The 131261-nt window shown below is 30.6% G+C and overlaps 2 protein-coding genes and 1 long non-coding RNA gene across 3 annotated transcripts; 2 read left to right on the plus strand and 1 right to left on the minus strand.

Annotated features, from left to right (window-relative positions):
- Positions 1-3346: 3346 nt before the first annotated feature.
- Sec63 (translocation protein Sec63) lies at positions 3347-63369 on the plus strand. Its single transcript, XM_067275949.1, has 19 exons — positions 3347-3525; positions 18559-18664; positions 25145-25259; positions 29420-29535; positions 29649-29710; positions 31922-31980; positions 36131-36181; positions 42640-42748; positions 43471-43565; positions 43651-43786; positions 46657-46749; positions 47593-47738; positions 49357-49504; positions 53984-54132; positions 54203-54406; positions 54552-54824; positions 58959-59057; positions 61487-61591; positions 61895-63369. Exons 1-19 carry the CDS (start codon positions 3402-3404, stop codon positions 62036-62038), a joined length of 2334 nt encoding a protein of 777 aa, XP_067132050.1. The 5' UTR covers positions 3347-3401; the 3' UTR covers positions 62039-63369.
- Positions 63370-72778: 9409 nt separating this feature from the next.
- Positions 72779-104751, minus strand: LOC136979916 (uncharacterized). Its single transcript, XM_067275959.1, has 2 exons — positions 104013-104751; positions 72779-74215 (listed from the first exon to the last, which is right to left on the minus strand). Exons 1-2 carry the CDS (start codon positions 104646-104648, stop codon positions 73196-73198), a joined length of 1656 nt encoding a protein of 551 aa, XP_067132060.1. The 5' UTR covers positions 104649-104751; the 3' UTR covers positions 72779-73195.
- A 14136-nt stretch (positions 104752-118887) lies between these two features.
- Positions 118888-128539, plus strand: LOC136979934 (uncharacterized). Its single transcript, XR_010881459.1, has 2 exons — positions 118888-118992; positions 128031-128539. It is a non-coding gene; the product is annotated as an uncharacterized lncRNA (long non-coding RNA).
- Positions 128540-131261: the final 2722 nt, after the last annotated feature.

Consider the following 131261-nt stretch of genomic DNA (forward strand, 5'->3'; position numbering starts at 1 on the left):
TGATATAAAATATTTACGAAACTGTGTTTCTAGCGCTTTTAAGTGACCTATAACAATTTTTGCGTAAAAGTTTTACAATGATTTTTCTCGGATATAAAATTGTCGATACTTGAAAACATTTCGAAGGAATTCTTTTCTACCCTACTTTGCCAAATTTTGATATTTTTAATAAAACTTTCAATTTTATCATTCGAAGTAAATATATTGCAATTTTTTTTTTTTTTTTTTTGAAGAGACAAATTATCTTACTTCTGCATGTAATAATAAATTTGTGTAGTGGAAATCCATATCCTTGCAGAGATTTGAAAATAAGCGGCTGTTAAGGGCATGGCTCTTAATAAAATTTATAATCCTAACAGCATCTTGAAGCACATCGTTCAATTCTGGTGCTACGCATCATTACCTTTCTTACTTAAGTTCAGCCATTTATCCATGGCCAAAAATGGTTTTAATCCTAAAAAGACCAATAAATACATAAAAGTAACATATTCCATATAATAACTAATTACCGAATAAATAAAAAATTATATTATTCTAGCGATGTTCTGTAGTGATAAGCACGTGGTGAGTGTGACATAACAAAGATATAGGCAAAATTACAAATAAAATGCTACCTTTATTTTCACCCACTTTACAGGATTCTAACAGATTCCGACACCCCTCACTAACACTCAAGTACAATCAAAGCAACAGATACAAAAGGCAGAACTGTTAGTTTCGCGACAAAGGATTAACCGGATAAATTTATCCGCGACACAAAGAAAAACTATAGCTACAAACTAAAATTAGACTACTTATACTAAAAGGGAAATAAGGAAAGAATAGACAAATAGGACAGATAGATATCTAGTAATAGTCAAAAATGGGTACCCAAGATAATTGATGATGACAAAACGACCTGGACAACTCCACCACACGTCTTCACTCTCCAACGTCCCAGCCAAAAGTAGTCTCACGTGTCTTATCTTTTGCCCTTCAGACTACCCGTTTTCTAACACAGTTACTCACCACCCACACTTGGAAGAAGTTTCTAGGAAGATAAAAACAAAGAGAACAAGAACAAAGAAGAAAAGGAAAATATACATATATATTGAAGATATATACAAATTTGCAAAAATAATAATGGTGTACTACCACAGTTCACTCTTGAGTTACAATGGAACAGAGACAACTGAATACACTGAAAAGCGACAACACTACACTAGTCCACACTACAATCAGTGTTGCTGAATCGTTGTCTTGCTACACCAGAAGTGACACAAAGCGCAACTCACGAAACCTATGGCACAAAGCGTGCCATTTTCAAACTCTCACAAATTATTTTCAATATTTTGCATTAAAATCTCGCGACTCCAAAATTTCGCTACGCGACCCCAAATGGAGTTGCGACCCATAGTTTAAGAAGCCCTGGTATAGCTGATAACTGCAGACCTATAGAACACAGCCAATTGCATCATGATTATAACTCCTTTAAAATTCCATCCATGCGCTTTTATATAACTTAATAATTTATTTATTTATTTGATCAATTTTAATTGCTATGTATTTTTTCTTTCTATTATTTTCAATTTGTGTTTTTATTTTTATCTCTTTTTTAATGTGATTTTTAATTAAACCAAATATATATACCATTAAACATGATTTTTTTCAAATATGCGCAACTCGGCAAATGAGGATGTCGCGACGAAACCAGAATTTGAAATTCGATCTATGGGCTGAGATATTTGAGATCAAAATTCGCCATGTTAAGTCTATGGGTCTATTGCGGTTGTAAGTTTAAAGCAACTGCACTAAGACTAAACATGATTTTTTGCAAATAAAGTCTGTTCCGAAATGATTGAGCCACTATTCTATATTTTAATAGAAAATAAACATTACTTTTATTATCTTCTCCATTCTAATTACTTAATTTTGACATTTTATTGCTGTATTCTGTTAGTGAAGTTAGAACACTATAGTTTGCCGCCCGGATTGCCGAACGATTAAGATATTGATCTTCCATTTTTGGGGACGCCGAACCGAATCCGGGCGGGCCGGTTCAGGGAAATTCCTGGGAATAAACCCCAGGAATTTTTCGGGAATCTGCCCCGGATATATCGGACCCCGTCTCATCTCTGGCCGCTCCATTGTGGACTTGGCCAAACCCACGATGGTCTTGATTAAAAGGCTCACTTAGTGCCGACAGGGGACGGAAAATAAAAAAAAGCACTTTGTAGTTTAGTTATAGTTTTCGAAGTAATATATTGTATAACGAAAAGAACTAAAGAACTAGAATTGTGAGCGATCGGATTCAACGAAATGTTCGAAAGAAAAATTCATTTTCTTTCTTGTTTTTTAATTTACTTAAATCTCAAAAAAAAACCTTTTTCCATTTTATTACCGGAGGATGAGTGCATTTCTCTCCCCCGGAGTCATTTCCTTTCCCAGGGAACTCAGAATGCGTCACGAGGAACTAAAACAAAAAATTCTCTATTGGTGAAAAAGGACAACGTAACTTGGAAATATAAAAGAAAGAACTCAAGGAACAGAGTTCGTCGAGAGTCGGGGAGAGTATCCCTTAGTACCACTCGAGAAGGTTTATCGTCGTCGCCCGTCGCCACCCGTTCCTCCCCGAATATTCTGTGTTTCTCCAGGAACACCTCCGAAGAATCCACGTACTGTACTTTAACTTCGGATAGACTTTAACCCGCTGATCAAGGCCACAGAGACATTTCCAGAAACGTTCTCAACCAATAACTCCACAACCATTTGGAAATCCCGTACCCAGTGCACCAGGTATTCATAACCACCCGCGATGTCATTTAAACTCTCTCTCTCGGTCAGCCATGTATTGTTTTCCGTCACATTAAATTAGTTATTTGAGCTGTTAACCTTGTAGTCGAGTTAGTCACTTTCGGTTCGCTGACTCTCTCATCTGCATCCCGAATCCGATAACCTGTGTACCGGTCCGCGACCGTTCCTATACGTCGTCCCGGCTTCCGTGTCACTCGGGACACGGTGGTGTCAGTCCTGACAGGTATCAAGGAGGTACCGACCTTCTGGTCACAGAATTGTAAAACTCTAGGAAAAGAAGAATTACTTTTCATTTCCACATATATATAATCAATAAAAATGAAATTAAATAAAAATAAAAGAATTAATAGAAAAATCTTATTATTGAATATATTCAACAATTATTACAATCGTCAAACTTTAAATTTAAGAAAATCAATCTCAATTTAAATGATGGTAATAATTTAATTTAGAAATATAAATAAATATTTTAAAATTTCAATATTAAAATTTTTTATTTATTAATTATTTAAATTTAAATAAAAGTTTTTTTTCCTTTACCGGAAGAAGAAAGCACCACCTAGCGGGAAGTAAAAGTGCCATGTTGTCCAGCGGACAAGTAATACAACATGGCAGGAGCTAAGTTTCAATACGATGAAAGTGGAGGCACTTTTTTTTATTTTTTGTTATCGTTCGAAGCACTTGTTGTTATTCCTTGTACTTATTATTTCTGGCCTAAAAATGACAAAAGAGGTAAGTAATAAGTATGTAAAAATAACACTGATTTCATCGTGATTAATCACACTTCTTATTATAAGTTATGAATTCCTTTGCTTCAATCGCAATTTATTATTTAGTGTCTACTTTAATGAGATTATGCAAGGATTGAGAGTTATTAATACAATGACTATTTTGAAAATATTAATTTTGTATCATTAAATTATACAAATTGAAGATGTAAGTTATGAAGTAACTTCCTTGTAAGCTTCTCCATTTGTCAACAATATTTTCTGCTTATTAATCTCGAGCAGGATATATATTGCAATTTCAGATATATTTAATTTTACATTTGCTAACATAAGCTGTATATTCAATCTTATTTTTGCAAATAATAAAACATATCAATTAACTATCTTAAACTTTTAAAAAATTATTTGCATTCTGGAATATTTTTTTATTTTCAAATATTATTTTTATTAGAAAATGAAATGTTAAATACGAAATAAATCAAAAAGCATAATTGAAAATAAGTTATAAATGTTTTTATAGTAATGGAGATAGATTTTAATTCATAAGTTAGCTACTTGTATTTTGTAACACAGACTGATTACAAATGAATAACATTTCCAATATTACTCATTTAATAGAAGAGTTTTTTTTAATATTATATAACATATTTATGTAAAAGTTTATGCATCGGTTATACTAAGTTTTTGTGTAAAACTTTAAAACTGATTTTTCTTCCGATATTTTAAGTTCATCTTAATTTAAAATATGTTTAAGAATACAAAATTTTGTAGGAACTCTTATGTTATTTAAAGTAACTATTACATGTGTATTGCAATAGTATATATTTAGTAATAATGAACAAAAGTATTTTTCTTACAATCTGTCATTTCTGTTTAATTAAGATTATTATTTTAGAAAAAAATCTAAAGCCCAAATTTCCATTTTAATAATACTGTAGGTTTGTTTTAATAGAGCAAGATAAGTACATAAAATAGCATTCTTATAAAATGAAGATTTCTTATATACTATGCTAACAACATTTACTTGAAATTTGTTGCTGCCTTTTCATATTTTACACTTAAGATTTAACTTTTTTCAGTAACATTTGGTTTGTTGTTGGTCAAGCTTTTCTAAAATCTATTCTACAAAAATATTAGATTCATTAACAAACTTAACACTTGTTTTCAAAGTTTAAAAATGATAATTACTCTCTTCAGTTTTTTAATTATGGTGGTGTACCACTTCAAATCAATTATTTTTTTTTGTGATTATTGTTTCCTGAAAACTCTTCTTATCATTTATGGAAATATAAGTTTCAGAATAGATTTCTATTCAAAAATGGATATTTATTGGTTAAACCCACTGCATTTCTCATTGTGTCATGTCTTGTGTTCCAGTGTTATGCAATATACACATCATATGGTGTCATATGGTATCAGGTTCAAAAAAAGCATCCTATTCAAAATGAAAATTTATTTGAGAATAATCAAAACACGTTTTCTAAAATATCACAATTAAGTACTTTTTACAATATTCAAAAAATCAAAATTTATTTAAAAGCAACCAAAATAATTATTTTAAAATATTACAATTATGTACTTTATTAGTAGTAATAAGTAAATATTAAAAAAGTTACTTACTACTACTTGAATGACAATTTAAAGGAATGCTGCTTCCTTTCCTTCACTCACAAGGAGATCAGGCATTCAGGTCAATTTGAACAAAACTTGGTGAGCATGTAGTCCTAAACACAAACAGCTCCTTGTCCAAAGAATAAGACCTGCTTCTCAAATGTTTCTAAAAAACAGGTCTCAGAAAATTGAGTGTTCAGCTTACAAGTCTCTGGAAGTTTCATGTCTTCTTGGAACAGCAATACCTGAGTAGATAAGACACTAGGCACTGGAACTACATGATATAAGTTTGAACCTTTGTAGTTTGGTTTTTATTTAAATGTGTAACATAATTATTTTATCCATACTATTAGCATTATTATTATTACTATTATTATCCCTCACATTTAAAGCTTAACTTGTTTATGTCATTAATAAAATTTTTATTTCTTTGTTACAGCTGCATTTTGACTTTTAACACTCTTAACATTATATTTTATTATAATTTTTGAAAATCATTCAGAATATAATATACAGGGTGGGCCAACGAAAATGAAACGGCAGAGTGTTCGTGTTCGTCCAAGCAAATCGCTCGGACAGGTCGATTTTATTCTCGAGGGGACATCTTTTGCAATAAATTTTTTGCGATTCTGAATACAACAGACAACAAAAAATTTTAAAAACTCATTTATTTTGTATTAACTAAACAAACATTTATTTCGAAAAAATGTTTGTTTAGTTAATATTCAGATTCGCAAAAACTTTATTGCATAAGATGTCCCCTCGAGAATAAAATCGACCTGTTCGAGCGATTTGCTTGGACGAACACGAACACTATGCTGTTTCTTTTTCGTTGGCCCACCCTGTACAATATTTCTTCAGAGCACAAACGAAATTTTGTTCGTTCATTCTTTTCAACAGTATATCTAACCTGAAATACTGAACTAATGGACTAACTTGCATACCATCTGGTAACAGTACAATTTGCTATATACCGTATTTTACGGACTATAAGACACTTTTTTCTTCAAAAAATTGCCTCCAAAATTCAGGTGCATCTTATAGACTGTAGCGTCTTATAGGTTTTTTTTTTTTTAAATTGCTTAAAAATTAAGGTGCGTCTTATAGTCTGTAAAATACGGTAAATTTTTTCAAAATAATTAATTCTGATACTAAATTTTAAAAAATCTTTAAATTTTAAAAATATACAATTCTTACTTAGATTTTTTCATGCTAAATTCCTCACTTGAAATCATAATACAAGTAGGTTATGTCATTTTATAAGCAACCTAAAAGAGCATAGCACGACATTAAAATGTGAAATGTGGGATTTAACTGATAAGTACCTAAAAAAGTTTTGGTGTATGTTACTTTTCTCAATAATCATTCATTATATACTATATAACTTATATTTCTACTAAAATATTATATAACAATTACAGTATGACCTTGTTTAACATAGGGATTGTGTTAGCAGATAGTATGTAAAATGAAATTCTAAATTTATGCAGAATTTCATTTTACACATTATTTGCCTTTAACTCAGCTGTCTCAGATGATATCCTAGCCATTTATGTAACCATTTACACCTATCAGAAAAATGTTGAAATGCTTTATTTGTTTTCATTATAATTACATTTTAGACCAATGTTTCTGAATTTACTAAGCTAAATTTTATTATATCAAGCATTCTACTTGAAAAAAATACATTCAAACCAGGATATTTATTGCTGTGAGTAGCATTCAGTAGGTCTCTGTGATTGGAAAGTCAAAAGCTGGAGAAATGCAGTTTAGACTTAAAAATTAGATTCAGTGGCTCTAGAAGTAAGTTAACAATTTGCCCCCAATTATATCATTTGCATGTAAAATAAGGCTCTTCTGTAATATATATTAATAAATTGAACACATGAACATCAGTTTAATTATTTTAATTGAATGATGGCATCCAATTGAGTTGAATGTATTCTTTAATGTTTCTAATAAAACTATTATTTTCAAGTCTTTTCAGATCTATTTCTATGATTTGAAAATGTTAAAAAAATGAATAAAATAGAAATGCGTATTTATTTATTTTGTAAGTGAAAAGATTATTTATTTGTCTTGTCTTTTTTCTTACAAATAAAAATGATCTGTCCAATAGCAAAAAACATCTACTTGACTTTTTACACAAGGCCCCACAATAGTTTTGCACTGGACCCTACTTTTCTTTAGGCCAATATGATTCTTATACGAAAAGACAGTTATAATAGTTCTCCTTGGAAGATTACAGCAGATGGAAAACACTTAGAAAAACTATCTTCATAGTATTCTTTTTTCTTAGTTTGTGATTTTCTCATTATTCTTATTTAGCAATAGATTTTATATGTAATGAATTATAAGGCTACATCTTGCTCAATGTTTTCCTCATGAAAGTTAGTTTGGCCTTCATGAAAAATTAATAAACAAGGTCAATGATAGTTATGAAGGTCACTTTCTAGTATTCTAAACTTCGTAGTTGTAATAAATTTTAAATATAGTGAAAAATTTTTGTTTCAATATTAAATCTTAAATTTTCTTATTCAGTTTTTCAAAGGTGTATATAACTAAAATTTCAATTTAAAATTTATTTCTAAATACATTTTTATTTTATTCATATTACATTACACATAACTTTTAATAATGTCAAACTACTTGAAAGTACTTCAGGTTTTGATTGTATTGAGATGGATAAAATAGCAGTTATTGTTTGTTCAAAGTATAATCATAATAGTTTGAGATTTAAATCTTATTTGGAAGTTAATTTAAAATAATTGCTTTATTCAGTTGTATCATAATCAAGAACAAATTGTTAATATAACTTTGTGGTAATTTACAATGTTTAGGTAAACATGGATCATTTTTTGTATTTTAATTTTTTCCTCATGTAAATCAGGTTAATTTTGATCTCAACTTATAACAACTTTGCTTTGAGTAGTTTTTCTGGAATGTGTCACTATTATAAATGAGGAAAGATTATATTACCATAATTTTCTCAACTCTGTAGATGTAATTTTTATTTTGCATTCTGTTTTGAAAATTTCATTTTTTGTAAAATTTTATAGTATTATTCATTAACATGTATCTGCATCTGTAATGATTTAATTGGATTCTTGGTGGCTGAATGACTGTATAAACTGAATTTTACACACATTTAACAGTAACTTTATATGCATTTTACGATGATATATTATATTTTTGTTATATATAATATTTTTGTTTCTTTTATACAATTGTCATTTTGTAAAAATAAAAATATGACTGATTGTCTTATCATTGCTCCATTTGATTAAATAAAGTTTAATGTATATATTGTTATATATATTAATTTTAATTTGTATAATGATTGGAAATTTCTATAGATTATTTGAAAAATCAGGATAAATCTAAAGTTTCTTTATGGTGTGGTGTGTGTGTGTGTATATAGTATATGTATATGTATATATATATTACATATATATAGATATATACATAATATATATATATTAATTAGTTTTTAAACTAATTTTAAGTGAACTTTGAAATTAGACTGCTTTTAAAGTATATATGATCACAAAACATAAGTAGTGAATCAATTGGTTCCTTAATTAACTAATTGATTTAGTACTCATTTTCAACCTACTGTTTTGGATTTAGGTTTGGATTAGATCTTTTCAGATTTTCATGTAATTTAGATATGTTTGATCTCATTCATCATATGGATACCATAGAGTGCACCTGGCTGAATCCATAATAAACATGAAAAAATTTTATTAAAGAGCAGAAAGTTATTTAAAAACTGAAGCTTTTTTTATCTCATGTTTTGTTCAGACAAGGGAAATTTATACTTATGTATTTTATTAAATTAATTCAAACTTTAATTTTCATCTTATTATGTTCAAAAAGTTTAGCCTGTTTTTGAACAGTCCTCATAAAGATATAAAGCCAAAACTTGTAGATATTTTCATTACAGTAGAGCATCGATTATCCGACTTAATTGGGGACTGGGGTTGGTCGGATAACTGAAAAGTCGGATAACCGAAATGTATGAAAAAATACATTATTAGTATAGTGTATTAGGCATAGTTTAAATACTAGTCTTTCTTTCATGATCGAGCCAGTGCTGCCAGCTAAAACATGCAAAAATTTAACAAAAATAATATTAAAGTAGCCAAGACATAACTAAATATTGTAGCGCCACATCACTAGCGGACATTTGAATTTGCCGACTAGAACGCGGTCGGTTAACCGATAAGTCGGTTAATCGGGGGTCGGATAATCGATGCTCTACTGTATTTACAAATTGCTGATTTGCAACAAAATTTCTTCATGTGAGTACTGTCACTATAGAACAGAAATGAAATTCTGTTTTTGTTGTCTCTGCATTTGAGTGTCCTATTTTGCTTAATTCTTTTAAAAAACTTTGAAAGTTTATGATTTGTTATTTTGATAAGAAAAGTAAAATTTTAACTTGATGTAGCGGATTAAAATATTACAAGTTTTTGACAAATCATTGGTAATGAATAATATTAATATTTTATGTTTTAAAATCTTCAAAGAATATACTGTATCTTGAGAAATTATATATTGAATAATAGTGCATTTCAAATAACTTAGTTCTGATGATATTCTCAGTTCTTATTCTCTGAAAAAGTAATATTTATATAAATATGAATATTCTTTTCAGAGAAAATAAGATGATTACTAAACTTATGAATTTAAGAGCAAAATTTATAATGTTTTAATTAATAGAAAAGTCATAACAAAGGCATAGCTTATAAACTCTGGAAGAGTCAATTTAAACATTAATGTAAATTTTTTAAAGCTGTTTATAAACTTTCAGTGTATGTTTGGTAGTTTATGGCATTTGGAAATAAAATTGGAATGCTTCAAAATACAGTGGGTAATCGGTTAACAAACATAATCTGTTCCAAGACTTTGTTCGTTATCCAAATCGTTCATTAACTGATTATCGATTTACAATAGGTTTTTATGGGAATTTGATTAATTTGTTCTGGAGACCCCAAAAAAGAAAAATGTATATACTTTCTTACTATGTTTATTTATATGTAATAATAAAAATACATATATATATATATATATATAGTCTTGCATTTTTATTAGTCATGTTTTTTCCATTTGTCGGGTTAAAGAATCTGTCTAATGTTGATTGCTTTTCTCTCTTCTTCAGGATTTTTCAGAAGTAATTAATAGTATTGTAATTGTAAAGCCTATTAACCTGAACCTGGTTTGGATGCCATTCTAAGACCATTGTTCTGACATCCTCCCACTTCAAAAGATCTTTAATAGCAGATATTGGCATTAATCCTTTTTTTCAGAAGAAAACATACCTTGCAAGTGTCTTGGTGTTTGTCATTCAAGAGTTCTTGGCATTCTTCTGTCATCAGATCAGTTTTAGGTTTCATTATGAGCTCTTCAATGTTCTTTATTTCTCAGATGTGATTTTTGTTACTCCTTAAGCTGCTTGAGTCTTCTTGATTACACAGTATCTTTCTTAAATAAGATTGAATTGTGGCCTACTGTAGACCTGTTTGAGTCATACTGTGCAGCAACATCAGACACTCTCTACCTTTGCTATTATACTCTCACCTTTCGAAAATAAAAACCGACACAAAACTTAATGAGTGCCTGTCTGACAGTCTTGCAAATACTGTAAAAGAATTGTTTCTGTCAGAAAAATAAAAGGCTGGAATTACAAAGGAGAGTTTCAAAGTTCAGAGGAATACTATCTGATCAGTATATACTGGATTGAGCATTGATGTCAATGTCTCCCGCGCTCCAAAAAGTTTTGAATTGTTGCGTGAAGACAAGGAAAGATCAATCGGTATTCATTATTTTATGTCGCTGCTTCTTGTGTTTGTTCTGTGAGGTGTTCGTTGTCCGAGCATAAAAATTTTTCTTAAAAGTGTTCGTTATTTGATTTGTTTGTTAACTGATCACCCATTGTATTTGTATAAATTAGACTTCTAGAGTTAATAATCCATAAATTTTTTTTTTTTTTTGCCTTTCATTAATAAAGATATACTGTATATCAAAGTTGCTTGTTTTAAATCACTTGGAGAAATAAAATGGCATAATTTCAGTTGTGCATAAATATGAATTGATATTAACAAGATACATCAAAATATATAATGAATATCTGTTTCTTTGTATAGAATTTATCTAGTAACTATTAAAATAATAATGATAATGATGATGATAAGCAATGTAAAAATATTTTGTTTATTTACACAAATACATTATTAGTCAAAAATTAAAGGACAGTGTTTTTAGTTTTTGCAAGAATTAGAAAACAAAATAATTATTTGGTTTTTATAAAAAAAATTATAGACAAAATTGTTCAGCATGTAAATAAGAAATATATAAAATTGATTGTATTTATTTTAAAAAACTTGATAAAATACTATTTACTTTGTATACATGTTTTTATAAAAGTTTAGATGGATTCGTTTGGCCTGGCCATGGTCTCCAAAGCAGAATGTGTACAAGATTATTTATGAGGGTATGCAAAGTTATTCACCTGTGATTACAGTAGAGAGTCGTTTATCCGAATCGATTGGGGTACTGGGGTTGTTTGGATAACCGATTATGTACGAAAAAATATATTAACCTGTCCGATGTTGAAATTTTTCTCCATTGCGTGTCGCTTCGTGTTGAATTTTTCTCTATTGCGTGTCGCTTTGTGTCGAATTTTTGTCGATTTTAATCCTAACGAAAATTTTTATAATAATAATCAAGGCTATTGTATTGTTAAAAATTATTTCTTTATTTTGTACAAACAAAATAAATATATTGAAAAATATAAAAACATAAAAATTATAGTTTAGAAGTAAATCTAGTATCAAAAAAGTTCGATTCAGCACGACACAGTTCGACTGGAAAGCGTTCAGATAAACGACTCTCTACTGTATATTTAACTTGAAACCAGATTTGCAAATTGCTATTACCCAAAATATTAAACTAAGTTATTCACAAAATGAAAGTTTACACTGTTCATATTAATGTTACATTTGTGTTCTTCTCTTTATTTGATATTAATTATAATTTTATTTTTGAACAGAATATTAATAAATTGTTTTATGTATTAATATGCTTTTATTTCAATATATTTATTTTCCATAATTTATTTGCAATTTATATGTACATAATTACAATCAATGTTTATTCACTAAATATTTTTATATAATTTTTTCTGTGAAGTACATAATATTTATTGTTACTGCTAGAGTGTATAATTTTGCAGACTGCTGCATTAGACTATTCAATGTAACTTAAGGATTATAACAGTAGTTATCTGGTCCTAATTAATAAATCATAAGTAGATGTTAGTATAATTTTCATAAGAATTTGTAGCATCTTCAATACATAAATTGTTTCAAAGAATATGTTCCATTTTGTGTTCTTTCAGAGAAAAATCCATTTAAACTGGAGTCAATGTTACAAGTAGACTCAAGATCAGTGGATAAAACATTTTTCCTCCATCTCATTATTGTTATTTTGATCTCAGTTCATTTTTCATACATCTTTAGCATGTTTGCATGTGGAGAGATATTCTCTAAACAATCTTCCAATAGAGAAAAAGGTTCTTATTGAAGTAAGGGAAAGGTGGTATTGTAATGATTTGAGAAAGGATTGTATTCAAAACTGAATCTTAATTATGATGATAGTACATTTGTGAAGTACTGGAATTATATTCATGTCTTTTTAAGAACTTTTAGTTAGTTCTGGTAGCTTAATTTTATTTTAAAGATTGAGAATACATAGAATGTGAAAATTTAAACAAATGGAATTGTCAAGTAGTTTTTGCTGCTCTATATCCTAATCACTTAACACTCTTGCTACAGAATATAGAATGTACCCAAGTTAATTCACTCATGTCAGAAACACATTACCAGGGGAGAAACGGATTGATGTGTGTTATATGCATGGCAGCCATATTGAATGCAACTCCAAAACTGTAAATGGAAAAGGGTTCATATGACACATCATTTAGAGTCAAAATTTCACAAGGAATTGTTTGCTGAAAGATTTTATTGGCCTACCTCAAATAGTTACATTGTTATGCACATTACATGATGTGCTAATTTACATTTGTTGGGTACATTCTATATTCTATAGCAGGAGTGTTAAGTGACTTTCTTTCCCACCCTGTAAAATTTGTGAAATATGCATTTTAACTATAGTAGTGAACCGAAAATCGGAATCAATTGGAGACTGGGGTTGTTCAGATTAGGGATTTGTTCCGATTATGGTTTATGTACAAAAAAATATATTAACCTGTTCGATGTTCAAATTTTTCTCCGTTGCGTGTCGCTTCCTGTTAAATTTTTCTCCGTTGCCTGTCGCTTCGTGTTGAATTTTCGTCGATTTTAAGCCTAACGAAAATTTTTATAATAATCGAGGCTATCGTATTGTTAAAAATTATTTCTGCATTTTGTACAAACAAAATAAATATATTGAAGAATATAAAAACGTGAAAATTATACTTTTGAAGTAAATTTAGTATCAAAAACGTTTGATTCAGCACGACACAGTCCGACTGAAAATCGTGCCGATTACCGGCGATTCTGATTACCGGGGTGCCGATTTACGAGTCTCTACTGTATTTTTAATCAGTATTTAACAGTAAAAGGTATTGAAATGTTTAAAATAAAAATAAATCAGAAATTTTAACAAAGAATCAAATAATCAAGCCAGATTTATTAGCAAGCTGCAATTTGAAAAAATTGTAGGCTTATAAATTCCCACTATTGCCGTCCATCCATCTGTCTTTCCTTAATCTCGAGAACAGAGTTAGTTAGATGAAAGATGAAACCAGACATGGAATGATTAGGGGCAGGAGTTCCTGATTAACTATGTATGAACTTCTGATGCAAACTGGAAGTCACGTTATTTCAATTCAAAACTTTTCCCAGTACCAGTTAATAGATGACCAGCATCACTCTGTTGCAAATGGAAAAGTATGATGTACAGGGCCAAAATACTACAGTACTAATTTGAGGTAGAGAGCATATACTGTAAATGAAATAAATTATAAGTATGATTAAAAATTGCAGCCCAGCATTGTGATGTTATCATAATAAATAAATGCTTGTGTACTTTGGACTAAAGGTAGACAGTTAAGTTACCATCTTTTAAATTTAATCATTAGAATCCTTTTTTTCCACAATATTCTTAATTATTTATCTGATTTGTAATGAATCCTTTAGTACAAATTACATAACCTTTATACTGAATATTTAATTAACCAAAATGTTGCCTAATAATAAATCTGGCTTTATTATTTGCTTACTAAAGGATTACCATTTTCAGAACATGTTAACATGAACATGTTAACATTTCCACATTCAGATCAAAGCAAAAATAAAAAGACCAAATTTTAATTAAAAAAAATGCTTTTCCAACAGCATGTTCAATTATAAACAAAATTAAATTAGCAAATTATGCTACTTTAATTAATCATTAAATGTTCTGTTCATGTTCTTTTGAATTTAATTTGTTTTTTTTTATTTGATTTTTGTTGTTAATTTTATTTTGATTTTGATCAGAGTATGGAAATGATATGTTAATGAAAAATGTTAATTCTTTATTAAAATTTCCAATTTTTTTACTTTATAAGCATTTCAGTTCCTCTTACTGTTAAATATCCTAAGGAGTTGAATATGCTATAATGTATATTTTAACAATGTAATGTGATAAATGTTTAAAAGGAAAATAAACTTTTGCTGTAAATAATGTATAATGTTCATTATTGTAAAAATCCTAATTTTGAATTTATTTTTGTTGCTATACTACATTTTGTAACAAATTTTGTGACAATAGATAAATACAGTAGGGTCAGTTTAATGGAATAATTGGGAGAAAGGGATGTATGCTATTGCTGAAAGTCGATTAAATTGAATGTGTGTAAAAAAATTACAAACATAACAAATTTACAACATAAAGGATCTATTATAATATATAAGTATGAATAAAATATTATAATAATATACATTGATAATTTATACTCATTGACAATTTTTTAGGATGCTTTATCCACAAATTTAAAAAAAAAAGTTCTAAACATTATCTTTAAGATAAAGCTTTTTGATCCATTAAATTGAGGATCTAAGCCTACTCTGTTTGGTAACTAGAGTAGTTTAAGTATGTAATTTTTCTAGTCAAAAAATTAAGAGAATTATTCTTAAATATGAAAAACAGCCAGGACTAGTTTAATTATTTTTCTGTATATCTGGATATTTAGCTTTTGAATAAATTTATTATAAATTTAAAATACATTTTTTGTTAAAATTTAAATAACAATTATTTTGTTAATTGATGTCATAGTACTGTATTTGACTTAATAGAAGATTAACAAAACAGTTTATTTAAGATATCTAACATAACATCTAAAAAGATGTTTTTATACATGATTGAAGTTGACTATGACGTCGAATAAAGTTGAGACAACATTAATAATCAGTAAATTATATATGTAGCTATAAATAGTTTGTATTTATATCAAATCAATAATATTGGTGAATATTTTAAATAATATTTTAGAAATGTAGGTGTATGTCAATTTGCAGATTAAAGAATACAAATACATTATTGAAATATTTTTTTTCAAAAGCAGCTTTTTAAAAAAATAATAAAAATGATCATTTTAATTTAGTTAATTTGATAATCTTGTTAAGGGGAGCTGAAAAAAAGCATTGGCTATTCTCCTTGATTTATAAATCAGTAATTTGTAAATTATTTAATGAATTTAAGAATTGGTCACCTAGATTAATATACACTAATAGTGATTGTGTTTCTAAAAAATATGAGCACATTTTTATTGTGAAAAATATTGAAGATATTAGCAAATAAACTTTTTTAATACTTTACATTTTTTAAATTGAAAAAATTGAGTTTGAGAGAGAATGTTGTTGTTCTGTGAAATTTATTTTATAAATATATTAATAAAAGTAAAATTATATTGTTTTTAATTGTAATTAATCCTAGGTTTTCTAAACCTGATATTATATTCACCTAGTTTGGTGTAAAACTGAATGAGAGGGTGCTAGTTGTCAAGAAACCTTTCAAACTTCCTATTTTGAGTGGGTGTATAGTTGAATGTGATGGAAGTAGTACTTGTTTGAAAGCAGAAAACATAATTCACAACATATCTTAAAAAATGTCACTTTGTAAAAGGACTGGCAATTATTGCGTTGTTGTATGTGCAGTGGTATTAGAAAAATGTGTAGTAATAATAGCAGCAAACAATAAGTTTGTAGCAATATGGCTCTCACAAAGTGAAACTATGCACAAATGAGAATCTCTCACTTGCAGGACAGAAAATCTCACCTTCGCAGATATCTGGTACTGACTTCTAATGTGGTTTGACATCCTCACTTTAAACTTCATTTATGCATTAGCTCTTTAGCTCATTTTGGTGCAAGTACGATGTATGTATTGTATATGTTACGTAGCTTATATACTGTGTATTTATAAATATAATAAACTTTATTGTCACTTCATTTTCTTTCTAATTTTTTGAATGAAAGAAAACGTTTCATGTCACTGAATGACAATGCTAATGACGGCGAAAAAGTGAGAAATATCATAATGTGAAGTTATCACATTTTCCCTTTTGCTAACAAATCTCATCAGAGATTTCGCTCGCATCTATGTGATGACGAAACATTTTTAAACTCTGTCCAGACTATACTTTTCCTTTTAGCCTATTATGCCACATGTTTTATTGCATACCCCATATTTTGTGTACTTTTTTCACTTACTAAATAATTATAACAGTCAAACAATTTGTAATTTTTAAATGATTGCTTTGTATAATAGCAGGTTCTGTCCATAAAGTAATCGTGAAAATCAAGCTTTTTGTGGTATCACTGCTAAAGAGATTGTGTAGTTGAACCTCTGAGATCAGGCCACTCCAGGTCAAATTGCTTAAGCTTTCTTTTATATCCAGCTTTAGCTTCATTATCCAAAGTAAAATAATAACAACACATAATTATTTCTTTTTATTTTATAACTGTTTTGGTTTTTAAAAGTATTAGATTTCAACGTGTTAAACAAGCAAGGTACAAACATAACAGAACTAGCTGGAAGTGACAGAGGTTTCACTGCTCTCATGATGATTTGTGCTTTGTTGTTTTACATAGGTGAATAGACTTATTAAACATGAGAAGAGAACAATCACCAGCAAGATTCCATTTTATTATTTTTTTTATTTTCCAATATGCATTTTAGGTCTTTTAAGCCCCTCTTAAGTTGGATTATAATTTATTTGTATAGAAATTTAAGATCTTACTAAAAAATAAATACATTATATTAAAATTTCACAATTTTTTTGCAGACTTTTTAATATCAAATATTCCACTCACTTTGTTATTAAAAAATTGGATTATACTCTTGATGATATAATTCTCTTTAAATTTTCTTAATTAAAATTTCTACATATATATACATTAAAATTCTCTAATTTTTACTATTCATTATATTAATATATAAAATTTAAAAGTTAGTTTTTATTTATCATACATTTCAAAGATGAAATATACTATAATACAACTTTCTTTGAAATTGTCTACAACAGAATTAAACATTATTAAAAAAAAAATTACTTCTAATAAATTTGCCATTCAAACTTAAGAGATTATAAAAAGGTTAATAGTCGCTGAAGACGATTGAAAACATTTGTTCATATTTGCTCGTGTGTATGAGTTGTTTTTTCATGTGTAAAACAGTATTTTTAATTACTATCTATCTTTAACTACTATATTGGAGTACTTAACATCAAAAAAATCTCTCAAGTTCTTTCAAGCTATCATGTCCATTTTCAGGAGAATGCTATCTCTATTCCAATAAATAATTATAAGTTCTAGTTCTTATTTAAATTTGTTCCAGTGAAAGCTCCAAAAATGCAATGACTTCTCTGTTTTAAAAAGTGAAGCAGATGACTTTTTTGAAATTCATTTTGCATCCTCTAATTTTTTCATTCTGACGACCACTTCCACAATGTGGATAATGATTCTGGTTCTCTACTATTAATCAATCCTCTCCTTAAACCTCCTCTATAAATACATATCTTTTCTGCTTGATCTAAACCATCTTTTCTGAGTTCTAAAATTTTCACTCTCTTCCATTCTATTTCCACATTTCTCTCATAGACAACTTGACTTAAAATTGTGTGACCAGAGCTTGGTCAAGAAATTTCTCATTTGCAGATGTTTTATATACAAATATTTCAAAATTGTGATGCTAATATTAGACAGTGGTGATAAATATTACTAAGACATTGGAATTATAATATTTTACTGTAATTGTCTTTAATACTCATTTGGTCTTTTTATTCAAAATTATTTATGTAATCTAAGATATTTATTTTAGTTTAGTTTCAGAATATTATAAACATAGCATAATCTTAATATTTTAATGTTTTTATTTGCAGATGAAGAAAAGAAGGATAAAAAGCAATGTCATTGTGAACACTGTTCTATAAAAAATAGTTGTTTAAGAGCAAAAGAGCCACTAAGAAAAATAAAAAAACGTCTTGTGTAAGTTATTCCAAATTTTTTATTTATGATAAGATATTTTTAATGTTTTAATAATTGTCATTTTAATAAAACAGAAATATATTTTATACAAATAATTCTTAAAACTCTGTGATTATAAGTAAAAGTACCTGTTTAGTGTAGTATTAATCCTAACTCTTTCAAATGAAATAAAATGCAAAATGTGTAAATGACAATGTAGGAAAGAAATTGAAGAAAAAGATTTTATGTTTTTCTTGTTAGAGATGCAATTTAGTTCAGTCTATGATCCTTTATGCAACTGGAGACCTGTGCACAGCTACTGTAATGAGTTTTAATGACAGGATAATCAATTAAACAATTTAAAGTTAACTAAAGAACAGTAATTTATTTATATATAATCAAGACAGCAATGCTTTTTATGACTCCATTAATGAAAATGTGAAGAAAACTTTCTTTCCGACCTTTACCAGATTGTCATTTATTTTATATAAGTGTTAAATTTCATTTTATACAGAACATCAGTTCTCAGTTTTATATAAAAGACAGATTTATTAAATGTTTTTACTTATCAATAAATACAGCAAAGTTTGATAAGAAATAATGGATCAGTTTGAAATACAGTGAAACCTTCATTAACAGACACTCTTCAATAGCAGACACCACTGCTTAACAGACATTTTTACAATCCTCAAATCCTTTAAATAGGACATCTGTAATATTTACCTCTAAATAACAAACACTGTCGTCCATAACTGATCTTATGAAAACACAGTCCTGCTTTCAATATTCTAAAGAATTAATTACGAAATGTTTTAAAACTAAAACAAAGAATCATTTCAAATACTCTAGGACAAATTTTGACGGTAGGTATTGAATAAAGACTGGCTTAAAATAGACAAATCACTATATTCATTTTTATTAGTCACTTAGATCATAAACAACGTTCTAAATGCAAGAATAAGAAATACATTTCTTACCCTTTGAAGTGGCTAGCAAATCACCTTCATAACTGGGCATTTGAACTCTGATTGCCTAAACTGAGTTTTGTCCACCCTTCTGTTCATAATAACAATTTCATTTTTCTTTTTTGTTACTTCTGCTCAGGTCATTTTTGATGAATTAATAATTAATCAACATTTATATTATGCCATAATTTTTATTTCCATTTAATTAAAGTGTCTTATACAATCTGTTTTCTATTTCAAATTCAATTAAAATAATTAAAATGTATTTTACAACTGAAAAGATAACTAATATACTTATATATATATATACTTTATATATATATATATATATATAATCGAGATGGGTTGACGATTATAATAATAATAATAATAATGGTGATGATAAGCACAGAGTCCAAATGGTTAGACATTGAAAGTTGAAATTTAGTACACAGTTAGGGTACATCATGAGAATATACACTAAAAAGGGATTTTCGAAATTCCCCCCACAGGGGAGAGGTTGTTAACAATGGAAATGTTAAGAATGGAAGACAAGAGAAAGCGACGTGCAAGATTTATGGGCACTGGACAAAAAAAGAAAATAAGAGAAGCATCATAAAAGGTTAAAGAAAAGAATCCTGAGGCAAACAAAAGAGCTATAAACAGTGGGGGATGAAAGAAGTGTATTCCTTAACAATGGAAGCGAAAGCGACGAGCAAGATTTATAGGCGCAGATGCAGTTTTTTGTGTTTTTGCAGGTAATTGAATGTATTTTTAGACCTATCTAAAAATTTTCTAATTAGTCTAACAGGGGGACCTACCATATATACTCATATATAAGATGAGGTTTTTATTTATTTTTGATTGCTTCAAAAACCTAGGTCATCCTATATGTGGAAGCGAAGGATTCTTTGCATTTTTGCAATAATTTTTGTGAATCATGCATTTGCATTTTTTACTGGATGCTCACTTTCTGGTGTTTAAATACAAAAGTATTTTATCTGGGTTATTTCAATTGTTTTGTGTATTGTCAGGAGCAATAGGAAAAAGCAAAGCTTTTGAATTGAATTCCAATTTGAAATTCCAAAATCGCACGGCAGCCCGATAAGTTTTAATCCATTCCCACGTGAAAACAGATGATTATTCAGAAATCAGAATTCAGAGAAACTCATAAGTGTAATCAACGGAGAGTGGATTCGACTGTTAAGAATTGGCAAAAAAGGTTTCCGATTGTCCAGCTTTACATGAACAAATTAAGTTGTCAATCTTACAAGATTTTTCCTTAAAGTTTAAAATGCCAGTAATTTTTGTGTGACAATGTGTGCATTTACATGCATTTGACATTTTATTTGTGATTAAATGAAATAAATTAAATTGTATTAATAAATCTAATTTTCTTTACTTTGATATTTAAAGTCATGCCTTGTCCTATATGCAAGATCGTCTTATAAGTGAGTAAATACGGTAATTCTTGTATTCTGTGAAAATGGGTAAAATTGGCTATAATGTAATAATCTTAATCTTCGCTATCATTACTTTTTGCCTGAGCAATGCCAGGTTTATCTGCTAGTATATATATAATTATGTATGCTACATATACTTTTTTGTATTTTTACATTCCTAATGCAAATTTGATGTTTTCATAATCCGTCGTATTCTTCACTTTATAATGACCAGGTTAAAATGCAATATGATCGCCGGCATGTACCTCTGAATAGCAGGCAAACTTCTCAGTCCCAATGGTGTCCACTATTCAGAGTTTACACTGTATAATAAATAATTCAAAAATTGTGGTTTTTCTTGAATACTTTAGCTAATAAAAGATAATGTTTATCAAAAAACAAACTTTTTTGAATGAAATATTTTGGATTATATAATTTCTAAAATTTTATTATTAATATTGTGATTACCAAATTTTCAGTATTTAAAATAAAATCAACGGAATTCTTGAATTAATAAAAAAAAGAGAGCGAAATAATGTGGAAGGAAATATTTTAAAATTTTCTTCTGCGTCATCTCTTTTTTGTTTTCTTTCTGACATTCCTTCTTATTATTATTCAGAAAAAACAGACTATGCCAGTTGTATTGCAACTGGTTCAAACTGTTTCTTCAAGGAATTCAGTATTGTTTGGAAACCTATGTAAAGTACTATTTTTAGTATCTTAGGAAACCGACACTAACTGCAGCCGGTAAAACTTCCATTAACCTAACGGGTACTTTACTTGGATTCGAGATCAGTTTGCCAGGCCTGGGCTTTTACGCGTGCACCGAAAAAATTAGTAAGAATAACGACAAATATCAAGTCAAAGCAAAAGTTTCAAATATATTTAATTAGTAAATCGAATTTAACTATGTACAATTGTCTATAATCCAAAACAAAATTTATTAACAAAAATCAACAAGTCAACCCGACAATAAAACTCAGCTACTTAGCTTAACTTAATCTTAATTCCTTTTTGAAAATTCGACAAATCAAATACTTAAGAATGATGAACAAAATCTCTCATGAACTAAACGTCTATCCGTCACCTCACTATACTAGGAACCTGTTTCCTCAATCCTTTCACTATCATCAAATTGAATTCCTCTTTAAACATCTTGGATCACCTAATTCTCAATTTGGACTTTGCCTCGAATTTTTCACTCAGTAGTACACCTCGATCAGGAATCACCTCGATTGTCTTCGGTTAGCGTGCTGGTTTTATGCTGTGAGGTGACGTCACAATTCAGCTAGGTTACTCCCCTTATTTACATACTTAATTTTTCTAACATCAAATTTCTTACTGGCAGCTTCAATTCTCCGACAAAATCTTATAAACCATTTACAAAGCATTTAGCACAATTTTCTGGGATGTTTTATGACGGTTTAGTAAGTATTTCTTTTCTAGTGAGTGTGGGGATTCCCCCCTCCATTTTTTCTGCGGACTGTTCATTTTCGCTGGGCAGCGCAAGTGCGCGTGATTTTTCCTACAGCGCTCGTTCTTTTGTGAGTTGGTTTATTATCTTCTTTCTTTGGTTACTAAGAGAGTGGTGGGGAACCTTCGTCCTAACTAAACATAAGCCCCAAACAAAATATAATAAAACGAAAAATAATAATAAAATAAAAATAACATTTGGACTCGGTTCCTTACACCTATAAATCTTCAAATATGATGGAACCTCATGTAATTATTCAGGTAGAAAAATGAATATGTTGAAATAAAGCATATGAAACTTGCAATGGCATAATGTTGTAAATGCCAAAAAAAAACAAAAAAAACAAATTTTTTAGGAGAGGTAAAAAGAAAACTTTTTCTAGTGAATGAATTCATTTCAATTTTACAATAAAATGGTAAAAAACTCACTAGAATACAAATTCTCTGGAATATCAAAATGATGTCAATATAAGCTGGAACATTTTAGATGCCAAAAGTCATGTGACTTGTACTTTGATGCTTTAAACATTATGGCTTCACATAAATTTAACTTTAAAATACAGCCACTTACAGTGCCAGTATTGCCACAATATTTTTTTGCAGCAGAAAACATTGTGTTTAGAACTCAATTCTTCAATAAAACATTTAGAGAAAACTGGCATTGCATGCTTCATATTTACCAATCCCAATTTTTAATACAGTCAATCACAGCTATAATATATTAATCATATTTTACTATATATATAGTAAAAAATATCATTAGTTGATACTATAAACACTTTCAGTCAAATAACTTCATGTATTGTTCTAATTCTTCATAGTTAAGTATTTTAAAAATTAGACTTTTTTGTCTAAGGTTTAATAAGTATTACAGTAAAAGCTTGATATAATGGACCATCACAGGACCAAAGAAATTAGTTTAATATAATGAAAATTCATTTTATTGTGATTACTCATTACTATGGATTCATCCATTACCATACATTGGGATCACATTAGAACAGATCTTGATAATAGATCTGCAGAAAATATCTACAGTTCACAAATGTTTTCTCCGGGTCCAGATGACAAATTAATGTATTTTTACCTTGTTTCAGCTGATCTGTTGCTACTAATATAAGGGGGTTTTACTGTATATGGTAACTTGTCCATTACTGTTTATCAATATTGTGGATCAAAGTCAATTACATAGTGGACAAAATTTCAGTTGTAAAGTATATAAACTACATTTTTATTAAACTTGTAAAAACAATATATCTATTTATCTGAATGTAATGTAATGTTTTTTCTTCTTTTTTGATCCATGATTTTGCTTTACACAACAAATCCAAGACATGTCACTTATATAGAGAATGAAACCATAACTGAACAAAACTAGTAGATCAGAAAACAAAACAAAAAAAAAACTAAATGTAATGTGAAAATCTACACTGAAAAAATTATAAATACAAAAATAATATAAAATGAACTAAGATGAAATAAATGAAAGCAATGACTGCAATAAAACAGCACTAGAAAGTCCATAATAATGGAAGGATAGTGGTCTGAGACTTGAAAAATGGTCTGTAGTAGTGGGAGTTTATTACAGCAAACGAGTTAAATTTTCTTATAATAATCTTATAATTTTCCTATACTTTTGGCTTGCCTGACATCAGTTGACCATAATAATGCGAGGTCAGTTATATCAGTGTCCATAATATGAAGCTTTTACAGTAGTTTAATGATACCAAACTTTTTTAAATTGATGATGGACTTCTTTTGTTGTTGGATTCTAAGATGGCAATCTCCCAAGACTTTATTAATCAAGAGTATTAGAAATTGGAATCATTAAAGTATTATTTGAATATTTTACCTATATTATATTTTCTGTTATATTTTTACGCACTAATAAACCTGTAAGTGTTATACATTTTCAGTATATTTTATTATGGTTGCAATTAAACAGTTGAAATATGAACAATTAGCAAAAGAATCTTTAAATTTTTGTGGATCTTTTCTTACGGAAATGTAGATCCTCAAGGAATTTCTGTATTTGTTGATTTTATTTAAAATTACAAAAGAAAAGTTTATTTTTATGTTGTTATTAATCTATAAATTTATTTTAAATGAAAGTTAGGAAATATTCTCTAATAGGCTCAGCCACATTAATGTCCTTTGCTAAAAATTATATTTCAAAAACTGCACAGTTTTTCAATATAATTTAAAACAAATCTTTATTTTAGCTCGATAACTTTGATTTATTGCATTGCAGAAAGTAACTCAACTGTATTTTCAACAATCATTACCTTTTCATTTGTTGTTATATTTAAGAATAAGCTTTGCATTTCTTTTTAATGATTTTAACTAAATATTATCTTTGTCATAATCTTCTAAACTTTTTAATATAATTCTTATCTATATCACTAATCTTATCTTGCATTCCAATTTTATATATAATAATTTTTTAATTCTGTATATTTTTCATTATAGTTAATAAACTACATATTTTCTTATATTAACTAATTTCACTGTCAGATTTAAAAGCAATCAATATTTCTGACAGACAATTTTGTCAAAAATATTATCGATTTGCAACAGTTATTTGTATTAATATTAAAAATAATGTAATAAAATTCATAAAAAATTATTTTTTTAATTTATAGGAAAATTTTATTACTACTTGGTTGGGTATGCTTATTTGCTACTGCATATAAAGTTGCCCATTTACAACATGATTATGTGGCTTGGGATCCATTTGAAATTCTCCAAATTGATCCAGTAAGTTTTTTATTTTTATAGTAGTAATTTATAATAATTGAACTAGATAATAAAAGTTAATATTATTTTTTGAAAGATGATGGAATAATTTAAGATACTACTATAACTCATTGACATTTATAATAAGAAATAATTTATAATATTAGCTTGACTCGAGTTCATGTATTTAAATAAAAGACAAACAAAAAACAAGTAAAACGGCAAAGCCGTATTTGGGACAAGACTTTGTCTCGGAGACTCGCTACTAAGCAGAATCACTTTGACGCTCACAGCGGGTCTCGTTTTCTTTCTCCAATCTTCTTTGGTATTGCTGGTTTTGAGTGCGATCATTCAAACTTTGCTGGCTACATCCACGAGGTCGACCACAATGCATTTTCGGTGAAATTAACCTATCCATGTTGAAATTTCTTTCCATTGCATGTCTGCTCAGGTTGAATTTTTGTTAATGCCTGATGAAAATTTCCTGTTTTTGAAAAAAAAAATAATCGTGGCTATTGTATCGCCTGAAATTATTATTTTTATTTTGCACAAACAATATACAGTTTAACCCAATTATAATGTCATCGGATGTAAGACAACCCTAATATAATGTCTTTCTCGGAGTGGCTAAAATTTGTACATGGCATGTCCTACCTTGTTCGTGATGTTCATGTCTTTTGTTCTGCCTGAGAAATGATCCAGGCAAATAATTTACTTTATTTGATTGGCTATGTGTTGTTTACAATAGTGTCGAGATATAATACAAATTCAAAATCAGTACGCCTGTCAACTCGAAAGGTTAACTAACGTGAAGTGAAAAACTCTCTCCTTGTTGGAGTTTGGGAGCAAAGTGAGGTTGAGGTCAGAGGGCAAAGGTCACATGGTGACGTCCTCTGCCCTATATGTCAAATTTTTATTGGTCCCACGACTTTACTATACTAGATAATGTTAAAAAACCCACTTGTAACAACATAAAACCCTGTTTTAACTTCATATTTGAAGCATTTCCAAATTTACAAAATTAGATTACCAATTTTATTTAACAAAGAAAATACTACATTTTCAGTCCTAAGGTCAGAGTTCCTAGAATGACTGTGGGTGGTACTCTCCCCACTCGACTTCGGTGAGGTGAGGTGCCTGTTTTGCCTGTTTGTAGAAAGGGTTGCCATTTTTTATTTTATTTTGACTCAGTTCTCGGTCCCCTGACTATTTACAAGTCTGGATTTTTTTATGTGCAGATGATTTGGGCACCTAATACTCTGTGCCAAATTGCAACTCCTGACATGTACTCCTTCATACTGCCGGCTTGTGTTACCAGCTTAGAGGTATGATTTTATAAACAAAGTCAATGTCTTGTCAATAAAACTTTTTATTTAGAAAGTACAACTATATAGAACAAGATGATTGGCTAAAAGTACTTATTTTTTTTATTAAAAATTTCATAAAATTCAGAGCTGTGGAGTCTGTAGATTTTTACATGACTCTGGCTCCGACTTTGCCTTACCATCAGACTCCAACTTCAACTAGGTCGGACTTGTTAACGAAATAGGCTTGGAAATTCTGACATCACGTGATCTCAGAATATAAGCTTCAATAAATATAGTTCTGATAAAGATAGAATGTAGAAACTTTTTTTATTCCAAAGCTAAAAGACTCCTGTAAGTAACAGCGTAGTCAATATATAAATACACATTTGATAATTTTTACTTTTCTGGCTGTTAAAAGTGTAGCAATCGATCAAAAAATTATCCCACTCAAATTTTTGCATTTTTGGACTCAGGACACCTCGAAATGTTGCGAATGCAAAAGATTCAGGTTTTTTTTTCCCCCATATGTGCAAATGACTGTGGGGGAGCACTATTTTGAATTGGAGTCAGATGGTTCAACAACACAGGAGTTAATAAGCTCCAAAGTGGTTGAATAAAATCTTTTGGTACACCTAACATCCATACATACAGAAAAAACCATAAATGTTTTTGCACTTCTCTACATTTCAAGGATTCCAAAGTCCAAAAAAGTAAAAATCTGGGAAAGTCATTTTTTGACTGATCATCATTCTTTTCCTTTCTTATCAGCCTATATTGTATAACAGCCAGGAAAGTCACGATGACAACAATTTTGATTACAGTAAGGCTTTGCTTAACGCTGATTTGATGTAACGCAATCTGCTTGACGCCTTAAAAAAAACTCAAAATTTATGCTGATTCAAATTATTGCGGTATTTCATTGATTTGTATATAATACAATTATTTACAAACACAAACCACTCTGCAAAAGATGGAAATTCATCATAGTGCTGTACTTCCCTTAAATCTAGGTTTGTTTGGTGCAATTTTTGGGAAAAAAAATACAACATCATGGATGCCATGGGCAATATTGACTTTGCTTAACAAGAATTAACTGATAAATGCGAAGTGTGGAAGAAGTTATGGCTCTAAATATCCAAGAATTCTCAACGAGAAGAACCCATTGTTGTATCTTTATGTTGACCAAATTGCCAATTTAATTGATACAGCAAGACTAGGAGATGTAGACGAGCAGGATATTGAGGAGTTACTGCAAGTTTCTGGTGAGAGCCCTGGAATGCATCCCCTGCCTTAAGCGGGGTCTTACTGTACTTTTTAAAAATACAAAATAAAACGATTTTAAAAAATTAATTAATCTTTTAAATTTGACAGATGTACTGAACATATAAATTCACATTTATTAACTTGTTTGATGATGGCAATGGTATTTGGTAAGCATGTATGAATAAAAATAGTAAATATATTTGTACACAAACAAATTAGTTTAATAAAAATGTATGCAATATACGAATATATTGAGTAATACCATATTTACTCTCATATAAGATGGCCTCGCAAATAGGATGAGGTGTGACTTTAAAGATCAAAATAAAGAAAATTACATTTATTAATACAATTCTGCTTAAAAAATTTTTAAATCAGATTTTTTATGATGTATATAGTATTAAATAAATGTAATGCGATTGTCAATGATTTTTCAGTTATGTCTTTTACTAAGTAAATTATTACAAATAATTCTCTAATAGAAGAAAAAGCAGTACATAAGTTAAATTTGATAGCTAGAAACTTTAATGGAGTTAGCATTAAATTTAGATTATTTTTGTCATCATATTTCTAATCTACAGGATGATCCAAAAGTCAGTTAATGTTTTAAAAATCATTTTAAGAATAGTTAAAACCAGTTTTAAACATAATTAATGAATGATTATTCTTAATAATTAGTTTTTAAAATAATCTTAAAAATATATTATGGTTAACTAACTTTTGATTGGTTGACTTTTTATGAACTAACTTTTGGACATCATATATATCTTGAATGATAAATATCTTTTAAAAAATTCATAATTTCAGAATCACACAAAAGAATGTCTAATTAAATTACTTAGAAGCTCCTCTACTTATGAACTGGATAGGTTTTCAAGGTTTTATTATAAGTTGAAAACTAACCCAGAAAGTTTATTTGTACACAGAATAACAATTTATTGTTAGTGTTTGATCCTTTGGTGTACTTAATAGAATTTGTTATGCTTATTTACCCATTCTCTACTGCTTAGTAGCGGGTGTTTCAAATGTAGTTTATTTTGCCTAACACACTTAGTTTTATGATGTCCAGTTTAGTTTCCACAGTAATAGAGTGATGTTTCTTGCATTTATTTCCATTGCTAGATTTACTATTGTGTTTTGGAGACATTTTGAAGCACTAAACATGGATGTTTATAAAAATTGCAAATAATAGTGAAAAATGCTGTTACTTCGATGACTTTAACACCACCTCGCAAGCTACACTAAAATGTCAAAATTTGTGTGAAAACAAAAAATTGATGATACCCAATAGAAATAAACCCACAATAATTAATATATAATATAAATATATAATACATTTATTAAAAATGTATTATATATAACTGACAAAAGACTAACTTCTCTTGCCACTCGTGGAAGGGCATTGAACTTTAGAATCGTGCAAAATTTAAATTTTATACTTATGGTTATATTGTTTGTAAGTTGAATGTTCATAAGTAGGTTGTTACCTGTATGTTTATAGGTGGCATTCTATTTCAAACAATATTTTAAGATGATGAATCGATTTATATGTATGGATTGATAAGTGTAAAAATTTCATAAATTGTAAGATTTAATTTTTCATATTTTTAGGCATCCTCGATGAGTGAAATTAAAAAGGCTTATCGTAGATTAAGTTTGATATATCATCCAGATAAAGAAACAGGAGATGAGAAAAAGTTTATGATGATTGCTAAAGCTTATGCAGCGTATGTACATTGGATATAATTTAATTTATCAATAAAAATATTTCAATAATATTTAAATCAGTAATTTTTTACTTAATAATAACTAAAAATCTGCTTTATTGCAAATATTTTAGTTTGACAGATGATGAAGCTCGAAAGAATTGGGAAATGTATGGCAATCCAGATGGACCCGGAGGTTGGCTTATTTTATTGCATAATTATCATTTTTACTGTTATAATTCTAGTTGCAGTTTATATATGTGTGTTATTATTTTAGGTAACATAACAAATGATAATTCCTCCAAATAAAATAACATTGATGGTAAATTCTTTAGTGACTGAATAATTAAAATTTATTTAAATGTTTAATTAACATTTTAAACAGATTCTGCATGTACAAATCATGAATAAGATAAGAGAAATGATGGGTTAACCAGATGTTCTTTTAACAATCTATTTTTAAAAAAATTAATTAAATCAGAAATTTTTAAAATTACATTGTTATAGTTTAATATGAAAAATTTTAAAAAGTGTGATAAAGATCTGAATGAGAAACTTCAAATTACAAATACTGATAGATTTAAAAACAAATACTATTATATTTGGTTTAATGCAAAAATAACATGAAAAAGTACAAATATTTAAGTTTTTAAGCAAGTAGGTTAAAAACTGAAACAATTAAATATTGGATTGTTCGGAAAGTAATTTCGTTTTTTCCATAGAAAAATAAACGCAATATTCTTATAATACATAACTATTTTATTGAATTATATATTGACCATTTTGGTCAAATACCTGTTGTCATTGTTTCTGGTAGTAGCATGATTTCACATTCATAAAAGTTTTGATCGTTGTTTACAAAAAACTGATCCAAGTGATTTTTGACATTGTCATTTCAAGTAAATGTCTTTCTTACAGTTAAAAAAAATTGTATAGACCGGAACAAGTAATAATCTGAGTGTGCCCAATCTGGCAAATATCGTTGGTGTGATAACACATCCCATCTAAGCTATAACAGTTTCTGACGAGTTACCAAAGTTGTGCAAAATTTGGCATTATCATGGTAAAACACTACACTTTGTTTGTTGATCAATTCTGGCCTTTTCTGTTTAATGATATTACTCAGTTTGTTTACTCGATGGCAGTACACTTTCGAACCAATTGTTAAATTGTCTGGTAAAAGCTCAAAAAAAAATTTCTTTAAAATCCCACCATAGAGAGCATCTCCCTTTAATAACATGTGGAACCCATATATCGAGCTTTGAAACAAAACTAATTCGTTTTAAGTAATAATAAACAGTTCAACTTAACAGATTTAATCTTAGTGCTTTCACATGTTGTTATATGGCAGATTGCTTCAATCAGTACCTTTATTTTGTATTCATTGGCTTCAAATGGCCATCCAGAATGTGGTGTATCTTCGATATTAAAATTGCCAGAACGCAATTTTGTAAACCAGTTTTGGCACTGTCTTTCTCTCAACACATCTTCTTCAAACATATACCACAAGTTTTTTCTTGTTTGAACAGCATTTTGATTTTTTAGTTATAAAAAAGCAAAATATGCCAAAAATGATGCTTTTGATTTTCCAAATTTGATGGGTCACCGAAAAAAAACAATTGTACAGAATCAAACAAAATTTTTTACAAATAAGCCTTAAAATGTCAGCTGTCAAAGTATATAATGAAAATGTGGTTTAAAATAAAATTAGCTGGTAAAAATACATCTAATTCCTCTAGTAATAAAAAAACAAAATTACTTTCCGAACAACCACATACTTATTGCATCTCTACTATGTTTAACATGTTCTCAATGAAGATCTATATTGTGTTAATCATTGAAAACTTTTATTTGTTTATATATATAGTATGAAATATTGGCATTTTCATTCTAAATTTAAATCATATTTTGCTATGACACTTTTCAAAATTTTTTTTCTGTAAAGCTGATACAAATGCTAAGACATTTGTATTAACTTTATAGAAAACTTTAGTAATAATGATCACAGTCAATTTCTCAAGAATAGTTAGAAATACAACATTCACTAGTATTTATTCTATTGAATTTTAGTCTTTATATCACTTATAATAAATTTTCCATCTCATTTCAATTATTACTAAGATGTTTAATTTTTTTGTGTGTTTACAAAATTACAAAAATTTTAATATTTTTCAATAAGTCTATCTAATTATTAAAAATATTTTGGAAAGTTATAAAAGAAAATTTGTAAAACTTTTTTTTTTTCTTTAAAATAAATAATACTTTTAGCAAATAAATTACTTGTAACAAATATATAGATTCAGATTCTAATAATAGTTTATTTAGTCAGTTGACAGTTGAAATTAGATATATTCTTATGCATTAGTTGGAAAAAGTCAATGAAATGAATAAATTATTAATCTTTCAGCAACTTCATTTGGTATTGCTCTGCCTTCTTGGATTGTTGAGAAAGAGAATTCTGTTTGGGTAATTTATTTTTGAATTCTTCATAGATTTAAATAAGAAATTAATATTAAGGAAAAAATCTTACTTTTACAATATTGAATAATTAAAATTATTATTATTATTATTATGTTGGGTTAAGTGAGATATACTCGGTTAACACCGGTAGCTGTGTACTATGCCGGACCAAAGTCAAGGCATAGTACACAATAGTAACCAAAACAGAAATTAAAGAAGTGTATCAGTGTGTGTGTCTGTATTCAGGAATTTTCTCACAATATGACATGTATTCAATATAGTGGCCTTCTGTAGTGTGATGTATGTCTTTCTATTCAATTCTAATGTGCCCAGGCTTTTGTGTAGTGTGTGTGGTATGACACCTGTAGAGGAGAGAACAACAGGTACAATAAGCACCCTATCCATCCTCCACAGATGCCTTATTTCCTGGGCAAGTTCTGTGTACTTGCTAATTTTTTCAGTGCATGCATTTTGTATATTGTGAGTGTTTGGAATGGATATGTCTATAATGTATGTGATTTTATTGTGTTTGTCAATGAGTGTGATGTCTGGTCTGTTGTGGTAAATTGTTTTATCTGTGATTATGGCTCTGTCGTAGTACATTTTGTGCGTGTTGTTTTCCAATACTGTCTGTGGAATGTATTTGTAGTATGGTTCGTGGATGTCTACTAATTTGTGTTTCTTTGCAAGCTCTTGGTGTATTATATTTGCTACTTGATTATGTCTGTGTAAATAATCCGTCTGTGCCAAGAGCTTGCAACCAGAGGTGATGTGTTGTATAGTTTCTGGCATGATGTGACATTTTCTGCATGTGTCATTTGTGAGTGTTGCATCTTTGAGTATGTGTTTTCTGTAGTTTTTAGTATTTATGACCTGATCCTGTATGGCAATCATGAATCCTTCCGTCTCCCCAAAGAGGCATCCCCGAGCTAACCAGCTGTTTGACGCAGTTTTGTCAACAAAATCCTGGGCCAGGTCATAAGGATGCCTGCCATGGAGTGCCTTTCGAGCCCACGATTGCTTAATGGTGTCTATGCTTTTTATATGTTGTGTTGTGTCCATATGATGTGAGTGTAAGTTTAATGGTGTGTTATTCGAATCTGCTAGAGTTACTGCTTTATGTAATTGTGATGTTTCTTGTTTCTTGTAGAAAAACTCTCGCAGTGACTGTATTTGTTTGTAGTGAAGGTTAACTATGTCAATCAGGCCATGTCCGCCATCTTTACATGGAAGGGTTAATCTTTCTGTGGCGGATTTAGGATGATGTTGTTTATGCTTAGTAAGTGTAGTTCTTGTTTTCCTTTGGAGTTGCTCAAGATCTGTGTGAGTCCAATGTATAACTCCAAAAGAATATGTGAGTACTGGAATGACATATGTGTTTATTGCTTTGACTGTGTGTTTTGCATTTAACTGTGTTTTGAGAATAGCATTTAACCTACTTTGGTATTCTTTAATTAATCTTTGCTTTATTTGTGTATGTTCTGTCAGTTTGGCCCTGTTGGAATCCTAAATACTTGTAGAACTCGCCCTCTTCCATGGATTCAATAATGTCTCCATTTCCAAGTGCAAAATCTTCTTTCTTCAGGATTCCTTTTTCTATGTGAACTGTTTTGCATTTATCTAGGCCAAATTCCATTTGTATGTCCTTGGTGTATGAATGTGTGATTTGTAGGAGTTGATGAAGTTGTTTTTGTGTGGATGCATAAAGTTTTATGTCATCCATGTACATGAGATGTGACAGTGTAAACTGTGTTGTTTTTTCGTGTCTGATATTGTAACCATATTGCGTGTTGTTTAACATGTTGGATAATGGGTTCAGGGCTAAGCAGAACCAGAGAGGACTCAAGGAATCTCCTTGAAAAATTCCTCGCCTAATAAAAATTTGGTTTGTTTGTATGGAAGTGTTACTAACCCTGAGATGTAGTGTTGTTCTCCAGTGCTGCATAGTGTTTTGAAAGAATGCAATGAGTGATGGATGTATTTTGTACATGTGTAGAATATGTAGCAGCCAACTGTGTGGAACACTGTCGAATGCTTTTCTGTAGTCTATATATGCCATGTGTATGTTTCTGTGTTGTTTGTGTGCTTGCCGTAGAATGACTGAATCTATGAGTAACTGTTCTTTGCATCCCCTGTGGTTTCTACGACAACCTTTTTGTTGTTCTGTTAGAATGTCGTGTTCTTCAACATGTTTGTATATTTTGTTTGCAATACAGGATGTCAATAATTTGTAGAGTGTTGGAAGACATGTAATTGGTCTGTATTGTGTGGGGTCTGTGGTATTGTTGTTTTTAGGTTTCATGTAGGTGATGCCCTGGGTAAGAAAATTTGGCATGTCTTGTGGATTGATGATGATGTGTGTTAGATGTTTAGCTAGTTCCTGGTGCAGTGATGTAAACTTTTTGTACCAGAAATTGTGAATGTTGTCTACACCAGGTGTCTTCCAGTTGTGTGTTCTGTTAACAGTGTATTGGAAATCATGTATGTTTATTTCAGCACAGGGCATAGTTGGTATGTTGTGCAAGTTTCTGTTCTCTCTCCTCGATCCAGCCTGCATCAGCATTGTGCATGACAGCACTGGACCAAAGAGAAGACCAATATGTTGTGAGTTCATCTTCTGTTGGTGTGCCACTGTGCTGTGTATCAGTGTTTGCTTTGTTATTAATTTGTTTGTAAAAGAGTTTTTCGTTGTTTGTAAATAATTTATTTTGTTGTTTTCGTAGTGTACATGTTTTGTATCGTTTGAGTCTACGTGCTTTGGCAGCAAGTTTTTGTTTTAGTGTATCAATGTATTCTGTAATGCGTGTGTTGTGATGTTCATGTTTTGTGTGTGTTTTTATTTTCTTGAAAATGTTTTTGAGCTGTTTCCTTAATTTGGGTGTTATGTTGTATTTAGTGTATTGTGTCAGCCTGCCTAATTGCTGTCTAATGTCATTTATTTGTGTTTCTATTCTTCTCTGCCAGGCAGGCTTGTGATAGAATTGTGTTTTCTGTGTATTTGTCTGTGACTGTACTTTCAGTCCATGGTGTGTCACTACTGTGACTGCCCCAGCATAAACTAATGTATGAATGTCTGCGAGTGTAGAAATTGAATGAATGTAGTGTGGTAGTAAGTAAGTGTTTACATAATTTAGTGTTTTTCCTACTTCCTTTGACGTGTTGATTTTTGGTATTCGTGGTCGTTGTGTGGGATCTGTATCTGTATATTTAGTGAGTGTTTCCTGAAATATAAGTGAGAGCGTATTAACTAAATCCAAGTCTATGTTATCAGTGATGGATGAGGAAGTGTCTGTAGTATCATTAGTGGTAATTGTTGTATGTGTGTTATTATCAATGCTTGTTGCTGGATTATCCTGACAGGTTACATGATCTTCATTAATGTTAGATGTTTCTGTCTGTTGATGTATTTGATCAGCAACCTGTTGTTTGATAAGTTCAAGTGTTGTTTGTGAGATAAGGTTGTTGTGTATAATTGTTCTTTTTTGATCAACAACCCTTTGTTCGGTAACAGTGAGGTGAGGATATTGTTGTGTGAATTTATGGTGTAGTTGTTGTCTGTATGCTGTCATGTTTGTTTCGAGTTTTGTGATGGTGTAATAATTATGGATGATAAACTCGTTCATTTCTACTGTCCATTTCATCCGTTGGCGTGGTTTTCCAGCCTTTGTGGTCTGTGGATGCATTGCCACAGAAACACCAAGGCTGGGTTGATTCCTCACATCTGTTGAGGGCATTGCAGTAGCCATGCTTGGGCCGGTGCTGCTTTCGCCACCGGTAACCAAGGGAGACTGTGGCCTATTTTTCGAACGTGAGCCTCTGCCTAACCCACGAACGCGGACCTTGTTAACCCGGGCGACGTCCGAGCCGGTATCACATTTAGATCTGGTTACTACCATGATGCATATCTCCACAGAATGTGGGTGTGTGGTCACTCTTAGCTTCATTTCTCCCCATAGACCTTACTGGCATGCGTGTCCCTACCAGGAGCTTGTGCTCCAGCCTGCATTGCCTTATGGATCAGTAAAATTACTGGGCTCTCCCACCACGACCAGGTGGTGACCCTGGGAGAGTTATTATTATTATTATTATTATTCTATGCTTGCTTTTGTCTTTTTGTGTCAATATAATAATAAATTGTTTTAAAAAATTTTAATAGGTTTTAGGATTGTATGCGTTAGTCTTCATGGTTGCTCTACCTGTAGCAGTGGTATGTATTTATTAATATAGTTCTTTTTATAAATTGCCTTTTTAATTATTTTGCGTTTTTGGAGTCCAGTCTTAAATACATTATTTGAATTAGGATGCTCCAAAGATGTTGATTATTCTCTGAATAGTAGAGAAATGCTTTCAACATACATAAAAGGCAGCATACATTAAAAATAAGATGACAAACAAGCTGAGAAAATGGAATGGTTCATGCTGGGATACTAAATGACTTCCAGTGAGGAAGTTTTATAGATTGCCACCTTTCAGGCAGGAAACCTGTTGCAACTATCTAGATCAACTTTACAAAATGTTCTAATGAATGGAAATGTTATGATGTTTCAACAGTACCATCATGGTTTGGCAGACTACATACATTCAAGTATCTGGACGTTGAGTATTGATGTGTATAGTTCATAAAAACTTTGCAATACAAAAATTGATTGTAAAATTAAAAAATCTTTAGATATGTTATTAGTTCAAGGATTTTCCATAGAGAATTGAAAAGTCATTGTTTTTCAGTCAAATGCTATTTACAAACAATTGATCTCCAATATTAATACATGACTCTTTAGTGATGTAAGGCACATAACCAGTGATTGTAGATTACTGGAAATGTTCTGCGAAGTGATAATCATACAGTATTCAGTACTCAAATGAAGAGTATGAGTGTAAAGAAGGTTATGTGAAAATTTCCAGTGAGCAACTATCAAGTTTAGTAGTAGTGGAATTATGACATGGGACATGTTTCAGGATTTGGCTTAATCTGCTTGTTCCTTTGACTGGAGCACACAATATGGAGGGATATTGTGATATTGTAACATTCTGGTTTTTATACTTTTTATTTAATAATAATTATTTTGAAATAGATCATTTCTTTACCAATACAATCATGTTACTGTTTATAAAGTACAGTCTGTAAAAAGATGGTTTGAAAGACAATGACATTTAAGAACTGAACAACTCTAATTATTAAGGGAAAAAATATTTTCATAATTGAAAATCTAAACAACACAAACAATGTTCAAGTCTTTTAAATCTTTAAATTCTTTTCACTCCATTCAGGAACTATAAACAGTAAGCAACTTGAAGCAAAAAAAACATTGAAGTGAACTCACTCAGCAAAATTAAATTAGAAAACAACCAAACACCTTAAGTTGCTGAGAAAAATTTAATAAATAACAAACGTTTTCAGCCAAATCTGTTGGCCATCATCAGGTTAAACAAATTCGAATGCAAACACAAAATGGAACAAAAAATTTAAATACAAATAAATAAAATAACGGATAAAATATACATATAAGAAAGTAAAAATTAAATATAAATAACAAAAATATATAAAAAATATGTATAGGTTAAATAATAAACTACACGAAACTCTAATAAATGCAAGAAGTGCATTTATCAATAAATTATACGAAATTCTGACAAATACAAGATATGCAGTGATAACAAAATCAAGGCATTAAATTAAGAGCTATCAAACCTCTTAATTAAATATTTCCATGCCGAAGGCAACCCTTCGGCATCCCTGGCATTAATGCAGGCATTATGTAATCTGCTCTTAAATATTTCAATTTTTTCGGCGCAAAACGCTAAAGTCGGTGAGTGTACAGGTTTAATGATGTCTGCTTCACCCCACTTGACTACCGAGCCTTCAACCTGTGCCATCTGAGATAGAATTGTGGCGTTAGATCTTTTGCTGATGTTGTATTTGTGCTCCCTCAATCTGATCCCTAAGCTTCTATTAGTAACTCCAATGTAGTTTTTATTAATGCCTAGTTCTTGGTTTTCATAAGGAATTTTGTACACTCCAGCCATTCTTTCTTTATCAATACGGTCTTTGTCGTTCCTTAATAATTTGTACAAGTTGGGAGCCCTCTTGAAAATTAACTTGGTATTTTTGCGAGCTGAGATTTCCTTCATGATAGCTTCTTTCTTTCTGTCATACGTGAACTTTGTGAATTTGCGGAAATCCCTTCCTTGAGCTTTTGTTTTGTTATTCTTGTAGTTTTTGATTAGTGTGGTTATCATATCCGCCCTGTACCCTAGAGTTCTAGCGATATGCGATATCCTGTAGATTTCTTTTTGTCTATCAACCACACTACTGCAGTAGAGAAAAGCCCTGCGAACAAGGGCACGGAAAGCAGCCATTTTGTATAGGTAAGGATCATTCGAACCGATGGATGACCAAGCGCTTTTTTCTTGACAAGAATTACATAGGTTTCTCACCTCTCAGCTCGAAAATAACGTATATGTGGCAAAGGATCCAGGGATGTGGTTAATGAGATACGATCTAATTTTAATGGATAATGAGGTTGGAACCGTAATGGACTACGAGAGCTTATACCCCTCTATAAAAATTGAGTCATGCAAGGTAGCGCTTTTGGATTTCATGCACAGCAAAAGCCCAGGTTTGGCAAATTACAGTAATGATTTGATAGAGCTAGCTAACCTTGTCTGCTATGAATCTTTTTTCGCTTTTAATGGCCGTCAATACAAACAAAAAAGGGGAGTCCCAATGGGAAGTCCTATGTCAGGATTGTTGTGTGAACTTGTATTGAGAAGGTTAGAAAAGAGTGTTATTTGTGGCTTCATGAATGACATTATGTATTTTAAAAGATACGTAGACGATGTCCTTGTAATATGGAAAAATGACCGGAAAATCGAGGAATTTATTAATAGAATCAACAACAACGATGACGGCCTCATGCTAAAGATTGAACAGACGTGTTCCTCACGGATACATTTTTTAGACATTGACATCGAATTCAAGGAAGGACATTTGATTACTAAAGTGTACGTAAAACCAACGCATAGCCCTTTGTACATTCCATCGCGTTCGAATGATCCTTACCAATACAAAATGGCTGCTTTCCGTGCCCTTGTTCGCAGGGCTTTTCTCTACTGCAGTAGTGTGGTTGATAGACAAAAAGAAATCTACAGGATATCGCATATCGCTAGAACTCTAGGGTACAGGGCGGATATGATAACCACACTAATCAAAAACTACAAGAATAACAAAACAAAAGCTCAAGGAAGGGATTTCCGCAAATTCACAAAGTTCACGTATGACAGAAAGAAAGAAGCTATCATGAAGGAAATCTCAGCTCGCAAAAATACCAAGTTAATTTTCAAGAGGGCTCCCAACTTGTACAAATTATTAAGGAACGACAAAGACCGTATTGATAAAGAAAGAATGGCTGGAGTGTACAAAATTCCTTATGAAAACCAAGAACTAGGCATTAATAAAAACTACATTGGAGTTACTAATAGAAGCTTAGGGATCAGATTGAGGGAGCACAAATACAACATCAGCAAAAGATCTAACGCCACAATTCTATCTCAGATGGCACAGGTTGAAGGCTCGGTAGTCAAGTGGGGTGAAGCAGACATCATTAAACCTGTACACTCACCGACTTTAGCGTTTTGCGCCGAAAAAATTGAAATATTTAAGAGCAGATTACATAATGCCTGCATTAATGCCAGGGATGCCGAAGGGTTGCCTTCGGCATGGAAATATTTAATTAAGAGGTTTGATAGCTCTTAATTTAATGCCTTGATTTTGTTATCACTGCATATCTTGTATTTGTCAGAATTTCGTATAATTTATTGATAAATGCACTTCTTGCATTTATTAGAGTTTCGTGTAGTTTATTATTTAACCTATACATATTTTTTATATATTTTTGTTATTTATATTTAATTTTTACTTTCTTATATGTATATTTTATCCGTTAATTTATTTATTTGTATCTAAACAACACAAACAATGTTCAAGTCTTTTAAATCTTTAAATTCTTTTCACTCCATTCAGGAACTATAAACAGTAAGCAACTTGAAGCAAAAAAAACTTCTTAAAATTGACACAAACACTTAAAATATTACACATTAAAAATGATCTAAATGTCGACCTTCTGTTGTAGGCTTTGACATCTACAAACATTTCAAAAATATTTTTCACAACAGCATCCATGTCATATAATTGCACTTAAACTGAAAGTTCTCTGGTGGATTTTTTGGGGAAAATCGCAAGTCATTTAAGAAGTTTTTTTTTCTTGCTTTTGCTTTACGTCAGCTACTGTTTATAGTTTCCGAATGGAGTGAAAAGGATTTAATGGACTCAAACATTGTTCGTATTGTCTAGATTTTCAATTATAAAACTATTTTTTCTCGAATTAAAATAATCCTGGGCTTATGTATATTCTAATTATTAAATTAGCCTTATTTTAGCCAGACAATACAGCAGAACATTTGGTATGATATTTCATTTTGCACCAGAGTTTACACAAATTAAGTACATATCAAAATAGCCAGCTAAATGATTTTTTATGAAGTTTCCACACATTATTGCAATAAAATAGAAAATATTTGAAAAACAGCACAGAGAACAGAAATGATGAAATTATTAAAGCAGTACAGTAATTGATCCTTGTCATAAGCTGTCAACAGGCTATGGTTAGGATGCCCAATGCTTTAAAAAATTTCCAAACAGTACAAAATCCAAGCAACTATTCATATGGATTTTTCTCGATGTTCAGAAGCCACTAGTAAATAATCATATGTCAGACAAAACACAGCAGATTTTTAAAGTTTCATTTAGACCTACAACTCACTAGTAAAGGATTTAAAAAAAAAAAATTATTAGTATGTGGATCCATTAGACATCTTGATTTCAGTATAATTATTAATTTTAAATGAATATTGTTATATTCAATTATCAGAAATTAATAAAAATAGTAAAATGTTTTAATAATACTCTATTATTTTAAGTTTGTAATTTACTAACTTTAATGTTGATAAATGTTGATTGTATTCTTCACAATGATGGTAAAGATACATACGAAGGCTATTTTTTAAATAAGGTCCGTTTTTTAATAAGAAAAATACTGTAAATATCATTAAAATATATTTTTTCCATATTCTACATACTTTTATCTACTTTTCTACATAATTTCCATTTTTGTTTAAACATTTGTCATACTGCTCAACAATTTTTTGAATTCCGACTTCAAAGAAATCTGCCGCCTGTGAAGAAGCCAAATGCATGACTGCAGTTTTCACTTCTTCATCGTCGTTGAACTGTTGACCACCTAGGAACTCCTTTAAGTATCGAAACAAGTGAAAATCACTGGGTGCAAGGTCTGGATTGTAAGGTGGATGATCTAGTTGTTCCCAACTGATTAGACCTTGTGTTTGTGCAGAAACATGTGGCCTTGCATTGTCATGGAGCAACATTACACTGGAAGACAGTAGACCACGCTGCTCGTTTTGTATGGCACGCCGGAGTTTTCTCAAAGTAACACAATATGTATCAGAATTGATTGTTGTGCCTCTTGGCATAAAAATCTACTAACAAAATCCCTTTCCTGTCCCAAAAGACGGTTGCCATGATCTTTCATGCTGAAATTGTCTGTTTGGCTTTCACTTTGGTTGGCGAAGATGTGTGTCGCCATTCCATTGACTGTTGCTTGGACTCAGGAGTCATGTGAGACACCAAAGTCTCATCTCCTGTAACGATGTGGTCCAGCAATTCATCTCCTTCCTGATCGTATTGAGTCAAAAACGATAAAGCACTGCCCAATCTTTTTGTTTTGTGATTGTCAGAAAGCAGTCTTGGAACTCACCGAGAACACGATAATTTCGATAATTCAGTTTCACTGAAACAATGGTATACAAAACTGATCTTGAAATCTGTGGAAATTCAGTTGATAACGTTGAAATCGTGAATCGTCGGTCCTCTCAAATTTTGTTATCTACATCACGAATCAAATCTTCAGAAATCAGAGAAGGTCGGCCAGGGTGTGGCTCATCATGCACATTAACTTGCCCATCCTTGAACATTCTTATCCATTTTCGAGCTTTACTGTCACTCATAGCATTATCACCGTAAACTTCACAAATCTGACGGTGAATTTCCGCTGCTGCCAAGTTTCTTGCACTCAAGAATCGAATAACAGATCGTATCTCACAGTTGGCGGGAGACTGAATTTTCTTAAACATTTTAAACTTCTACAGCTCAGCATACAGACAGACGATATGGCTGCAAATGGCGTCAAAACGCATGCCAAGCTTGCTCGGAGCAGAAGCGCATGCGTACTGCCGTGATTGTGCATTATTCTCACTCTCATTTACAAACGGACCTTATTTAAAAAATAGCTCTCGTATGTTATAACAGATTAAAAATTTATTTTTAAATTTAATTGTTTGCAGATATTAAATTTATTTAATGTCATACAATATTGTTGAATATTTAATTATTCAATTTTTTAAATTCAGATTCTAAATATACAAGTATCTTGAGAATTTGAAGTAAATCTTTAAATTGTCAGGATTATAAAAAAAAATTATCTACATATAAAATGAATAAATTAATTTTAATTAATGTTAAATTGCAAATATTAAATTTTTAATTCATTTCAAAGATTTAACATATATTAAAAAGTTTTTGAAATTGTTTAGGGAATATGGTGGTATCGATCTGTAAAATTTGGTGGGGATCAAGTTTTATTGGATACTACACAACTTTATTATTATTTCATACATAAAACTCCTTACATGGTCCTTAAAAGTAAGTAACTATTTTCTTTTGAAAGTGAATTGTTTTTTAGATTTTTATGTAGATTTTATTAAACTTTTATGATTTTCTTTTTGGTAAATATACATGTTATAGTTTATTGTTATAGTTCATTATATAAAAAAACTGTGTTAATATAAACAGGTTGCATTCTTTTACTTTATCTGGAATAAAAATAAATTTATCCAATGAAAATTTTATTATCAAACAGTCTTTTTAGATAGTGATATGTTAGAATATAATTAACATGTGCATGGAGTTATATATGCAGTGTTTATATATACTGTGTATAAACATGAATTTTTAATTACTTTTAAATTGTATTTGATAAATATTGTGGAATTATATCACTGGAACATTAAAAATTTAATATGAGAGATTTAAAACAGTTTATATGAACTGATACAATTTTATAAGTTAGCTTAATAGTAGTTATATTTTACATAATTTCAAAATAAAGCCAACAAAATTATATAATATTTTTTTGGAATATAATCAATTTGTTATATCACAATTGTTTTTAAAAAATTATCTGAAATCATATTTCATAAGAAAGCAAATGCATGTGTAAAATAATATAATTATACATTGTGTATGATTTTTATTTCAATCAACAGAAAATTTGATCTAAAACTTTTAAAATTAGCATTACAAAATAAAAATTTATTGGATTTAATCTTGAATATAAGATATTTAATAAAAATTCATTTTTGTAGGAGTGATAATGGTACTTGCTGCATCAATGGAATTTGAAAGGAGTCATAACAGTGAAATTATTGAAAGACCAAGTGATAATTTTGAAGTTCCGCAGGTAATTATAAAATCATTTTATGTTCTTCACACAATTTTATGAATATATTTAAAATACTAAATTTTTGAATATTTTTTATTTATAGCTTATCAAAGAGCTACCATTTTTAGGTGAAAAAAATAGAGAACGTCCTTTATGTTTTGGTTATAGTATCAAGGCCAGAGCATTGCTTCATGCTCATTTAAGTAGGATTAAATTACCACCTAATACATTGGATTTAGGTAAGTAAAATGAAACTATATTAACAAATTATTGCTAGATTTGAACAATTTAAAATTTTTGCTATTTAAATATGCAAACATTCTTTGAAGATGTCAGTCTTGAATGCTCTATTTTCTAGATATTCATAAATATATGGATTTATTAATCTTGCATAAAGTACTGGCAGAGAAGATGGATAATTTCTAGCTTTTTATGTAGTAGCATAAAAGAATAATGCTTTTTTTTAAAAAATCATTATTACAAGTAAATTTTCAGTAAATAAATTAATGACTAATTTATGAAAATTGATATTTTCTAAAATACTCTTGCTTACAAAATGAAAAGAATAAACTTTTAAACTTTGCAATGACAATGTTTATTTAGAGACATCTGGATTACCTCAATGAACTTCTTAACAAATTTTACTGAATTATGAATTATTTATTACTAGCAGATGATCCCGGCATTGCTTGGGCAGAAAGTAACTGCAGGGAAGATTAAGATTATTAGATTATAGTCAATCTTACCCATTTTCACCAGTGCAATAACTATGATAATTTACTTGAATAAAATGATTGATTTTAAATTCTAAAATCTAAGAAAACTTGTTTGGAACATTATATTTTTAATTTTTCGAATTTGGAATGAATTCAAATATTCGTTAAAATTTGTTTATTTTGAATTTATTGTTTTTGGGTTACCCAAACAGTGGAAATGATTAAAATATTTATTAATTTCCAAAATATATACTATATGTGCCACTATTTACTTTCCTTCTTTAGTTTTTACACTTTATACTGACTAAAACTAACTCTCTCCTCCTGTTTCCTGGGAGAGTTGAATTTTCAAAAATCCCTTCTTAATGTGCATTCTCATGACATACCCTACTAAAACGCAGGCAAAAACGCAAAAACCCGCATCTAAAATAGTATAGTAGAAGCTGAGTTCTTCAAGGTAATCCTTAACCCTCTACCTCTTCCCTGCTGGAGATTTTCAAAAATTCTTTATTAGGGTGCATTCTCATGGTGTACCCTACTAAAGTGCAGTTAAAAATAAAAAATTACATCTAAAATAGTACAGTAGAAGCTGTTTCTTAGAATAAACCTTAATCCTCTTCCCTGTGGGGGGGAATTTTGCAAAATCCCTTCTTAATGTACATTCTCATGACTATCCTGTGTACCAAATTTCAACTTTCAACTCCTAACTGTTTGGCTCTGTGCTTATTATCATCATCATCAACCCATCTCGATTATATTATAAGATGCTCCAAATATAGGGCATATGAGAACATTTAAAAAATGAGATAATCTTCAGTCAAAATTATGTTGTGATGAATTATATATTAATATATTTAAGAAAGCCACTCTAATGTGTTAATCATCATTTATTTTTGTGTTTGGACAAACAAAACTATTTATTATTGTAAATAATTATCCTTGAAATGTATTTTTATTCAAAATAGTCTAATTGTGATTTATTGATTTTTTTTTAACAATATCATACATAAATTTTAGAAGAGAGAATTGTTTTTTGTATTGATTTAAAGAATTGATAAATTCTGCTTTTGCAGTCTGTAGTAATACCCATTCTAACTTATGAATAACAATTATTATATACAACTTTAGTTGGAATTAGGAGATATATTTATAGTTTTAATTTTTATCCAATGAAATTAAAACATTCATTAATCATTACTGTGAGAGGTAACATTAAGATCCAAAATGTAAAATTCTTGTAAAACAAATCAATTGATCTTATATTATCTCTACATAAAAAAAAATTAGTTATTTTATATTTAATTTACAAAAAAATCAAACTAAAACATTATTCAAATGTTAAGAAATATGTAACATGGTTATCACATAGTGATTATTTGGGGAAAATAATTTTGTTTCTTGTTAAATATTGATGAGTATAATAAAATAATATGTGGAAGAGTTTGATTATTTTACCATTTTTGAATAATTAAATAATTTAAAATTTTATATAAAACTGAATATTAACGAGATAAAAAAAACTGATATTAACTTTATCTCATTAGTATTAATTACTTCTGATGTTAATAATTTTAAAAAGATTGATGTTGAATATATAATAAAAACAATGATTTCAGATCAATTTATATAATGCAAATTGATGAATTGTTACTTTAAATGACATGCCAAATTTACTGATAAAAAAATGTATAATGTTGTTCACAATAAACTGGTTTTCAATAAAACTTGTTTTTGTTAAGTAATAAAGTTTATTAAATTCAAAAAGCAATATTAATTTTCTTTGGAAGCATGAAATGTTTCTTCATGGTGAAACATTTATATCATGTCACAGAAAATTAATATTGCATACAAAATGTTTGTTTCATTTAAAAAGTATCTACTTTACACTTATTATTACAGTTGTTGTGCCTATTGTATTATATTGCTATTAATTAAAACATTGTGTTTTCAAACTTCACTGACATGTTCGAAGCATATGTTGTATTGATGATTCAAAATGAATTGCACTTGGCTCTTTTAAATGGTTAAGTGATGGATATCTTTGATATAATTTTTAGAAAGTTATTTTATAAAATCAATATTTTTCTAATTGTTATTTGTGAAATTTTATAAAAATCTTGCTGTATTTATAAATTCTATATATTAATTTCAAAACACCTTTTTCTGTTTCTAGCAAATTTTTGAATTAAATCAATCAGACTAACATTTTTGGCTATCTTAAATGGTCTTCTTCAGGTTAAGTATAAGGTATAGTTTAAGATAACTGAAAACGTTAGTCTGTTTAATTTAAAAATTTGTTAGAAAAAGAGAGAAAAATGTTTTGAAATATTGTATTTATAAATTTTGTAATTTAAGAATTTACTTTTAAATAAATGTGTGTGTATATATTTCAGATAGGCAGTATGTTATCAAAAAATGTCCATATCTTTTACAAGAATTTGTCCAGTGTGCTTCCCAACTTACAATGTTAGCTCTAGCTGGAAGAAGTAAGTTTACTTTTTTCATATTATTTTACATAAACACATAAAAATAAATGCATAAATTTTGAAACCATTTTACTTAAAACATTCTATATGGTAAATATTTTTTATTTACATATGAAAATGTACAAAATGTAATACAGTAGAGCATCGATTATCCGACTTAATTGGGGACGAGTTGGTCGGATAACCGAAAAGTATGAAAAAATACATTATTAGTATAGTGTATTAGGCCTGGTTTAAATACTAGCCTTCCTTTCATGGTCGAGCCAGTGCTGCCAGCTAAAACATGCAAAAATTTAACAAAAATAATATTAAAGTAGCCAAGACATAACCAAATATTGTAGTGCCACATCACTAGCGGACATTTGAATTTGCCGACTAGAACGCGGTCGGTTAATTGGGGGTCGGATAATCGATGCTCTGCCGTATTTACTTACATTTCATTGAATGAAAGAATGTTTTATTTAAGGGAAAAAATTAAGTTTAAAATATTTCATATTATTTTAAATTTAATTTTTTGGACTATAATTGGACACTACTTTCATTACAATAACTAGTTCTTATTCATAATTAAGTTTGATTTTACCTTGCAAAATAAACTTAATTATGAGTAAGAACTAGTCATCATTTCTATGACTAGTCCAAATAATTTGTTTAAAAATAATTAATTTTTAGTTGAAATGATCACAAATTATTCAATTAAATATTAAAATTTCACATTATTGCACTTGCATATATACAGATATTCATTCCTTATATAAAATTGGCTTATAGAACAAACTATTTTTATTTTAAAAGTATTTCATAATTTTTATTACATTACTAAAATATGTTTTTCTGTAACAGTTGCTAGAATGCCAAATTTAGATACTTTAGAAAATGCAATGAAGGTATGTTCTATGATTGTTCAAGCTCTTTGGGATAATAAAAGCCCATTATTGCAGCTACCTCATATCACTGAAGATATGCTTCGGCATTTTACTACTCGAAGAGTAAGTATCTATCAGAATATGAAATTTCATTTGTATTCTAAAACTATATTTTAAAATTTTAGTATTTAAATTCACATTATAAAAACTTATTCTGAAATTTTTTTCTACATTAAATGTTTAGTTTTAGTTCAGAAATGTTGTATTCTTACAGAAAAAAAGTTTTTAGAGATGTCAGAAGATGTATAGAACCTAACAATTAATGGATGTTTATCAGAATACTAATATAATATAATATAATATATTTCTGAATATCTTCAATGGAAATATCTTGTATAAAATGTAGTCAATCTATATAGTTTATATAGATTGACACAGTCTATAAACTCTCTACATCAGTCTTGATCAGCTTAGTGGGATGTGACTGACTATGAGTCAAAATTATCAATAATCTACTAACAATGTTTTTATTATTTTATATAAAGTTTATTAGCCTAATCTTATAAAATTATGTTGAAACATAGTTATGTTTATTTCTTGCATAATAATTGATGTTTTAGGTTTTCTTTGGTAAATACTCTAAAGTATAAATTAAACAGCAGCAGCATTTATCATTCATCATTCGCTAGCCGAAAAAATTTTATTTCCATTTATCATACAAATCGTAAATTTCATTTCTCTTCGGCGCACACACACACACTTTTCATGTAACTGAAATTATTTTGGTACAACGAAGTAATTTCTAAAATAACAATGAAACTTAGATATAATTGAAAAGCATGTTCCATTTTATTGTTTCTAGTTTAGTATCTGCATGTGTTCTTTTCACTGTCACGATGAGAAAGACAACCACACTGTTTATATTCTGTATAGTATCTTATACAGAATAGCAACATCAAAGTGAAAAATATGAAATTTACAAAATTTTCACTTTTAACAAGCCATACTATCTGTGATTGACTGATTGACCGAAAATGATGCAACAGTTGACTTATTGACCTCACCTACTCTGAAATTGACACCTTCATGAAATTGACTATAGTAAATTGCTTGTATCAGTTACATCATTAAATATTTTGGCAGTTTTTTTTTCTGCCATTTGAAAAAATTGTAGATGTATAAATTCCCATTGTTGCTTATCTCATTTCTGAATCTCAAGAACAGAGTTAGATAAATGAAAGATGAGACCAGATATGGAAACTTTAGGGGCAGGAGATCCCAATTAACTATATAAGAACTTCTGATGCAAATCAGAAGTCATGTTATTTCAATTCAAAACTTTTCTCCTGAAAGCAGTTAATAGATGACTGGCTTGACTATTGTTAAATGAAAAGTATGTTGTACAGGGGCAAGCCACTACTAATAATTTGAGGTGGAGAGCATATATTTTAAATTGAAGAAATTAAAAATGTGATTAAAAATTGCAGCCCAGCATTGTGACAATGTCACAATAAATATAGTATAAAATTTGCTCATTATAATATACAAATGTTTGTTGACTGAATTGATAATGCTGTACTGAAATTTTATTATTATTTATCATATAAAAATTTCATGTATGATTTAATATGTAAATGCAGTTTTTTATAAACCATAACTTTAGATACTTATAATAATTAATATAAATGAGTAAAAAGTGTTTGGAGTTTATTGATTATATTAATTTGTTTGCAAAATTTAGAGAAATATTCGAAGTATTCGTCAATTGGCATGTATGGAAAATATTGAAAGGAGAGCATTATTGAGGAGTTTAACAGATGATCAATATGAGGATGTTATGAATGTTTTAGCAGGTATTCCAGTAATTGATTTAGATGTCAGATCTGAAGGTAAGATATTCCACAATAAAATTATTCATTTATTTAAAATATATAATTTCTAAATCAGGGATTATTAGAATATAAATCATAAATTATTAGAGAATTTTAATAATTAAATTATTTCTATTAAATATTCAACAATAAGCAATTTACAAATGTGAATGAATAAAGGTTTCATTGGCAATTTTACTAATAAGAATTAATTCATAATGTCAACAACCAATAATAATTTTAGATATATTAATTTCATGAATAATTTTTTTTTACCCCTGGGCACCAAGAAAGGCCTTTTTTGTCAAGCCTGAAGTAGATTCAACTAGGCTGGTTAATGGACAACTGAATGGTTGAGGGACAAGAATAGATCTTTCCTTGGAAAATTTCTGGGATCTTTTGACTTGTCCAGATTCATTTCTAGGTTTCCAGGGTGGTAGGCTGTTAACTTTTGGCTAAACAGTCATCAATGACTAAAATGACCTCATGAAATACTGGATTTTTCAATTTATTTATAGTGATTGGACTATTAATTGGAATTGGTATCAAGAATTGAAAGAATTGAACATTTTTCAGTAATTGGATTTGAGAGAAATTTACCATGATTTCTGATTTTTAAAAAGATTCTTTGACATTTAATAACCAAATTAACTTTTTGTTTTGGGTAATAATTAAAATTGTTTAAATTATGATTATTAACAGTCATGTATATTAATACATGACTGTTAATAATCAAAGTAAAGTTTCATTTACTTTGTTAAACACAAAGAATAAAAAATTTTGCTTAATGCATTAATTGCATTGCCAATTGATACATTATGCAAAATTTAAACAGTTGCACTCCATGTGACATGAAAACCTGAAACTACTGTAAGAAATAACAGTAATACAGATTATCAGAACTAACGAGTAACTAGTGTTATCAGGTTTGGCATAAATTAACTTAATCTCTCTGTTAATGTACTGTCAGCAATAATAACAATTAGATGTATACTACAGTTCTGCCCAAACTGCTTCAAAACTTTAAATATGCTAAGCATAGTAAAAACACATCAATAGTAATGTCTCCATATATGTTTTGATATTGCAGCTACATTGAAATCTTAGTCCTCCAAATAAGAAATTGATGACAATCACTGTTGAGTTTTAAATAAAGCATGACACTCAATGGAGAAAAATCTCATCATGGGATAGGTTAAAATTATCAAAAATTGCAAGAATTGTGATGATAATTTAATTGTAATTCAGTTTGAAGCTTTATTTAGTATTTTGGTTTGGAAAGTTCATTGTGTATCCTTGCAAAAGAGATCTTTCAAGAGATTGATCTCAGAAGTGACTCAACTGAAGCTTTTTAAGTTGACATAAATGTTTATAAAAGTAAGCCTTTTCCATGTTAAATTTTTCTACAAGAAAATGAATATGATTCTTGTTGAAGTTGAGAGATTCTCTTTTTCTAATTGTTTAGATCAGTGGAGACCAAACTATGGCCAATGGGCTCAATCCACCCCACAGCAGACATTAATCTGGCCTGTAAGCATACTTGACAAATCACTTAGGATCCATTTAAGCATTATATCGATAGTTTATTGGAAGATTTCTTTGTATCTGATAATTGTTGACAGTGGGGGAGTGTGAGTCTTTGATGAGTTAAGATTGTATGTTGTCTATTTTTCTTCCCAATCATTGCAAAATTTTCTGAAAATAATTTCTGTGTATTTGTGAATTGTTTAAGTGTCTGGGCTGGTGACATAATTAAGGGGAGAGGGATATCTTGATTTCTGGTGACTGGTGGTGATGAGGAAAAGGGATCAAAACTGGCAAATTTTTGCTGATGTTATACTTTGAATGTTCTCTTTTAAGTGATAGAAATAGGCCTTCATTTTGTATATACAGAATATAAAAAATATTTGTGGTCTGCCTATATAACTTATGTACAATTTGGCCTTCCAATTGGTTTGGGCATCATTGATTTAGATTATAGGAATAAATTCATTTCTTGACAGTTCAATAAAACATTGTTAAAACTGATGATAATTCTAATATAATTCTATTCTAAAAACTAGTTGAGGACCTACAAGAGTTAAAAATATCCTATTTAATTAATAGATTAACATGAGAATTACTCTGCATGCCTTTATGACTCAATGCCTACAAAAGGAAATTGATGTGAGTAGACAATTCAGAAAGATATGCAAAGCATATCCAGAAACTATTAGAATTAAACTGGAAAGAGTTAACTATTTTCAGTGAATTTGACTGACAAAAATAATTTATATAATTACATTAGAAAGGGCCCCAAAAACTGATATGAGTGTATTGGGTTGTTTGGAAAGTAATTTCGTTTTTTTTCGTGAAAAAGAAAACAACTTTCTTATAATATATAAATATTTTATTCAATTATATATTGACCATTTTGGTCCAATACCTTTTGCCATCTTTCTGGTAGTAGCATGATTCCATGCTCATAAAATTTCTGATCTTTGCTTGCAAAAAACTGATTCAAGTGATTTTTGACATACTCATTTGAAGTAAATGTTTTACCATTTAAAAAATTTTGTAAAGATCGAAATAAGTAATAATCCGAGGGTGCCAGATCTGGTGAATATGGTGGATGTGGTAGCACATCCCATCCAAGCTGTAACAGCTTCTGACGAGTTAGCAAACTTGTGTGAGGTCTGGCATTATCATGGTGAAACACTACATCTTTTCTGTTGATCAATTCAGGCCTTTTCTGTTTGATAATATCACTCAATTTGTCCAGTTGACGGCAGTAGACATTCGAATCAATTGTGGAATTGTCTGGTAGAAGCTCAAAAAAAACAATTCCCTTAAAATCCCACCAAACAGAGAGCATCACTTTTTTTTGATGAATATAGGCTTTTGAAGTGCTTTGAGCTGGCTGATCTTTTATACTCCATGATCGCTTACGTTCGACATTGTTGTATACAATCCATTTCTCGTCGCCAGTTATGATTCGCTTCAAAAATGGATCATTTTCTTGATGTTTGAGAAGCAAATCGCAGATGTTAATGTGATTGAGCAAATCTCTTTCTGTAAGATCATGTGGAACCCATATATCAAGCTTTGAAAACCAAGATGTTTCAAGTGGTAATAAACGGTTGAATTGGACAAATTTAATCTGTTAGTGATTTCTCGTGTTGTTATTTGGCAGTTTGCTTCAATCAATGCCTTTATTTTGTCTTCATCAGCTTCAACTGGCCTTCCAGATCGTGGTGCATCTTCAATATCAAAATTGCCAGAACAAAATTTCGTAAACCAGTTTTGGCATTGTCGTTCTGTGAATACATCTTCTCCATACACATCACACAATTTTTTCTTGATCGAACAGCATTCTTACCTTTTCGGTAATAAAAGAGCAAAATATGCCGAAAATGCTGCTTTCGATCTTCCATATTTGATGGGACACACCAAAAAAGCAATTTTATAAAATCAAATAAATTTGTTTAAAAATAAGCCTTAAAATGCCAGCTATCAAAATATATAATGATAATACGGTTTAGAATGAAAATGGCGGGAAAAATTCAACTAATCCCTCTAGTGGTAAAAAAACGAAATTACTTTCCGAACAACCCAATATTAAGAAAATTGAAATTTTTTTTTTAAAACTGGAAAAAAAGTGGCTTACTATAAATTTTTTCTGTTCTTTATAGATTCTTTTCATAGTTGATAAATGTTCATTCTATTATTATAAATTTGCTTTTGACCTATTTTTCTTTGTATTCTAAATTCTAATCCAAGGAAGAGTTATAACTGAAGATAACAAGAATTACAATTTCAGTATTTTAAGAAATTTTTTAATTTGCATATTGTTGCATATTTATAGCTTAAAACATTTTCTTTTATATCAACAATAAATATTTTTCATATTATTATAAATTTATACACAGTCAAACCCCGCTAATACAAAGTTGAAGGAACTTAAAAAATTAGCATTTTGTATTAATTGGACTCATTAACATTGAAATGTGTGTTCTCTCTCATACATGGGTTCATAAATCTTTTCTGCATTAACTCAGACTTTGTATAAACCAATAATGTAATAACAGGTGTGACTGTTTGAGTGTGTGTAAATAATTTGCTTATTATTAATTATATTTATTCTAATTTATTATCCAGTTCTGTGAAATTCATTTTAATAATTACAAATAAACAATTCATTTATAAATATAGCAATAATTTTTTTCAATTATAATTTAAATTATCTGGTTTGTAAATGAAATCATTATTTAGCAGTTGATACTCTCTTAATCTCTTGATTATTGTGTGACCCAAATTTAAGAGTACTTGATATACTAGAATTCAATACAGTGAGATGTTTTATTACTTTCTAATTTATAAGATGAAATACTTTGAAATGAAATTTCATATTTACAAGAGGGTTTTGGGAACAATATACACTCATAAATTGAGGTTACACTACATTTGAAATTGACTATAGTATAATATGATAACATATATATATATAATTTATCTTAGTTTTGGATGATGAAGATTCCTGTACCATCACTGCTGGTGCTATGGTTACAGTGACAGTTACATTGACTCGTCGAAATATGTCTACTATTTTTGATCAAGAACAAAATAATCAAGAACCAGAAATAGATGAACCAGTAGAAGAAAATGAAGTAGATGTCATTTTTATTAAATTTTTTATTTATACTTCAAATAACTTAAATTATTCAAATTTTTTAATAGAATCAACAACAAAATGTAATAGAACATTCTCCTCACACACGGAAACCAAAAATTTGGGAAAAACAAAAGAAAAAGAGAGGTGCTCCTGGAAGAGGTGGTAAAAACAAAAAGAAGCCTTCTGCAAAGCCTTCCTCAAATTCTGCATCAAAAAAGATGGCATCTCAACAACAGCAAACTAATTCTGATAATAAATCTTCAACAAAAGTAACTAGCTATTTACCATAGTAGTGAAATAGTTAAAAATAACATTTAATATGAATATTCTTTTCACTAGAAATTACACTGTTTTATCATTGATGAAATGAATTTAACAGAGTAATTTTTTACATTAAAAAAATATTTATTCTAGCATAATGAAGAAAAAACAAGAATTAGGGATTCAGAAGAAAGTGGGGAATCCGATTCTGAATCTGATGCAGGTAGTAGTCATTCTGGATCAACAGGTGATCATGACGATGCTAGTGAAGAAATAGGATCTAATAACAGAGATCGTCAAGATAAAGGAAACGAAGAAGAAGATGAAGAATGGGAAAAATTTCAACAGAAAATGGCAAAGAAAGAGAAAGTATTAGAAACTAAATCAAAGAAATCTCATAGTGTTCACTGTCCATTTTTTCCAGAGGTTAGTCTGTTTTTATTAAATTTAAATTACAATGCAATAAGTCATTAAGTCCATATCATTAGCATATTATGAAAGCTATCTCACTTATTTTATAAATGCAATTCAATTAATATAATTTACTTCTGCTTACAGTTATCATAAATAGTTAATATTATATAATGAAACATACAAAGCAAAAATATATGTAGTCTACTGTACTTTCAGTTCTGTCAGTCTCTTTCTGATTTTTTTTGTATATTCATTTTTTAATATACAGAGGCTCCCCTACTTATGAATTGGTTAGGTTCTTGCAGTTTTGTTGTAAGTTGAAAACTAACCTAGAAAGTACATTTGTACACAGAATAACCACTTATTGTTAGTATTTGATCCTTCAATCTACTTAATAGAATATGTTATGCTCATTTACCTGCTTAGTAACAGATGTTTCAAACATGGTTTCTTTCACTTAACATACTTAGTTTTATAATGACAAATTTAGTTTCCATGGTAATAGAGCAACACTTCTTGCATTTATTTTCACTGCTAGATTTACTATTACATTTCAGACACATTTTTCAAGCACTAGTTGTGAAAGTTTATAAAAATTGCAAACAATAGCAAAAAATGCTCTTACTCCAACATTAATAACTTCAACACTACTTTGTGAACAGCATTGAAATCTTGGAATTTTCAGAAAAACAAAAAATGATGATATGTGATAGAAACAAATCCACATTAAACATAAATGTACTCAGCAAAAATATATACTTCAGTAACCACCACCTTATAAGTTGCTGAGGGAATTTTTAATTAAGAAAACTAACGTTTTCGATCTATTCCATAGATCATCTTCAGGTTTAAACTGACGAACAAAAATAATTCCATAGAATGGAACACAACATATTTAAATTCAAAAAAACCGACAACAGAGCAACTAATTAAAATGAGAATTAAAGCGTAAAAAATACACAAATGTAAACTAACAAACACATAACAATTCCAAAGTTATTAGTACACACTAACATCATTTAACAGATAATAAAATATTAAGGTTCTCCAAATACGAAACACATCGCAAATCATCAGCCATTTGTAAGTCTCTTAATTGCAAACTTCCAAGCTGACGGTAATCCCTCTGCGTTCCTGGCGTTAATGCATCTATTGTCGAGTCTACTCTTGTATATTTCTATTTTTCCCGCCGTCTTTGCCAAAGTTGGGGAATATATTTGTCTGACGATTTCCACCTCTTCCCATCCAAAGGTGGATCCTTCGGCCTGGGCCATCTGGGCCAGTACCGTTGCGTTCGAACTTTTCCTTACATCATATTTGTGTTCTTTGACCCTTACACCTAGGTTTCTCGTTGTGACCCCTATATACTCCTGTTTTAATCCTAATTGCTGGTTTTCATCCTCCAGCCTCTAGACTACCTCTACTGAACTTCTACTGTACCTCTACTGAACTTTTCTGCTCTTGAGCAGAAAAGTTCAATAGAAGTATACTTCTTAGACATCAATATCACCTTTAAGAGAGGGTATCTATCCACTAAAGTGTATACAAAACCAACACATAGCTCACTCTACATCCCTCCACAGTCAAATGATCCATTTTGTTATAAATTGGCAGCGTTTCGTGCCTTAGTCAGAAGGGCTTTTACTTATTGCAATAACGTTACAGACAGGGTTAACGAAATCGACAGGATCCTGCGAATAGCAGAGAACTCTGGATACAGAAGAAACGTAATTAATGGTATTGTGAGGAAGTTTGAAAAGTATGACACAAGAACCTCTAAACAAAGACCTAGTGGATATACTAAGTTTACATTCAACAAAAATGTAAGGGGCATTATGAAGGAGATAACGGACATTAAAAAATCAACATTGATCTTAACATAAGCCCCGAACCTTTACAAAATTCTAAGAACTGATAAAGGGAAGATTAAGAAAGAGGATAAAGCTGGGGTCTATAGGATCCCTTATGAAAACCAGCAATTAGGATTAAAACAGGAGTATATAGGGGTCACAATGAGAAACCTAGGTGTAAGGGTCAAAGAACACAAATATGATGTAAGGAAAAGTTCGAACGCAACGGTACTGGCCCAGATGGCCCAGGCCGAAGGATCCGTCTTTGGATGGGAAGAGGCGGAAATCGTCAGACAAATATATTCCCCAACTTTGGCAAAGACGGCGGGAAAAATAGAAATATACAAGAGTAGACTCGACAATAGATGCATTAACGCCAGGGACGCTGAGGGATTACTGTCAGCTTGGAAGTTTGCAATTAAGAGACTTGCAAATGGCTGATGATTTGCGATGTGTTTTGTATTTGGAGAACCTTAATATTTTATTATCTGTTAAATGGAGTTAGTATGTACTAATAACTTTGGAATTGTTATGTGTTTGTTAGTTTACATTTGTGTATTTTTTACACTTTAATTCTCATTTTAATTAGTTGCTCTGTTGTCGGTTTTTTTGAATTTAAATATGTTGTGTTCCATTCTATGGAATTATTTTTGTTCGTCAGTTTAAACCTGAAGATAATCTATGGAATAGATCGAAAACGTTAGTTTTCTTAATTAAAAATTCCCTCAGCAACTTATAAGGTGGTGGTTACTGGAGTAAATCCATATTATTTATTAAAAAAAGTTATTATTTATTTCTGGCCAAAATGCGACTTCAATGTCACCCCACAAGCAGCAAGAGAACTTCACAATCTGTGCAAAATTTAAATTTTAGACCTACGATCAAATTGTTCATAAGTCTGAAAGTTTGTAAGTTGAATGCTGTAAGTAGGGAAGCTCTTATATTATCTTTTTGAATATTTTTAATTGCACGGTGACGTTGATCACTATTATGCTATAATGCAATGCATTTTGAATTAAAATCAAACATGAAAGTACTTTTTTATTTTGTAAATACATAACAAAAATAACAATAATGAGTAGCATTTTCTATTAAAAAAAAAATTATTTTTTAACCAGTAACAGCTAAAATTTAAGTTTTTTAAAATGTTTATTGAATACATTCAGTTTAATATAATATAAATTTAATTATCTCATGTTTATGAAGCACATTATATTGATTAAGAAGCTACATTTAATCTGTATGATTGTAGTAATTCTAAATTTTATATATGTCTGGAAAGAAAAAAAAATTAGAGTTATGGATAGCATAACTGGCAATGGATCTGCCTAGTCTGCAGATGAGCACTGTTTCAGGTTATTCTTTTCCATAATCATCTGAAGTATTCATTCAAAATCAACTTGAAACAATATTAATAACTTCAATTTAAAATGGTAGCATAACTACCTACCTTTAGGCCAAATTTTCCAGATTGATTACTCTGTATTAGAGCCCAGAAAATAACTCTTAATATGACCCAAATGAATAGGACTCAAAAGCATTAAGTTTAAGAAAATCATTAAATTATTTATTTATACATACATTTATAAACAACCAAACTGATAAAGTTTCCAAACAAAACTGTTAAATTATTATTGGGTTATTTACTAATCTTACAATAGCGCAATAATAATTTGGTAGATCCCCAGTTAATATATCAAAAATCTGCAGTATTTTTATAAAATCTGTGTCATCACAATGAATTTTAAATTAAATTTTAAAATATATAACATTTAATTATCATTTTGAAGTTTAAAAAAAATTTCTTCAATATTATTAAGTTGAAACAATGTTTAATTAGTTATAAAAGTAAATTATTTATGAAGTTATTCTCTGCTAGAGGGGACTTTTCAAAAGATAAAAGTATCTCATAGCATCATCATCATACAATGGAGAGAACTTGTTTAAATAATGAACTCTTTTTAAAATTAAAATTTAACAGAAAGTTGAGTGTATTTTTAAAATATAAGGAAATCAGAAAAAATGTATGTGATAAAAATTATTAATAAATGTGTGATGGTTTGTTTATCCATTAATTTTCACGATTACAGTCTCATTGAATAATGTGTTTTGATAATAAGAACTAAGTAAATTGATTTGCACTCACTCTTATAATAATTTTATATTATGAGACATTTAAAGAATTGTATTTGTGTATGTATTTGTTAGTTTCAGCAATTGAACTTTTCATTTTTAAATGAAAATAAAATGTATTTAAGTAGACATTAATGATGATTTTAATATTTGAATTTAATAGGATAAACAAGAGTATTGGTGGGTTTATATAGCAGATAAGAAGAGACATTCATTGATTACCGTCCCTTATTTAATGACCAACTTGGTAGAAAAGGAAGAAGTAAGATTTATTATTTTTTCTCTTTTTTTTAAACTTTTAGTTAATAAAAATTGATTTATAAATTCCAGACAACTGGGCGGCTGACATAGTTAAAGTACTGGCCTAGTGCTCTGAAGAAGCACTAGGCCAATACCTTAACCTTAACCAAAAAATTTTGGGCTGTGCAGCCCAGGAATTTTTTGTGGATGATCTAGCTCAGATGTGTTGTGTCATTTCTCACTATCAGGCTGGACCCATAATGAGTATTGAAAAAATCCCTTTTAGTGCCCACAGAGGTGCTAAATTCTGATTTTAAATAATCATCTTAGTTAATGTTAGAATTTAATAATTTACAGTATATTAAAAGGTTAATTTAAGCAGTATAAATGCTTGTCTACATAGATGTAATGTAAAACTTGTTACTTTTTCTGTTGTATGGCCAGTTGTAATCAATTTTTAACTTTTTCAGTTTATATTAAAATTTTTAAATGACAGAAAAATTTAAGTTTCCTGTAAATTAAAATAATAATACATTTTTTTTACAATTTTAAGTTTTATTTTGTTTATAATCAAATTTTGACCAGCACTAAAATGTATAAGATTATCATAATTAAAATAGCCATATTCAAAATCGTCTGCATTTTCTTCTAAGAAAATACTCTTTGGTTAATAATAGCACTTTTGCAATATGATTATTTCAGAGGGAATTTACTACCATGAATAGAATGAAATGGAGTGAGAAATTGTAACAATTGTATTTGGATAGGTTTAACAATGACATCAACTTGTGTGCTACAGTTTAGTGGATGAAGGTAATAGGTGAATGTTGTGTATTTCTAGTATGCACATTTTCTCAAAGAAAAATGCTCAAAAGTTATGAAAAGTAATTTTTATATTTTTACCATATGAAGTGAGGCAATTTGCTTATGATTTTGTACATTCATATTAATATTTTATTCTTGGGTAATACAGCTGTTTGTCTTGGATTTTCCAAACTACAAATCAAAATCTGTTATAGATAGTTTCAGATAATTTGGATTATTCGATGTTGTTTTGAAGGCAATTCTCTTTTTGGTTTGAAAAAATAGTTAAAGAACTTGAAATTACTATTGGATGTAATAATTGAATTTGATAAGTCTTCAGCATTAGCTAGTGATAGTAAAAATTTAGTTTTTATCCCTTGAAATTTGACAAGAGCTCTTGTGTGTTTGTTTGCCTTTTCTTCAATTCATTAAGCTCTCTCACGTTTTTTAGTTAATAAAAAGTCATTGAACAGGTTAACAACCAAAAAGTTTAATATATGTATGTATATTTTTATTATTATAAAATATAATACTCTTATAGTGTCACTTTAAAGTAAATGCCAGTAGTATTAGTATACCTAATAATTATCTGATATTTCATAACTGTAATTATATGGTAACAATTTTTTAAGTTAAATCTAAAAATTGTAATCAGTACAATTAAATTATTTTCAGAAGAAATTATAACAACTAGCTGAAGTTGTGTTTCAGCTATGTTTTAAACCAAACAAACATTCATTCTACGTGAGAATGTTGCATAATCCAAGTTGTTTGCAATAATTCCATAACAGATTTTGATTTACTAATTCAGGAAATCTAAAACAGCTGCATTATCTGATGATAAAATATTAATAGGAATATACAAAATCATAAGTAAATGGTCTTTATATAGTAAAAATAAAAGTTTATTTTTTTTAACATTTACATTTACCCATTACCTTTGCTTTCAGCCACTATATCTGGGCACTTACAACTTAATATCATTGTTAAACTTATCCATAGCATAATTTCTACAGATAATTGATTCCTTATGTTTTTCTTTATACCCATTCCAAATCATATTTGCAGATAATGTGCAATGATATCTTTTAATGAGCAACTGCCATATATTCTCAAAAGAACAATTGATAAGTTTGAGGAAACAAGATGTTTAACAGTGAGATCAAGAAAATTCAAACCAATTTGTCCAGAACCAGTTGAAGACATTGCAACTGCTGCATAGAATGATCATGCATTAGGTTTCAGCTATGACATTGCTTGAATATAATGAATGTATTATGTTGTATATATATATTCATGTGTGTACAAACAATGTATAAAAATATGTAGAATTGATTGACTGTTTTTAACTTTGGACATATTATGCACATTTACAATGCCTTATTTATTCTATTTATATTTGTTATAGTATAACTAATCACAACTATTTTAAAAAACATATTTGTTTGAATATTTTACATTTTTTTTTTTTTTAATAATCTGTATCCGAGATAAAGCATCTTGGCTTCAAAAACATTAATGCAAAATAAATCAGACTTCTTCGATGTATTAAAATGTATTATGTTATTTTGTAGTTGTTTAAATTTCAGGAATTTAAATTTAAATCCACATTTTATAATCTAAAGTATTATTTTTTTTTCTTCACAGGTAGAATTAAAATTCACGGCTCCTGCAAAACCAGGAATTTATCCTTATTCTGTTATTGTCCGAAGTGATTCTTATTTGGACTTTGATGTAACAAAAGTTATTAAGGTATTTTAATTTAAACCTTTAAATAAATACTTGATTTGTAAAATAACTCATTTAAATCTATGATAGATTAATTTTGAAGAGTAATTAGTAACATATTACTATATATAATTATAATTATTTTTTTTCTCTTTGTGACAGAAAAAAGTGTCATGACAATTTTAAGCTAATTATTTTATATATGTAGTAATATATAGTAGATAAAAAGATTGCAACAAAACAAAATAAAAGCAATTTTAAAATTTTTATTCAGTGAATTATAAAGCAGACTTAACATTAATAATTAACACTTTTATTGTGTAACAGTTGGATGTAAAGGAGGCAAAAGAAGTTGATTTGAATGAAGTGCAATGGGATATTTCAGAAGAGGAGGAAGATAAAGAACAAGAAGAAAGTGCAGTAGAAGATTCAGATTTGGCTACCGACGACGACGATTTTGACGAAGACTAGAGAGAGAATATTGTTTGCAGCACTATTTACAAATAATTTTTTGTATGGACTATTGTCAAAGTATGTTTTATTTTCAGGCATTATTTAAACTTTTCAAAATGTAGTAGGAAATGTGTAAGAAGAATATTTTATATTTAATTATTTAATCTGTTCAAAGATTAACATTCGATAAAATTCACATCCGAAAAACAAGAAAGACGTATTTTTTTGCACTAACGAACTAAAGACTTTAAATTCGAACCTTGACGCTACAACCGGTGTAGCTGATCTATGCCTCTATTTTCTGAGGTTATTTTAACACACGAAACTTGTCAAAGACATACAAATTGTTTTCAACTTTAAAAAATAAAATAATAAAGATTAAATTAATTCCTCGAATGACACGTTGGGTTGGGTTCGTATTTCTCCATATATGCAGTTTCTATTGCGTTATCATTCCAAATATCCAAAGACGTACGTGTAATTAGTATTTTTAATTATATGCTTTGTCAATGTAATCTAGTCTGCTAAAACTGTTGTGTTACTTTCTCATCTCAGAACTCAAATTTAGAGTGTTATAAATTTAATCCCAGTTTTTTTTCCATATTCTGTCAAAAAGAAAAAGTCAAAGTATAAACATACAAAATATCAGTTATACATTGTTTTGTTGTTAATAATATATTTTTTCAAATAAAAAAAAATAAATATATATGTATATACATAGCTCAAAATTTACATAAAATTTCATTTAAAATTCAATCCATAAGATGATTATTACTTCAATGTAATTATAAATTTTGTAATTATGAAAATATCAAAAAACAATTTATGAAAATGCATTGAATATGAATTTAATTCATTCATTATTGTTTACTTATAGATAAAAATGAATTTTTTTAATGCATTTATATATGTATATATGTATTTTTTTTATTCATTACTAATTTAGTATCTATTCCTTTGTTCTTTTTTTGGCTAAAGAGGTAGAATTATGAAAATATATCAGCAAATACAACTAAAAATTTTTATTATACAGGATGATAATGATAATAATAATAATATGATGATGATATAATAATAATAATAAAAGTGTGTGATGTATTTTTATACTATTACAAATCCAACTTTTCGAAATGTTGGGTAAATGTATTTGTGGTTTCTGCTACAGTTTTAAATGATAAATAGGGGAATATTATAATAGTAAATCTTTGGAAGGTATTAAATTTGTAGATAAATTCAAAAAAAAGTGTTATTTGCCCATTCTACATTTGTGAAATCTGTATTTAAAAAAAAAAACGAAAAAAACAAAAGATAATGAGAGAAAAAATAAAATCATCTGAAGATTTTGCATATTGGAAGTGTATTATTGTTTAAAATAATTGTTAACAAATATAAAAATTTTATAACATTTTTTAAAGGTATTTCTATTATAACATGCTTTCTAAATATAAACAGTGCCCCAAAAGAATTAAGTCGACCGAGGTATGTATGAAGATTATTTTGGCAATTGTTAAAACTCATTAGTAGCAATTCTATGTTGTTTACAGCTGCCTGATGCTCAAAGAAATTAAGATATCAGCCTATTGCTCTGGGAATTTGGAATTGAATCTGGACAAGCAGGTCTTGTAAAATTTTTTCCAGGAGATGGTATGATTCAGATATGTTGAGACCTTGTTCCTCACCACTTGACCAAACCCACAATGGATATGAAAAAAGCCTTCTTAGTGCCCCAGGGCAGAAAGAACCAAAAGTAAAGATTTCACTTCAGTGGCAACTGAAACAAAAAACATGCAGCTGTTCTGAGCTAGTTTTAATGGTTCTTACAAGTTTATAAAATATGTCTCAGTAACTCGAAAGGTTCTGAAATATAAAATTCTAAGAAATTTAAAAACTTGAAAATGCAAATATTTATGGACTGAAAAATAAAAGAAACACCAAAAGAAAATATGACTGGTGCCAGAGTAGCCTGGCATGTTTTTTAATGCTTTCTATTTTCTCCAGGATCTTTCATGTTTTGGCAGTTTCTCTCAATTTTTTTCTATTGCCAATTCTCAACAATTTCAATTTTCTAAAAAGTTTTTATCTGAAGAAAAACTGTTGGAATTGTATTTATTAAGTTAGGTGAATTTAAAAAGATTAAATTATTATGTGGATGAATATATTAAAAATATTTTAAAATTTGTATTATTGATAACATTTTTTATTGTATCTTTGTATAAGACACTACAGAATGCAACGTTCATGAATGTAGAAATATCACTAATTCTCCTTTGCAACTTTTAATCGTTTCAAAATTGGTACAGAAGGACAACAAACCTTTTGTAATGAAATAATTTTTATTTGAGAAACAGTGACTTTTTAATCATAATTAACACAATATCCTACCAGTGTTGTGCAGAGATTACATGAATATTGCTGAAATTATATATTCTAGATATCTCAATGTGTTCTAAAGCTAGAGTCAGAATAATTTTAAATTTAATTTGTATACTAGTACTTTTTATATATTAACAGGACTTATTATACTGGAAAATATGGATGCAGATATTTAGTCTTACAGATCAAAAATAATGTTTTTTATTTAGTTCACCCGAACACATACACTTTAAACTTGTGTTTCGGACTTGTGCGTCCCTCCTCAGCAGGCCTTTAAACGACACTTTCTACAATTGACAATAAAACATTTCTCGGTACAATTATAACTAAAATCAATTAAAACACAATCATTTCCCAACAATAAATTAAATTAAAATTTTTACAAATTTTGTATTTCCGAACTTCCTTACATTTCCAATTAAAACTAGGATCCACAGCAACCATACAATTTGACGCATTCCTAATTTTTATACATTAAATTCAGTTAAAAACTATAAATTTAATTTGATTTTGATTGATTGTCAAACTAGATAATGACAATCAATCAAAATCAATAGATAAAGAGAAAAAATTTATTAAATTGATATATGTTCGAAAATTATTTGAAAGAGTTAAAAATGTGATAAAAAACAGAATCAACTTAATACCAGAAAAAATAAATTCAACTACAAAACATTTATGTTATAGAAAAAAAGAAAAATATGATATAACAGAGGAAAAAGGAATAGCGTATTCATTTGATTGTAATTGTAATCCAAAGAAAACATATAAAGGAGAAACAAAAAGAAAATTAAAAATAAGATTAAGTGAACATATCAGAGCAATCAAAGGAAAATATGCAAATTCAGCAGTGGCTGAACATTGTAATACAGAAGGTTGCGAAATTGATCTAAATACGGTAAAAATCAGAAAAAAGGAAAAAAAAAACAATTATAAAAGATAACTGTATGAGCATTCAAATATAATTAGGCAAAATAATAAAATGAATAACAACAACGATAGAGAGATCGACCAATCATGGATAAGCATTATAAAAGGGGGAGGCAGAAGTATAAAAGAAGAGATGGGAAAGAGTTAGAATAGAAATTAAGTAGAAAAGAATAAACAAAAAGAAGTAAGTCAATTGAAGCAAAAATATTTTAGATAAAAATTAAATTTATAGTTTTTAACCGATTTTAATGTATAAAACTTAGGAATGCATCAAATTGTATGGTTGCTGTGGATCCTAGTTTTAATTGGAAATGTAAGGAAGTTCGGAAATACAAAATTTGTAAAAATTTTTAATTTATTGTTGGGAAATGATTGTGTTTTAATTGATTTTAGTTATAATTGTACCGAGAAATGTTTTATTGTCAATTGTAGAAAGTGTCGTTTAAAGGCCTGCTGAGGAGGGACGCACAAGTCCGAAACACAAGTTTAAAGTGTATGTGTTCGGGTGAACTAAATAAAAAACATTATTTTTGATCTGTAAGACTAAATATCTGCATCCATATTTTCCAGTATAATAAGTCCTGTTAATATATAAAAAGTACTAGTATACAAATTAAATTTAAATTAAGATAGAAAGGACACAAAAGCATAATAATTAGACTCAGAATATTTTGTAATACAGACAATTGAGTCATGATAAAACGGTTAACTAACTTTTTTTTTAGAATTTATTTTTAAAAATTATTTATTCAGAAAAATTGATTTTTCTGAATAAATATTCTGAAACAACCATTTTACTTTTGAACACAAAATTTTGATATAGTTGATGACATGCTTTATTATTTACAGAAATTAGAGTTCATTTTTCATTTAAGTGTTGTTGAAATTCATAAAATACTGTTTTAGAATTATTTCTTTGATTTAATTTTTCAAAAATTAACTGTAATGTACTTCCATTACTTTGAGTAAGAGTTATCAATTCTCACAATTAAGGTGTAGAAAATTGAGAAGTCATCCATCATTTTTAAAACTGACGGGGCTCATAGGGACTCACTATTCACTACTATTTTTATAAAAACCTCATTATTCTCACTATTTTTGGGATTTGAATATACATTACATGCTATATACCATATTTTAGATAAAGTATATTTATGAGGTTTGTGACAAAATAGATTACTTAATCATGAGGCCAATGAGAAAGAAAGGCCAGGGCATGCTTTTATCGTGTGAGCAACATAGTGTTAACTGTCAGTGTTCAAATTGTGTTTATTCAAACAGAAAGACATCTGAGATATTTTAAAATTTTATGTACTTAAAGAACTTTCTTTCAATGTAGGATAATTTAAATGACTGATAATTTCCAGGTGAGTATTTTATTTAAATTACTATAAATATTTTTGAATATTTAATGTTGTTAGCTCTTTCCTTACATCTAAATGTTAAAGGTTATGCCTAAGTGAAAATAGTTTTGTTTTTTATTTGAATTATAATCAATATCCTCTAATACAGCATTTCTCAAAGTGGGCGATAACGCTCCCTTGTGGGCGGTGAGTAAATCTAGGGGGGCGCTGGAGGCAGGGTACTGAACGGTGATCAAAGGTAAAAGTTCCCTTTCCTCTGTCAAACGGATAAGAGGAAACATTGCATTTAATGGTTTCCAGATGTCGAGAACAATGTACGGTAAGGGCACAAAGTGTGAGATTCATAGAAAAGTTTTCCTAAGAATATTTCCAATCCTTTCTCACACGGGGGGCGTTGGGTATAACTTTATGGAACAAAGGGGGCAGTGGATCGAAAAAGTTTGAGAATCACTGCTCTAATATAATCAATCTTAAATTACCTTATAATGTAAAATAGCAAAAAATTTTTCTTTATCCAAAAAAATTACTGAAATTTTATACAGAACTTCATTCCTAGGATGATAATATACATTGGATAAATAAAAGTTACTTTGTGTATAGGACTCTCCATACACAAGATGTCCAAATGTAACTTCTTCTTTAGGTAATGGTGTATACTTAATTTACCAAAATATTTTAAAAAATGTACCATATTTTACGGACTATAAGACGCACCTGAATTTTGGAGACAATTTTTTGAAGAAAAAAGTGCGTCTTATAGTCCGTAAAATACGGTAATTGCCTTTTTTAACTATGATTTTATTTTAAAACCTGTTTCAAAACAAGAAAATTTATAGTTTTTAACATATTTATTTTATTTGTAAAAGTAGTATTGGAAATAATAGTCCATTAGAAATAGTATCTCAATAATTTCTAATAATTTTATGTAATCTTTATATTTTATTATTTTTTTCAGAATATTAAGAGAGTAATTATATGTATTAACAAAAAATGTCCAGGTGCTGTAAAATAGCTGGTTACAAATCCAACTGCAGAAATGAGGAAAAAACTGTTACTACTTTGTCTTCCAAGAGATGTAAATAATCCTGTGTGTGCATCAAGCATTTTGTAGAAGAGGATATCAGAAAAGATAAGTGTATAATGAAAGGTAAAGTAAAAGAATACTTGAAAAAAAAATACCAAAGTTAAAGTCAAATGCCATACCAACAATATTTTCCCGGATATCAATAAAGTTAAGTGAAAACTCGAGTGGAACAAAATCAAGACTATGCTGATGTTGAAGAAAAGATGTGGAAAGAACTCTTCAAGAAATTTTGGAGTCATATAAAAGCTACATAGAAACAAGAGGTAAATTTATTGGAGGACATTTGTAGCTATTACCATACCATAAAATAATGTATTATTTTGATAAAGGATGGATTTTAATTAATAAGAGAAATAGATTATTTATATGTTTAATTGATTTGTGAAAACAAAGCCCCTTTTATAAATGGCTCAACTGTAATTAATAATACTTTACAATATAAAATGAATATGAAAAATGAATAATTATCTTTGCAAAAGATACTGCAAAATTTGCATTTTAAAAAATCACATTATTTTAGATGACCTGTTTAATTTTATTGAATATGAAATTATTAAGTATGAGAAAGTTATGAAAGTGGATAAAATTATTAAAGAAATTGAATGTCTAATTAATCGTAAAGATGATAGAGAAGTCAATTGTTTCAAATGAAAATAAAAGATATGATGGACTTACACGTATTTTGACAGTATCATATATATTCAGGTCCCATCTTCAAACTGTTTACAAAAAAAAAAAAAAAAAAAGCGTAAAATTGCCTTTGCCTTTGAAATTATAATTAATAATTATGTGAAACTTCAAAATGACAAATCCAAAAATCATTCGAGGAAAATAAATATTCTATCATTTTATCTCTGACTTTCCAGTGTCTAATCACTTTGCTTCTGTCAATATATATAATCTATAAAAATATGAAAAAATATATCACGCTTATAAAAATTTTGTGCAATATTCTGTATATAATAATACTGTGACTGTAAATCATTTTTTGTATTAATTTCCTATATTAAGATGTTTTAAGGCATGTAGAATATAAGAAATTTCAATAAAAGTATTTTAAAAAATCTATATTGCGTTATTTCTGTAATTGCATTTATATTCATATTTATGAAAATTCTGCTACGAATAAGTTTTTAAATTCAACTTTATATGTATATAAACAGAAGCAAATGCGTTTTCCTTCCCATAGCACTAAGTTGATTACGTGACCATTCCCTAATCTCTACGCGCCATGGCCCGTCTGTCGTTGGCCTAGGGATAATCGTTGGTTAGCGCACCGAGTTTCAAACATCGGCAGTACGGCACATATGCCGAACTCTTGACTGCGGCGTGAATCTGAGAAGAGGAAAGAAATACTCATCACATTTTATTTTGAACTGACAGGTGCGAATGAAAGATTACACTAGTAAAACTAGTGATGGGACGATTAATCGGAATGGGAAAAATTGAGCAAATCTCGTCATGATTTTCGATTCCTAAAACGATTTACGTTTTACAAGAAAATTATTTGTTTCGGTCGAATATTAAATATTTTTAAACAATTAAGTATTCGTTTGTTGGAAATTTTCACGTTGACAAAGCAGAGAGTATTTGATGATGTATCGTGGCGACTTTTCTTTCGTGTAGTCGGAGCCAGTGGGGGCGGCAGGGGCGGCCCGCCCCGCGGCGGCACTTTTAGGGGCGGCAAAATTTCACAATAAATAATAATATCTTGTAAAAATATCTAAATAAGGGGGCGGAAAAATTTTCCTCCGCCCCGGGCGGCTGACACCCACGCTACGCCACTGGTCGGAGCCTGTACATTTTTACATCACTTGCGCACCACTTTTTTGCAGTCTGCAAGTGATGTAAAAATGTACAAGATGGAGAAACGATATTGGGCAAGAAAGTTGTTCCGCTTAAATTCGTAACCGCAATAAAATTTTGGATTTCACGTAAATATTGCCAATAAACTGGATATTGAATTATATGGAATATTTATTTAATTTTTATTATTCACGAAGTTTTATTTAAAAAAAAATCATTTCGAACTTTTGCTTTATCCATTTTGTCCAATTAAAAATCGAAAGGGAGAAAATTGTGTGTCATCAATATAGCTTACAACAGTGGAAACTATGCAGTGGCGTGGGGGCAGCAGGGGCGGCACAATTTCACAAAAAATAATTTCTTGCAAAACTTTGAACCTGTACAATACACAATAATGATGATTGTTCTTGCTGAAAAGTTCTTTAGAATTACTGTATATTTTAGTCTTTTAAATTGAAATACCTAAATAAAGGGCGCGCGAAATTTTCTTCCGCCCCGCTTCCGTGGACTGACACCCACACTACGCCACTGAAACTGACTCATTTATGGAGTTTAAGAAATAAACCAGTGAGATTGGTGCCAAAATAATAGTTAAGTTGAATGGATACAATAATAAAAACATTCTATACAAGCCACATTGAATGTTAGATCTTTATAGTTTTTTTTTATACTTTCGAGTTTTTTAATGTAACTCACAAATCAGTTTATAAAACTGTTTTATATTATAATTTTATTTTTATCGATTCATCAATAATACAATTAAATTCTTAATTTATATTTTAATCGAATTTACTGAGAAAATATGTTTTGCGAAAGATTTAATGATTTTTTTACATAAAAATTGAGTTTTTTTTAATACTAAAAAAACATTATTCTCCCGAAAGGATAAAATGCGTGCATTTTTAAAATAATGAAGACTTAGAAAATTTTAGGGATTTTAAATACCTCTTTTATTTTTATTTTTAATAATTTATTTAATTTTGCCTGCATTTTTGAATCCATAATTACAATTTTTAATTAATTGTAATTTTTTTTCGGCCGAATGGTAGATCTGTCAAGGTGGCAGTCTACCGCTCCGGGGGACTCTGTCCCTCACCACCCGGCCGAATCCATAATGGGCTTACTAAGAGGCCCTCTTAGTGCCCACAGGGCGGAGTTATAAGTATAGAGTTTTTTTTTGTAAAAGAAAAAAATTTGGTTGTTTCGCACAAAAGATAATCAAATTTACATTTATTTTAATTTTTTAGTAATTTCATTAATTTTTGTTTTGTAAATCTGCCTTCTTTCTAAAAAAATGAATTAATATTGAATGAATTTTTTTTTTTTTAACTCTTTCCGCCCTGTGGGCACTAAGAGGGCCTCTTTTAGTAGGCCCATTATGGGTTCGGCCAGGCCCACAATGGGGCGACCGGGTGGTGAGGGACGGGGCCCGACATATCCGAACGGACCACCCCCCGAAAAATTCCTGGGGATTATCCGACCCGTTCGGATTCGATCCCGGGTCCCCCAGAGCGGTAGGCTGCCACCTTTACCGCTCGGCCATCCGGCCGTCATATTGAATGAATTAGCGAGATAGTTTCAAATCCAGGCCAGCGGTCGGAAAAAGTTTAAAACATAAATTATATATTTTTTTCAATCGAAATATAAAATTATTTTTAATATTCAATAAGTTTACTTATAATGAGAAAGTAATTTTATCATTATAATTATGAAAGTTTTTGTTGATTCTGTAATGCGTTGAGTTTTCAAATGCAATTCACGCAATTCTAAGTAAAAATAAAACGGCAGTAAAAATAGCGCAATTGAGTTTTAAAAATTGATTTTTCAAGATGAATCGGTGGTCTAGAGTCTAGACCAGTGATTCTCAACCCGTGCCGCCACTGCGAATATCCATACATAAGCGACATTGGACAAGTAGTTCAATTGGTTCTACCTTCCTAGAACGCGTTTCGAAATTGTAACTGGTAACACCGGTCACAATTCCGAAACGCGGCGATTCCAATTGAGATTCACTTACCGAAGTAACCGTGTGTGCCGTCAAATTTTTAAATTATTAAAAGTGTACCGTGACAAAAAAGGTTGAGAATCGCTGGTCTAGACATTAGAGAGGTTGCGGCCGAAGTTTTCATCTCTAAAACGTGAACGTCGAGCGCCGCTATCTTCTAAGCCTAGAAGTTTGACAATGGCGTTCCAAAGAACGTCATTGGAATTTTCTGAAGCAAAATTAATTAATTTCATAGTACACAATAAAAGCGGAGCTCGACGTTCACGTTTTAGAGATGAAAACTTCTAATCGTGGCTCCAGGGAACGATTTCAAAAAAGTGATTAACTCGTGATGATATTTGTTCGGCACATGGCATCATTTGTCGAATCTCATTTAGTGTTGAATACGATGGAATTAAAGAATTTACGAGGCATGCCGATTACAGAAAGAACTGCATCGTCTCATTAACCTTCCCCCGGCCGTCGCGTTTCCAAAGATGGCGACCAGAAATGGGATAATTCTTTGAATAAGAGAATTAGCTGTAATTTCTTTGAGTAGTGTTGTAATGTAAATATATAGTTTTCTGAAGTAAAATTACATTTATTTCATAATACACAATAAAAGCGTGCATATCCACATATAAATGGAAAATTTTAGGCTTTCTTTCGAAAGATTTATTCTGGATTTCCCAATCGTTTTCCGTTCTTAATAATTTAAATTTTTTATTAGAATTATCTGACAATAACTGAACATTAATTAAGGACTACGCATTACTTAACATAAAAATCACTAGAAAATTCCGATATTTGCGTAGTGCCACAATTACACGCCGCCATCCATCGATACCTAGATGCACTGTTAAGCTCCAGCACAGGCAAACAAACGAGTGGGTTTTAGAATTGTGTTACAAAGAAAATCCAGAAAACTTCCACGTGGAGGTGCCCACCAGTGTTCAGTGGTTTTATACACTAGGCCACAGGTGGGCATTTATTTGTTAATAAAAAAAATACAACGTCAACAGTGTTATGTATATTTTCACATCAAGAGAATTCTATTTATAAAACTTTATTGTAATAGTAAATATATACTTTTTATATTTACCAAATAACATTACATAATTTTGTATTTGCCATATCCACATTTTTTCAATATTATGAAAATAATAATTTAATCTAAAGTTTTTTCATTATTACAAAAATAGCAAATATAACATTCAAAAATTATTTTAATTAAAATATAAAATTATAAGTAACTGAGAAAGTATAGATTTATTTTGGGTATTGGATTTTATAAAACAATTACAATTCTTTAAATCTAAAACTATTTAAAAAAAAAAAAAAGAAATTATAATAGAAAAACGGGCAAAATATGAGTGGGAGTCAAGCTAGAAATTTTCAGGAGTTAACTGATCCAACATTTTCACCTCATTTCTCATATCATATTTAAATAAAAGGAAACTCAAACTTCTTGTTAGGGAAACCAGAAATATGACTTTATTAGGGAACATTTATGGACTATTATTCATCCAGCTTCAGCTAAGTACACACAACTAAAGCAGTTGTGATCTTAACTTTCTGGGTAAGCTGACATGATTATAGGCCTAAAATAGTCTTATTTCTGGGTTTTATTTTATTTATAATCTAAAACATTGCTTTTTATTACTCTCATCTAGTATTGAATTTGTCCTCTTTCTTTTTCTGGAACTTAATGTCATATAACTGTTGTTATGGTTAGATGATGATGACATATTTGAAAAATTACTAACTGGTTTTTTGCACCATATTTGGGAGTATTTATCCTCAAAATTGATAAAATTATTTGATTGATCTGAATGCCAGTTTTCTTTCAGTGGATAAAAATCAGAATTACTGTTTTGTGACACAAATTCACAATTGTATGGATTTAAAGATAAACAATTGATTTTATTATTATTATTTATCCCACGATAATTATATTGATTAAGATGCATGTTATTGCCTTTTCCGAATGATGAGTCATTTAGGAAATCGTCTTTACAATTGTTTGATGAATAGTCGCAACTTGATTCAAAAAATGAACTTCTTTGATGAGGAGATAAATGCTCATAAGAGGAATTGACGGAAGCTTGGCGATTGTGATAAATTGGAGAACTTGTTTGATAAGGAGATAAATACTCATAAGAGGAATTGATGGAAGCTTGATGATTATGATAAATTGGAGAACTTGTTTGATAAGGAGAGGGATATTCGTAAGAGGAATTAAAAGTAATTTGACTATTACGGTAAGTATTTATTGGGGAACTTGTTCGATGTGTTGGATATTCATAATAGGAATTAAAAGAAGTTTGGTTATCATGATAAGTATTCATTGAGGAACTTGCCTTATCCATAGTTCCAAATATAAAATTATTTGATTGATTAGGTTTTTCATAAATTACAATAGAGATTTTAGAATTTTCTTGTGGACTGGCTCCATAGAGCTTTCTGCCTTCAACTATATCTAATCTGACTTTCTTCAATCTGTTGCCTATCTGAAAATCGATATGTAACTTTGGTCCAAAAATAGGATTTAATCCAACTTCTCTTGCAGCATTATGCATTATCTTGTAGGCACTTCCTCCTGAATTATCAATGCAAAGAAAAAATGCTCCTGGCTTCATACTTTCAAATATATTCTGAAACAAAAAGAATCTGTTATAATAAATAAAATATACTTATTAATATTTCTTTTAAGGTTAGCCTACTGCTCTGCTATTTAACTTAAGATATGTATGACAAAAGTATGTCAGGTATGTTGTATTTCTGGCCAGATTTCTGAGACAGTTAAGGTGTCAGCATACTGTTCTGGAAGACCCAGAATCAAATCCAAGTGGTCAAAAAAATACCAGGAATTTTTTGAGGGTGGTCTGCTGTATGGATATGTCAGGTCTTATCACTCACCACTTGGCTGCCACATCATGGTCCTTGGCAAACCCATGATGGATAAGATTATTAGTGTCCACAGAGTAAAAAGGATAAACAGGAAAAACAATTATGTTTAGATACCCAATTTTTATGAAATCTATTATTATTTCTTAAATGTCCTATCTTGATAATCTGATTTAAACAATACATTATTAATAAAAATTTTGTCAGAAACATTTTTATTTTTTAGATTATCTTATAAAATATTTCAAACAATTCTAAAAAGTAAATTTTGAATTAAGAAAACTTTTCATAGAATTTTAACATAACTAGCAGATGATCCCAGCATTGCTCAGGCAAAAAATTACAATTATTATGATTATTAGATTATTTCTTACTTCTAATCCTTCTATTATATTATTAGTATAGTATTTGATTTATATAACTACAAAGATTATCTTACATAAGGGTTTATCACACCAAGTGACCAATCTAACACATTTTAAAAATTCTTTAAATTGGGTACAGTAGAGGAATAAAGAATTTTTAAAATGCATTAGATCGCTCATTTGATTTGATAAACCCTTATGTAAGATAACCTTTGTAAATATAAATCAAATACTATAATATAACAAACATTAAAACAATCAAACTCTTTATACAGTTTTTATTTCAGCTTATCATTGTCATATTTATTGCAATACTTGGCTAGTACAAAATGGCACAATTTCATTGGTCAAGTACACACCAATCTATATATATAATTGAGATGGGTTGATGATGATAATAATAATAATAATAAGCAGAGTCCAAACGGTTAGTAGTTGAAAGTTGAAATTTGGTACACAGTTAGGGTACATCATGAGAATGTACACTAAGAAGAAATTTTTCAAAATTCCCCCCCCACGGAGAGAGGGAGAGGATTAAGGCTTAGAACTCAGCTTTATACTATTTTTGATGCAGGTTTTGCATTTTTGATTGCGTTTTAATAGGGTATGTCATGAGAATGTATACTAAAAAGGGATTTTTTGAAATTTCCCCCACAGGGGAGAGGTTGTTAACACTTCCCCCTGCAGGGAAAGTGTTAACAATGGAAGTGTTAAGAGAAAGCAACGTGCAAGATTTACAGGCACAGATGTGGTTTTTTGCATTTTTGCTGGAAATCAAACATATTTTTAGACCCATCTAAAAATTCTCTAATTAGTCTGGAAACAGAGGGACCTAATTCTTGCATTCTGTGAAAACAGATAAGATTGGCTATAATGTAATAATCTTAATCATTGCTGTCGTTACTTTTTGCCTAAGCAACGCCAGGCTTATCTGCTAGTTGAAAATACAATACCTTCAATTTTTTATCATCATATTTTTGTCCTAATGTTATCTCTAAGAAACTATCATTCACAGCCAAATACCAAATAGTAATCTGCCAACAAATCAAATTTTGCAAAAACAGACCAAATATTTAAACTTGACACCCTCAAAAACCACTTAAAACATATTTTGTACTTCCTGCTAACCTTGTATTATGTAATTTTCCCATTTCTGCCACCACAGTTCTGGTACAATAGAAAGAAGGGACTGTTGCAGGAGATTGTTGTAATTCAACCAAAAGTAGTAGTTGACCTCCCAGAAGAGATGGTCCAACGAATACTATTAATACTGGTCTATTATTAATATTTGAAAAGTGATCCATATAGGATAGGTCATGATTAGGGTTTCTCATTTCCCGATCTTTTGCTTGTCCCGGGATTCTGGGATAAAAGTGAACTGTTTCCCGGGATCCCTGGATAGAATAATTATTTTTAAGATATACAAAATATCTTGAAATCAAATGATATAATTATTTTTAATTTTTTAAAGTAATTTAATATGTTCTGCAACCTCCAAAATCATATTAATAATGCTGTGTAAGATATATATTAAAAATTACCTTCGAATTATGTAGAAATTTTCACAAATAGAAAAAATTTATTAAAGTTTGCTGGAAACTGCATACAAAAACAACAAAATACTTTGAACTGAGTTAAAAATTTAAAGAATAAAATGATCTTAGATCAAACTTCTAAGTTAGAAGGTAATTTTCAATATTTAAATAAAACATAATACAAATTATTATTGTTAATTTTTATAATAAGATTTTAAAAAGCAAAGATGGTCAATATTCCGATCACTCAATCTGATTCTTATTTTAGTAATGAAAAGTCCTGTTACCAAGAATGCCCTTTCTGATTCAATTGATGTGAGTGGAATCGTGTTTAATATATTTAAGAGAAGACAGATGTTTTTTCACCTGTAGTCGGAAGATTTCTAGTTTGTTTGAGATACAGTGGAACCTCGCTTAATGAGCATAATTCGTTCCAGAGTCATACTCGTAATGCGAAACACTTGTTAAGCGAAACAATTTTTCCATAGAAATTAATATAAAATACGATAATGCGTTCCACACCAAAAAAAATACTTAAATGTTTTATGTATATTGTTTATTCAAAGAAATTTATACAATAAACATTGTTAAGGAGCGTGAATCATCATCATCTTTTTTTCTAGCGCTAGACCACTAAAATAATTGAAAACAATTTGACAAAAAATTGCAGCCCAGCATTGTGACGACATCACAATAAATAATTGCTCATTAGAATTAATTTAGTTTATTTGATTATGGCAATGCAACATGTGAGCAATCTGCTGAGGGAGATGCATCCCAGGAAGACTTTTATGAGAAGCTGAACCCTATTTAGGTGTTACTAAATTGAAGTACACCCAGAAAACTCCACGTGGCCAGCCCATTGGCCATGGCTGAACCAATGACTAACTAAATACCAGTGTTCAGTGGTTTTTGTCCACTCAGCTACTGGAGGGCACTTATTAGAATTAAGAAAGTATCATTCAGAAATGAAAAAAAACCCAAGTTGTTATATGTGGAAAATTAAATACTTAGAGACTTTTCACAGGGTAACACTTTTGATTCCATGCAGGCAAGTACTACATGCTACCCTGTCACAATAATGATATAGTATATCTATTTCATGCTGTATCATTGTTGCAGTAATTAACTGAATATAATATATATATTTTTAAAAGTATATTCTTTTTTGTAAGAATGATACTTAGTTTATTATTTTCTTAAACTTTTTGCCAATAGATAGTGCTATGTATAAAGCCAGTAAATGAATTTAGAGAGATTAATTAATTTATTAGACAGAATTAATAGATTTATAGAAATCCAATTGATATTTTGAAGTGGGATGTACATTATCTAAGTTAAATGTTAAAATATTTGAACGTAACTACCAAGTTTTGTAGCAACTGGTTCAACTGCTTAGGAGTGTATAGTAAACAAACATCTTTATATATATATATATATATATATATATATATATCAAAAAATAAAGATCATAGAGCTTTCATTTTTATTTTCCTAGCTGTTATGTATATGTGAGGCTCAAAGACTGAAAATGCTCATTGAGCAAAAAAAATTACCACAAAGCAAAATTTGCATTGTGATTTTCATGATATTTAATCACTACATGTTGTGGTGATTAAGAAAAGCCATAATGCATTCTGAACGTTAGCTAATGCAACTACGATACAATGGACAGCTCAAAACTGGTTTGAATGTTTTAGCTGTTGTTATGAGCATTAATCCATCATGTCTGTATCAGTTAGGAAACAAAAAAGGTCTTCTTGATCGACTTTATGCTCGTAATGAAGTTACAATTTCTGACAGTTACTTTATTAACATTCAGGACATACCATCAACTTCATTAACATTTTGCTCAGCATCCATGTTAACATCTGGAAGTAAGCAAGGGTTTGTAATGTGTCATTGATACTGTATTGATAAAAAATGCAAATGTTGCTCAAAGAACATAAAATGCAACTCAAAATATCACAGTAATAGTTCTTGTAAAAATCACTCTGGAACATTCTTGATTCTCATAAAAAAAAGACTGATTTAATAAAAGTTCCTGACAAAGTAATTACTTTTAGTAAATTAGTTGTTTGAAAATGCTGACATCTCAAGCACCACAACAGATTTTCAGGAATGATTAAATGTTGAAAAATAACCAAGTTACATTTCTGTATGTGGTGAATAATTTTGTTACCTACTTATATAAGATAACACAGGTCTGCAAAAAAAATTTTTTTTCAGCTGCATGGGATATTTTTGCTGAATTATATGTTTTAAAGATTGGAGATTCTAAAAATGACTTCTGTAAACCCTATGACGTATAGGTTTTTTGAAAAATAAAAACATATTTTTGATAAAAACTCTTATTTATTACAATGAACTAAATATATTATATTTTCTTACAACTAATCAAAAAATTGTTTCTGATATTTATACACAATTTTAGGTCTACTCTTTTTTCTTATGAAACCTTTTCTTCTCTTTGATGCTTCTCCGAACTCGTTTCCGATTTCCTTCTCTGGTTTCTCGATTGAGCATCCAACAGTAGTCAGCTAACATATTGACATCCCACTTCCCTTGGTAACATCTCTCAATATCATGGACATCCTGGTGAAATCCCTGTTCTTCACTGTAGGCTCCCAAGTTTTCAAGAAAATAGTCAATATGGGAGTGTAAGAAATGAACTTTTAAGCTCATTTTGCATCCTTGAGTTCATACGTTGCCAGCATGCATTGTACAATGGTTTTGTAGTCAGGGTCTTTAGTATTCCCAAAAACTTATGCACTACATTCTTGAATGAGTCCCATGCTTCTTTTTCCTTTTCTCACATTGTTTCCAAAAAGAGAGATCAGATAAAAGTTTTCATATGTCAGGGCCAGTGAAAACTCCCTCTTTTAACTTGGCTTCAGACAGTTTTGAGAACTTGGAACAGATATCTGAAACAATCCCCATCTCTTGGCAGTGATTTGACAAACTGCTTACGAGCCCCAATTTAATATGAAGAGGTGGTAATAACACTTTTTCTGGAGAACCAATGTCATATTGATGATGTTTTACTCACCAAGGGTTAAACTGTCTTGTGGTGGCCAGTCAGTTTTTGTCCAGTGCAGCTGTCTCGCTATACTATCCCATAAACAAAGAAAGCAAGGATATTTTGTATAACTTCCGTGCTGACCCAACAACATGGTTAGTATTTTGAAATCTCCACAAACCATCCATTGATGCTCTTGATATTTGATTTTCTCAAGAATTGTAGCCAAGTAAGTATAGTTTTCTCCCATATGAACTGAGTGTCCCATAGGAAGAGATGCAAATACATTTCCATTATGCAGCAAGACTGCTTTGAGGCTAGTTTTAGACAAATCAATGAATATGTGCCATTCTGAAGAATCATGTTTTATTTCAATGCACTTCATAAGCCCATGAACATCGTTACAATAAACCAGATTTCCTTCTTTGGAGAAAAACTGAGTAAATTCTATCTCTCGATGCCTGTACCACGAAAATGAGGTCCCAGATGATAGCAGGTTTTTGTTTTTTAGCTTTGATCCTAGAAATTTGGCTGCATCTTTTGAAAGACCTGTCTCTTACTAGGTCGAAAATACGAGAAAATAGTTGAGGTCCTTCGTCAACAAAAAAATCTGAGCTAGAATCATCTTGGGAAGCTAATGTGTCTGAGTCCTTTGACTCACTCAGGATGTCATCTAAATTAGAAGGTGGCTGTGGAACTGGTATTTCAGAACCATGGGACACTGGATGAATAGCTGTCAAGGTTAGGGTAAAATATTTTATTTTTATTTTTTGTATTAAATCCTTTAACATCTACCGAACAGAAGTAGCAGTTGGTTGTGTGATTTTTCTGTTCATGCCATATCGTAGGAATGCCAAAATGAAATGAGTTTTTCTTACCCTTAAACCATAAACGAAGATCTTCCTTGCATCTTCTGCACACCTTATGCAGAGCCCATGCTTTGTCTTGATCTCCAAGTTTCAATTTGAAATATGCAACTAAACTTTCTTCACAAACTCACTTATGTTTCTTTGTTGACTTTTCACTGTGTATTCACCACAAACATAACAGAAGCTGTCAGGAGAAATTACACAACCTCTGAGAGCCATATTCCAGAAATAAAAATATAAGCACAGTAGCGTTCGAATGCTGGATATAAACTGCGTGTGGCATTAGATGGCCAGCAAGATACTGAACTTATTTAGCTTGTTGAAACATGATCTAATCCAACAGCAGGTTGTTTATATTTATTCCTAGTATCCCAGATAACATGTCGAAACATGCTCAACCTCACCAGTAATATTACTCACTATCGACTTCTAATCTGTTTCTACACGATCATGCGACCTTCCTCCTAATGCTAAAACTACTTAACCCACCTCCCCTACCACTACTCTCTTCAACCATTAACATTTTTATTTATTTATTGCCAAATCCAGCTATAATTGATAGAATTAATGTGAGAAGTCTTCGTTTTAAGGCCATTTTTTTAAATAAAAAAAATATATATATAAATTTTAAGTTAACTAGGAATTTTATGCTAAATACAAACAAAACCTTGAGTGTAACAAAAAAATTGACAAGATGGAATTTTTTTCGTTTTTACAAAGTTGAAATCTATAAGAAAATGTATAAAAATCCTACGTAGTTTTTTACTTGCAGACCTGTGTAATTGAAGATACATAAATCATAATGAAAAAGAAAGTTTTATTTTCTTATCATCATCTCATTATTAGTTAACATCCAGAACTTGTGGTGGCTTTTAACCATAATAAATCCATTGCACAGTGGTTTTTAACTTTAGCAACTGATTTTTACGTCATCATGTAGAGTACATCAAGTACCTACTAGTATATGTAGTTTGACCTTTAGCATTTTAAGTAAAACAAAAAAGAAACAAATGCATATTTTTCTCCATACATTTTATATCTTTGAAATTTTTTTAAATATGAAAATTAAATTTCTAGGAAAACTTGTAGAACTAATGTTGTTCAGCACTAAAAATTGTAAACAAAAGTGTTTCAAGGCTAGAACCCATATTTTAAAGTTACAAACCACTGTGCGTTGTATCATCCTCTATTGTGATTGCATCAACAAACATTCAGAATGCATTATGGCTTTTCTTAATCACCACACCGTGTAGTGGTCAAATATAATGAAAGCCACGATGCAAATTTTGCTTTGTGGTCATTTTTTTCACTCGATCATTTTCAGTCTTTGAGCCTAACATATACATAACAGGGGAAAGTATTGAAATCATGTCAAATTTGACCATCAGTTTTTTTTGCAAATCTCCATGTTTCAAGACCTAAAAAAAAATAAATAATTATTCTGTGTGTGCATGTTGGCATCTATTTCATTCAATATCTCAGGATGGGGTAAAGATTAAGCAACAAAATTTGGCAAAGTAACTTGTGTCTAAGAGGAATTGATGCTATTAAATTTTGGTGGCAAAAGGTTAATAATGTAAAAGTTATTTTTAAATAAAACCTTAAATCTCATAACAGCTGGAAAAGTTATACAACTTGTTGCTAATTTTTTAAAATTTATAATAAATTTCTAAAATTTTGTTTAAATAATGTCTGGATTTGATTTATTAAAACTATTATTATCAGTTACACTTACAACTTTACCAATTTTATAGCTTAAAAATATACAAGATACACATTCATGTGGATCACAAAATTAGTAGTGATGTAACGAATATTCGGTTACTACCCGGTATTCGGCCGAATACCGAATATTTAATCACTATTCGGCCAAATTTCGAATACCTAAAAACAGGAGTAAGAAATAACAAAAAAACAGTAAATTAATCATTTTGGAAACTTTTATTAATGCTAAACATTAAATTATAATTATTAAAGTTAATAAGAAATAGCGTCTAACTCTAGTAAATTATTTCATAATTAAAATATTATTATAGCCTTTATCTAGCCCGATATCTTACGGCATTGATGGCATGTAGGCTAGAATGTATCGGGCATTAGTGTTATTGTTTAGTTAATTATGTTATATTCGTATTCTTGTATATTTTAATATTTTTTACGATATTTTAAAATGATTTACGAAACGTTTTATTGAAACTTATCGTATTTAATGAAAGAATTATTTATTTCTAGAAGATGAGTAACTAATATATAATTTATTTTATATATAAAGCAAAGAATGAGTATTTCTCATTATATGCAAAAGATAACATTTGAAATCATGTTAATTTTAAAAATATTGACAAAAACAATAGCAACAAAATATCACAAAACTTCAAATATATTATTGGGGGGTTTCTATTTGTGAACTGTTCCACATCTGGGGAGAAACTAGACCATATGTCCCCACTAAAGTATATATCCTTAGAGCACTATTCAGTCTACAAATACGTAGTAAAAATAAAATTTTACTGCTTAATTAAAGAGTTAAGTTATAACTTACATCTAAATACCAACAACTGCCAAATCATATCGGGCTATTTACGGCTATTACATAAATTATAAACCAATTTGGCATTAGAGGTAGACTTTAGGCTCCATCTCATATTAACTTTAATAATTATAATTTAATTAATTTAAATAATTTAGACTGGAAGAAAAAATCGTAGTGACATTGGGCCAATAGAGAGCAGGGTGCGTGATCCTTGCATAATGAGGTTTGCGTGCTAATGTTTATATGTGCGTTAATCAAGCCGAATAGTTTGGCCGAATATTCGGCCATTCGGCCACGCTCCTGGCCGAATATTCGGTATTTGGCTGAGACTAAATATACTATTCGTTACATCACTAAAAATTAGTTATCAGGATAAATATAGGATGTAGACGAAAACATTTCACAAGATTATAGATAATGGCCATTTGATGATAATTACAAGCACCTCTAACCCTCTGTCTAATAAAGCCAAGTCCTTTCTCAGCTCCAATGAAAGATAGCAACACAGTTTAAATTAGATGTTGCAGAGCATCTTAAAATCAATATAAAACAGTTTTATCTGTTTCCATACTCAAAAAGGAAGTTTGTTACTACCAGTGGTGTAGCGAACATAACTGGCACCCCCTCCCCCTCCAGAAACACACAGTTTGTCTTGGAGACCATTTGGGTGCCCCTCTGAGTGACGCCCGGTGCATGATACACCCTTTTGCACCCCCTTGCTATGCCACTGGTTACTACTACAGTTCCCAGTAAAAAAAAAGTATTGAAACTGTCAGTGGACCACTCAAGATTTAATCTGGGGGTGCTGAATTGAAGAGAGAGAAAAAAATTTTTAATGTGAATTTGATAATATTTCCACCTTATGTGACAGCTAATTCATAATACAGAAATAGAACACTGACACAATATAAATAAAAAATGAATTTTAATTAGGAATATATTTTTGGAAAATTTACTAGTGTTTCTTTTCCTTTTAATTTGGGGAGTGCCAGGGTTCAGGGTCCTGTGGCTCAACCTCTGCATGCACCACTGGAAATTGTGGCCTTGTGTACTCAAGGCCATGCAGAAGCCTCATATACTTCCACCATCCATTTTTTGGTGGTCTAGCTATTTACCTTTTGAATATTTTAACTGAACAAGAAATGTTTCGTACTGATCTCTAGATGCTTTTTGATTTTATAATTTAAACTGTGCTGCTATCCTCAAGAATCAAAGTAGGATTTGGTCACATGAGAAGAGGAGTCTGGGATATATGATGACTATGCTATCAAATGGCTTACTTCTGATTACCTATATTCTCATGTACTTGTACTTAGCTAATACATAGCAAAAGTAAGATATGTATATAAACACAAATCATAGTTTTAATGTGTAATTTCTTTAATTTTTTGGAGTATGTTATAAAAAGTAGTTTGAGGATAATGTATAATTTTAGTGAATTGTAACTTCTGAGATTAATTGGTATTTTTTTAGTATCTATAATAGGCAGGGAGCTTACATGAAAATTGACCAAAATATATTTATTATTAGATCAAATTGATAAACATCATAATACATTATTGTTTCAGAACATTAAATGCCTACTTTCTTTTAGATATTACTGTGTTGTTTTGGTGTTTATAATTAGTAGCCTATAAGAGTATTCAAAATCTCAGCATCAATACAGTGAGATGCTGCCAGAAGTGATGCAAGTGCTGGTGTTTTCAAGGGAACACAAATGCTGACTACTGGGAATATTGGGAAAGAAATACAAAAAAAAAATGGCGAATAATGTGGACTTCTATGTTATGTTAAATTTATTTTTGAACTTATTTAATGAGAACAACTTAATGAAAAATGAATATTTCAAAAAGAGAAAGAAGAATGAAAATTTTTAAATTTTTGTAGGAGTTTTAAATAACTAAACCCATCCTAAGATTACAGTTTAACAAATAAAAAAAATTATGTGATGTCTTATGTAGATATACTATTAATAATATATTTAAAATATTCTTAATATACTAACCGAATGTTAATTTATTCAGGGTTTATTCGTCAACAAATAAATTTAAAATTGTCAATGCAAAATAAAGTTCTTGCAAGCCTCACTTCAGTATCAAGCACCAAAAAAAGATGCTTACAGTTTGCTGGAAGCAACCAGAAGTTGTCTGAGATTTTGAACTGAGGTGTGCCTGGTGCAATGTTTTTGTCTACACCCTGTGTATCTTGATATCAAAACATATTAAAAACAAATTTAAAAAGTTTTTAAATAATATTCAAATTTTCATCTTTAATAATTGTTCATTATGATGAGAATAAAGATACAGTACAATTTCAATAATCCATCTGTTCACTAGTTCAGCACATCCAGTAATCCAACACTAATCACCTCTGGTATTACTGACATTGTTGTCTATGAATCTATGACTTGACAAGTTCCTCCTAGAGCCCGGGCTGTACTACTGCTGTTTCTCCCTTCACTTTTTATTAAAACTTTATAAACTGAAACACTTTTGTATGCTTTATTCATCAATAATTAACTAGATTTAATCCATAAAAAAACTTACATCATCATACTTTCTATTTTTAATACATTTTTCTTTGGGTCATCTTTATCTGAGTAGTTGTTTAAAATAAAAGTTTAACTTCTTTAATCTGGCATTCTGTGGTCTGGCAACTCCACAGTCCAGCATGTTTTGGATCTGCTGCCACTAGTTTGTAGATCTGTTGTCTGCTTATGCGATTCAAAGAAAAAAAAATTAATTAAAGAAAAGCCAAAGTACCAGAAGCAAGCTACATTACAACAGCAGTTGAAGGTAGTCATTAATTCGAATGTAATCTGAGCTACAGGAACTACAGGCATTTTTGGTTTTAGTCTTTATGTTACATTAAACAATAAAAACCTTGTTTGTAAGCATTAATGGTTGCATCTGAAGCTTGGTTCTATCTTTGAAAATAGTGCAATACATGTATGAATAAGCAGATGGTTACATAGCTGGTTTCCATAGGGATCTTAAAAATCAATTTCTGTAATCTGGCAATGGCCAGAAGTACTGTACATTACACTTCTGAATGAGATAGCTGGGACCTTATCAAAGCTGTAGACCAGGGGTGGACAACAAGTCGATCGCGATCGACCGGTCGATCACCAAGCCAATTTTGGTCGATCGCTAGCGATGTCTTGACTTAATGTATTATATTTGTAACCGAACGCAACTGTATGCATGCAGTTATGACTTGACTCATAAGCAATGAGTGCACTTCGTACTGAAACAGTGTATAAACATAGTATGTATTTCACACTTCCCCCTCCCCACTTAGACTATGCCTATGACAACAAGTCGATCGCGACACATTTTTACGATAAAAAGTAGATCTTATGTGCACAAAAGTTGGCCATCCCTGCTGTAGACCATACCCATAGGAACAAAAAGTCAAAGGAACCTGTATATGGTTTTAGGGGGTGTGGGAGCTCACCATCATGCAGGTGCTGAGGTACTGTCATTCAAACTGAAGCATACATGTGGAGCATCAGTCAAGGCAAGTGATAATGAACCTTGACTTGATGCTCACAGCCAACTTGACTGAGCCAACACAAAACATGCAGAATAGACAATTAGTACTAATTTACAGTAAAAACTGACCTTTGGATGAAAATATCTCAAATGTATCAGTATGGTTCCATTGCATTTTTTGCTCATATAGGAGGAGGTCTATAACTTTAGGGGTGGCAAATCCCTCATTCAGAGTTCATATCTTCCATAGCCAGATTGCAAGGTTGCCAGATTAAGGTTCAACCTGTAGTAGCATGAATAATTAGATGTTAAGTAATAATTCAAAATGGTTTCTTTCTAGGAGTTAATTTTTTGTTAAGCAGCTATCATCAGAATCAATTACGAGCACAAGAATAAATAAATAGAACATATTTAATATGATAAGTTTAAGAATGCAATAACAAGGAATTATTTACTCTAAAATAGGATAGGATAAATGGAATAAAGCAACAACACATGGGTGACCTGTCACAAGAGATTCCTTCCAGGAGGACTTTCTATGGAAATTGATCCTTATTTAGGTGTGAAGAATTCACGAAGAACTTCCTGAACTTCACAAGTAGCCTACAAAAAATAAACAAATCTTTCCACTTTTCTCCTCTCTACGGGAAGTTTTGCGCTGCTGTATTACAGAAGAAAGCCACTAGCACCTATCAGCAAGCAGCTGATAAGTGTGTAAGATAGGATGTATTCAAAATCTCAGCACACAGCCAGCAGTGTGTTTATATACAACACAGGTCTGCAGTAGAAAAAGTGTTTGACTTTTTTATGTGAACCTTATACCCTTTTTTCATGCTGAATTCAAAAATATTACTATTTTTTCTCTATCATGTAAGGTTTTTCTACAAAACCGTTTTTATTGGATAAATTGATGTTTTCGTCACACATTTTGTGCACATATTAGTAACATGTTTCAATAGCCATAATTTATTTAATTATGTTGTTAAATGCATTGGGTTCAGGAGCAATGACCACCTAGAAAACAATTACAACCTGGCATAAAAAATATTGTGAGGAGCAACTTGATGAATATAGAGAAAGTGCTGCTGCCACTCATGCATATTAAGCTGGGATTAATGACAGTTCATAAAGGCTTTACCAAAGAATGGAGACTGCTTTTTGTATTTATGCAAAAAGTTTCCAGCCTTATCCAAAGCAAAACTAAAAGGTGTATTTACAGGACCTGAAATTAATATCAGACACAGAACTTCTTTCTGCAATGAAAGACAAAAAATGGGATTCTTGGATTGCATTTAAGGTAATAGTTTCAAAGTTTCTAGGAAACAATAAAAATCCAGTTTATAAAGAAATAGTAGAGAACTTGTTAATTAAGTATTGTGAACTGGACAGCAATATGAGCCTCAAGGTACACTTTCTGAACTCACACTTGGATTACTTTCCTGAAAATCTAGGGGCTGTAAGTGAAGAACAAGGTTAAAGATTCCATCAGAACACTAATGAGATGGAAAGAAGATATCAGGGACAATGGGATGTCAGTATGATGGCAGATTACTGTTCAATGATGCATAGGGACATCCCAAATCCAGAACATAAGTGAAGGTCCACAAAACACAGTTTTAGAGGAAAAAGATCAGAACTGATAAGCACCAAAGATAATTAGTGGCTTATGTTGTATTTTTGTACCCATACCGTATTTTACAGACTATAAGATGCACTTTTTTCTTCGAAAAATTGCCTCCAAAATTCAGGTGTGTCTTATAGTCCGTAGCGTCTTCTAGGTATTTTTTTAAAAAAAATTGCTTAAAAATTAAGGTGCATCTTATAGTCCGTAAAATACGGTATATGTTAATAATAAACTGAAATTGGTAACTTTTTCTGCATTAAAATAAATTAAAACATTATACATGTGTATACGTTTTTATGAATTTCTGACAAAACTTTCTAAAGCCGTTGTTTCAAAACATTATGTGATGGAAACATTTGAGAGATCATTTTTAGTTGTATCTATAGTTGTTAGTAAAAATCACATCTCAACGTCCAAACAGTTTTTTATTAGTTAAAATTTGCAGACCTGTGTAATATGTTTTAATATTGCTTTAATTACATATGATAAAATTGCCAGGGCAGTAATTGTAAAATTAATAAAACAATTTAAGACTAGACAATAAAGAGTGTCTTTCTTTGTCCTTTCTCATACCTCAGGAAAATAGAGATAGATGAGCAGATACAGAAAAATGCTGCTTACGCCATGTCATAACTATGGTTGATGCTACTGATAAGGAAAACTTGCTTAATTCGTACTTTGCTTATATCTCGACTCCGGTAATAGCTATTAGTGCCTTTAGTGACAAAAAAAGTAAATAACAGTCGGCCATATTACCATCTGACAGACAACGCGCTGTTACGCTAATTCCAACAAAAATATTGAAAAGGTAAGTTTTTCAACTTTTTCTGTAATATTTTTGCACATTTCATAAGAACGTTCTTCAAATTGGATCGTGTATAAGTTTTTTTAACTATCTGTGATGTATTAATGCGTATTTTTGTGATTTCACCTGATGTGATGACATATGAGTATGTTGTAAAATTTTTTGGAGGCAAATGTAAAACTCGTTCGACTCTCGCGCCTATTTCGTACTCCAGGCAAGTTCTTAAAACGTACTGGTACGATTTAGGAAAACCATTTTAGATGAATGTCACAATAAGGTATTACCGATTCATAAACTATTATTTTTTTTACTAAGTTACTGATTTCAAAAATAACTGTAAAAAGTTCAAAACAAATTAAAACTAAATTGTCTTTAATTTTAGAACAACATGTCAAAAAGAAAATATAATTCTTGGAGTAAAGAAAATATGGAAGAAGAGATTAAAAAATATAATGACGGTTTATAAGCTTTCTAAAATGTTGGCTCAAAAATGGAAACACCAGGTTTGAGCTGTCACTAGTGTAAGGAACTGAGTCCGAGCGTTATTTTTATTTTATTATTATTTCTCTGTTTTATTATATTTTGTTTGGGGCTTATGTTTATTTAGGACGAAGGTTCCCCACCACTCTCTTGTTAGTAACGAAAAAAAGAAGATAAAACAACTCACGGAGAAATAAGCGCCGTAGGAAAAATCTTGCGCACTTGCGCTGCCCAGCGGAAGTAAATGGTCCGCAGAAAAAAAACGGAGGGGGAATCCCCACACTCACTAGTAAAGAAATACTTGATAAACCGTCTTAACATCCCAGAAAATTATGATAAATACTTTGTAAACGGTTTATAAGCTTTGTCGGAAACTTAAAGCTGCCAGAAAAGAAAATTAATGTTAGCAACTAAGTATGTACCGTATTTTACAGACTATAAGACGCACCTTAATTTTTAAGCAATTTTTTAAAAAAAAAAATACCTATAAGACGCTACGGACTATAAGACGCACCTGAATTTTGGAGGCAATTTTTCGAAGAAAAAAGTGCGTCTTATAGTCCGTAAAATACAGTAAATAAGGGGAAGTAACTCAGCTGAAGTGTCACGTCACCTCACAGTATAAAACCTGTACGTTAACCGAAGAAGAGAGAGGTGATTTCCAAATCGAGGCGACTTTGAGAGCGAGGTGAATTCAAAAGCGAAGTATTTTCTGATAGAAATCCAATTGATAATTGGACAATCCAAGGTGTTAAAGAGGAATTCGATTGATGATATCGAAAGGATTGAGGAAATAGTTTCTTCGTATAGTGAGGTGACGGATAGACGTTTAATTAGTAAGAGATTTTGTTCATAGTTTCTAAGTATTTGATTTGTCGAATTGTCAAAGGGGAATTAATATTAAGTTAAGCTAAGTAGCTGAGTTTATTGTCGGGTTGACTTGTTGAATTTCGTTAATAAATTTTGTTTGGATTATTGACATTTTGTACGTAGTACATTCTAGTTACTAATTAAATATATTTTGAACTTTTTGATTTGACTTGATATTTATCGTTATTATTACTAATTTTTCGGTGCACGCTTAAAAGCCCAGGCCTGGCAAACTAATCTCGAATCCGTGTAAAGTACCAGTTAGGTTAACGGAAGTTTTACCGACCGCAGTTAGTGTCGGTTTCTTAAGATACTAAAAATAGTACTTTACAACTGGCGCCCGAACACGGACTCTTTTGCGTTTGAGTCGATAATTGACTTTTATTGGATATTCTAGTGTATTTATTGATATTTGATTTGTTTAGTTTAAATAATTTGGATTCGATTTAGATTTGGTAGAGGAATAACACTTCTTTACAATAAGTAACAGAAAAAAAATTATGAATGAAAGTGCACCAGTAACCCGTGCTGAACTGAACCAGCCCCAGCAGCAATTGTCTGTTTTATTACAACAAGTGTCAACCTTGAGTAATGCAGTAACACACTTAACGTCTTGTGTTACGACTGGAATTTCCGAGCCTACAACAACGAACGTTACTAGTGCTGTACGGCCCGAGGCGTCAACACCAAGGCAAGATGTGCCTTCAGCGCCAAATACGTTCATGGTTTGGCTGCAAACAGCTCCGCCACCACTGCGACACTATCTTAAGAAACCGACACTAACTGCGGTCGGTAAAACTTCCGTTAACCTAACTGGTACTTTACACGGATTCGAGATTAGTTTGCCAGGCCTGGGCTTTTAAGCGGGCACCGAAAAATTAGTAATAATAACGATAAATATCAAGTCAAATCAAAAAGTTCAAAATATATTTAATTAGTAACTAGAATGTACTACGTACAAAATGTCAATAATCCAAACAAAATTTATTAACGAAATTCAACAAGTCAACCCGACAATAAACTCAGCTACTTAGCTTAACTTAATATTAATTCCCCTTTGAAAATTCGACAAATCAAATACTTAGAAACTATGAACAAAATCTCTTACTAATTAAACGTCTATCCGTCACCTCACTATACGAAGAACCTATTTATTTATTTTATTTATTTATTTATTTAAGCATTCTGGTACAAATACCCTGATGCGGGGATAGAACAAAACAAAGTATACATAATCTTATAAAATAACAAAACATATTTCACAGATATATTCATCAATTGTAATAACATTAATAATTTAAAATGATAATTGCAAAACTTTATAAACTAAATCCAAATCAGAAAATAAAACTTAAAGAACTACTTGGGAGAACTATCCGAAAGAAATTAATGACCAACAGAGCTAAAACTTACCTAAAAAAGAAAAAAAAACAGCAATTCAAACCAATTGTTCAAAAGAAAATCGGATAGTCTCCCAAGCAGTCCAAGCAGCCACAGATTAAATAGTAGGCAGACCACGCCCCAAAACGTAATTTACATAAATAAGCACAGCTTTCGCTTTAAGCCTAAAAAAACAATGAAAAAGAAATCGAAAATCAAATATACAATAAACATTATGAAATAATCAATTTAACCCTCTTTATAAAAATAAATACCTTAAAGAATAAATCAAAATCAGAAATAACTTTTTTAAACTGATTAAATGAAAAATTGGGAACCCCAAAAGTCTCCTCACGTAATTTTGACAAAAGAGAACAAACAGCAATAATATGAAATGCATCCAATGGTAAGTCGGCCACACCACATATGCAAATGTCCCTTCTAAAAAAGAAAAAAAAACAGCAATTCAAACCAATTGTTCAAAAGAAAATCGGATAGTCTCCCCACCTATTTCCTCAATCCTTTCGATATCGTCAATCGAATTCCTCTTTAACACCTTGGATCGTCCAATTATCAATCTGGATTTCTATCAGAAAATACTTCGCTTTCGAATTCACCTCGCTCTCAAAGTTGCCTCGATTTGGAAATCACCTCTCTCTTCTTCGGTTAACGTACAGGTTTTATACTGTGAGGTGACGTGACACTTCAGCTGAGTTACTTCCCCTTATTTACCGTATTTTACGGACTATAAGACGCACTTTTTTCTTCGAAAAATTGCCTCCAAAATTCAGGTGCGTCTTATAGTCCGTAGCGTCTTATAGGTATTTTTTTTTAAAAAAATTGCTTAAAAATTAAGGTGCGTCTTATAGTCTGTAAAATACGGTACATACTTAGTTGCTAACATTAATTTTCTTTTCTGGCAGCTTTAAGTTTCCGACAAAGCTTATAAACCGTTTACAAAGTATTTATCATAATTTTCTGGGATGTTAAGACGGTTTATCAAGTTATTTCTTTACTAGTGAGTGTGGGGACTCCCCCCTCCATTTTTTTTCTGCGGACCGTTTACTTCCGCTGGGCAGCGCAAGTGCGCAAGATTTTTCCTACGGCGCTTATTTCTCCGTGAGTTGTTTTATCTTCTTTTTTCGTTACTAACAAGAGAGTGGTGGGAAACCTTCGTCCTAAATAAACATAAGCCCCAAACAAAATATAATAAAACGGAAAAATAATAATAAAATAAAAATAACGCTCGGACTCAGTTCCTTACACTAGTAGCGAACGTGGTATCAACACCACACGCATCTGCTATATGAACGCTGCTGGAGAATTCGTGCCACCCGTGCTCATATGTAAACGTAAAAGAATGACAGATGACTTAAAGCGTGGAGGGCCACCGAATACGTTGTACAGTTGTTCAGAAATCGGATGGATTCTGAGTACATTATTTGTCGAATGGCTTAAACATTTTATAAAGTGTCTGAGACTGCAAACATCGCAAGACAGTCAAGTTCTTCTCATCTTAGACGGTCATTCGACGCACACGAAGAACATTGATGCCATTTATCTTGCAAGGGACTATGGAATAATCATGCTCTCTCTGCCAGCACATACCACACATAAGTTGCGTTCTTGTTCTTATAGAAAGTCCTTATAAAAAAGAGCTCGAGAATAAAATAGAAGAGTCCAAGACACGCGTGAAGAAACAAAGAAAATCAAGTCGCAGACCCGCTAAGAAAAGGAAAAGGTCAAAATCTAAAATAGAAGAATTCAAGAACAAAAACGTATCAAAGAATCTTGGTGCGAAGAAAAGTAAAACTAATAAAATATCACAAAAGGAGAATAAAAAAAGAAATAAGAAAAAATGAAAATAACAGTTGGTACTGTAAATTATGCCAAGAAGACATAAAAGAAAGTATGATCGAATGCACACGATGTGAGATATGGGTACATGAACTTTGCGCAGGAACGAATAAAAAGCAACGGATTACAACTGCGATGACTGCCAAGAATTGGCCAAGACCATCAGCTGAATCTACGCACGTATTAATACATTATTGATTAAGATTTTGATTCTTAAGATGCAAACCAATGATAGGATCTCAAAGTACGATTTAAGAATATATCAGTACGATTTAAGATGAATGGTCCTAAATCGTACTTTTTTAGTGTTTTTTTAAATTGTTTATTTCTCAGAAATTTATAAGATTTATGCTAAATTTGATTATGATAGTAATAAAATATTTCTCAAATAAAAGTTACTTAAAATAAAAAATAATTTGTGTTTATTAATTTCGATAATATGATGGTTTTTCCTTAAGGGGTATGAATTAGGCAAGTTTCCCCTAGCTATGGTTGATGCCCAACATTAATCTAAAAAATGTAATGTACTGTACAGTACAGTACATGCTGAATGAAGTTTGGAAAGAACTGAGCCCAGATATGAGTAAATGCTGCTGGGTAAAATCACAATGCCTTCTTTTTATGATTAATGCTAAAATGTCAGCCAGTGAAGAACCAAGGAGTACTAAAAATACAAGTGAACAAGATCTGCAAGACCTATTAGTGTTTCAGTGACGTGTATTGTTGATACTACCAACACTGATGTAATTGAACGTTTCTTGTGACCAAGACTGTTAACATCATACTCCTTAAATTATGAAAGTATTGAAGCTATTTCTAACACTACTCCTGACTTTCAAGAACTAGATGATGAAGACAGTGATGGTGAAATAAATAATAAAAGTAATGATGCTCAAACACCACCAGAAGCTCTAGCTAACTTAGAAAACATTAAAACTTTTTTCAAGCAAAAGGAGCCAACTTTTCAGACATGATTTTGATTTGTAATTTTCATTCAAGAATACTCATAATTTCACAAAGTCAACAGCAGAAAAAATTACAATTTTTTCCAGTGTAAATATTTTCTTTTTAGTTTAATTTTTTGTTTGATGTAGCCTTATCATTAAAATATGTTTTTAGACCACTAAATCTAAATATATCTATTTTGCTTCACACTTTCATACAGTAATATATTAGAAACAATTTTTTTAACTTTATTATAAAATTAAAAAATGTTATAATTATATTTTGTGTGATACATAAATAACAAATGTTACTGTAATATAAAACTTTAAAACAAAACAAAAAATAAATACAGTCAAACCTGTTTTTATGCGCTCTTTTTATGTGCGATTTTTATTTGTGCGATTTTTTTAATGCGAATTTTTAATTTGTGCGGTTTTTTTTATTTGTGCGGTATAGTTGGCGACTAGTCTCGTGCGATTCGTCATGTCTCACGTTGACTTATTATAGCTAAATAAACTTATTATAGCATAAATGCACTTATTATAGAAATATTATTGCATGAATATGCGAAAAATGAAATAATTTACTTTTTAAGTCAACAAAACACCACCTGGACAAAAATATGTAAAACAGACAATAGACCAGACAATGCAGTCAAGTGCTGGACATCTGTTGTCAATAAATTCTATTTCGTACGGTTTTGAGTTATTTTCTATGTGAGACTTTTTTTATGCGGTCCCTGTTGACCGCATAAAAAAAATATATTTTTAATTGTGTTGCGAAAACTATTTTTTACAGCCATTCGTGAAGTTTCGTGCGATTTTTTTTATGCGTTTTTTTTAATGCAGTCCCTATCCCCCGCATAAAAACAGGTTTGACTGTACATTTTTGTGTTGGTACAAAGTATTCAATTTTTTTCACCCAATTTTGATGGTCCAAACAAGTCACAAAAAAAAGGGACAAGTGTAACCAAAGATTCTACGATACCAAGATAGAAAGGCTTACTCTAAAGCTGTAACCAAGACACACTAGTGCCACTACTCATCAGGGAGTGACAATAATTGCCAGATCAAGAGACAAAGCATTAGTCTGCCTTGACTCTAACTGTAATTGAGGAGATAGTATGGCAGGTTCAGTGTGTGCAGCAGTGACTTATAATACAGTAGAGCGTCGTTTATTCGAAAATCAGTTATTCGAAAGAGTTCCAGTTGGACTGTGTCGTGCTGAATCGAACGTTTTTGATACTAGATTAACTTCTAAAGTATAATTTTTTTGTTTTTATATTTTTCAATATATTTATTTTGTTTGTACAAAATAAAAAAAGAATTTTTAACAATACAATAGCCTCGATTATTATTATAAAAATTTTCGTTAGGCTTAAAATCGATGAAAATTCAACATGAAGCGACATGCAATGGAGAAAAATTTCAACATCGAATAAGTTAATACATTTTTTCATACATAATCAGTTATCCGAACAACCCCAGTCCCCAATTGATTCGGATAAACGACACTCTACTGTAATTATAGAAATCTCAATTTATCATTGTCATTTTTCAGTTTCCCAAAGGACATTGAGAGGTAAGTAAATGTATCTAATAGGTGAATAATTCTGTTTTAATAATTGCATATCTATCTAATTTATATTTAAATGTTGTCAGGTTCAGGATATGGCTTAGAAACTGTTGGTGGAGAAATCTGTCTGTATAGTCTTTTCAAAAAAGATTCAATCTACTTATTGTTTATGCACTAATCATTTCAAAGATGGTCAGTTTGTAAATCCAATGGGACCCACATATCGATTATATTACTAAATGCACCAGCTTAATTTTTCAGGACTTTGCTCAGGTGGCTAGAAAGGATTGGGGGCTTTCCTCTCGAGCTATGTCCATCATCTACGATTCTATATATATCCTCATAATTACCTACGCATGTGGCACATGGGGGTGGGCATCTAATAAAGTGATATAAAACAGAAATTGTTCTCTTCCCAAAGAAAGGGCTTATTAATCATAACTAAAGCTTATCACACTGCATCTACTACTGTAAGTCTTCAAGTTATTGCAAGAAAACCCCCAATCTATTTAATAATCATACAAACTCAAAAGATACAACTGCTGAGACAGGGGAAGAATGTTCAGTCATGCTATGTTATGCTTGATAACAAGCAGATGAAAGGCCTGTCCCTTTTTATAAAACACCTTTTTTAACATGCAAAAATAACTTGATTCTTACCAACATAGATTCTGCGGATATGGATATATATACTGATGGGTCCAACATTAATAATGCAGTGGGCTGTAGCTTTGTCACCTATTCAGATTCTGTTGAAATCTATTATCAGATATCTCATTTAGGAAATCACTGCAGTGTATTTCAAGCAGAACTTACTGCCATAAGAATGGCAATCATATGGATCAACTGCAATTATAATTGCCATTCTGTACATATAGTCACTGATTCTATGTTGACATATAATGCTGTTAAAAATATTGGGTTGCATCCTATTGTAGCTGAGATCAATTATCTCATTAGTGTCTCTGATTGCAAATGTGCAATCAGATTGCACATTTGCTATCACTTGAATTCATGCCCATCAAGGAGAACCAGGGAATGAAAGAGCAGATATCCTAGCAAAACTAGCCGCCAAGGATAATTCAGACCCGATAGCACACGATAAATATAGCAAGCAGACTGTTCGGCAGATGTTATGGAAAGACACTATAAATGACTGGCAAAATAGATGGAGTTCTTACCATAATAGCCATACTTTTCAGTTCATTCCTAATATAAATTATTTTTATTATCTACAATGGTTCTCTCCATACTTTTACACTACACAACTGCTCACCAACAACAGAAAGTTTGCAAGCTACCTATGCAGATTTATGAATAGGGAATCTTGCCTATGTTCGGCGTGTCAAGTTTAAGATGGTGTCCTACATTACATTTATGATTGTGTAGCCTTGGAACAAGAAACTCTGAAACTTATTCTCCTGCTCCAGGAACAAAATATGATCTGGCCTTGTGTTCCTTCTGACTTTTTAAAGAGCAAAGGTGTCTATCAAGCATTCAATAGACTAGCAAATTGTATTGTATTTCATGTATCACCATATACAATTGAGGACTTGCTCTTTGGTGTTACGTCACCCAAACTTCTTTCTTTGTTTTCATAATTTCTTTATACATGTTTGTAATTTCATCATTAATTTCATTTTTATATTTTATTTTCATTTTATATTTTCATTTTTATATAAAAACACTTATTCTAATTTGTTTTAAAATGTATAAATATAATCTTTCTTTATTCACCTGTCTGTTGACTAGTTTATTGGCATATTACTTTGTTATATTTACAAAATACTTGTACCGATGCATTTTGAGATGTATGAATATTATTTGTAATTATGTATAATTATCTGTATGCTGAATAATCATCAACATTCCACTTTAAACATTACATTTTGTTTCTGTTTTATTTATGAACATACTTATTCTAATGTAAATATTATTTATTTGCATTTATGATTAATTGTAGATGTAATGATTTGTTATTTACATGAAATTGTTTATTGTATCTATGTATTTATATGCATGCTGATTACTGTCAGCATGCTATTTGAGTATTATTTGTGTGAACATAATCTTCTTAAAATTCATTTTGCTTTTATTGTTATTATACCAATTTATGCATTCTAATTCTAGTTTTGCTATCAGTATTCTTTATTTTCAAAATCCACTACCCACAAGGACTACAAAGGTATGTTTTTGGCATATATACTTTGAAACTGTTATGAAACTGTTTATTCTAATATATTTGGAGTGTATAATATTACTTTTTTGTATCTACATATATTTATAGACTGGTTATCTGTTAGTATGTTAATTGTGTTTAAATTTTATTTATGCTATATTCATGGAAATATTGATCCTAATATCTTCTAAAACATACACTTGTTATGTACTTGTATTCTATATGTATATATTGGTGTGCTGATTAATTATAAGCTTATTATTTAAAGTTATCTATGTATTTATGTTACTTGATTTATGAAATTGTAATATTATATTTATGGAGTTGACACAATCCAATTATTGTATTTCAATTTCAATTATTGTTATTATGTTAACTTATCTATCCTGACACTGATTCGTATGTATGAATTGTATATGATGAAATCCCTCTCAAACATATCTCACTGTAATTTGATTATTCTGTTATTTTATGTATGAACTTTGAACTTTATCCATATAAACATTTCCCTGGTAATGCTTTCTGCAGGACCAGGATGCACATGTTGTTTGTGCAATAAAACAATGAATGAATGAAGGTAAATCCAAATTTAAAGAATAAGTGAGCATTTTTCATTGCAATCTAAATGTACAGTTTATGAAAAATTGTTTGTTATATTGTTGTTAATCTAAGTTTTTGTATTAATAAGTTTAAAGTATAAACAGATTATGTCAAGAGGCAGTGCCAACTATATTTTGCACCACCAATGGGAATGAAAAGGAAGAATCCTTTGCAGTCCTCACCATCCAAAAGAAGAAAATCTCAATGTTTCAAAGAAATCTCAACATTCATCTTTGCACACTCTTCCTGAATCCTACTGATATGTTTTTCAACTTCAAAAATAAATGATTTCAACTTACTTTTTTTCCTTCTTCTAAATACATTTATTGTGTAATTACTTTTATTATCTATTTTTTAAGATTCTTTTTAATTGTATGTTACATTTGTCTAATGTTTCATTTATGTAACATTAAGAAAATCAGCACGAAATGTCACATGTTTATATGACAAGAAAGGTGGCCTGGAAGTATCTTCACTCCCTACCAAGAGATGACACCCCCATATCTCAGTTACACACAAGGTCTGTATAAATGGGTCAGGACATGAATGTTATCTTACTTTTGGAGCATTTTGAATAGTGCAGGTATTAAACAAACTTGTACGAGCAGTTAGTTTTATACGACATTAAATTAAAATTACATAAAACCAGTGAGATTCCAGTCTAATAATAGTTTTGGATAATTATGCAATCACAATTTTATGTAACTTGATCAAAATAGCTTAAAATAAAGAGCATCCTTATCATTTTGTAGTCTTGATTGAAACTAATCAAATTAATTCACCTATATACACCGGGGTGAAACCACTTAATCCTCTTGCAAACCTTGTAACCGGTGCTGTCAAAGTTCGCGTACAGACTTTTGCTAATGCAACTACTAATCAAATTAGTAGTTGCATTAGTTCTATCACCTATGTAGGCATTTCCTGAAGTGGTACAATAATATCAAAGGAAAGTCAAAGGAACTGTACCTCTATATCTGACACTTTAGAAGATACAGTACTCCAAAATCAGCCTACTTCCAGGCAATATACAAAATCAAGCTGCGTGCTTCACTAAACCTATCACATGTTTAACAGACAGCCCAGTGACAAGCTAATGATATTTATCAGTAAAGAATAAAGAAAAGTCAGACATGCAACTCTGCCAGATATTCACATCCAAATGTGAAACCCAACAGCAGCAGTTCCGGTCACCATCTTGCTTGCAAGCAAGTTAAGTTATAGACTAGTGATGCCATGAATATTCCGCTACTTTTTTTAATATTCGGTATTCGGCTGAATGTTGCGTACTATTCGGCCAAATACTGAATCATGGAAAAAAAATGCACATATTACTCAAAAATGCATTTATTTTAATTACAAATTATTACATTTAATACTTAAAATCTATCAGTGGTAAGTTGTGATGAATGAAAACAATTTTTCCAGCATTTGTTGATAGCAAACAATTGCGCTTTTCCTCAAACTATACTAGCTTCTGAAAATAGCCTCTCACTATATACACCAGGGGTGGCCAACAAGTCGATCGCGATCGACCGGTCGATCACGATGCCAATTTTGGTCGATCGCTCGCTATGTCTTGACTTAATGTGTTACACTTGTAACTGAACGCAACTCGTGAACGTAACGCGCAAAAGCAACAATATGCATGCAGTTATCACTGGACTCATAGAAAACACAGCTATTTAGCTTGAATATTTGATACTGTCATGCGGTAGCTTCTTTTCTTTAGTATTAACAATATTATTATTATTAATCAATATTATTTATCCACGGTGACAACGTTGAGTTTCAATTTTTCATTTGTTTAAAATGTAAGTACCTGTTCTTTATGTTTTAAATTAAATTATGGCTTTTCTTACCTATCTATTTACTTGATAAGTGAGCGTTTTCGGCAACAGACCTCTATATTTTTGGATTTTTGGAAATACGTCAATTGAGAAAAATATCCCAGTATCACCAAATGTAGCAAATATATTTATTCCTGTTTCAGAACTACATACCTGTGTGAATTGGCATTTTCATACTTAAAGTTAACGAAGACTAAACATTCTGTCCTGACTGATTCCCATACTGAAGAATCATTATTATTATCTTTGTCAGGATATACACCTAATTATGTTTCCTTGGTAAGAGACGTGCAAACTCAGTCCTCCCATTAATGTAACGTAATAAAATAAATTCTAAATCTGTCTTTATCAGTAGCTAATTTGAATTAATAAATATTGTTAATAATTACTCGTGTTGTTTTAATTCCCCTGGACGTGAGTTTTTTGGTCCGTTAAATAATTACGTTGTTTTTTACGTAGGTAGATATACAGGGTGTTTCAGTACAAAGAGCACTCCCGCGAGCTATTGATAGATTAGCAAAAAATAAGTCTAAAAATCTTATATCATTCTTCCATGATAAATTTTCCTCGCCCAAAAACAAATCACGGAAGTAAAATCTTATAATCAAATTATCAGCCGTACTGTGCAGTTTTATAACAACTTTTTCAAGTTTACGAACAAATAGTACCACAATTTATACATTGTAATTGATTAAAAAAAATTATATTATATTTTAAGTTAATAAAAATCTATCTTAAAAGTGTGGAAAAATCGATTTTTTTTAGGTGCTGCCTGTACGGAATGAACTCGTAACTGCAAATATCAAAAGTTGGGTCTGGAAATTTATTTTCTTTATGAGCTTATATCTTGAAAACTTAATAAGTGATTTAAAAAATAAAAAATAGTTTTGAACATATATTTTCCTTATCTACCCATAGCTCGCGGGAATGCACCTCGTACTGAAGCACAGTGTATAAACATAGTATGTATTTCACACCCCCCTCGCCACTTAGACTATGCCTACGACAACAAGTCGATCGCGACACATTTTTAAGATAAAAAGTAGATCTTATGCACACAAAAGTTGGCCACCCCTGATATACACCACTGCTGGGAGACGATAGATAGATCTTAGCGAATTCTGTCAGGCTTGGATACTGTTTTGCGTTTGCTGACCACCACTTGCAAAGGTCTGCTGTCCGATCTAGACGAACAGTCTTCATATAAAAATCAATCTCATTTGCAATAGCACTTTTCTTCTCCACATCCTCATCATTTTGCATATTTTATATAGCAAGTTCCTCAAAACAGTTTCAGAAACTGTCATGTATTTCAATGGTTTTATTATTTTCATTGATATTTCTTTTCTTATGAAGTGGAGAAGAATCATCATCGGCATGGGTGTAGCCAAGAAGGGGCATGAGTGGGCCAGCCCCCCAGTTAACCTGGTGCCCCTCCACAGAAAATTACAGCCGAAAAAGTGTTGAGCCGATTTGCAAAAAGAAATAGAAAGCTGAAGCTAATTGGGTGTAGTGTAATCATTAAAAGTCTAGATCTAGATTAAAGATAGTGAACTATATTAAAGAATGGTAAAAAAAAATAATTGTTTGGTTAATTTTTGTTTAAGGCATTGCTACAGTTTGATATTAATGTTACGAGAACATATGATTAAAGGGCGTTTCATATTATATGTGTGTTAAGTTATTGTCGATTACTATGGAAATTCCATTTTAATGAACAATAATTTGAAATAATTCAATTTTGTGTCAGGCTGGCCTCTACTAGGCCCTCCATAACAAAACCCTGGCTACGCCAATGATCATCGGTACTAGTAGACTCATCACAACTACTTTTCAGAGCTTCTAAAAGAACTTTGTTTTGCTCTTTGAGTTTAAACTAATCCCAAGAAACTGGTTTTGAAATGCAGATCAAGAAAAGTGGCGGGTGTACTATCGATTACCACCTATGAAATTTCGGGACTTTGATATATATCTGAACTCAGAGGACCAAGACGAGTTCAACAGTACCCTACTTTTGGGCCGGACGCAAAAAATAAGAAAGTTATCATACTTTTTTCAGCGATCGTGCGATGATCGGGAGTCGCGTCACTCTCTCCGCTAAGCCTATCGCGTGTTTAACAGGCAGTCCAGCAAGTCGGCCATATATACCTTCAACAAAGGCAGATGTTGATCAACGAGCACATTGATTGTTTACAGTTCGAGTTAAGTCCTTTTTGCACACCCTCGTGCCCGTTGACCTCGGGGGCTATGGCTCCTCAGTCTTGCTATCGCTCACGGTCGGCTAGTACTACGAGCCGACCGCGCTATCGCAATCGGGAGTCGCAATGCTTGAACAAAAGGAAAAAAAGGAACTGGCGTTCTAGTGTTCGTGCTCCCGACAGACTCCCCCCGGGAGGGGAGCTGCCAGCAGGCCGCTGATTGTTTAACGTCACTAGTTATTGATTCACGATAGTTCTTGAACAAAAGAAAAAAAAAGGAAGTGGCATTCGACTGTTTGTGCAATTTCTTTTTTTTTTTAATTTGTTTGCAGACTTTACCGTGAGATGGCGGCACTAGCAACTATGGTGCCGTCTGCATGAAAGCATTAAAAAAGTATGATAACTTTCTTATTTTTTGTCTCCGGTCCAAAAGTAGGGTATTGTTGAACTCGTCTCGATCCCCTCAGTTCAGATATATACTCAAAGTCCCAAAATTCCATAGGTGGTAATCTATAGTATCCCCAAAATGGCAACCAGATATTTGTCATTCTCATCAAAGTTGAACAGTGTTTCAAGCTGAACTTGGGTTTCAAGCTCAAATTGTGTTACTAATAGTCATAAGGACTATTAGTAACACAATTTGATGTAACAATGAACATAATGCTTGTCGTGACATGATCTACTTGCAAATAAAACGAATGTGCCCGTGGCGTCGCTACTGCACCCACCGCAACAAGACAGGTCATAACCTGTCACCCACAAAATGTACACATATTTTGCCAAACATTCGGCCGCTGAATATTCGGCGCTTTGGCCGAGAGCGTAGCCAATTATTCAGTATTCGGCAAAATTACTATTCGTGGCATCACTATTATAGACAGCAATCAGTACCTGTATCAAATAAATGTATTAACTTCTACTGACTGAAAACAGTATTTACCTTGAATCAGTACTACTGGTATCGGTCAGTACAAGGTATTGATCAAGGCTTGCAGGTCACTTGCCTTGACTTATGCTCTGCATATAGTTGTGCGCTTTGGTGCTCGCTATCATTCACACCTCAGCACCCACATGAGGCGAGCCCCCACACCTAAAACTATATCATTCAGAACAGTTAATGTTACCTTAGGTAGCCAAGATGGTGGGTCGTCTCTGATTCCAGCAAGGAAACAGTGGGACTCACGTTCTAACCTAACCTAACCTATTCTAATAAATTACCATAATTATTAGCAACCAAATTATTAGAATAGGTTAGGTTAGGTTAGGTTAGAACGTGCGTCCCACTGTTTCCTTGCTGGAATCAGAGACGAGCCGCCATCTTGGCTACCTAAGGTAACATTAACCCAAAAAATAAAATCATAAATACCTTTAACATGTCAGAACATTCATTATCGGCGCTAATAGCAGATATAAATTTTGTCATAATAATTAGATCAGCAGTTTGAATGGCTGCTCGAGCGTTTCCAGATAAACAGTTAAATAAATCTTCGGCTAAATATTCCGTTGTTATATTTAAAAACTGGTCGGCATTTTCACTATACAATTTGTTCATAATCTTATGAAATATCGTTTTCCACGAAGAATATTTATCAATCAAGGTACAATTAACCTTCACGCCCGACAACAGATTTAAACGATGTCGGAAAAACATCAGAATGCCTACAATATCGGTGCCCGGCCCGGCACCTAAAGAGCATATATTAAATGACCAAAATGATCTTAATCGTTTCATCCATTCGATGTATCTCTCCAGATTACATTCACGAAACTTTTCGAAGGTCCTGGCAACTAAACAGGAGTGGGACGTTGCGTAAAGATAAACGTAAGCGCATCTGTTACCGGGTTTATCGAAGTTAATAGCATCACTCTCCTTTAATCCACTATTTGAATATTTTTCCAATATCCACTGAAGACATTCTCCAATATTTCCTCTCGACAGCTGATTTACGTGTTTTTCTTCGTCGACAACGTTTCTGTATAAATTATAAAGGAAATCGGCCATTTCGAAGACGAATAAATTCAAAAATAAAGATATACGAAAACGTAAACAGCTCGAAATATCGCTAACAACAGTACCATCCAGTTTCTCTCTCACTACTGTTTCGAATTTCCCTCGGAAGTTACGAAGTTTCCTGGTGCCAGTTAGATACAGGTAATTATCCCCAAAGTAGCTCCAGAATTTCCCCAAATTAAGGGATTGTATCGAAAAATTCCCCACACGTCAGGAATTTTTAATTATTTTAATATTTATAACTTATTATTGAAAAGAATTAATAATAATAATAATAATAATATTAATAATAATAAGCGCAAAGCCCAAACGGTTAAGAGTTTAAAGAAATTCGGTACACAGGGGGTACAGTACGTCATGAGAATGCACACTAATCAAATCACTAAAAAGGGATTTTTCGAAAATTCCCCCGCGGAGGAGAGGTAAAGGGTTAAGGATTGCCCTGTAGAACTCTGCTGTTGTACTATTTTAGATGCAGTTTTTTTGCATTTTTGCGGGAAATCGAACATATTTTTAAGGAAATGATGACCTCAAGTTATTTTTTGGCAATATATGTCAAATTTCTTAATGGGTCTGCAACTCCGTTGTTTAAATTTCTGTTATCAGCTCATTGAAGAGCTCAAGGTCATCGACATCCTTAATTCTCGTGCTTCCTTTGTTAATTTAAATAGAAACGTCTAAATCAAAACAAGACTTTTTAAATTTCGTTTTCAGTCATTTTTCCAAATTCACAAATAAATACATTATTGCATGGAATTTAAGGCTGCATCAACAATTGTTAGATAAAATTGTATTTTAAACAATAGATTTACAGATTTATACATCGGGACTTTCATAATTTGTCAAAACTGGCAAAAGTTCTAATCTCACACGATTTCTTAGGTTAAATTTACGATTTATGCATTCGTTGTCATAATTTATCTGTCCACTTCTTTCCCAAGACTACAGATATTCAAGTACAAAGTAACCGGTTTCAAATTATTTCTACTTAGAAGTAGTTAAATAATTAAGAGATTAGGGAATTAGGGACAAATAAAACCCTACTGCAAGAGTCGGAATTTTACTTAAACAACACTTAATTGAACTAATCTCTAGCCGGAGTACCGTGGGGATTGGTTTCTTGGTAATATTAGATGTAATAAAGACAGAAATTTTTCCAATTCAATGGAGTTACTGAAAAGTTGTAAATTTTGGAAATTCCCACGAACACCTGGTCCTAAAACGAATTAGTTGGAAAACAAATGACGGACAATCTATTAAGTTTAACATATTTAGATTCTTACAGCTATGGTGAGAAACGTTTAAAATTTAGAACAACCTTGTCGCATCCTTTCAGGCAGGGCCGGATCATCGCATAGACAAATGAGATAAATGTCTAGGGCCCGGTCAAACTGTCTATTTTGAAAATAAGATAGTTTACTTTTCTGTTCGACAACTGTATATAATAAACAAAAATATATTGCTTTTTATATGGTTATTGTAAATTCTAAAATCTAAAGAAAATGTGTTCTTATGTTTCTTATTGAAAGAAATTCTTCCGATAATTTAGAATTTTTTTTTTATAGCGATAAGAATAATATTAACTACAAGATGATGGGTCCGGCGTTGCCCAGGCAAAAAATAACAACAAAGGTTAAAATTTGTACATTATACTGTTTTATACATAGAACAAAATGCTTAATATTAATTATGATGAAATAATTGATAATTTTCCTGAATTAAAGACTAGAAAACAGAATTTTTAAATAAAGTTTATTCATATTTATATACAGTACTTTCATTTTTTAAACTATCTCGGCTTTTATTTAAACTATCTTTTTCATTATTCAATTTACCTTTCGTGGGTAAAATATTATGTTATTTAAATATTAACCAAAAAGGTTAAATTAAACAATTAATATTTTAAGGTAATATTGTTATTGTATAACAACTTTTGTTAGACATTTAATAAAATAAATTTCGAAATTTTTTAAATTTGTAAACTGTTCAAACTTTTCTAGAAAAACTAAAATTTATTGTTGTATATTAAATATTTTTTATCAATAAAAATTTAAGATTTGTTTTAGTTTTTCACATTATTTAGTTTTGTTTTATTTATTGTTTTATATTTTTTGTGCGCTCTATTTCTTGTGGGAGAGGGAGGGACCCAGTAAGAAGAAAATGTCTAGGGCCCCAAAGTGGGTTAATCCGGCCCTGCTTTCAGGTATACTAGTGATGCGACAAGAGGCATTTATTATTTATAAAAAATTATACTTAAGCCACCACAAAGCTGTTAAAGTCATAAATGATATTATAAATGCGAGAATACCGAATATCTTCCTACACTTTAAAGTGACCGGCAAATCGATTTCGTGATACAACCTTTGAACTTTCATTGTTGTGACGATTTTTGGTTTATCTTAATTACTATTGAACTATGGTTCTTGTCGAATGAATGAATAACTCGGGTAAAGTTTGTAGGTTTTTTGGTACCATAAGCTTAATTCCAACAATAAGACAGAAGTTTAAAACATTAATATGTATGACGATAAATGGTGAGTGACAACCAGATAGATTAGTCTTCTCTAACGGATAAAGAGTATCGGTTTTTTTCAATCGGATTAGTAGAGTTCCTTAATGATAATATACATTATCAGTTATGAAATCTTGATATATTTACGATTAAATGGTTAAATATATAGCTTATTATAAAGTAGAGAGAAACCATTTTATTGAAAACTATTAGTTAGCATTTTTAAAACTGTTACTAACTTCCTCCTTTCAAAATATCACATTAATACGATTGCAATATTCTCATAATTTTCAAATTTGTGAGAGTAAATGTAACATTAAATACACAGTAGGAGCTGACAAAAGAATTAATTTTGTAATTCAAATGTTTTTATTAATAAACAATTTATCATTTTATTTTCGGTAATAATATTTTATTATTAATCTGTGAATGTACTGTACAGTACGGTACGTTACGATTCGTACGGATGTTACTGATGTAACGTATTAGTTATTGACAGATACGGATGGATGGAGACAGGGCCAAAGATTTGCAAGAAATTTTTCGGTGATGAACCGGTTACTGAGGGCTTTCATATGGTTTTATTTGATGTTAAATCAAGCTGGTTAACTCGAATTCATCAAACTGTTTTAATAATTCGGATGGGGTTTTAATACAGTATTTTCATAAACTCACCGGAATTATAATTTATATAAAATAATTAACGTTCGTCTATCGAATAAACTAACCAGAAATTTTCTATAAAGCACTACGTACGACTAACAATAAACGTCGTGCTTCAGACAGCTTGTGTGGCCTAGATCAGCGTTCGCCAACCGGTGGTCCGTGGACCACCGATGGTTCGCGAGAAAATTTTAGTGGTCCGTGGAGAAATTTGGATATCGATCAACTCAAGGTTACGCGAAGTATTGCGTAAGAAATGCAAAATTCTTGGTTGCTTTTTCTCACTCGTTAGTTTTAGATTCGAATATAAAAAACTCCAAACGCGAAATGGCTGTTATCAATTAATAATGTCAATAAATCAATGAATAATGTGAGTGAGATTGTCGCCCTTCGTGGAAAAGATCCACGAATCCATAAACTTATTTCGAAGCAGCAACAAACTTCACACTTATTTGTTGAAATTAAACCAGTAGATTTGGTATTAATGAAGTAAAATAAAACTGACCGTTTGTGATCATTATTCTATAGATGTTTGTATCGTTAAAAATTTATGATAGTGGTCCGTGGAATTCGAAATTTTGAGTTTAGTGGTCCGTGAGGTTAAAAAGGAGAGAGGCCGCTGACCTAGATAAGTGACTACTATTCGAACCGGCTTAGAATTAGAAACCTAGACATTTTTTCTTTTATTTGATTGCCGATGGCTCTCTCGGACTAGCCGACGTAATAAATAAATGGATTTTTGATAAATTAATGTAAAAAACAATTATAGTATGATTTTAGGTAAAAATTTTAAACATACAACAATATTAGGGTGGTACATTTATGATAAAAAAATAATAATAAGAAACATATCGATTCTTGGCGCGAAATATCGCAATTTGAAAATATCCTTATTAAATTACGAAAGTGGTAATGTAATAACTGATCAAGAAACTACTGTTTTAAACTTTATTATTTATTAATCGAAGTTTCATTGTAGCCTATTATAATTTCTTGTTTACAGTTCTGATATAACCTTGGAACTGTAGAGGTTCTTAGCCAGAAAAGATTTCCAGAAACATTTCTATTGAGAAAATATCAACTTTTAATTGTCTTTTGTCTTTATTAAATTGTCTTTATTTTATTTGTAATTCCACCTTATAACCGTACGTGTAAACATTACTGTATTCATTTTTTATGAAAAAATAATTCATTTATAAGTTAGGTAGGTTTCTATTTAAAGATATAACTAATAGTAATTATGAATAAAGCATTCATAATTTGTAATTACGATCAGAAAATACTACAAATCGAATTCCGTCCATTGGCTTTGCCGCAGCGGCATAATTTAGAACTAATGCTCGATCAGGGACTAGACGTTTGTCAAGAAACGAAATTGTCTAACACAACCAGATTAAACCACTTTTTAACTATTCATAGGGTATAAAAAAGAACGAAATGGGCATCCATTTCTCTTTACTACTCTTTATCCCAGGGCTGCGATAAACAGTTTTTTTTTTTTTTTAACTACAGTACAGGTATTTACAATTACCAAATCGAAATAGTGGTAGAATGACTTTCTCTGGGAAATTACTAACTGAGAAAATCATCATATACAGTGGAATCCGCTTGTTACACTATGAGACTTGTAACTTTTGATAACATTAATTAAACAGAAGATTAAACATTTTTATTATTAAACTCAATTTATTGAAAGAATGTGTACAATTTATATATATCACAAATTGTATACTTAATACATTAAACAATTATGTACGCTACATTTCTTATAAACAATAGTTTTTTAACTCAACAGATAACAAAAAGTAAACTAGAGAAAGTGCAACAGGAATGTTTATTCCCAAAGGTACGCTTCAAGATATACAGTACACGTGTTTTCTAAGGATTCTTGTTCTTATAACTTAGTAATAGTAGTGGTTACACTTTGGGGTATATATATTTTAATATATTTATATTTTATATATTTTAATTTATATTTTTTTATATTTTAATTTATATATTTTTTATATTTTATTTCACTTCACTTCACTTTCACTTATTTCACTTCACTTATATTTTAATTTCAGTATAAGAATTACAAAAATTATTTAATTTTCTATCGTATTTTTGAATTAATTTTTTTTTCGAATTTATTTAATTTTTTCTATCCTATCATCGACAACGTTACAAATGTCATGAAGTATGTAGACTAATAAACTATGTAAATATTATTAAAACTCCTTATCTTAATAAATTTTGGGTAAAAATCGATTTATTTAAACTTTTCATCTTACAAGTTAAATCGAAAATTTATTATTTTAAAAACTGAACAGTGGGGAGAATGACCTCTTCTAGAGCGGGGGTTAGTTGAGGGGTTTTGACAAATTATAGCCGTAGAAAATAGCTTGAGGAAAATTCCAGTAGATAGAACAAAAAGGAGGTGACTTTCCTGCTGGCCTCATTCATCGATTTGGCGTTATTCGAGAAAAACATGCCTTCTGAAGGTAATAGCTGTCGATAGCATGGAACCCAGACGCATCTCGACTACCCGTAGCGAAACCCACTTAACGTGGAGCACAAAATAGCGATTTGTCTAAGGTTCGTTAACTGCCTTTCGCTAAGGGGACTTATCGAATGTCCCGTGTATCGCTCTCTTTCAGTTATCGGAAGAGCTCAGAATAGGTCCCTCGTTCAGTTATCGGAAGAACTCAGAATAGGTTTCCAGGTCATATCATAGATCGCGGGAGAGAAATCAGTGACACTGATCGAAGTTTTATGGTCATCCAAGACCGTGTCTAAAGCGAAAAAGCAACCGCTTCCTCGAGGGTGCGGACACAGCTGCGTCCTCTCCGAAAGATAAGAAAAACACGTTTTCTGTAATTTACGGGACAATCTTTCGATGAGCGTAACCCTGCCCTTCGGGGAGAGCGGTCTGTATCGGGAACTTGAAATGAACGCCAATGTTTTCTTTTAAAATACTGTAGTTTAAAGAGAAATCGCTGCCAATTATTCTATCCTGGCTTTATATAATGGTAAATAACAATAAGAAAGCTAGCAAACAGGCTTGATCGAAAAAATTATATTACCTCATTGGCACGAATATGAGTCTATATTTCATTATAAAGTTTATTCGAACAAAAAATTAACTACAGTATTTGCATAATAAACCGGAAAAGTAAAAATTAATAAACTTTAGAAGTAAAATGCAAATATAATTATAAATTTTATAGTTTAAAAATAACAGAAGCTACTTTTTGAATAAACTATTGCTTTAAAAAACACCGTTTGAAGCAATATTAATTGGTTCAATCTCTGTATTACAAAGAATGTACAGTACAGTACTTTACATATCTTCATGGAAAAGTCACTTCTACAGATAGCTGATAAGTGTTTTCTTGTTTTCACAGCTACTAACTTATCTTGGAAGAACTACGTTACATATATATTTTTATTTCACAGACAATGCCTCAAGAAACGTCAAAACCTCTCAATAAAAAAAACATACCGTTTTTATTATATTTCGTGCTAGTGCAAATTTCCTATAGGCGGACTTATCACTCTTGCGGGTCACAGAACAAAGAAATTAACACTTTTTTCCTTTCCTACGTATGCATTGAGAAATGCATTTCGGACCTATCAGGTCCTTCATCAGCCACTATACGTAGATTTCAATATTCGATACAAAATATGAATTTGGTGAGTTCATGCAGTATCATGGTGTAACAACGGTAATTTTCAAACATGCAGTACATCGCTTGTTCACATCTGCTTTAGCATTGTATTCGGGTGTGTTTTCTCCGTCTTACAAGTATGCGTTGGTTTGTTTATTTTTCCCTCTTCAACATCAGTAGTAGTGATTTGAGTATGTGAGGGTCGTAAATTACGAATAATTATCAAGTTCTTAAGTCGGGAAATTTCGGGGATCAACTCGGGTCAGAAACACGTGTTGGTGATGTAGACCAGATGCGAAGGAAACTTTCTTACTTATTTTAAAATAAATGCGACGCGATAATAAACGACAGAGGGGATGTCAACCGAAAGAGGAGCTTTGTCCGGGTGCTCGCGAACAAGTGTCGGAATCGAGAAACAAACGGGGGTAAATGGCCACGGGTACATCTGACGGATCGTTTGGGGTCAAAAACGACGGAGAAAAGGGCCATAACGACGTAAAATACGAACGCGACTTCAAAGGCTCCGTCAACGCCTCTCGGACATTTCCCGAACCACAGATCAGTCTCGGTTTTCGCCTAGAAACAAAAGAATGACCAATCGGGGTAAGGGAGAGGGAAACTAGACCAATCAAAAGAACGAGGTTCGAAGGAAAATCTTATAAAAAACTTCCAATCTCAAGGTCAAGCGTCGATTCTCCTCTGGACAAGTGTTACCTCACAGATCCAGGTCCTTCGTCTGCTAGCTGATCACACCCGTCCAAGCCTCACCTCCAGTGAAATAGACCCTTCGCCATCTGAGCCCCGGGGCACGTATCTTCGGAACACAGATTGCATCCGACCACCGACAACCGGAGACCACCGCCACCAAACCGATCTAGTTCGCATTGTTTATTGATACTATGCAAGTTAATTTTATGTCAAAAATAAACGGTTTTATGTAAGACATTTGTTTTATTTGTACTGTGGTCTGAAGACCACGTGTTCTGTTGCCTAACCGGCTCGTAACCAACCCCTTGGGTGGTTCACGGTGTAAAGAAGGGAGAGGCCCTCATAGCGTAAAAGCTTCCTGTTGTAAAAGTTAATGGGAGAAGGGGAGATATGTGGTCCAAAGATCACGTGTTCTATTGCGTGATCCTTGGGTGGGCCGCGTTTTCGGAAGAAAAACAGAGAGGGGGAGGGAGATCGCGCATGCTCAACGGAAGAAGAAGGGACTTTTTCGGAAGAAAGAATGGAGAGTAGACGTGTAGACGATAGAGTCGCGAGATTGTTTTTTTGTGTGTTGTTTCTTTTGTTTTAGTGTCTGTTATAGCGAAGGGACAGAGTAGTGATTGGAAGGACTAAAATAAACTTTAAGTTCCTTGCATTGGAGTCATAGAGTGTGTGATTTATTTCATTGAAGTTTCTTTTTGTTTTGTTCCTGCACGGGGAATACTCTAAAGATCGAGTACCGAGTACTTCCCACAGTACTCTTTTTGTATTCATCATGTATTTTGTATTTTTGATATTTTAATGCGATGCAGGCGCCCAGAGCTCTCATCTGTACCCTGACCTTATCTTCATCCACTTCTCTTCACCACTCTCCCATCCTTCTTTCGCCACCTTTCTCACCTCCAGGTCGTACCTCTGAGTGAAACCTGGAGCCCCCCTTTTCCAATTATTATTATTATTATTATCATATTTGTCTCCTGCCGCCACCACCCACATACGATTCGCCCGTAGGTCTTCCTGACGCACAATTAACTTATTGCCCCTAAAAGTCGGTAACCTTACAAATAGCACTGATCACAAAATTGTCGAGTAAATTAAAATTAAATAAATTTGTTGTATTTATAATAATTTTTCAGATCATACATAATAAAAATTTGCAAGTTAAAGTTTTATTATTAATACTAGAATTATTTTCGCGAAGCGAGCGGTTGATAAAGTTTTTCATATTTCTTATATTACAGTAGAGCATCGGTTATCCGACTTAATTGGGGACTGGGGTTGGTCGGATAACTGAAAAGTCGGATAACCAAAAAGTATGAAAAAATACATTATTAGTATAGTGTATTAGGCCTGGTTTAAATACTAGCCTCCCTTTCGTGGTCGAGCCAGTGCTGCCAGCTAAAACACGCAAAAATTTAACAAAAATAATATTAAAGTAGCCAAGACATAGCCAAATATTGTAGCGCCACATCACTAGCGGACAATTGAATTTGCCGACTAGAACGCGGTCGGTTAACCTATAAGTCGGTTAATTGGGGTCGGATAATCGATGCTCTACTGTATTTGTTTTATTTGACTACATTATTTGAATTGAATACAGATTTAAATCGAGTACAAAATTATTTTTGAAAAAAGGTAATTTCGGTACATTCTCCGATGCCTCTCCATTTCGGTACATTCTCCATTTTCATCTTTGTCAGTGATGTCTAATAAATTGTTTCTATAAGAGTCAGATGCATAATTTTTTCAAAAATTATTTGAGCGATAGCTGTTCCAGCTTCAAAAATAATAATTTCTTGTCCAAAATTATACATCAGGACTCCGATATTTCCGCGGTAGGCACAATCAATTACTCCCGCATTAATTATAATATTATTTAAAGATAAAGAAGATTTTGGAGTAATTCTAGAGTAACAGTTATTTGGCATTTCGATAGCCAGATCCGTAAGTATTACTTTTTGTTCATTTGGATTACTTTCCAAGCTGTTATTACAAAATAAATAATATCCAGCTGCTCCCGTAGAAGCCTTTTTCGGGATTTTTACATTTTCAGATAACTTTTTAAAATATACAAATTCTAGAAAATAAAATGTATATTTATTATTACATTTTATGCAATCACATTTTATAAAATATTTGTTGAATATCGGTAATGTTATTTTATCGTTTATTATGAAAAATTTACATTCATATGTTTTATTATTTGGCAATTTTAACGACGCCGCTTTATTACACGTTTGTTTTAAACCAGGGCTGTGGAGTCGGAGTCGGGTCGTCAAAAATCCCCCCGACTCCGACTCCTTTTTACTTTCCCAACTTGTTATGTATATAAAAAACTAAAAAGTATTTGAATCGTGTCACATTTGACTCTCCACGTTTTTTACAAATCTATACGTTTAGAGATCTCTCGTACCAAAAAAATGTCAAAGAAAGGAAAAAATTCGCTCGTCCACGTGCTTATGTTGGCGTCTAATTTGTTTAATTTCTTTATTCTGTTCTGGACTATTAAACAATATCTCAGAATGAGTAAAGTTTAAAAAACAAAATTTGGCACAGTAGCGTGTGTATAAAGGGCATTAATGCTATTAAATTTTGGTTCTTTATTAAAGGTCGACAGAGTAGAGACATAGAAGGGGTCACGTGTCATATCTCCAGTGTGGTTGGACTTAATGAATATTTTACTCGTTATTTAGCATCCACAATCTTATATAATCGAGATGGGTTAATAATAATAATAATGATAAACTCAGAGTTCAAACGGTTAAGAGTTGAAATTTGGTACACAGTTAGGATACATTATAAGAATGTACCGTACATTAAGAAGGGATTTTCGAAATTTCTATCGCGGGGGAAGAGGGAGAGGGTTAAGGATTACCCCGAAGAACTCCGTTTCTACCGTACTATTTTAGATGCGGTATTTTGCGTTTTTGTGAAAAATCGAACATACTTTTAGACCCATCTAAAAATTCTCTAATTAGTCTCGGAAGAGAGAGGACCTAATTCTTGCACCCAGTGAAAACGGGTAAAATCGGCTATGATTTAAATATCTTAATTTTCGTTATCGTTACTTTTTGCGTGAACAACATCTGACATTTCACACAACGGTTATAATATTAAAACTTTCTGTAATAAAATAAAAATTTTCAATTTAATACTCTAAAATGAAAACATATTAACTAAAATATATAAATAAATATTATACAACTAAAATTTAAAAAATAATTATAATATTGCTAAAAAACTAATTTATATATTATTAATATCCACCGATTAATTAAAGAAATTAATTATATATTATAATAAAACTACAGTAGAGACTCGTTAATCGGAACCCCGGTAATCGAAATCGCCGGTAATCGGAACGATTTTCAGTCGGACTGTGTCGTGCTGAATCGAACGTTTTTGATACTAAATTTACTTCTAAAGTATAATTTTCATGTTTTTTATATTCTTCAATATATTTTATTTTGTTTGTACAAAATGCAGAAATAATTTTTAACGATACGATAGCCTCGATTATTATTATAAAAATTTTCGTTAGGCTTAAAATCGACGAAAATTCAACACGAAGCGACACGCAACGGAGAAAAATTCAACACGAAGCGACACGCAACGGAGAAAAATTTGAACATCGGACAGGTTAATATATTTATTCGTACATAATCGGTAATCGGAACAAATCACTAATCTGAACAACCCCAGTCCCCAATTGATTCCGAATTTTCGGTTTCTCTACTGTAATATATATGAATTTACGTAAATGTAAAAACGTACGAAGAGTGGCAGCACTGTCGCTAGTTTGACAAGCAAAGAAACCGTTAAAAACAATAAATTATAATTCAAATAAAAATAATTTACGAAAAATGTAATATGTTAACACTTGTATATAAAAAGAATAAATACTATACTATCAGATAATACATTAATTGACTTAAAATTAAATTAATTACATTTAAAAAACCGCTATACAGTCAATATATCAGCTTTATCATACAAAAAACAATTCCAATATATTAACTCTGACATTCTAAATATTAAAAAGTTAAATAATATAATGTTAGATCAAATTGCAGTAAATTTACAATCATTAATATAAGCAAGAAAAAACAATTAAACAAAAAAATACAATCAGATAATAAATATACCAAACTACTCATATTTGCATATCTGCATTATTTTTTTCATACTTCTACGCGTATTTTCTTTTTTTTTACTCTTTCCGCCCTGTGGGCACTAAAAGGGCCTCTTTTAGTACTCCCATTATGGGTTCGGCCAGGCCCACAATGGGGCGACGGGTGGTGAGGGACGGGGCCCGACATATCCGAACGGACCACCCCCCGAAAAATTCCTGGGGATTATTCGACCCGTTCGGATTCGATCCCGGGTCCCCCAGAGCGGTAGGCTGCCACCTTTACCGCTCGGCCATCCGGCCGTTCTATGCGTATTATAAAAATTTGATTTTATACGAATTTTTTCAATAATATTAGCAGATTGATATTCAGTGACTATCAGTGGCGTAGGGTGGGTGTCAGCCGCCAGGGGCGAAAAAAAAATTTCGCCTCCCTTTTATTTAGGTATCTCAATTTAAAAGACTAAAATATACAGTAATTCTAAAGAACTTTTCAACAAGAACAATCATTATTATTGTGTATTATACAGGTGTATTGTATTATTATTATTTATTGTGAAATTTTGCCGCCGGGGCGGGCCGCCCCTGTCGCTCCCACTACTCTACGCCACTGGTGACCATGAACTTGCCTTGACAACTGGGAACCAGTTTGTAAACGGGGTTAATGTTACCCTAGGTATCGAGATGGCGGCTCGTCTTCGATCCCAGCAATCAGAAGAAAGAAAACAGTGAGGACGCACGTTCTAACCTAACCTAACCTACTCTAATAATTATGGTAATTTATTAGAATAGGTTAGATTAGGTTAGAACGTGCTTTCCCACTGTTTTCTTTCTTCTGATTGCTGGGATCGAAGACGAGCCGCCATCTCGATACCTAGGGAACATTAATCGTAAACGGACTACCTGAGGGTTAAGTTTCAGGCTGGATAAGTCTGGAGTCTTTGAAAGGTACAAATTGTACCAACGCACTATGGATGACGGCGAGGCGATAAGAGGTCAGCCTACTATTCTAGGTTTAAGTTGACTATCTCTAGAAGTTCTGTAAAACCCAGAGACATTTTACTTATGCGACAATAATCTGTTCTTCTTCTGATCGCTGGGACTAAGACGAGCCGCCATGTCGATACCTAGGGACATTAATCGTAAACGGACTACCTGAGGGTTAATCAGGCTGGATAAGTCTGGAGTCTTTGAAAGGTACAAAGATATGAAAATATATTAGAGGACTCTGGTACAACCAACAGAGATGGTAATAATAACAAATTCCAGCATATTAAATCCAATTTGTTTACATATTCTTGTTATATCCTCAGGTGTATTATATAGGCTCATGTCTGTACATGTAAGAAAAAGAGACAACTATTGCGAAGAGGAAAATAATATGATCGAAAATTAATGTAATAATGCTTTTAAAAACCCGTCTTGTCGGTTTGACACGGTGAGCTTACTAAAAAGGCCGTCTTAATGCCTGCAGGGTAGAAGGAGTTTTAAAAAGTGCATTAAGGCTATTTGGCAGCCAAAGTTTTACCCATTACAGACGGTCTTATATTTGGTCAGCATGAATGAAGGACGTTTTAAGTTATATGAGGCGTAATAGGCTTTGGGAGTTTGTATTAGAATCTTGATTTCCCATTCCGGTAGGCTGATCCATCATCTCGCTGTAAAAAATCTCGCTGTAAAAAATACCGCAAGATGATCGAGCAGCCGTAGCAGAGATCACGCTGCCTATAGCAAAATTTTCAATTCGCGAAAATTTTGTTTACCTGGTGATGTGATTGGAGTGGCGAATGGCTACAGAACACTCTGCAAAAAAGAAGAACAGAAAAAAAAAGAACAGTCACTCGGCGAAGAAGAGTATCACAGAACACTAATCGGTCTTGGTTCAATACAATTTTACTATTAATAAACAAAAATTAAGTTGCTTAAGAAAGTCCCAGTAACTCTGTGTGTTTTTATATTGCCGGTCATCCTTTCATTTCTGGTTGGTACAAAATTGGTACGAAAAAGTTACCTGGCGAATAAAAAATGTTTGGCGAATGCTAGAAAACATCCAGGGCGACTCTGGGTATGGGGTTTTTCCCTGCATTGATGGGATGGGAGGGATGCTGGGGTTTTCCCGAGTTGATATCAAATGCGCTGAACCTACTGGGTTCGGCAAAGCCAGCAATGAAGCGATGAGGCACGGCGCTCCCAACAAATCCGGGATTGACTCCAACGAAAAATTTCTGAGGTTTTCGATCTAATTGGATTAGTTCCTAACTCCCCCAGAGTGACGATATATTTTAACCCCTCGCCCAGATGTTTCAATGTATTATATAATAAAAGAGTTGTATTAGAATCTTGCAATTCGCGAAAATTTACAATAATTAATAATAATTAAATTTAGTAGATATTATAATGTTTTATTAAAATTATTTTTGTATAATATAATTTAGATTATTTGAAAATTTAAAATAAAAAATATCTTAATGCGTCATTAATGCTTCAATTAGATGGCGCTAGAAGAAAATTTTCCGGCATTCGGGATGATGGGTAAACAGACTAGCGTAGTTTGAATTAGTTTATCAACAAATGGATTCAGCTGTGTCTCATGATATAAAATTTTTATTTTTCTGATTCTTGCGACGAATCTAATCACGAAGATGCCGTTTTTGACTGCAATGATGAAAATAGGTAGGATAAATGATAAATTTTCTAATATATTTAACATTGTTAGTAAATTTTAAATAGAAAAAATGATGATAAACAATGATTTGCATTTTATCAACGATTAATATAAATAATTGTGCTGTTTAATGTATTCTGATAAGAATGTAATAGTAAAGGTTTTAGATTGAAAGTTTATCAAGCTATTAGAAAATGCTATTTTTAATATTTTTGCTATATTAATGCATGTAAACACAATTTTTAACTTTAATCTTTATGTCATTACTTCTACATTGTTACAGTTGAGAAAAATTAATATAAAAAAATATCTTTCATATTTAAAAAGATCTGATCATTTTCCCATATATACCTGTATATTATAAAAAAATATCTTTCAATTAATTTCAAACAAAATTAATATATATATATATTAATTTTGTTTGAAATTTTGTTTGAAATTATTTTATTTGTATATAGGTATAATTATCATCAATTTAATTTTAATCAGAAGAGTTTATTAGTGCAGACATTCTAATTGTTACTTGATGTTAAAACTTACTAAGCATACTCTATGTGTTCTGTGTACAGCAGTGGATCAAGTGGTAAATGGACTAAGTGTAAGGCCCTGGAATACAAAAGAGCCCCGAGGTCTTGAAAATGCTACTGAAAAAAGGGATTGCAAAAATGCAGAAGATATAGTTCAGAAAGACGCTTTTATGTAGACATCGAAGTAATAAATGATATAGCTGTATGGCCAACAATATTAATAACTTAATGAGTTTTCTTGAAACTGTTTTTCCTAACTTGAGTTTGAGGGTCCTGAAATTTTTACCACTTGGGGCCCCCACTTGACTTGATTTGCCTGTCTGTGTAATATGTAAAAAGTGAATTATTCTAAATAGAATTATATAAATATCTGCATAATTAAATCTAAGAGAGATTTTTTTTTTACTTGCAATGAAATTTGAATAGAAAAATGTAAATATAATTCTATTTCTTGTTTATGTTAGTCAGATTTGTACCATTATCATTGGTGCCATTGACATTTTGCTATAATAATTGGCAATGCTAATATGAGCAAAAAACCAAAAGGAAGCATAGATTTGGCAAGAACTCTTTGACAGATGCTCCTCCAAAATCCACTTCCTGTAGTGATGCGAAAATTTTAAAAAATGAAAAAATTAAGCAGTATCCTAAAATAATGTTTAAAATCAATGCTTTCCTTTTTGCAAGAGAGGATTACAAATGCTTATTGATGTCAGCTGAACTCTCAGCATATTTACTGATAAATACTTGTACTAAGTATTTCAGTACACAACAGTTGATGCATTTCCACTTAAAATTTAACTGCTTATTATAAGTATATTTAATAAACAGATTAAACAGTTCCTTATCATGAATAGTTGAGAAGACTTTAAAAAATAGAACCAATTTTTGTTGTATATAGCAAAACCAAAATAAACTTAGGAAAAACTGGACCAAAATTTCTCATAATCACTTTTACATCTATGATTCTTTTTTTTTTCATTTAACGATGATTTATTATTCTAGCAAAGTGTCAGTGGTGTTTAACAAAGTTAAATCTTGCATTTAGGTCAAACATTAGGAATCATTTTAAAATTAACTTTTGTGTTATGGAATGTATAAAAGGGTACAAAAGATTAAAATATAATGGAAATGTAAGCAAATGTTTGTATATTTTATCAAGAAAATTAATTTTATTTTTATGGTAGAAAAAAACTGTTGTTTTCTTACAAAATAAAGGAAGATTTTTTTTAATAAGTGAAACAGTTTAGAACATTGCTTTTTTTTGTCATGCTTGAAACTTTTGCAGTTGATTTAATCACTTATGATACAAAAATGAATTTTTAATGAGTCCTAAATATCCAATGTAGATAAGTGATACATATTTAGGGTCAGAGACCTGAATTTTATGCAACAGTGAATGAAAATACCACTAAATTTAATTTTTTTATGTTCAGAAATTCATGAATTAAATACCTTGCGTAGCATACATTTGTTTGAATTGAAGTTAAAACATCAATAAGAATATAATTGTGAAATAGAACAGGATAATACAAAAATTTTATTTGAAAGAGATGATTAAAAAGAAAGAAAAATAAAAGAATATTTTATTAAAGAAAAAAATTGAGAAATAAAATGTAAAGTTGATTAATTTAAATATGGGTGAAGAGAAAATAAGCCATGCCACTTACTAAAAATAAATGAAATGAACAAGCTGTCTATTGGCATTACCATAACAATATTTGATTACTGAGAAGAAAATACAAGCACTTTGACAGTACAGTTGATTCCATTTAATTGGGTCACTGGTTAATTGGTGTAGCTGTTTTATTGGGCCAAATTTCAAAGAACGGAAACCAAACTAATAAACTAATACATAATTTAAATGCTTAATTGGGATAGTAACAGAAAAGGAATTTAGCAATTTTTGATATATTTTAGGGATTTTTCAAAGATATGTGAACACTACATACTCTAATGTCATATAGGCCTAATGGTTGGCAGAGACAAAGCAATTTTGTCTTCTGTGTAGGTGGTTCAATTGTTTTGGAGGGAGTCAGCATAGCAGGATGTATCACACTGGAATCCCTTCTGAAGGTGGACCTGAATGTAAGCTACCAACCCTACTCTGGATTGGACTGATGCTGGGCTGGACAATCCCAGTAAAAGCGAAGGAATTAGGAACCCCAGAACAATTTTTTGAAGTCTCTCAACCAAGTTGGAAGACAGCTAGAGTTCCTTTGGAAGGTGTTGCAATGTTGATTTTATTTAAAATTTTTAAATCTTTGCCAGGATGCCAAGAAATGATTTTACACTTTCAAGTAAAATTGCTTTGCTGGGTAAAATTAAAAGCCAGCCATTGAATACAAGCCATTGTAGACTTTGTGATATAACTGGTGTACCAAAATCTACCATTGTGCATCTCCTACAACAAGAAAATTAACTGCATGTGGAGTGGGCATTACAGAGAAAAATTTCAGGAACATCCAAAAGAATATGTGATTTAAAGTATCAAGAAGTTGAAGAAGCATTAGATCAATGGTTTTCTATAGTTAGCAGGTGAGGCGTGAATATCAGAACTCGGTGTTGAAGGCAAAGTCAGAAGGTATTGCTAAAAAACTGAGCCACAATGATTTTAAGGCAACTGATGGTTGATTGTCTCGATGGAAAGCGAGACAAAATATAAAATATAAAAAAAAGTGCAGATAATGTAAATGCTGAACAATGGCAAAAAACTAAAATTCTTACTTTTTTGGAGAATTTCTGTTCAGATGATATTTATAATGCTGATGAAACTGACCTCTATTATCATGCTACACCAGACAGCTCTCAGTGTTATAAGCACATTGCACTGTCAAGGTATAAAAAGGCAATGGACCACATTACTGTGTTATAAATACAGATACATCACTCTAACCTTATATAACTTTGTGGTTAATTTTTGAAGTGTCACACTAACATTTTCGGTTCACTCTAGGACCTTCTTCAGGTGGAGTCTATAAAAAATTTCTTTCTGGTTCGATTCGAGTTTGATTTAGCTTTCGATTCTAATCATTTCAATCTCAAATGCTTCTATTTTCGAATTTATTTTTAAAATTTTAAATTTCCAAAAATTGTGCCTGCACTGGCCATTAGAGTGCCGAGCCATACATAGCCTGCCATGCTCTTGAGAGTTGTTTTTCATCCTTAAAATTGATTGGCTGGCCTTGGTAGTTCGCTTTAAAAATCTCTAATGACTCCAGATTCCATAGTTGGTTTATATGATGAGTTTGCTGGATCATTGTCACTTGTAGTTCAGATGTAATGTCATTTTTATTGGTGTATATAGCTAAGGCAGTAGTGCTTTTCCTCTTTTTAATATCAGTTTTGTGTTCACAGAGGCGTTGTTTGAGTGATCTTTTTGTAGATCCGATATATACGAGGTCTCTATTGAATCTGTTATCTTTTAGCGGAATTTTATACACTCCCAGTGTATAAAATATAATATGTTAAATATATAATAATAAAAGCTTAATATATAGAATGGAGGACAAGCAAAAATACCAACCCAAAAGTCAATTGAATAGGGCTCTGGAAAATGGTCCGCAGCAAGATACGTCTCCTTACTGTATTGCTGTAACATATGAACGCCATATGCAGTCCTATATCGAGAAATTGGGGCTTATACTAATGCTAAAATAGCCTACAGATGTAAGCCAGATACATTCAACATGCTAAGGAATGAAAAAGATTGGGCTGAAATCGAAAGAACATCAGGAATGTATAAAATTCCACTAAGGGATAACAGATTCAATAGAGACCTCGTATATATCAGATCTACAAAAAGATCACTCAAACAACATCTCTGTGAACACAAAAGTGATATTGAAAAGAGGAAAAGCAATACTGCCTTAGCTATATATGCCAATGAAAATGGCATTACACATGAACTACAACAAGTGACAATGATCCAGCAAACTCATCATATAAACCAACTATAGAATCTGGAGTCATTAGAGATTTTTAAAGTGAACTGCCAAGGCCTGTCAATCAGTTTTAAGGACAAAAAACAACTCTCAAGAGCATGAATGACCTGGTGAACATTTTTGAAAATTTTAAAAATAAATTTGAAAATAGAAGCATTTGAGATTGGAATGATTAGAATTGGAAGCTAAATCAAACTCGGATTTCACCAGAAAGAAATTTTTTATGGAACTCCACCTGAAGGTCCAAGGTTGGACTGAAAAGTTAGTAACATTTCAAAAATTAACTGCAAAGCTATATAAGGTTAGTGCAACATATCTGTATTGATAATTATCGCTTTGTTCACTGGATGGATTTTATTACTGTGTTATACTGTGCAAATATGTTAGGTACTGACAAATGAAAACTGTTAATTGTAGGAAAATGCTAAGCCTCAATGCTTTAAGGGGTTAAGAATAGAGAGTGTACCAGTAGAGTACCATGCCAATAATAATGCGTGGATGACTTCTGAAATTTTTCAGAATTGGCTCACGAGTTGGGACATAGAGTTACAATGTAAGCAAAGAAAAGTTTTGTTGCTTCTCAATAATTGTGCTGCACACCCTCATTTAGATAATCTAAAAAATATAAGGCTGGAATTTCTTTCTTTTAATACAACATCCTTAGTGCAACCAATGGACATGGGGGTAATAAAAAATTTAAAGACATTGTATTCAGGAAAATTGGTTAATTACATACTGGAAACCATTGATGAAAACAAGTTCATCAACAGCCAGAGAGATCAGTGCAAAAATTTCAAAAAACATAGATGGTGGGGTTTCTTTTTTAGGCCAAGGAAAGCTTGTTGCCTTCTGCTAGTTTGTATATAATCATCAGGGTCTTGTTATACCGTACAATCTTTAATTTGTGATTCATCTCTTATATCCATTTCTGAGTATGTTTTTTAACTTGAAGATGATTGCTAAAGGCAATTGAAATTGATTTTGTTTTTCTCCATTATTTTGTTACAAGCTGGATTTCTATTTTGGAATTATCTGTTATCAAATAGTATATATCAGACATGGGCAAATGCAGCTCCGAGAGCTGCATGCAGCTCTTTTCAAGTTAAATGCGGCTCTTGCTGAAAGTGTTAATTTCTGTTTTTTTATTATTATTTTTACAATTTTATTTTTATAATTTTGTGAAAATAAGTTTATTAAAAAAATTCAATATTTGTTTTATATTATATTTATATTATATAACAAAATCACGTGCCTTACCATACTATCCGCCTTGACAGTACAGAACTGCGGCTCCCATGCATTTTGCAAAACCTACATTTTGGCTCCCATTGAACTCTTGCTTGCCCACCCCTGGTATATATATTTCTTTGTATTTTAAATTTTTATTTCATTTTTAAACCAATATATAACAACTCAAGATGATAAACTATAATGATATTCTTATAAAATTTAGTCTAATTATAATAGATTATTATATTACTAATATAAATTATTATACTTTTTCCTTTTGCTTAGTATATTCATGATTTTATATGCAAATAAATTTCTAAACTGGCATTATTAATAATTTATAAGAATTTGGTTACATAAGATAAATTAAAATTTATTAGATATTTTAATAATTTTTCTGTTTGTAATTTTTTTATCTTGGATTTATAAGAGAAAAATTATATATATATATATATATATATATTTAAGTCAAAAAAGATTATAACAGAGATAAATTATTAATTGGCAATCTTATTAAATATATAATAGGTATAAGTAATGTCAACACATCAGAATTGATTGATTAAGATTTATAAATTTCAAATTGGAGAGTTGTTTTATAATACAAATGCATCTTTGATAAGTAGGTCAGACTACTTGATTTTATATTTTTATTGAACATTTTATTACATATATACTGATATATATATATATATCAGTTTACTATATCTACTATATCTGTTTTAAATGTGTCTTATTTATTTCACTTATTCTTGTTTGTAAGTGACTTATAAAATTATCTATACATATTAAATACATAGCAATAAAAAAATTGAATAGATTAAAGATTAAATATTTATATTTCATTAAATTTAAAATTGCATCAAAATAATATATATGTTAATATTTTTAAAAGAAAAAGAAATTCAAATTGAATTAGAAAAGAAAAATAATTTAAAATATTCAAAATTAGAAAATAAGTATTAGTGTATTAAACAATGTAGCCACATATTCTATATTGATTAATATTAGTAAAATCATTTTTGTACTATTTAACTTAAATTTACCACTTATAAAATTCATTATTGAATGCTTTGTTTTAATCACATTATATAATATATTCACATTTATAAATATAAATTGGATATATATTTAGGATGACATCTTTACCTGTTTGTATTTACAATTATTAATTTTTATTAACTTAAAAATTAAGATTCTGACAATATGAAGTTTCTTAAAACCATATAGATTCTTCAGTAATATGTAAAATAGATTTGCTAGCATTAACATTTCCCTGGTATAAAATATTTGATGTTCTATAATTCTTATATAGTATATAATTTGTAAAGAAATAGCTTTAAAATTAAGAAACTTTGTATTAACCTGCTCCTATATTGATCAATTGTTTTGACTATCTACGTTAACTATTGGAATTGTATAAATCTCACTTTTTTAAAAGTTACTCTCTTTTCTTATCATTATATAATTATTTTAATCAATAGACAGTTTGGTTGATAAGATTTTCTAATATAATAAATTTTGTCATCATGATATGAATTTAAATCATTTTGACATCATGATGATTTAATGTTATCAAAATCAAGTGTTATTTTATTTGTATCTTGATAAATAATAATAAATTCTTCTAAAGATGAATACTAAGAGAAGAGCATTGTTTGAGATAATTTATTTTATTGTAATTATTATAAGTAAAGTACAGTAAAATCTGTCCAAAGTGGAACTTGGATAAAATAGAAACCTGCCTAAACAGAAAAAAAGTTTTTGAAATGGAGTGAAAAGTTTTTATTAAATCTTACTGTAAATCAGAAACCTGTCCTGATTTTCATTATGATGTTGACGTTGGTGGATAAAGCACTATTGGTAAAGTTGTTTATCTTAGCCACAAATTTCCAGCTGAAACTTTACGAAAGTTTAGGACTCAGAAGAGGTTGAAGAAAGGTTCAGGTCCAATCACTCCTGTCGGATTGGTTTCCCTAGTACAACATTTCGAAGAAATGGGAAGTTTGTTTAATTGCCCACGCAGTGATGCACCACATTTATCAGAAGTCCGTATTTCATGGCTTTGCAAATGGAAACCAATCCAGCAGGAGTGATTGGACCTAAACCTTTCTTCATTCTCTTCTGTGTCCTAAACCTTTGTAAAGTTTCAGCCTGAGATTCGTGGCTAAGATAAAACAACTTCACCAATAGTGCTTTATCCACCAATGTCAACATCATAATGAAAACCGTATGTCAGTGCCAGTAACAGGAAAATTCAGAAATGAGCTGTTAATTGTACACCCTGCATTTTATAAGACTCAGATTTGCACAATTCCAGTGATTTTCTTGCATTCAGCATCCTCTATTGACAAAAATTTGAATTATTTCCTTTTTCTCTACCCAAAAAAAATCTCCCTTTTGTGAGAATAACTTACTTTTATGCAAACCGCATTCAGATATACTAATTCTTTCAACTTTTATGAATTTTTAAACTATTTACAAACTTATGGGGGACGACAAATATAAGAAACAGCAATTCTGAAAACAAATTTTCAAAGAAGAGAAAATGCACGTAGAAAGTAAATAGACATAATATATAAATCCATTTAATTTATAATTATTTTATGTAAAAATTGTATTAATTTTATAAAATGTTTACAGATTAAAATGCAAACTATCAGTCTCTCAAATATAAGTAAGGCATGTCACTGCCAAACCATGCAGTCTTTGTTGAAAGGTTCATCAAAACTTAAATCAAAAGCCACTCAGAATTTTTTTAAACTTCAGTTTTTATGAAATTGTTTGAAAAACACACTTTTTCCTTTGCTCAATAAAGTTTCATGCTTATTCAAACACAAGAAAATATTATTGAAATCTCCTAGGACAGTACCATAACTTTCTCTTCCTCTTGTAAGATTTCCCTGATGATAAACTGAAAGGTTTGAAAGTATTCAGAAATTTATAAATGTTTTATTTTTTAATGTTCTTTAATAAAGTGGTGAATTAAAGTTTTTTGATGGTTTGGAGTTTATGTTTATTTCTTAAATTTTTTTTATGCAACAAAATTTACAGAAAATTAGGTAAAGTCAAAAATGTGGTAGATGCAATTTTAAATGAAAAATTACAGTAAATAAAATAAATATTAAAAATTTGGGTATACATTTTTATGACATTAAACTGTTAAGTATTATCAGAGTATGGATAGTTGCAATATAGTTGTTTCAGAAATAATATAAATATAAATCATTCCTGAAAGTATTTTAGCATAATACTTCAAGAATGATTTATATTTTAGTTATTATATTGATATTTTTTAATAATAACTAATATATTAATTAATTTTATCTTTATAATCACTTACAGACAGCTAAAAGAAAATGAAGATAAAAAAAATGATTCAGATGATTCACCTTTACATTCATTGGAAGCTGAATCTCATGGACCAACTATTCAACAATATATTAGTAAATACATGGATCATGGATTTGATGAATCACTTACACGTGAAACAAAAAAAAGAAAGGAAAAAGAAAACTTTGGACGGACTTTGAAAGTAGCAGCACAACAAACTTTAAATCAAAGAGTTTATTTTAATAAAGAATCACAATCTGCTAACAATTTGACTATTTTGTTGTCTTCTGCATCTTCATCTGACTCATCATGCTCATCACCAACACATCTCGAACCTAATTCTTCTCAAGTATTTTTTCATTCATCAATTAAGTGCTCAGATGCAGTTGATAAATTAGAGTTAAGACGTAAGAAACATTGGAATAAAAAACGCACTATTGAACGAGATAGAAAAACAGGCCATGTCAATTATGATGCTTTGACTCCGTCACCAGTGGAAATAGAAAAACTTTTTATCCAGGTAAATTTGCTAAAAAAGTATTTTTTAACTTTTAGTTATAATGTTGTTTAAATTCTACATAGAAATATAGGTGTGACTGCAAGGTTGGCACCTCCTTGGCATCTTGTCAGGACTGATACCACCGTGTCTGCTGGACATGGAAATCTTGATGGCCATTACATTATTTATCATGCGAGCGGTTGCGTTCGTGGGCTTCTGGACTCAGAATGGATGAGGATGAAAATGACCAGAAGAAGTATACTCCACAAATTAACATTTAACAAAAATATTCGTTTATTGATAGATATTATTTACAAGTTTTACGAGATATTGTTTACAAGTTTATGATCATTTCAGAAGCTTAGCACAATTGCTAAAGGGAGAGGGATATAGAGAGATAAACCTAATATGACCCTCACTGAGAGAGAGAACTCACAGTAAGTTCATGAGATGATAAATACCTTAAAACACTTGAGTCCTAGTCATATCCATGCACAAATCAACTCAATTTGGAGGGTAATCCTTTTTTTCTTGGCTTCTTGGGCGGTGGTGAGTGGCAACAGCTAAAACGGCTGTTTGGAACACACACTTAGGGAAAAGGGTTGATGACGACTGCTCCGGCTTGTTATCACCCCCTCCTTTTTATTAGGGGGACTTCTCCTGGGTTTTTCCCATGACTTCATTAGGAGTTTAGTATATTGGGGCCAATAGTCAAATTTTCACTCATTGATTTCGGGTGACACATTCGATGTGTCATCTTCAACAAGGAAATAAGTCCATGGGAAATAGTTTAATTATCTTTGACAATTATAGCAAAACAACTTTAATGAAAAACTAAATCAAAGAAAAATTTCTTCACCAAATTTGGCTCTCACATAGGTATAAGTATAGAACAATCAGAGGCATGTGACTACTATGACACATTTTTTGAAATATGATTTTTTAATGTTATTTAATATGTATAACATTTATTTTAATTGCTAAAGTATAATATTTAAAGTGCTAATGAAATTACAAATCTGGATATTAATACTATTTTATTGGAAATTACATATTTATGATAAGGCATCTTAATTTCTCTGCAGAAATTTATCATACTATGTTTGATTGGAAATAATTTCAATATTAATCAATTTTTAGAATAATTTGCCACATAAAGTCCATTGAATTAATGTATATGCTTAAGTATTTTTAATTTAAATTTATATAATTTAAAGCTAGTATATATCATATTTCAAAAACAAAACTCAGAGAACTACCATGATTCATCTGATTTATAAAAATCAATTGACTACAGTCAAACATTCAAAGATTACTGGAAATGGATTAAATTATCAATTATCATGTTTTATAGTTTTAATGAAGCTGAGTTTAAATAACAGTTATTTAGTTTCTTTTTATGATGTATAAATGTGAAACTTACATAAGTTTATCTTTAGCTTAAAAAGTTAGCAATTAAAGGAATGGAAAAGAAAATAAAAAGAAACTGTGATATTTTCAAAAAATATAAAATACTAGACACCAACCAAATGCCGAAATTCTATCGGGCTAGTTTTAAGGCTAATTACTAAATGAATTACGTATCAATTTGGCTCTAGAGGTAAGCGTTCGGGTTTAGCGATGTTGTTTAAATATAAAATACTGTTGAAAGCTACATACTTGTAGAAATCTAGTTTAATTTACAAAAATGGATAATTAAAATACTTGATAATTTAAAATTTGGATTACTCCTGATATTTGAATTAAAAGGATTTGACTGTTTTCAATTTTAGTATGTTTTATTGATTAATTTTAACTTTTTTAAATGCTATGCTACAGATTATGATTGTTATAGTTTTCCTTCTCCAAACAACAATCATGATTAAAAAATGATAAATATCTTTGTAGATTCAAATCTTGTTTTATGAGATCTGATTAAAAAAAAATTGATAAACAATTTCATCAGATTGATGGATATGATATAAAGCTATAAGGATTTTATGAAAAATAATAATTAGTATAATTTTTTATAATATAATTTACAATTTAAGCTGAAAATGATCTAGAAGAGAGAAATTAAAGTTAAAATGATTATTTCCTATATTGATGTTAACAGATGAAAAATCATTTTTATTTTTATGCTTGCAATAACATAAACATAGTGTTTGTACAATTACTAATGTATCATCTAATATGCAGTGTCAGCATTTGTTTTTCACTAATGCTTTCAGTTTTAAATAAATTAAAATGGAGAAGGCACTGAGTTCAGCGTTCATGTACATTCCGTTTTAATTTATACAGTATTTGGCATGAAAATCATCATATTGACAATTTTAAATAAATATTTGACTAAAAACACTTGTTATATTGTTTGCTATTCATTCAACAATGACTAGTATTTATGGATATAGAATCTGATGAGTAATAGCAATTTTTTTTTTATATGAGAAGTTTTGTAAGATCTTGATATAAGAAAGAATTTATTATTGATATTTTTCAATCTACAGAAAGGAAGTAAAAAGAGAATTTTTTGAATTTTTATCATAATCAGTAACTATTCAATTTTAATATAAATGAGACTACAACATTTTTATTTTTTATTAAATTAATTAACCTTTTTTTATATTAATGTCAATTTGCATAAAATAGTTTAGTTTATTTACTTAATGATTACACTTTTTTTAATTAATGCACTTAATTGTTATAAAATTTTAATTAAATTTGTTTAGTCGCTGTATATATGTTTAATAGGTGGTTGTCTCTTT

This window comes from Centruroides vittatus, unplaced genomic scaffold (assembly GCF_030686945.1).
Source record: "Centruroides vittatus isolate TY-2023 unplaced genomic scaffold, ASM3068694v2 contig_651, whole genome shotgun sequence".
In the NCBI taxonomy this organism is placed as follows: Eukaryota; Metazoa; Arthropoda; class Arachnida; order Scorpiones; family Buthidae; genus Centruroides; species Centruroides vittatus.

Coding starts and splice junctions, on each gene's coding strand:
- LOC136979916 (XM_067275959.1), bottom strand. CDS start 104,648: ATGGCCGATTTCCTTTATAATTTATACAGAAACGTTGTCGACGAAGAA. Junction 74,216..104,012: donor AATGTTCTGACATGTTAAAG/GTATTTATGATT, acceptor TTTTTGTTTCAG/AATATATTTGAAAGTATGAA.
- Sec63 (XM_067275949.1), top strand. CDS start 3,402: ATGGCAGGAGCTAAGTTTCAATACGATGAAAGTGGAGGCACTTTTTTT. Junction 42,749..43,470: donor TCCTTACATGGTCCTTAAAA/GTAAGTAACTAT, acceptor TCATTTTTGTAG/GAGTGATAATGGTACTTGCT. Junction 43,566..43,650: donor ATAATTTTGAAGTTCCGCAG/GTAATTATAAAA, acceptor TTTTATTTATAG/CTTATCAAAGAGCTACCATT.